This window comes from Acanthochromis polyacanthus, chromosome 9 (assembly GCF_021347895.1).
Source record: "Acanthochromis polyacanthus isolate Apoly-LR-REF ecotype Palm Island chromosome 9, KAUST_Apoly_ChrSc, whole genome shotgun sequence".
In the NCBI taxonomy this organism is placed as follows: domain Eukaryota; kingdom Metazoa; phylum Chordata; class Actinopteri; family Pomacentridae; genus Acanthochromis; species Acanthochromis polyacanthus.
In genome coordinates, this window is record NC_067121.1 from 24449712 (window position 1) to 24554374 (window position 104663).

A 104663-nucleotide genomic window follows, 5' to 3' on the forward strand; every position below is an offset into this window, starting at 1 on the left:
AGAATAATTAATAACAACTTCATAGCCTTCCCATACGTGGGCCAGTTGTGCCTAAAAGTTTCCACAGACACTCACCGAGGCCTCCCGCTCCCAGGAAGATGCCTCCTACAGCATCAGCGTCACACTCCCTGGACACCCCGATGATGATGCAGCCCGCCACAATGCTGAGCAGGGCCGAGCCCACTCGCAGCCCATGGTACTCCCCGACGCTGACAGGGTTCATTCAGCAGGTGGAGGCCCCCCACCTGCCCCACACACACATGCACACATACACACACAAACAGAGTGAACAGTCCTGACACTTTACTCTGTTTTAACTTGGGCCCTCACTGCTACTAGTGGCAGCTTCACTGTCATCTACACGAGCCTCGCCCCTCCCTGTCTTTCACTCTCTCTGACACAGAAACACTTTCCCTGGCAGAGCCTCCATCTAAATGTTGTGTTTCTCAAGACGTCTCATGCATCTTTAAAGATGGAGCTCTGGTTTCCATTGCCAGTGAAAATGAGAAAGCTTGGAGCGCTGACTCTTATGACAGCGATACGCAGGCTACAAATCTGATCACAGTCCTTTTCGTACCAGCGCTGGCATCCAGTGTCATGTACATCCAGTGTAATTTACACAGAATTAACACTTAAATGACAGTGCGTCAAGGACTTAGAGGTAAGGGATAGCGGTATGCCTGCATTGGCAGAGCAGCGCAGAGACATAAAGAGGGAGAAAGAGGGGCAGAGGGCGGAGAGAAAAGGGGCGACAGTCAGAGTTGGACTATGTGCTACTTGTGTGATTTGTCTGCGAGCTTGAAGGGAATGTGTAATGAAAGGTTCACAGAGTCCTCTACGGTGGGGGCCCGAGGCCATCCACAAAGGCATGCAGTTGCCATAGGAATAGCATATCCATGGCAACAGAGGCAAAAAGAGGGTAAGCAGGATTAACACCGGTGAAGAGGATAACAAATGAACTTACTGGGTGGAGGAGAAACAGTGACACATTTCCTGTTCAACAAGTAAACTCCTACCTTTCTCTATAGTGCCACATGTTCACTTTTATGTTATATTTATTATTATGTTATTATGTTGCTAATACTGCTTGAGTCATGATGGTCTTCTGCTTTAAAATCAAGCTAATTTGCAACCCCTTGTCAGACTTCATCTATGCTTTACACTCCTGAACCGCTAAAAGTTCTGCTGAGTCACAATTACATATTCTCTCAAAGAAAATTACAAAGCGACAATGTCAGTATGAATGCCTGTCAACACTTTAGCAGAAGTAATAATGTTGAGGACAGATCATGCAAAGCATTTGCAAAATCCGTCCACCCTACACAGACCTGGCCATTCATTCAGGGTCAACTGTCCTGTTTTCACACCAACATCAGCTGATACACCTGTTTAAAGCAACAAAATGCATTTTAAAAACCTGGTAAAGAAAGTACTAAAATTCCACATTCATTTGGCCTTCCCCTGCAGTATCCGATGTTTCTGTTGTCTCCACTAGATGGCGGGCTCCAGACACAAGTGACGTTTGTTGGTTTATTTCTCTTCTTCTACTTTGCAGCTGCATCGAGCCCTGCCGGAACAATGAGTGGATCAAAAAAAAAGAAAAGTCGACAGTGAGTGTCGAGTATTTCAAAAGGAGTGGACTACTAAATATTATTCGCTGAAGTCCGTTCAATGGCTGTATGTCTTATTTGCAATGAAACCGTTGCGGTTTTTAAAGAATACAATATCACGAAGCATGCTAACTACGCTAGCAACCAGTCAGCCAAGCATGGACAGCTACGGCTCAGAGGCTGGCAGCTAGTTTACAGACTCAGCAAAATACGTTTTTTCTGCAAACTACGATTCATGAGTCAACCACGAAGGCAAGTTATTTGCTAGCATTCAAAATAGCAAAGGCTAGCAAGCCTTTCTCCGAAGGGGAGTTTTTGAAAGAATGCATGGTGAGACAGCAGGTCTCCTGTGTCCAGAGAGCAAAAGCAAAAGCAAATTTGAAAAAATGAGTTTGTCAGCAGGACAGTTGCTCACCGTGTTGAACTAATCGATGAAGACTTAGCCAGCTCACCAAACGAAAAAGCGGAGTCCTTCAAGCTATATTCATTAGCACTGGACGAAAGTAATGACATAAAAGACACTGCTCAGCTTTTCATTTTCATAAGAGGGATTAATGGACATTTTGAGACAACAGAGGAATTTTTGACCATGGAATACATGAAGGGGAAAACACGTGGAGAGGACTGTAGGACAGGATGCCTGGGTCATCCAGAGGATGAAGCTGCTGTGGTGTAAACTCACCAATGTCACCACAGATGGATCCCCAAACTCGACAGGAAAAAACGTCGGGCTGCTGAAAAGAATCCAGGATAAGGTGAAGGAGGAAAACCCTGAGCTGGATGTGATTTTCCTACACTGCTTAATCCACCAGGAAGTGCTCTGTAAGTCTGTTTTGCATCTTGACCATGTCGTGAAGCCAGTCATAAAAGTTGTTAACTTTATAGGAGCGAGAGGGCTTCAGCATCATCAGTGCATGAAATTTGTTGAAAAACTGATGCTGATCACCAGAACTTGCTTTACCACTCTCATGCCCGCTGGTTAAGTTTGGGGAAAGTATGTCAGTGAATGTGGGAGCTCAAAGGTCTCATTTTTGGAGTTAATCATGATTTTCCTGAGTTGCGCGACAGAGATTGGCTGGGATTTTGCTTTTGCCGTGGACATACTGACGCACATGAATGAGCTGAATGTGAAGCTGCAGGGGAAAGATCAATTTGTGCACGAAATGTACACAAATGTGACAGCCTTCAAAGCCAAACTGACTTAATTCTCAAGACAAATGTCAAAATAAATGCTTCGCTCATTTCCCTACACTGACGACGCTGACAGAGGCCAGTGGATATGGAAAGAAATATAAGGAATCAATAGAAGACCTACATGGACAATTTGTCAGTTCTCTGATTTTTAAAAAAATGACAAGACACTTGAGCTGGTATCATGTCCTTTGTCACAAGACCGAGAAACAGCACCTCAGGAGTGCCAGTTGAAACTGATCAATCTTCAAAATGACTCTTAAAGGAGAAGTTCAGCTCCCTTAAACTGAATGACTTTTGCGCTTCACTAAGCAGCGCTCGATTTAGACGGTCGCAAAATCTGTGGTTGCCAGATCGCCATTTGCGATGTTTTTAGTCGCAAATGGTGACCCGGCAACCGTCCAAATCGAGCGCTCGATCGAGCTGAACCGCGTATCATGTTTTCTTCATGGAGGCAGCCACTTTGTATGATGTCATCAACCTCCTATCATTCCCGGCGCTCGCGGCGACCTGGCGACTGTCTAAATCGAGCGTGAAGCCAAGTTTCCAAACATTGTGAAAATGTCACAGAGGATGCTGGCGTTGTTCGGATCTGTCTACGTGTGTCAGCAGACGTTTATGTGATGAACACAAACAAAGCACACCACAGATCCCAGTTAACTGATGAACACCTCATATGGATCCTGAGAACTGCCACAACCAAACTGACACCAGACTTTGATGCACTGGCAAAAAAGGGTGACCAACAACACTGTTCCCCCTGAAACTGAATGTGAGTATTCTTTACTTTGTCAGTATTGTCTTTAACATGTAATTCATATTAGTTTGCACAGTCTCCATCCATCTGATGCTGATCTGGCCCATCTGTTGAATTTCAGAAGTCAATGTGGTCCCTGAGCCAAAACGTTTGCCAACACTTGATCTTGAATAACACAAAAGAGTAAAGAAAAAAAAATTAAAATACAATTGCATTGGCCGGGAATTGAACCTTGAGCAAGCGAGGAAAGCAGCTATGCTAACCACTATTCCACCAACGCATCAAGGGCTTTGGCCGGGAGACCCCTACTTCTCTGGACTTTGGAAAAGGCTACAGCAACCTTTTCATTTTTGTTTTCTTGTGCATTTACCTTTCCTTTGTCCCACTGCGAGGCAGACAGAAGCAGCAATATGATGCAGCAGACAGAATGAAGTGAGTAGCAAGTAGAAAAAGAAGATATTTATTGGGTAAGTATGAAGAGTAACTACGTTGGTACTGTCACTAACACTGGCATGGTACTGAAAGTGCGACAAAAATTTCAGCTGTTCGTGCAGCTGTCAATCGCATTTGTGAGCGTCAAACAGCAGGAAGCCTTACAAATTCACCTCCATCTTAACTTGGCGATAGCAGTTAATGAATAGTTTTCTTCTTCTTCTTCTTCTTCTTTTTTATTTCAAATCAGTACTGGGGTGCAATAACATAGTTCATACTTTTTACAACAAATAATAATAATAATAATATATAGATATAAGTACAAATTTACATTCCTGTGATTTGAAAAGGGGATGGAAGAAGCTTACGCTTATAAGGCTCCAGCCCCTCACTCGACATCACTCACAACAACAGACAATACAATATAACATTATTACAATCACAATCAACAAACACAAGACAAAGACAAGACAATGACAGGCCCACACATACTCCGACCGCACACCCCTCTCTCCCAAAAGAGCACATGACAAACACACAACCAAAAGAAGCAGGCAGCAAAACTTGCTGGCTACTCCCCTTGAACAAGTATTTATATGTACAACATCAAAATAAAGTAATGTCAGCCGTACCCAGGCCCATGCACACACAGTGAGCATGAGTCTGTTCATGGCTGCGTTATTAAATCGTTTCCTCTTGGTACTTTTCCATTATGTGTCTTTTAAATGTGATTTTAAACCTAACTAAATTTTTACAAGCTTTAATTTCTTCAGATAGGCTGTTCCATAATATGACTCCCTTCACCGAGATACACATAGACTTTAGGGTTGTCTTTACTTTGGGCTGGTATAATTTATCAATTCCTCTCAGATTATATTTATGAAGAGCATCTCTGTTTTGAAATAAATTTTGAATGTTATTGGGCAATGGATTTTTTGATGCTCTATACATAATTTGAGCTGTTTTAAAATTTACTAAGTTGTAATTTTAAGTTAAAGGTATTAAGAAACAGTGGATTAGTGTGATCATTATACTTCACTTTATGAGCAATTCTGATGGCTCGTTTCTGCAGAGTAACTAAAGGTAACAAATTAGTTTTGTAACAATTTCCCCACACTTCAATACAATAGCTCAAGTATGCCATAATGAAGGAGTGATACAAGATAAATAAAGCTCTCTGAGTGAGCATCAGACTACATCGTTTCATCACACCAACACACTTAGCTACTTTTGAACGTAAATGATTTATATGAGGCTTCCAAGATAGCCTTTCATCAATGATTACACCTAAAAACACATTTTGCTTTACTCTTTCAATAACTGTATTACTAACAGTAATGTGCACGGGTAAATCCTTATTCCGTTTCCCAAACAGCATAAATTTGGTCTTTTTTAAGTTCAGAGACAATTTATTTATGTTAAACCAATTATTTAACTTGCAAAATTCTTGAGTTACTGCATTCTGAAGATTCTCCAAATTTTCTCCAGAACATAAAATATTAGTATCATCTGCAAAAAGTATGAATTTCATGATTTTAGATAATTTACAAATGTCATTAATGTAGAGTAAAAACAATGTTGGCCCAAGAATTGAACCTTGTGGTACCCCACATAAAATGCTCCGGTTTAAAGATTTATGTTGATCAATCTGTACAAACTGCTGCCTATCTTCCAAATAGCTTTCTAGCCAGTCATGTGGAATTCCTCTAATACCGTATTTTTCCAGTTTATTTAGTAAAATGTCATGATCAATCGTATCAAAAGCCTTCTGTAAATCAATAAAAATTCCAATAATAAATTTATGTTTTTCAATACAGTTTGTGATTTCCTCTACAAGATCAATTAAAGCAAGTGATGTTGATCGAGCCATATTGAGCGTTGGATAGCAAATTATTTTTTCCAATAAAACTGAGAAGTCTTGAATTGAATAATTTTTCCAGTATTTTTGAGAGCTGCGGCAAAAGGGAGATAGGCCGGTAATTTGTAAAACAATGTTTGTTTCCTGATTTAAATAAAGGGATTACTTTAGCTACTTTCATTTCTGAGGGAAACTGTCCACATTGAAATGACAGGTTAGAAATATGTGTGAGTGGCTTAACAATTGCTTCAGCCACAAGCCTAATTGTTCTCATGTCTATTCCATTAGCATCCTGTGATATTTTATTACTACATTTCCTTATAGTCTCCAATACCTCATCCTCATTAGTTGGAGTAAGAAACATTGACTTTGGATTTGTCTCAATCAAATTACAGAACTGTTCACTGCCACTTGGAATATTTCTAGCAAGTTCAGGTCCGATATTCACAAAGAAATTATTAAATCTATCTACAATTTCTTCTTTATCACTAATAACCAAGTCCTTTTCCACAAAATACTCTGGATAACACGGGCTAGCTGAACTGTGCCCAATTATATTATTCACCGCCTTCCACATACTTTGAATATTGTTTTTTTTACTATCTAGTAATTCAGTATAATAATCTTTTTTTCTCTCCCTTAAAATGCTTGTTAATTTGTTTTTATACTTTTTGTACTTCTGTTCCGCCTCACTAGTCTTATACTTCAAGAATTGTTTGCGTAAATAATTTTTCTTTTTGCACGCATTTACCAGCCCGCTAGTTATCCATGGAGTATTTGAAGCATTTTTCTTTCTGCATTTTCTAATTGGACAATTTTTGTCTTTCACTTTATGTTTACTTTAAGTTTCTGGTTCGACGATAAAATAATATTATGAACTTGTAGCTATTTTTCATCATGTTTCAACTTTCTGATGTCAAAACAGATGGCCCGTACGGGGATCGAACCCGCGACCTTGGCGTTATTAGCACCACGCTCTAACCAACTGAGCTAACCGGCCACAGTTGATAACTTCATAGTCTGCTTCACTATTGGATATACTGACGTCTCTGAGACGCAACCTCCTTTCTGTCTGTATGGCCATGAACTACCTCCTCGACCCACGACGTGTATATATAAAAACGAAAAAAGCATTTTAGTGTGCATTTAATATTTTATTGTCTTCGCACTTTTATAGATATGTCCAGTTGCTTTATATGCCAAATGTGCAGTTTTGCTTTTCTGAAGCCACTTCATTTTTTGTACGTGAAATACGGAGTCCAGAGTCAAAAAAAGATGCAAAAGCAGATTGAATCACTTACACGTATTCCAGTTTATTTTCCTACTGGATCCGTGCTTAATTTCAGACCTCGTGGCGCAACGGTAGCGCGTCTGACTCCAGATCAGAAGGTTGCGTGTTCAAATCACGTCGGGGTCATTACTTTATGCCAGTCATTGCTCTGTCATGTTTAAAATGCACCTTTTCATTCGTACAATAATATTTCTATTAATACTGTATTTGTGTATTACAATTCAAAATTCACACACTGACAAACAGTTGTCTGTGGCCGTCTTAGATGTGAGAAAGGCGATATTGCAAATGGAGAAGACAAAAATTGTAAGCACACTACAAGCATGACATTAAGCCCAAACACAACCAGAGTTGTCTTTAAGAGACCAAAGACACTGAGACAGAATAAATCCACTGTGGCAAGTTCTCTAAGGGGTGACTTAAATGTTCTTACTCAGTCATTTGTCAGTTGTTTCTCACACACACTCACCGAGGTCATCAGCTCAGTTAGAGTTTTGTAACTGCAGCAGATATTCTCTGAAAATGTGATAAACGGACAGACAAACATAACATTATATGGAGCCCCTCTGGTGACATGGTAATAAAATAAATTGTGGCCACGATTTAGCTATAACGGGCGAACGAAATACTACTACTTCGTTCCCACGAAATACTCATTTGTGGCCACAAATGTGGTACAACGTGTGCACGAAATTAAGTTAAACCTGCGGAAGGAGGAACAAAAACAGGGCTCGTCCGGGATTTGAACCCGGGACCTCTCGCACCCTAAGCGAGAATCATACCCCTAGACCAACGAGCCAGCTTACGCGCCTTACCGCCAGGTGGCTTGACAAAACTTCTGGTACAAATCAATGGCCTGTCGGTCTATTCAAGTGTGCCGTGATTATTTTTATTTCATTAGTTTTACTGCAGTAGCTGCAGGAATTTAAAAAATGGATAAACCTGTTGACATTAGAGTATATTCAAAAAGTATGCTTCCTTATTAAGCAAACCTCAAATATAGCTTCAACTAGCTAGCGTTGCTTCTTTGTTTATTTAGGTGTTTCATTGTAATTGCAAAACGTTTCCTAAATACTGTTTCAGAGGAAGTCTGAAGTCAGAGGCAAGGTTAGGTCAAAATAAAGATATTGTTTATGTAGCTATATTCCAGCCAGCTGACTAAATGATAAAAAGAAAATTTAGTGCTAGTGTCACAGGAACACTAATCTCAAAAATACAAATATATTTGGCAACAAAATAAAGCCCTTCTTTTAACTTTTCAAATCTCAATGTCAGTCTTAATCTACCTATCTATCGATCTCAATGAGCACAATCACATACCTAAATCCATGATGTTAGTTTGCACCACAGATTCAAGCTCCAGTGTAATAAGTTCACTTTCTGAGACTACAGCTCCAAATAGGTGGATCACCGACCTCACATCTGTTGAGCTACTGGTTAGGTTGGCCTGCACCTGCTGGTACACCCTGTATGCTAAAAATCATGCAAAGGTGCATCACGCTTAAATATAAGCAAATCATTCTGTAAAAAGAGACTGCAGCAACTACACTTGTTTTCAACACAGTGACTGACAGATTCCCAGGCTCACATGCATCAGTATTTGCATCATTTAAGTAGAAGGAAATAGAAAAAAAAAGACAATCAATTTACTGAAAAACACTGTACAAGTGAAAATATTTAGGGATTATTTAATGCCAAGTATTTATCAAACGCATTCTCAATGCAAAATTGTCATGACCTGGTCCTGCTTCAGGGACTTAAATAACATTATAAATATTTGTGACACTTGATTACTTTGTAATAGCTTTGATATGATACATTTGCTTTGCTTTTTTCTTTGACTTGTAACACCTGCCTTGGCATTTGTCTTGTAAGACTTTCTACTTGTCAGTGTTTACTGTTGCACAAATTGTTCATATGTGAAAATGCACTTGATTCAGAGAAGTCCATCCATTCTCTATACACCGCTTTATCCTCACTAGGGTCGCGGGGTGCTGGAGCCTATCCCAGCTGACTCGGGCAAAGGCAGGGGACACCCTGGACAGGTCGATTCAGAGAAGTACTTATGTTAAATAATACTTAATTTTAAATATCATTTTAATTCAACTCACCTGTGGTAGACATACTATTTACAGGCTGTCTTTGTTACACTTATATTCTGTTGTTTTTTAAAACACTTACAATAAACGTCCTTATAATGATTATTATCTACTTAAGTTTTATCCAGAACTGCAACAAGGGTGTTTCATTTTTAATCGCAGGTTAATCACTGACATCCATCCACGGTCAACCATTTAAATACTTTCATGACATTCTTGTGAATACATTCAGAGGACATGTGTGGCCCGTGTCATATCTATTTCTAAACAGTTTAGATGTGTAAAGACAATGTAATACTCGCTTTATCTGAAGGTCATTCCATGTCACTTGGCTGACTGGTGTGAGTGCACTTTGTACTACAAAAAGATGATAAATACAGTGCGGTAATATACACCATTGTTTGCCAATACGTTCCAGTCAGCAAATCTTTCTACGGCATACGGGTTTCTGCGTGCTGTCATGTGACCCACACTCAGCCATCTTGTGGAAAACGAAGAGAGAGAGAGAGCCCAGAGAGAGCCACACAACTCAAACCTTGTGCTGTCAGAACAAGCAGAGGTAAGACAGCCAAAGTTTAATACACTAGCGAGGAAAAATCGTACATTCAAGTTAAGTGCCATGTCAGAGAGGCAAATTCTGACGAGCTGGGGTGCTCGGGACAGTTGTTAAACCACCATGTTTACTTGGCCTTGCATCACCGGGCTCCAGTGGCTCCGTGTGCGGGTCTAGGCCGTGTGAAGTGCGGGGCGGTTGGACAAGGAAACGCTTTTGTGGATCCAGGCTGCTCGGAAGGCCGCGTGTAGCTAGTTAGCTAACCTGTTAGCATGCTAGCTACAAATGTTGAGGATAGGGATTACCTTATGCCAGACCAGTGTTACAGTTGTTATGTAGAATATATGACACACATTATTCTGTGCTGGTCAACGAAGTTAGTGTCAACACAGAAGTGTACTTTCATGTGAGACTACAGCTACGTTGGGATAAAAGTGCTTGCTAGCTGGTTGGTGAGCTGCTGCTAGCTAACGTGCTAGATGAAGCATCGTTGGCTGTCGTCTTGTTGGCTAGCGAAAATACTGTGGTGTGGCACCGACATGCAGTAAAGTGGCATTTTAGCCGCAACCACCTACCGAATTTCCGTAGAACTGTAACTCTACTGATAGCTTTTAATCAACGGCACACATGTTGGCTAATGTCAGTTAGTAATGTCCAGTAAACGGTTAAGATAACCATGGTAGTTGTTTAGTTGACTGGTTAGCTTGCTACGTCAGCTAACGCAATGTTGGCAGCCGAGGTTGATTTGTACTTAACCTTCCCGTGTGACTATCATGTCTCGTAATGATTATTGAAAGCCAACTGTAGCATTATTCGGTAAAGTTATCGTCGTATAATCTAAAATAGCAGGATGGGTCGGTCCTGCTAACGTTAGGTAACGTTACCCCGGTGCTTCCTCTTGTTGGTTTTAACGATAAAAAAGTGCAGTAGATCTTAGAGAAACTATCAGTCCCGAAAACTGTAAAATTTCGCAATGATCTGTCGTTTTTCTGCTCACGCAAGCTGCTTTGCCTCATCAAAAACATTATCTGACTTTATCAAACTGATAAAAGTTATGTCATTGTGAGCCCATTAGGCATTTGGTGAGCTCGGGAACGATAATAACTTCAAACAAGTCATAATGTTATGTAAACTCAGACAGCCAGGGGTTTTGCTTTATGTTAACGATGGTAAATCTGTGAAGCGTGTAAGGTAATTGCCATAAATGTCGCTAACTCCACTTGAGTTGCTGTATTTATTGCTTTAACTAGCAACTTACACGTGGCTTATCCAGGCTTCCATATGGTCAGTGGTATTGTGAGTCCACTGTCGCCTTTTGTGTCCGTGTTCTGAGGAAAGCTACGCAATAAATCCTCACACTGAAGCTCACTGAATGTAAGGGGAAATCTTGGGAGTGAAGGCATTCGCGTAAACTAACAACTTATCTTGTTGGCATAACGCGATTATTTTGGGGAGTATATTTGCCGGGAGTTGTCAATTACAGGTGTCTAACATACCCTCCTTGCAGGCTTGGAGACTTCCTAAAATAGCTTTAGCAGATTGAAATTGTACACTGCTTGTGAGCTAGTGGGATGGGCTATGTCCTGAGGAGCAGGAATATATTAAGTGACAGTGACGAAACCTTAAATATTTTTACAAATACTATCGAGCAGAATTATACAATGGCAGAGGAATTTCTTCAGTAAAATGACATTTAAATAGAACAGTTTGACATAGGTTTGGAATCAATATTTGTGAAGGTACAAACTTGTTTCAGGTGTGCTTGAGAAGATGAATTTTAGTTTTCTTGATGAAAGTGTGTCGTAATAACATTGAATCAATGTGCCAAATCCCGATATAAACACATGCTGAATTTTCAAGGTAAAAAATCCGTTGGACAGCACTACAGTTACATGTTTTTTCTTGTGACATGTAGTAACTGCAATACTTTTAGACTAATTTTTCTAGTCAACACATGCACAAAAGGATTTTCAAAGAAGTACAGTTAGTAGAGCTAATAGTCACATCATAGTTATAGGAACCACACTAAAGTCACAGACTAGCAAGTTGTTAGTTATTTTTGTATTAAGCAAAATAAAGTATATAGCTTTGTATACAAGATTTTCTTTTTTTTAAGCAATGTGGATAAAAAGTCCGATACTAATCATCTCTCTTTCTCTGCATATTTCTAGAACTTCAAGGAATAATGGCCGAAACCCAGACACTTAACTTTGGACCAGAATGGTAATTGAACTGGCATGAAATGATGATTATTGCGTGAAGCCAATTTTAGGCTGTAAAACAGGTTTTATATTAAGACTGAGGGCAGCTTTCCCATACATGTTTAGACATGCCAGTTGCCACCGCAGCTTTAGCATTGTCTCGTGTTCCTCTGTCTGTGATGCTGTTAATATGATTTCATTCTCTGCAGGCTCCGTGCCCTGTCTGGAGGGGGTGGCAGCGGTGGTGGTGGAAGCAGCAACGCTGTTGCCTCTCCACCCCTCTCACCTGCATTGCCAAAATATAAACTTGCGGACTATCGCTACGGGAGAGAAGAAATGTTAGCACTTTATGTAAAGGATAACAAGGTGAATAGTGTATAATATCTGCATCTTAGCTGTTGATACATACTTGCAGTCATTGAGATTTGCATACAAGTAATGTTATTGTCAAGACTAGATTTTCATTGCCCTTACTTGTTGTGTCTTAACACTTGTTTATAAGCTTATATTTCTTAACAGTATAGTCTGCATTTGCTTGTTTGTCTTGTCCAGATCCCTATAGACCTTCATGATAAGGAGTTCCTGCCCATATTGCAAGAGGAGCCCTTGCCACCTCTGGCACTTGTGTCTTTTACAGAGGAAGAACAGGTAGGAGTGCTAGTCCTAATGTCAGGCCACTGTCCTGGTGACAAATGGGAAGACCAGAAACAGTTTGTGACTTATCGACCAGACCAAGTCAATGAGATTATTGTGTGAGGCCAGTGGGCTTCTTATTGTCGTTTCTTGAAGTATACAGGACTTTTGTTAACTAGGCTGTGAAATGCAAAGTGCAAGTGCAAATAAGAGAGCTAAGAGCTGGCTTTTTGTCCCCCTTGCTCCCCTCCCTGTTTGTATTTGCAGAGAAATTTTTCCATGTCTGTAAACAGTGCAGCTGTACTTCGGCTGACAGGGCGAGGAGGTGGACCGATAGCAGGGGCACCAAGAGGCCGAAGTACCTCAAGGGGTAGAGGTAAGAATTTAATTAAGATCATACGTGATTGTTGCATGCCTCCTTTTATCATTTCAAGGATTAGTTGCTGCAGGTGAGTTTATGCTATGGAATCGATAGAATAAGTTTCATTTTTAAAATGAACTTTTGTTTCAGCTATTTAGCTGCTCGACCTGTCCGGGGTGTCCCCTGCCTCCGCCCTCAATCAGCTGGGATAGGCTACAGCCCCCCCGTGACCCTAATGAGGATTAAGCAGTGTATAGATAATGGATGGGTATTTAGCTGCTCTGTGTTTGCAATCTCAGAAGAGGAACGGCAACTGCACATAGTTAAGATGTCTTTGAAGCATTCACGTTTTCTCACAGTTTTGCACAAGAGATGTAATATTAGCACACTTTAACACACTTCAACTTGAGCTGCTTGAACTCATAAGTAATGTGTGTTTAATGTGAAAACACAATGCGATTTGCACAGACACATTCAAGAGCCATACAATTTCTGTTTTGTCATGCCACAGTATAATATATTCTGGTGTTAGTCAGCCTCGAACGCTTACCTTAGTGCATAGTTGTATGCTTACTATGAGTCCATGTGTTGTATTTACTGTCTCAGAACAGAGTTGAACTCTTCACCATATTCAGCATATTGCTGTTAGTCACTGCAGAGACAGTCCAAGTGTTTCAGCAATGTTACCAGCGACTAACCATGCTAAATTATCTGTTTGAAATCAGTTTGGAGTTGCAGTTGTGGCAATGTTCTTCACCACTTAAGGTCCTGTTGGCCTCTTAGTGTTCACATGTCCAGCTTGAGACCCTGATTGTGGATAGAGTGTAGTCAGAAGCAAGTCTTAAGATTTATACACAGACTTACGTGCTTGTTTCCCACTTCATTGTGTTAGCTTATCATGTCATTCATACAGCTTTTACTGAACTAATCAATGAAGAAGGTTATGCAGAAGGTTTGCATCTATGAATAGAAGTATTCATAGATGCACGGAAACAGATATCAGTAGTTGGTCGTAATATTGTTACTTTACACTAAGTCTATTAAAAATGTGTGGCATACTGTAGCCAAATTGCATTGTCTTTGTTGGATATTTTCTATGAATCATGGAGAGGATAGATTCAATTAAAAACCACAAGAGCCGGTTTACTGTACATCTTCTGAGTGAAATGGAAAAGGAGGGCACATCATGATTCAGCAGATCTGGGTAATGAATGATAGTTTGTATGTATGTACGAGTGTGTTTTGTTAAGAATATGTACACCATTTAATGTTTAGCCACGTTATTTACCTGCACTAAGTATCTGTTAACAGCCTCAGAAGGTCTGTATGGACTTTTTGATCCTCTTCTGGGGAAAATCTTAAATATTTTGTGCAATACTCTCTCAGTGGTTGAACCACATTTGTTCCTTTAATCACAATGTAAATATCCAACTCAAAGACAAGTCTTTTGTGAGAAGTTGCACATAATCATGATGAGTATAACATGTATATATTTAGCACCTTTAAGGAATCTGCAGACACCTTGCATGCATTGAGACAGAAATAGCAGAAGAACAGAAAGTAGTCGTGGCAATGATTAGAGGTCACAGCATTAACTGTGACCATAGACTCTGGTGACCAGAAATGGCGTTGCACATCCCCAAAGGTCAGCAGGCTGGAATCGGGGATGTTGAACACACACTTGTCTGAGGACCACAGATTCTGAGTGGGGTGCAGGGAAAGTCATCAGCAGTTACATCTCGTTAGTGGTATATAAGGGCATGTCGACTTGTGAATGTTTTCAGGCCGGGGAAGAGGAGATGGAGGGTTTTACCAAAGAAGTTTTGATGATGTGGAAGGTTTTGGTCGCGGAGGGAGGGAGATGCATCGCTCCCAAAGCTGGGAAGAAAGGTATTACAATATCCCTTTGTCCTGTGAAGTTTCACTGTAAAATCGGCGTTGTTTTGAGGATGTACAGGTGTTAAGTACATGTGGGGTTTTTTTGACATTTTAATCATGGCATTACACAATAGCTGTTTTAATTTTCTTACCAGGGGAGATAGAAGATTTGAAAAGCCAGGTCGAAAAGACCCAGGTTAGTGGTACATTTTGTTGTTCAAATAATCAGTACATGATGTTTTTTGGCAAATGCACTGGCTTACCTACTTGTTGTTCTTTGCAAATGTGTCAGATGCTGCTCCAGGACATTTTCAAATCAATCACAGTAAGTGTGCTTTGTACAATTTTAATTGTCCCATAAAATGTTGAGATTTCTTGACTGTGTGCAAGTGGTACAAATTATTAATATTATTTAAAATTTCCCTCAGGATCAATAAAATGTCTTTTTTTTTTCCACTGTGTAAAATTAATCTTACCGGATTCTCCTTTACCCCCTCCTCCACTACTTTTTGCAGTCCGAGGCAACTATGAGGATGGTGGGACAGGCTTACCAAGGAAGCACGACTTCACGCGTTCAGAGAGTGAGAACTGGCGTACTTCTCGTGATGATCAGAACGGTGAGGATGATGAGGGGGGCTGGCGCCTGGCAGGTTCTCGACGGGACAGTGACCGGTGGTGCCCCCGAGCCCAGGTTGGCACTGCACTGACCACAATAGCAATACATTTATCTTTGATGTATTATCTTTGATAAATGTATTTGTGGTGTATTGGCATGTCTGTTATGATGTGTTTCATTAGCCCCATGACCTGCTGAGCATTCTGCTTTTTTGTTGTAGTGCACAAGAACATACATACTTAGAATATGACCAAACTGAATTATTGGCTAATCTCCAGCTCCACTTCTTTCTTTATAGTGGCTGATTTGTCAGCTTGGCTATCATTATATTATTACATGTAACAGGTACCAATCAAGGACACAGGTCTTAGGTAAGATTGACTGCTTCACTGGTGACTCCCTTCTTTATTGCCTTATGATTTTGACTTACACATGCTGATAAATGTTAAAAAATAATGTTGTTTTTGCGAGTGGTATTATCTGTAGACCTGCAACAAATCTGCAGATTTTGATAAAGTTAATGTTTACAACGCAATTTACTGTTTTTGGAATTCTCACAATTCTGCCATTGTTTTTCAGATGGGCCTCGGTCAGCAGGGTGGCGGGAACACCCAGACCAACGTCGCCGTTTCCCATTTGATGCAAGAGAAGACGAGCGTGGCTACAGAAGGCCACGGTCAGGCAGTGGCAGCCTGGAGGATGAGAGGGACAGCCTGCCGGAGTGGTGTCTGGAGGACGCAGACGAGGAAGCGGGCACCTTTGACTCATCAGGGGCCTTTCTCTCACTCAAGGTAATTGATTTTACTTGAAAAACAATTTCTAAATTAATGAAAATTTCTCACTACATATTATGAAACAAAGTATTTATTAATTTTTTCACTTGGTGCCCAGCCAGTTACAAAAGACTGTATGCTTTACAGAGTGACACTAGTGCAACATTTTCCTTATCTGTGTCCTTTTTTTGCTATTAGAAAGCCTCAAAGGAGCCTATTCTGGAAGAGGCTGAGCTTGACTTTAAACCCCTGGAAGAGTGTGAAGAGGGCCTGGAGGAGGAGGACAGCCTGCCCCAGGAGACCAAAGAGACAGAAACAGAGGCCAAAAGAGAAGCTGACCGAAAAGGTCAGGCACTTAGTTATTTTTCTTATAATGCCTTTTTGCCATTTTATGTTGCTGTTTGTCAGCCCTAGATAGAAAGTCAAATTAACGCAGTGTAAGTTCAGATAGAGAATTGCAGTGCTGAAACATTTTTCCTTTCTATATGTGCGACATATGCATGACCATGTAAATGGACTGTGGAATTCGCTGCAGTTAACAGCTGACAATCATTTGTGAAACAGGATTTTGGCACAATTTGCTGTGTGTCCTCCAATGACATCTTCTTTAGCCAAGCTAAGGCAACGAGGTAGTAGCTGTGATTTTCCTGCCCCAGACAAACTTTTGAGCTCTTAAGACGAGAGCCCCGTAAATGTCTGCTTGTACCCATCACCAACGCTCATTATGTTAAAGCAGCTAGAGGCACGTTCTCATACACTGTGGCTCCCTTTAAAGAGTGCCCACAACTCTCTGGTGTGCTTGAAATGATTGTGATAATCTACTTTGAGCAGCTCTAGGACAAGCTGTGAAGGAAGCATCCACTGTTTTTGTTACATGAACACTCATCAACTGAGGGCAGTTTGAGATGTCTGAGAGAAAAGATGTTTAGTTAGTGCATCTTGTCTGCGTTCAGTTTTGTAGTGTGAATGCCACAATGTCAGCAAGACATAAGGAACATCAGAAATTGTTTAGTTATAGTTCAGTGAGTGTCTTGTTATCTGAACATGGCAGTAGCAAATTATTACATGAAATTATCTTGATACCAATATTGCTTGTTTGAATATTTAATATATAGAATGTCATCTTTGTAATTCTGTAATGACTTTTAAAGCTGCACTACGTTAAAATATGCTGCACTTCCAGACCAAATATTGTTTTAAAGGAAAAAGTTGTCTTTTTGTGTTATTCTTGTCAAGGACACCCAAAGAAACGTAATAGATCTTTGTGCACATGCAGGTTGTTTCGGCCACCAGCTTTACCCCAGTAGCATACATAGTAAAACAGTTCTGTTTTTCTTTCATTTTTTCCAGAAAATGTAATTATTTGATTCTGACCCAATATCATGGCTTTACTGTTCATTTTAGAGTTGGCCAGAGCATCAGAGGAGGTTCCACCTGTTGCTCCACCTGTTGCTCCACCAGTCTTGGAGCCACATCCTCCTACTCAGTCCTTGTCCCCAAACCAGCCCAGCAGAACAGAAGAGCCCGAGAGGCCAGCTGAACGGCAGCTACCCCTGGAGCTCCCCCCAGAACCCTGCAAAGTCCCCCTGCATGTCCCCATGTCTAATAGCATGCTGGAGTCCCTTCCCATGACCCACATTTCCACTACCCTTGCAGGTGGGCCTTGTTGTCAGTTTCACCATTAATATGACTTATTTTGTTCGATGGTTCCATGTGCCTAGAAAACCTAATATCTACTTTTTTCTCACACCTCAGAAGTATCTGCTCCGTCACCCACCATCCAGCTACCACAGCAAAAGCCCATAGAAGTTCCAGTGGCGATGAACAATCCTTTACCCTTCCCCTCAAGCATAATGGCACCTATTGGCAGGCCCACCACTGTGCCACACGACACTGATGAAGATGAGGGACTAAAACACTTTGAACAAGTAAGTATGTAGGTTTGTAACATGCAGATGTGTCAGTGGGGCTGCTGTCTTTAATTAAATGTCCAGTCTGAAGATCTCTTAAAATCTTGTGGTCACTGAAGAGATAAACATGTTGTAAATATTATGATAGATGAGATGTGACTGCTCTTTTAGTTTCCTGTAAGTGACAGTAAAACGAGAAGTCAACAGCAGTTCTTTTCTGTAAAACTCCAACGAGTCCAAGTTAATTGACTATTTATTTCAAGTTGTATTGATTTGAACAGGATTTTGAGTAATGTACTGACTTTTTAAAAAAAATTCTTATTAAGGAGGCAGAAAAGATGGTAGCATACCTACAGGACAGTGGGGTGGATGATGACAGACTTGCAGCAAAGACTTCAGAGAAGCCCAAGCCTTCAGGCCTGCCGCTCACACATGAAGCTGCTCTCAAGTGGTTTTACAAAGACCCCCAGGGGGAGATCCAGGGTGAGACTGGAGAAGATTTTATCTGCTCAAAATGTGATATGAATGGTGTACTTTCATGCTTAAAACTGCCACAGTGCAGATCCCTGAATCTCTGATGTGTTTTTCTGTTGCTTTAGGTCCATTTAGTAACCAGGAGATGACAGAGTGGTTTCAGGCTGGTTACTTCACTGTGTCTTTGTTAGTCAAAAGAGGGTGTGATGAAATATTTCAGCCTCTGGGAGAGATCATGAAGATTTGGGGGAGGGTACCATTCACTCCAGGCCCTGCACCGCCACCTCTACAGGTATGGACTATCCAAAATGTGGTCCATTTGATTCTTTCCCTCAGCTGGTTGCTTTTTAAATTAGCACTAGCACCAATGCTAGCCAGTGACCTGTAGATGGAGTTAGAGTCCACCATTTTTACCAGTTGGCCATGTGAGAGTAATCCTTCATCTGACATGGGTTTTCTCATCAAAAATGTGCTTCCAAATTAGTTTTGATCATAAGTCCTGCTTGCAGGTACACACTTGAGATATTTGATGAACTCAAGGAAGCTATCATCAAATGATTTCAATGCAGCCTTCCCAGAGTGAGGGTCAAACATCCAGCAAAAATTACATTGATAAAGCCCTGTTTTGACTAGGGAGCTTTTAAAGACCTCCTTTTGCTCTGTCTTGGCAATTTTGGGAGTGTCTTTTATGTAGCACTTCTGTGTGAGACTGTCGTGATTAATTCTCACTGTGATCTTATGTATTGCAGGCAGATGGTGATCAAGAGAGGTTGAAGAGGCAGCAGGAGCTCACTGCTCTCAATCTTTACCAGTTACAGCAGCTCCAGTATCAGTACCTCCTCAGGTATGCCACACTCAGGTCTGACACCGCATGAAGTGACATTACACTGCTGACTTCACACAGCGCTCTGGAGCCACAAATTTTTACAACTTTGCACATACAGCATTGCCCCCCTACCCTAACAGACATTTGTACACTGCCTACTGGAATTATTACTCACACACCTATTACTGCAAAAACAAAGGTTAAATAGTTGATTTATTGATATCTGTTAAAATTTTGCCCTTTCTCTCCCTTTCGTGTCTTCCTCTCTTCAGGCAGCAGTATGCCCAGGCCCTGGCTCAGCAGAAAGCTGCTGCTCTTAGCTCAGCTCCTCTTCATCAGCAGCAGCAGCACCAACAGCAGATTAACCTGCTTCTACAGCAATACCAGGCTCTTAAGTTAAGGTTGGCAACATGCACATCACTGCGCAAAAATGTTTCCATCCCCTACCTATGAATCTACTTTTACCCATGTTGATTTAAGTGCTTTGAGGCTCTTACCTTGCAGTGACATCAAGTGAGGTTTGCATTTATTAATGTTGTATTGTACGTTTTGTAGAGCATCTGAGAGTCTCCTACCTCCTGTTACACGATCCCTGTCTGTACCAGACTCTGGTTCTGTTTGGGAAATGCAGAACCCATCCTCTCAGGCTTCTTGCACACCAAACCTCCAACAAGCTGCACCAAGCTGTAAGTTTTAACTTAAATGTTCTCCCATATCTGCTGAAGAAGAAGTCGATCGCATTATAGTGGGTGTAATACAACCTGTTCTATGATTCACAGCAGCGTGGGATGGCAGCAGCAGCGTATGGGATTTACCTATAGACTCCATGGCGCAGGCTCCAACTATCGAGCAGATGCAACAGTTAGAGAAGTCCAAGTCTGCAAAGGTAAACAGTCATTGTTTATCTTATGACTGAAATTTGAAGTCTCTTTCTGGTATAACACAGCTATATACAATGTCCTGTGATACATGCACATTTTTGTGACATGAAAATGATGAGAATAAATGAAATGTTAAACCTAAGCTGATAAAATTTAAGTTATATGCATCTACAACATTTTTGGGGATAATTTCTTAAGCATATTTGTATTTTGTGGTCTGACAGCTGGAGCTGGAAAGGCGTGAAGCAGAAATGAGAGCAAAACGAGAGGAAGAAGAGAGGAAACGGTTGGAGGAGGCCCTGAGGGCTCGACAGGAGGAGGAACGGAAACGCTTAGAAGAAGAGGAGCTGGCGCGGCAAAAACAGGTCAACCATTTTAACAGTATCAGTTCAGAGCACTTAAAGCTCTTGAGTTACATTGATGGCACTGAGACTGACCCAGTGTTGCAAATCTTTAGGAGGAGGCACTGAGACGGCAAAGGGAACAAGAAGAGGCACAGCGCCGACAAAAAGAGGAAGAGGAGCGATTGGCACAGGAGGAAGCTCTTCGAAGATTAGAGGAGAGGCGGAGGGAAGAAGAGGAGAGAAAGAAACGGGAAGAGTTCCTTCGCAAACAGGTGAGCTCACAAAAATAATTCACATGCTCAGTATGTTTTAAAAATGTGTCACTAAATCTAGTATTACCTGCTTCACCAGGAAGAGGAGCGCAGAAAGCAGGAGGAACTTGAGGCATTGAGGAGGCGTGAGGAGGAGAAGCGAGCAGAGGAAGAGGCAGCAGCTGCAGCAGCAGCAGCCGCTCTGGCCCAACAACAGGAGGAGCAAAAAAGGAGAGAGCAGGAGGCCCAAAGACAGCAGGAGCTGCAGAGACAGAGACAACAGCAACAAGAGGCACTCAGGAGACTGCAGCAACAACAGCAGCAGCAACAGCAGCTTGCACAAATGAAGGTAATGCCACAAGGGGATTAGTCATCAAAAATAGATGGTACAAAATGGACTTAAACTTGACAAAGCATCTCGTCATGCTCTGCAGCTTCCATCCTCTTCAAAGTGGGGCCAGCAGTCAGCCAACACTATAAACCAGACCCAGAACGCCCTGTCATTGGCTGAGATCCAGAAACTAGAAGAGGAGAGAGAACGTCAGGCTCGGGAGGAGGTAAGGACAATGAGCTGTGAACATTTGGCAACTCTGTCACCAGCAGTGCACCTATTTTGAGTGTTTTTGTAATAAATAATGCTTTATTGTTCATGAAACAAATGTGATTTCAATGCATATTTTTTCCCTTCTCACCCTCACAGCAGCGACGTCAGCAGCAAGAGATCCTTAAACTACAGCAGCAGCAGGCCTTGCAACAGGCTCAGCAGCCCAATGCCAAGTTGTCTGGTTGGGGTAATGTGGCCAAACAGCCAGTGGTTACTAAGTCTTTGCTGGAGATTCAGAGGGAGGAGGCCCAACAGATGAAACAGCGGAAGGACCAACAGCAGCATCAGCAGCAACAACAACCGCAGCACCACCCCATCGTCACCCAACAGACCCGCACTCAAAGCAGAACTGTATGTGACATATGTGATAATGCAAGCTTCTTATATGCTAAAACAAGATAAAAGCACGACAGAGTTTTTTGTGGAATCAGCACTACAAGCACCATTTTAGCATTAGAAAACAATATTATCCAAAATACTACTTCATGATCTCAGAATAGCTTGATGATTTCCTGATTTTTATCTGACCCATTTCTTTAATTCTAATTATATCATGTGATCTTTTGCAAAAGATAAAAAATGAAACCTCACAAGACCAATTGTTAGATGATCGACAGTGAAAACTGTTCTAATCTATTGACTATTTTGATTTAGATTTTGATAATCAGTCATTTCTGGAATTTTAAAAACCTGAATGCACAGGGCTCCTTTGTTCAAGCTTTTCATCTTTTGGGTAGCCTAGCCGCGCTAGACAACCCACGGCAACGAATTTAATTCTCTGCCAGGGTCGGTCTAGTTACCCTCGGTACGCCTCGAGGTTGGATGCTCCTAAAACTGGCCGACGAATCACCATGAAGTGTAGAGTCAGAAGGCGGGCGTAACTAAGTGACGACAGAGGCGTGATGATTCTGACAGAAACAACCAGAAACAACTAGCCTAGCCGCGCTAGACAACCCACGGCAACGAATTTAATTCTCTGCCAGGGTCGACAACAGTCGTTGAGCTCCATTAGCACCGACTCTGAATAATCTTTCTGTTAACATGTCTGTAATATACTTGAGCTTCACCCATTGACTGTATAAATAAGGCTTCACCGAACTCCCGCATCCTCTGATTTCCGGTGCTCTAGGAACTATGTCAGCCTATTCGTTGCGCTGATTGGTTGTATACCTACCCAATTGCTGCAGAGTGATTTGATAGACAACCTTTTAGCCCGTCTCCCTCCCTGTCGAGAGTTCCTAGACCCTTGTTTCTTCAGACCTGGGTCTAGCGCGGCTAGGCTATCTTTTGGGGTTTGAGCTGAAAAAATAAGCAATTTGACACATCAGATTGTAATTCATGAACATCATGATGGGAACATTTCACATATTCTGATATTTTGTAAACCAAACCGCTGACTGTTCTTGGAAGCAATTAATCTGCAATGAAAACACCCGTAGCTCTTATCTGAAGTGCATTTCAACTACAGTGTCTTCCTCTCTTAACAGACATCCCTGAGTAACTCAGTGTGGGGATCTGTCAACACCAGCGCCTGCACTAACTGGGGCTCAGACCCCAGCAGTATCTGGGGTGACACCCACAACTCAAACATGGGCTTCTGGGATGAGGCTGTGAAGGAGGCTGTCCAGCAGCCTCCCCCAACCAGAAAAGGAAACGCACAGAAGAACAATAGGGGCAACGCCAATCTCAGGTCGCTACCTAGAATGCCAAAATAGAATGTCTTAGTCACAGCCTCTGGTGATAAGCGTGACTTAGAATATGAAGGGTATGAGTAATATGCAGATCTTCATGACCTTTTTTTTGTCTTCCTCCTTCTTATGTTTGTGCACATGAAGTAACTCTTTGAGTGGGCGAGCCAATAAGAAGGTAGAAGAAGAGGAGAAGCTGCTAAAGTTGTTCCAAGGGGTCAACAAGAGCCAGCAGGACACTTTCATGCAATGGTGTGAACAAACCCTGCACACTCTCAACACAGCCAACAATTTGGATGGTAAGTCTATATAAATATGTCTTCAAAAGTTACTGCGCCCACAACTATTGATGGATCCTTTCTGGGAGTCAAAGTCACAAATGTTCTCGCCTTTCTCTGCCAGTTCCTACGTTTGCATCCTTCTTAAAAGAAGTGGACTCTCCATACGAGGTACATGACTACGTCAGGGCCTACCTGGGGGACACTCCCGAGGCCAAGGACTTTGCCAAGCAGTTCCTGGAACGTCGTGCCAAACAGAACGCTAACCAACAGAAACAGGCACCGCAGAACCAACAGCAAACCCTTAAGCAGCAGCAGGTGAGCGAGACTGAAGTGGTAACAACTATTTAAAAGCTCACCATATGGGTACCAAATGTTTTGCTCCTGTTTTTGCCTGGCAGATCCCCACAAGTCTGGTAATGTGATCAAAATGAGAGACATCTCTCCGTTTCTCTCCCCCCAAAATAGGCTTTCCTCTGGGGCTTTTCTGCCTAGCATGTTGAGACCAATCGTAACAAGTGAAATGACATAAGTAATACCGTCATTCCCCATGGCTGCTGCTGTTATTTACTTTTCTGCTGTGAATGTGTCATGCGTCACCCCTTTGGATCAGCCCCAAAAGACACCATTGCACCATTTGTTCCTTGTTTCTTGTTATAATCCTCTAGTGTCTAAGACTCATGTGTCATAGAATTGCCAAGTGCTTACACTGGTTCCTTTTTTTAATGATATCTGGATCAATGTGAATATACTTTTTCTGCTGTTTTCTCTATTGGCCATAACACAGTGCAGTCTGGTTATTTTATCCATAGAATAGAATAGAATAGCTTTATTGTCATCATACATGGCATGACGAAAATAAAAGTAGCTTCCACTGGACGGTGCACGACAACAAGCAGTAAATCATAAAATATCAACATTAAATAATAAAATCGAATGTGCATATTTAACAAAACAATATTGAAAAAGACACCATGTGCAATATGGGAGGTAGATAAAATGGTTGTTAGGAGTTCAGGAGTCTGAAGAAGTCCATCAGCTGTTTCTCAATAGAGATCAGAATCACGTTATTCATGTTGTTGGATGTTGGGCTTTGGGCATTTGTTTAGGTGGAACATGCTTGGATAATGATTTTTTTTTCCATTAGCAATGGACAAGATATAAAAATATATCGCTGTTAGACAGCAAATGTTATGAACACAATCTTTGTAGATCTTTACAACCAGAAGAACTAAGCAGCACTGTCTTAATGCACAAGACCAATCTTATTAAACTCTTGCCTTTATTACGCAGGCTGTAGCTCTGAGATCGTTGTTTCCTGTAGTGAGAGGGATTTTGAAAACGGTAGCACACAGATAACGTTAAGGGAAGGAGTATAATATATGCAGCGAACGGCAAGCTTAGATCCACAACCTACGTTCAGTGAGTCAGACCAGCACTGCCTCCGTCACAGATACTCTTTAATGTTGTATTACATCAACTGCCAGTCAGTATTTCATCTTTTTACAAGAGGCACTTTTATTCATAGAGCGAGGAAATCCATCTTTTGGTTGGGTGAAAGAATAGTCCTGCCGTAGTAGTTTCACAGAAAATATTAAGACCACTGGAGTTTGTGACATTACTTCATTCTAAGTACGTCTGATATTATGATTTTGAGAAATTGAATGTTGCATTTAATCCATATCAAAAATATATTCCCTACATATTGTTGAAAAATCCCAAACTAAACTAACAGTATTATTTAGAGTTTGGTTATGACCAAAAGATAGAAGTTTTTCTCCTGTGGTTGCATCACTCTTAAGTCCACATTTCTCTCTTTCCAAGGATTCTGTATGGGGCGGAACAGGATCCTCATCCCTCTACCAGTCCAACCATACGAGTGTCCAGCAGCAGCGCTTTGAGACAGTCACCTCAGGGAAGAAGAAAAAGAAGCAGAAGATGGTCCCGGCAGACCCCAGCCTTCTAGGTGAGAGCAAGCATCCATCTGCTGAATCTGAAAAATCTGCTTTTTATTTCCCTTATGCTAACGGAATCTGTGGTGTGTTTGTTCAATTTGCAGGTTTTTCTGTGAATGCGTCATCTGAAAGATTGAATATGGGAGAGATTGAGACTTTGGAGGACTTTTAAGGGACTGCAGCCAAGCAAACCCCACTGACTTTATCCAGTTTGAACAACAGCTGTTACCCAAACCCCTGCCCCCCCGACTGCTTCCAGGACTTTCACCTTTTTTTTTTTTTCAGTTTCCCATCAATGACGCATACTCTGCTAATTCCTCATCAATTCCAAATTGTGAGCAAACTGTGACCTCTGAGGCAGGGTGTGTTTTTCTGTTGCAAACGGGCCTGTAGTCTGATTAAAATCCTCCAAAGAGATGGTCTTGAGCAAACTGGTGAGTGAAACATCCAACTAGCCGAGCGAGAAATGAACTCAAGTTTCTGGAGAAAGTCTGCAGAGCTGTCGATGTCTCCTCGGCATCAGCTGCTCCATCCTAAATTCTACCATGTTGTACAAACTCACGGTAACAGATTTCAAATTTGGCCTCCTTTGTATGTGATTATTTTTGTTTTATTTTGATTATTATTATTTTTTTACAAATTGTGGATATATGGATGGGGTAGTATGGGAAAGGTTAGACAGATTATATCCATTGTTTTTGTTTTATTTATTGAAAGTTTTCCCCTACACTTTAATCCCCTCTTCTCTTTCCGCTTCCCTCTTTTCGGCTGGGTGTTCATGGATAATGACGGCAAAGTAGAGCCCAAGGATTCGTGCCCACTTATGTCCTGTTTTAAGGACATGTTCAAAAGTTCCAAGTAGTTATCTATTTCTTGTAAAATACTAGGCTGTTAAAAGAATAAACTTTCAATTCTGCATCTGTATTATAATATATGAAAATGATCTGCTGGAGTCATACTTTTTTATTGCAGTATGGAAAAAAATAAAACAGTCGGATGTGTGGGCTGTTCACACCTGTGTCTCAACTATTCAGAAAAACCGCAAATGTGCAGAATTCATTGGATCCACATTCATCTCCCGGTCACACCACAGTAAATCACATTTTACAGAGATCCTATTAAGAACCGTAAATGTATAAATGAATATTAATCACTGCCAGGTGCTAGAGAGGACGTGTAGCCAGATATAAGGATTTATAGTACAATTAAATTTAAGAGCATCCTAAATCCTTCTAATTCTGAGAATTTAGTGACAAAATTGAAAACGATTTATTGCTTCTCACCATTTTCCTCATAATCTGCTGACTGTCATTTTCTCTTTTTACCCTCATCTATCGACAATTTGTGCCGACGTGTTTTTATTTAAATTGGTGACTGCTCAACTTCTGTACAAAGTCTCCAAAAAACGCAGCTGATGACTTTCCAGGAAGTAAAAGCTCATCCTCACCACTCAGCTTTGGGGCATACATACGATTAGTCATTGTTTTTAAATCGACAAAGAGGAAATGAGCACCCACTCGGGTTATTACCCCACTGGAGCAAAAACCTTTCAAGCCTTAGCTGCTTGATGTGTGAAAACTTGTCAGAAATAATCAGAAGAGGCCTTAGAGGGGCTTCACTAAAATACTCCTGAATGATGCTTCAATCCCTTTAATCTACAGACTCATTACTCTTTGGCCAGCTCCATCGTATCACATCGTAACTGATGTCTCTCTGTCTTTCTCCTAAACAGGCGTACTCGTTAAGATGTTTGTACATTTCATCATTTGTATCTTGTTTCCTACTTCCATCTAGTCAGCCATGGAAGTTTGTTATCTTATATTTTTGGACAATTATGCTTACAACTTTACTTTGTAGGCAAAAAAAAAAACAAACTGTGGAAACAGGCTGCCAGTGTTTTGACTCTGAAGGAGCTCTGACATTTAAGAAAAAAGCCTTGATGATGAGGTTTTGCGGGTGATGCAAGCCTGGTTCCACACCTCAGAAAGGTTCTGCTCTTTAACCACTTCTGTTCTGGAGACATGGAAGGCCATGTAGGTGCCATGTATGTCAAGAAAAACAATTTGGGAGATCTGATTGCTTTTATTTTCTTCTTCCCTGCAACCTTTTAGTGTTTTTAATATTTATTTGTGTCCAGCAAAGTTACATGAGCCAACTGATGTCATAACATAGGAGATTTTGAACCTCTTTATGGGAAAATACAAAGTGTTCAAATGTTGGGTTGTAAGCCAAAAGAGAGCAGTTTAGTTGTTTATGGAAAAGCGCCGCCACATGCGTCCCAAAGTTGTGAACTGAGCTCATTTACAGGAACAATTGTAGACCTTAAGTGTCATTAATGTGGACATCCTGTAGCTACATTGCTATAGCTACCTCACTACACCCCTGAACCATCAACTCCTAAGCTGATTTTTCTTGGATTAAATGCAAAATAATTTAACTGTCACTGAAACGATGTTAGTGGAGCAGTTAAGTTACCTTATAACAAATCTGTTCTCTAGACCACAAGGTCGGGCTGAGTGATTTCAGGGAAAAACAGCCTTTCAGTCTCATGCTAAGTGCTGGAGCTGCATTTCAGGGTCCATTTTGGAGACTAGAATTCAGCATATCTGAGGCCGTGCTGCTTTGATCGTTACGGTTTTGCAGCACTAAATTACTCGAGTACCCGGTTAGTACAGTGTCCACATACTTGCTGCACCGCAACAGAATTTTGAGTGCTTGTTAAAGACTTGAGCTTTCTTTGCATTTTGCTACTAATTCTTCTGTACTTCCACTTCAGAGCCAGCTCTTTCCTGCATCACCAGCATATTTGCGGTCAGATGTTTCCCTCTGAGTCTACAGGAGTAAAATGTCCAGCAGAGACCTTTGTGACGTGACCTGGCCGAATGTTTACCCCTCACACCCAGCTATGTGGCCGGAGCAGTCTTGGAGTGGGTGTTCCCTGTGATGATGTGCTCACAAAGTCCGCACTGTCCAGACAGTCCTGTGCACACCTAGTCCCACCCCTTCTCTCACCCCCTCAGCCGGCTACCTTTCCTCCCTTCCCTGCACTCCTCTGTACTCTTCTCCTGCTCCCCTCGCAGGGTCAGTCGCTCAGTCCAAGTCGCCGCTCGAGGACTTTTGGAGACGCTCATCCTTCGCAGCCACGATGGTTCGCAGCAGCTGCATCTGCACAGTCGTCCCGCTTGTCCTGTTCAGCCTCTTGGTGGCCTTTGTGCACACAGGTAACTTCCTGTTCAGTATGATTGATGTTCATTTTACTTCTGTGACTGGGTGACAAGTACACAGCTTTGCTCGCTTGTGCTGCTATTAATTGAGGTGAAAATACTCCGAGAAGACAAAGTGTGAAACTGCGGCCTGATGCGCAGAAAACATCTGTCACTCTTAAATGTGAGGTGTGACATGAGAGGATATCAGTTTAACAAGTCCTGAGTGCATCTGTAAGAAGTCGCAAGCTTCTCATTGCAGAAACATTTTATATTTTTTATTAAGTGTTGCTGACCTTTTTTCCAGAAATATCATTCGTTAAATTATTAAAGCTAGAAGTTACCTGCTGTCCACACACACTCTTAGGCCCGTATGTGTGCAGGCTGATGCAAAATGATGCAGTTGTTGAACTTCTGAGAGCTGTGAAAGCTGCTCTTTGACAAACAGGATGACTCAGTCGCTTTCATGATGCCTGATGCTCGTATGAAACTCAAAAAAAAAATCCTCATTGCCCTCACTCGAGCTGAGCTGAAGTGATTCAGTGTAGTGTCGGTTTGCATTTCAGGTGCCGTTGAGCTCATTTCGTATGTGCGAGAGATTTTGGAGACATTAAGAAGCAGATGATGTGATTATTTTTTTTGTGTGATTTAGGAAGTGTTTGCAGTCAGATAAGCAAATTACAGCTTGTCAAGCGTCTCTTTGTTCCTCTTTTTGTCTGTCGGATCGACTTGAGAAAATCTCTGGACCCAGCAGAGCAGATCTCAGGCCCAAAGGGGTCAGAGTAGAGGTCAAGAGGGCAGTGAGGTGTCACCTTTTACACCAAAACTAACACGTGATAGCCAAAAAAGTTCCAAACCACATGTGCATCTATGACTTCCTTATGTCTTGATTTAGGGATGGAACTCTAATGGACTGAAGTTGTGTTGGATTAAAAATAATCTGGGAAAATTCACAATTTTGAGAATTATTTGAAAAGATGAGTGTGAATTTGTTGTGAGTGACACCGTTGTCAAATACAGTATGTGATGTTTTCAAGTAGAGCCACAAGTCTTGACCGCAACACCGACTGAAGCATCGTGACACGCAGCCTCAAGGGCTGACTCAGCGTGAGAAACGAGCCGAGATGTGTCAGATACAAAGTTTAAGCAAAACACAGTGTGATCATTACTCACACAGCCGCACTCCTCTACTTCCAAGTGATCTAGAAGTGTGAGCGGCTCATGCTACTAGCCTACAATACAGAAAAGAGGTCATCGGTGGTTTGGAAAATGAAAAGGAGTTCTAGCAACCAGATGCTATTCCTGCAGAGCACAAACCATTTATCAGATATGTTGTTACTGAATGTGGTCACCCCCTGTGGTGGTTGAAGAGGGTGAAGCGAGGGCACATAGCATCACTAGTGTCATGTTTGGGCTGCTTCAGTCGCGGTTTCGATGCTCTGCCTGGTTGCTTTTCACACACACTCGTCTGCATGCTTTGTCATCTGTCTGGCTGGTGTGAAATCCTCACAGAAGAGGCCTGAGGTACCAACAAATGGCCTTCTGTGTTTTTAGTGTCTGAAATCAGCCTCCCTTACAGTCTGCCAGGCTTTAATGAGTCTGGGCCTGTGTGGTGGGAGAGAAGAAGGGTTCTTGATTGACATCTGGAGTTCCAGTGCGTCTTTAAAAACTGCAGCGATTTCCAACCAGAGGGGAGAGTACAGGGATGGCTCAACTAAAAATCCTCCATCATTAAACTATATCAACACATTTATGGTCAGGAAGAAAATGTCACATGGTGTTAAGATGAATTAATCTATGTGCAAAAACCAGTAAACTGCCTTTACCTAACCTGAGACAAGTTCAACATAGTATCGTCCTGAAAATTATTTTGAAACAAGTTGGAAATAGTATAGTCAAAAGCAATAAATTAACAACTAAATCAGTTAGCTGAAAGTGGGACTTGAAGCTTGAAGCATGTGGAGCATTTGAAATGGTAAAAGTAACTAACAGTTGAAATACATCGATAAAGTAATGAACAGTTGACAGTTAATAATAATAATAGGTAAATGATTTAACTAACTAAAAGCAGTTGAAATATTTAGCTAACAGTGAGAGATAAATGGTCAAAATAGCTTAAATAATGAAAGCACTTGAAATATTTAGCCACAAATAATGGATACACAGTTGAAATAGCTCAATGTAATGGATAAACTGTAGAATATTTAGCTAGCTATGATCGCTAACTATCATAGTTAGCTAACTATGATAGTTAGTATGTTTAAAATAGCTAAAAGAGACTTTTAAAAAAAATTTAGCTAAAAGTCATGAATAGAAAGTTAAAATAGATAAAAATGGATGAACGTTGTAAAACTAAAAAAATAACATAAAAAGCTAAAATACTTCGTGAATAGTGATGGATAAATGGTTGAAATAGCTAAAAAAAAATAATGGAAACTCAGTTGAAATATTTAGCACTAATAGCTAACAATACCTAAAAAAAAAAAAAAAAAAAAAGAGTAATGGACAAACACTGAAGATAGTTTGCTAAAGCCTGAGCTAACGAGGTATAATATAGTTAGCTAAAAGTAATGAACAGCAGTAGAGATAGTTACACAAAATAAGAGCTCGCTAGTTGTAATAGCAAAAAACTATTGCCATAGCTAAAATCACAACTAATTAGTTACCAGCTAATAGTAATATATAATGATTAATTACAGAGCATAGATAAACAAATGAAAAATGTCAAAGAAAAAAGAAAAACTCAATGAACAAGCTGTTAAAATAGGTAAAAATAAAAACAAAATGGATTAAAAAATCTGTAGAAAAGAAAAAAACTGAAACTTGAAATTTTTTACCTAATATGAATGGATAAATGACTCAAACTGCATCACTCCAGTAGTATAAATTAAAACTTTCCTAAAGCAACCTAAATACTGACACTGAAAACTGCATTGTAGAAAAAAAATACTCTCCCAACAGCGTTTACAATCCACTTGTAGTAATATTTTTGGAACTTTTTTTGGCGGGTCCATGAGCTCATATGACAGAACAGCGCAAAAGACGTTGCGTCTGACATAGTAGAGAGGTTTAATGTTTGTTTCTAGAAACTTCAGTCACGTTAATTCCAGTTGAGCAGAAATTACAAGCTTGAGTGAACCCCTCCTTATGGAAACAAACACCAACGGAAAACATCATGTTATTATTTTTTGCCTTCTTATTAAATCAGGCTGTCCAGAAGGCACAGCCTTTTACACACAGGGACTATTTAATAAACAAGTTTGTTTGACATCCAGTGCCCAGCCGGTGCCTGGTTTGGGCCTGGCCGGTTGTTACTGGTTGCAGCCTGCCGCCCTAAGTGACCGCACAAGCTGCCTTTTGTGCCCTCGGCTGAAGGCCTCATTGATGGCTGAGCTGGCGGCGGGCCTGGGCCTCCAAACCCTCAGCCAGCTACAGAACAGGAAGCTGCACACGACTCCAAGTCAACACAGCAGTATCAAAATACTCACATCACAAGTGCATATCAGAATTAAGGAATACCACATCTAACGGGCTGATTTTTCAGATCATATGCACTGGTTTAAGTCAGTCTGTCATGACTGTAAATGATGTGTCTTCAATGATGATGCCGTAGGAAAAAGATGTACTGAGGGTATCGGAGGCTACAAAGTAAATATGTAGCGTTAAATAAGCTGAGTGTAAATATGTTTGGATTAGGGTTTTGTTGGTATGCGTCGAGTTGAGGATAGGATAAGTGAATGGGTGGGCTTGTGCACCAACAGTTTGTTTTTTCAGGAGAGATGACGATCAGATCTTTCCCCTTCTATTCCTCTGGAATTTCTGAAGAAAAGCCTTGCAGCTGTTCAATTACCAGAGGCTCAGCAGAAAACCACAATTTCAGAGCTGTTGAGGTGGTTTACAACCCTCGTGTCGTCCTGCGGGTCAAATTGACCCGTTTTCAAGTTTGAAAATGTGGGGGAAAAAAATATTTTCACAGTGAAACTTCAGAGGTTCACATTTTCAACATTTTGAGAAATTTTTCAACATTTTTTGGTGGAAATAAAGAAATGTTAAAAAAAAAAATCTACCAAAATCCAGTGAATTCGCTGCATTTTGGTTGATTTTTTTTGTGAATGTTCTTAAAGAAAATATTAGAAGTTTTACTGATATGTATGTAATCACTGTAGATATTTTTAATTTTTTTGAAGATTTTTACTCATTTTTTGAAAATATTTACCAGAATTTTCTTACCAAATTTAGGGGATTTTAAATAAAACTTTTAAGGGAAACTTTTAAGGAATCATTGGAATTTTCTTCTTATAGGTTTTGCACATTTTCAGAAATTTAGGGATTTTTTTTGCTGAATTTTTGGAATTTTTTCAGACAATCAAACAATATTTTTTGGTGCCTGTAAATGAAGACAACAGGAGGGTTAAGCATTTCTAGCAGCGGCGTTCTAAACGTGGAGTCAGGAAACCCAAAAAATGTAGCCCAGAGAGACACCTTGTTTCTCTGGGCAACCGCCGAGGTGTGAAAAGTCTCATGCTCACAGGAGAGGAATGTCCAACAAGGACAATCTGGAATGGAAAGAGAAGAGACGAAGAGGTTCGTGCACCACCAGCAAATCAGCGCCTTTAATGCAGGCTGCTTGTTTGTTTGCTCTGTTTGAAGTTTGCTTGTGGAAAAGAGAAACATGCTGAGAGGCTACCTGCAGCTCAAACAGACAAAATGTTCATCCTCCACAAAGACATCCTTATGCCCTGAGCTGAGCGGCAGTGAGACAAGAGAGAGGCTGTTGGAGGGCTTACAGAAGGGCCCATGCATGCATCCCTAAGGCCTCAGAGAAAAGGCAAACAGGCCCATTAGCGAAGCCTCGTCAGTGAAATAGCCACCTTAGGAAAACACACGGTGAGCTGATGCCGCACTAAGTCGTTCGGTGTTTGATTCTAGGTTAAAGTCTGCTCTTTTTGTTTTTGCAGAGACACTCGCCGACCCTGCCTCGACATCTCGGGACAACCAGGACACCATGTCTGGAGAGCCGCCCAGCGACGTCACCACCAGAGTGCCCTTCCAGGATGTGTCGGAGCAGTCCGTCACCTACGACTACGAGGACGCCACACTCTCCCACCCTTTGGACGAGGAAGGTAAAGCTTCTTCTTGAGCCAATCTAACTCACACAGACACCTAATGTTTTCTATCAGATATCAGATTGTGAACCTACACTGGAAAAAATGCCTCTCTCAAAACAAGAAAAAAAGCTTATTTCAAGGAACTTTTACCTTGAAATAAATGAACAAATCTGCCAATAGAACAAGTAAAAATGGCTTGGTAAGATTTCTTGAAATAAGAAATGACATTTAGAATATTAAGATCTTGAAATTAGCTGACAAAAAAAGCTATATTTGACTAGGATTGGCAAGCTTAGGTGTCTTAAAATAAGCCAGACATGCTAAAAAAAAAACAATAGTTTTTCACTCAAAAATTGATTTTTTTTTCAATGTAAATGTACATTTTGTGTGTTTCCAGGCGTTCTGGGGCCTGGAGCCATCACAGCCATAGTTATAGCAGTGTTCCTGGGAGCGTCGGTCCTCCTCGCCCTCATCGTCATCACACTCAGAAAATTCACCGCCTCCTAGAGCGAATACATCCCGTTTTTTGTGTATGCATGTGTGTGCGTTTGTACAGCGTGAGTGTCTGCATGTTACTGTTTGTCTTCAGCCGCTCATATAAATCCATCAGCTCTGAACTCACCCCTTTTGTTTCTTTCGCAGCTGTCTTTTGCTTTGCTGTAGATGCTGAACACTGTGGCAGGTCCCTTAACTGACTATTTACAGATTTACTCCTGTAAACTCTCAAATTGTTGCTCTACATGCCCACTCGTTAGAAACTGGCTGGCTCTTCCAGTGCAATTGTAGCCATTTGACTTTTGTTCTGCTTTACATGTTCCTTTTTCAATGTCTTCCGTGCACGCTTTGATTTTGCTTGTGGGCCTTTTGTTTTTTTAGAATTTTTTTTCTTCTCTTCCTAATGTGTTTTTTCTTCCATTCATCTGTGTCTAGTCAAGAAATCTGATTTTAATGTTCCTACACATCAACTTTTTATTCATGTCCAAATACTCTCTAAAATATTTCCTTGGTGTCACCGTGTACAAGTTTGTATTACGCCATTAACAAACATTTGTAGAGTAAAAATAAGAAGAGAACATTTTTATAAAAGGCTTCTTCAATGAATGAATGTAAACAGTAGGAAGGTTATTTGTACCTGCAGACCAAACATGAAGTTAGAGCTTGGATGAATGTGTGTTTGCACTCAATTCAATTTTTTTAGTAACATTTTTTGTTTTGTTTGGAAGTTATTTTTTCTGCAAGAGAAAAATGATTTTAGTAGAATTATTTTGTCTTTTTTCTCTATGCCCCAGAGTCTTCAGCCATACAGCTGCATGTTGCCATCGTAAAGTGATTTGCCCAATTTAAGCTGAACAAATAAATAAATCAGATGTCAAATATCTGTGACTACTGTGTGGTTTTTAGCACATGATCCCTTCTCACTATTAATAGTGGAAACATATCGTGAGTATTGTGTTGATCAACATGTAAGTAATCTAATGGATACAATTTGTAATCATGCCAGTGATATACAGGTTGTTCATAAAGTCTCTTTACAATTTTAAGAATTTATTACAAAGGTAGTTGATTAGCAGTGGCGGATCTTCTATGAGGGTATATGGGATGGGGGAAGGGGCCCCACTGCCCCCCCCCCAAAAAAAAAAAAAAATTCGTTGGAAATTTACATTACTGATACTCCGATTTCCGATGCTCGTGAATGCAACTTCGTTGTCCGACTGCACCTGAATGCACCAATGACGTGAGTTTGATCTTTTGATTGTATTTTGTTTGGACTTGAAGAAGCTTTGAAGACGTTTCCTGATGCCAGAGGAGAAGTCGAGCAGCTTTGTACCTTTGCGGTAAGAAGGGTATGGCCATTTCTCAGTACATACAGTACAAGATTTATTTTAAAAGCTACATGTGTGACTGTAATAATCCTGCCAGAGCAGACCTCATTAGCACTTCTGCTAGGTCGGCTAACTTCCGGTCACTCCATGGATGCTGTTGTTGGTAATGCAGCCAGAATATGGATTCATTTTTCGTTTGGGCTTGAAAAAGACGAGAACAAGAATGTTCAGAGTAAGTGGAGCAGCGAGCTAACGCTTATTACAGTTTGATTTACATTTTCAAAGTCCCATTTTTGAAATCATGTAATTTTTCCGTAAAACAAATCACAGCTTTTATTTTGCAAGAATTTATTTATTTTTTTGCAACTGGAAACGTTTATCCGTAATTACGCTAACTTGACTGAACGTGGGCTGCAGTTCCCCTTATTTAAACATCACTATGATGTATAAATGCAGATGGACTTCATATATTTCACTATGCAGACACTTTTATTGATGTCCAGTATATTTTATAGACAAACATATTTGATACAAATATTAGAAATGGATTTCTGTTTCCTCATAATAATTGAGTTCATGCCATTAAATATTCATCTTTAGTGTGAAACTTTAATTTACACCTTTTTAAAAACAATGTTGGTCATTTTAAGAGAAGACATTAAAGGATGGTTTTCTTAGGTAAATTAATTTAAGGTTTAATTGACTGAAATCTTTCAGTCTGCTACGTCAAAGACTTCAGGAACAAAATAACTAAATGAGTCTTTATGCCTCTAACTTTATTTTACAATAATGAAATAATCACAGATATTAAAAATATAAATAGCAGAGAAAACCTGAGAGAATGATTTCCTGAAAATTCTATGAAGGAAAAGCAGCTTTTTCTCCTGAAAGATCAGAATCAGCTTCAACATCTGCATCTGACAGCATCAAGTCAACCAGAAAGAAAAGAAAAAAGAAAAATGACTTCTTTCTGATCACATCTGTTCTCCTGCACACATTCTTCACCTTTATATTCCACTTTTAAAAGTTCAGCAGACAGGTGCTCTGCTTTGGTGACAATGTCGTCGGTGATGTGGAGACTGAAGTTTCCGTTTCACCCACAGCGTGCTTTAGGACACTTGGGTCAGACTGATGTTTGAAATACTGACCAACAGCTCAGATTTAACTGTCTGTAGTTCCGGTTTGATGGATGTTAAATTTTCACTCAAAGCCACCAGGAGCTGGGTCTTTAAAATAACCGCCGTCTCGCTCCAGAGTGAAAGTAGCAGTTCCTCTTTAAGGTCAGAGATTGCAGTATCTGAAGGCCTCTTCAACAGAAGACGTAGTTGATGAAGATGTTCTCCAGCACGACCAGAAAGACCACGACCAAACAGCCTTGAGATCTTAGGCAGCGTCTCCTTCAGGTGGGTGTCAACGGTGTTCACAGTCAGGTCTGTGGTAATCCTGTCAAAAAACAAAACAGAAAAAAAATCTGGATTATAACTCAACATGTAACGAAAGAACTCTGTACAACACCATAGTATAGGATGTAGTTCAGAAAATGTCAAAGTATATTTTTCAAGAATAACATCGTATGGCCTGTAGTTCAAAACAAAACAAAAAACAACATAGATTATTATGTGGTTCAAAAAGCGCAAAACGATAGAATGTTGCCTAAAATTGTCATGTATGTGGTTCAAAAAATGTCATAGTGCAGTTTATTGTCAAAATAGTGTGTTATTCAAGAAAACATTAGAGTATAATATGTGGTCTAAAAAATGCCATAGAATAATAGTTAATTGCACAAGTAAAAGTAAAGTGATTTTTAATACTGTTCAAATTTTTATAATATGATGCTAAAAAAAAAAAAAACGTCATAGTAATATGTCAATTAAAAAAGCCTATAGTATAGCGTGTTGCTCTAAAAACATCATAGTTTAGCCTTTGGTCCACAAAACGTTGTTCTGTTCCGGCTCTCTGAAGTAGGTGAAGAGCAACACAAAAACAATTCAAGCGCTGGTTTCCAGAGGGTTAAAATCCGAGAACACACCGAAGGAGCACCCTAAACTAATGCGTTCCCTGTTTTCCTTTCTGAACACTTCAAAGATCCTTCTCTATCTCCCCACACATCCACCAACCACTGGAACACATCTCCAAAGTTCTGCTGAAGCTCAGCTTCCCCTCAAAAGAAGTGCCGCCTGATGAAGGAGCCTTTTCAGAGGCAGCTGGCATTGTGATTGGACTGTACTTTGGTCTGTTCCAATCCAGCTTCAGCTCCAGAGATGGCAGGTGGGACGAGACAACGGAGGCCGGGTGGACGAAGGCATGAAGCTGAGTACAATCCAGAAAACAACAGAGGAGGAGTGCAGCGGCCCAGGGCCAGAACAAACTGAGTAGCATGGTATGTCTCTGAGAAAACATCATAGTATAGCCTTTGGTATGAAAAAACGCCATCATATACATTGTATATTGTACAAAAAACAAGTCAAAGGAAAGAGACATACATTGTAAAATTGTAGTAATTGTGGGCTGATTGATTTACTGATTATCAGTATTTTAGTTTTTACTTATTTACGGTAATAAATAAATTTATATATGGTGCTACTTTGGCTCTGAACCTTTATCTACCTGTGGTCGCTCTGTCTTCTGGAGTGATTTCATTGGTTATACGTTACGAATACTGTCCTCTTTTGCTTGAACTTACCCTAAACTTAGGAGTTAATGACAGAGCAGCACATCCAGACTCAGTCTCATTTATGTAGAGATTAAACTTCAGTGTCATTCATTGATGTTAAAGGTTTTTCAAATGTTTGTTGCACGTGCTCCCGACCAAACCAGTCCAGGTGGAAGACGATGTGAAGAGAAGCTCCAGAGAATGAATATCACACATTTACGTTGGAAATAAATGTCCTTTTATTAGACATTATCATGCAAAAGTTGGAGTTTCTCGTGGAAACTCGAGAAACTCGGGAAAACAAGTCGAGACTCGGATTTTCGAAAAACTCGTCGGGCGGGGAAGGTGTGGTGGGCGATGGGGGAGTAGAGGGGGGCAGTGGGGGGAGGTGGGGGGTAGAGGGGGGAGGCCGCCACCCACCTCCCCTCCTACTCTCTGCCCTGACTCCACCCTGACTCCACCCAGACTCCGCCTTGGCTCCACCCATGTGGTCACTTGGAAACTGTGATGTCAAAAGGACAACAAATTTATTTCTTTTTGTCTGATCTGTAGCTCAGTGAGTTAAGGATATGCCTATGGAGCTGTGGGTCGCTGATTCAAGACCAGACTCTTCTTGAATTTTTTGAAAAACTTAGAAAAAGACAGAAAAACACCAGTGATTGATTTTGAACCTACTACCTTCCACTTAGTAATATCTCTTCTTACCCCCTGACCTACTTGGGCGGATGATAATGCTTCTTTCTTTTACGCATTTATCATTGATTTTGGCCGTTTTGAAGTTTTTTTTTTAAACTCGAGTCCCGACTCGACCGTTTTTCTCAGGAGGTTGGACTTCAGCCTTTGTGCTGGAGGGTTGAACCCTCAGTTCCAAGACTTTCCAAAGCCTCGAGACCTCCCGAATCCTCAGGACCTGAGCTTTCACACAGTCTGAGAGCTGAAATTTTTTAAGTCCCACAGTAGATCTCTGTTAGTTTGAACCTTCAGACAGTCTGAGGACTGAGGTTTTAAAAGTTTCTGGTTAACAGAAGTCTTAAAACTTGTGACCATGAGTCTTGATTTCACATTTAGACCATCCATCTGAGTTCTTCTCAGACCTTCAGCTGTGTGTTCCTTAGAAATCCTGAACAAACTTTGATTCTCTTCACTGAACAGTAAAGTTTGTGGAGATCAGAAGGTAGCATTAGTTTGATCGATGCCTTCAACTACTAGTAGACTTTATCTGGAAAGCAGTTTTATGAAATGAGCTCTCCCCACTGCTCTTCTCCCTCTACACCAACGACTGCATCTCAGGTGACCCAAGCGTGAAGCTCTTAAAGTTTGCAGACAACACTACTGTCATCGGCCTGTCCTGGTTCTATGTTTAAAGAGGTTAATTTAGTTTAAAGGTGAAGCAGAAAGTTAACAAAGAAAGTTGAAAACTACCTTCTGATCCCTAAAATCTCTGAGTTTTCACACAAAGAACGCCTGAACATGTCAAACTGGTTTCATAGTAGAACCTTCACTGTAAAAATGTCATAGTATGGTGTGTTGCTCAAAAAACATTACAACCAGCTGTCTAGGGTCACTGAGGAGTGACACAAAAACGCTGGTTTCCAGGGGGTTAGAAGGCTATTTATTTGAAAGAGTAAGTTTACAACAACACAACATGTGAGCAGAAAAATCACAAAGTCTGTCTTTAGTTTAGCCGAAAATATTAGTTTTTGTCTTTTTTACTGACCAAAGTTTTCAGGAAGTAGATGAAGAATAACTGAAGCTCTCATGTAAACATCCAACTTATTTTGGATCCTTGTGGAGAGTTTAATCTTTGAGTTTGCAAAGCTGTTGAGTTTTTAGAGTAATTTCATTTTTTCCTACAACTTTTCGGTGGCCCCCCAAAATATCTGTTGTACCCCCCTGTGCCCCCCCCCCCCACTAAAATTATTCTGGATTCGCTCCTGTTAATAAGACATCTTAACGAGATTTGTTGTATTGTAGTCAGTGTTTATTAAAGTTTGTAATTACATTGAAATTGTGTGTTTCAGGTCTCCTGTTGGTGAAAGAGGTACTGTTAAATGAAACCTGATGTTTTCCTCAGATGTTCTTGGTCGCCCACTCCTCCCTTTATCCAACACTGTCCCTGTCTCCATAAATTTCTTGTGCCATGCACAAATTGAAGGACGTGATGGTGGATCTTTTCCATACGTAGTTCTCTAGCTTCGCTGAGTCTGCACATCAGATTTTGTCTCAATAAACCATGATACAGATTGTGCTTTCTCTTGAGGAGTTGAAATTTTTTAGGGTTTCATTTAGCAGTACCTCTCACCAACAGCAGACCTGAAACACACAATTTCAATGTGATGTGCCAAAGAGGAGTTTCAAAAAGACGTGTCTCAGATACTGAACTGAAATGAGATGAGATTTGTGTTCACAGACAGATGACCTCACTTCTTTCACAACAGTAGGTGGCAGTGTGACTGGCAGCTTCATTTGCATTTACAGAAAAAGCTTTGGTTTTCCCAGAAGTGAAACTAACGTTTCCTTCTATTGTGCCCTTAAACTCTGCTGATTCATTCTAATAAAGCAATTTTTGTCTGCTGACTGATGTAAGTTCAAACTGTTCAGTTCTACGTCTTGCAGCTGATGAAAAGTTGGCATCAACCTATTCGTAAACGTTAAATCCTGTGAAGTCATCTCAGCACCTGAAACCAGGAAACCCTCAAACCTTAATCACAGTCTAAATCTGCTTCTGCAGTTACTTACAGACTTGAGAAGAGACACTTTGAACTCTGGCTTCACGGTTTTCTGTCATCCTAATATCAGTACCAATAACAGCACAGATACAGAAATCACTGTACTGGATTTTTTTGTACTTTATCAGTGGCTGCTGCTGCATCCTGTTCACAAACTAGTGGTTGACCCAGAAAGCTGGTACCAAATGCATGCAGACATATGAAGTCACATGGTCGTGGCCTGTTTATTTCAACACTAAAACACATGTGGAATGTTGCAATAAAAATAATTCTCTTCAACAGCAGTTTAGTGAGCTCACGAGGTGCAGCAGACATGAGTGAGTTTTAGTAGACATAGAAACTCCAGTCTGAGGAAACATAAACCACACATAAAAACACTCAGCATGCTCAGAGACCTGTGGCATGAGCCAATACTACAGTTTCCTCAATCTGATTTAATTTTACCCAGTTTGCCTGTCATTTTCACATTCTGCTTGTTGGTCTTTCACCAAACGCTAGTGTTGTGGTGTTTGGAATGGCAGTGGGTCAGTAGACCAGGACACCGCTATGGTCCAGCCTAATAGATCTTCAGTTGAAAAATCTATTAAAAGGATTTAGATTCAATTTTTTTTTCAGACAAGTGTGGTGTCCACAGGATGAATCCTACTGTCGCTTTTACTCTCTGAGGTTGAAATAGGTGGTTTTGAGTGTGATGTCTCAAAAGACTTTTGGACAGATTTCCATGAGAGTTGACACTGTATGTAAAGACGTTCATGGATGACTTTTAATCCATTTTATAATCCATTAAATAGCATTTTAGCTGCCACTACCTTCAAATACTTCCTGCACTTTGGTGTAAAACCACAAAACATCTGACTTCAGTCTCAGGTGTACTTAGTGTTTAGTGCTAATCAGCAAATGCTAGCATGCTAAAGCAGCATTCTGGTGTAGCATTTACGTCAAAGAACCATCTGCTCTTACTAAAAGTGTTTATCTGCAATGAAATTTGATCATGTAACAAAAAACACCAAAGGACAACTGCCACAGTTTCTCAGGAACCAGCGTCTTTATCTGGCTTTGTGCAACCAGCAGCTAAAAACCCAATAATATTCAGCTGATAATGAGACAAGATAGAGGAAAGCAGCAAGTCATTGATTTCAAAATGAATCGGTCAATAATTCCAGTGAAGTTACTCTGAGCACAACACATCCTTTTATCGCTGTATTACTGTTGATTTCTTCAAATGAAAATCCACCGTTGCGGCCGTTTGCAATAATCACCCGAGTGTCGAGTAACAGATAAGAGTAAAACCTGCCGGACAAGTTCACCACTGCTTGGATTTAAAACAACTGTAACGCACATCTGAGCTCACATGCATGATGTGTGGCATCACTCAGGAAGTGGTGATGAAACAACAAAGGCACAAAAGCAGAAGAGTGTCTGGCACAGGAGCAGACAGACAGAAACACTGAAAATTCAACAGAGAGACGGCATGAGGTAAGAGCACGGCTAAATTTCACAGATTTCCGCCATACATGACACCTGATAGGATAAAGTTGAATTTCTATAGTGTTGCAATTAAATTAATGTAGCTTTTTAGTTAAAATGTTTAAATTATTTACCTAGATTTCCTCACAAATTAAAAGATACAAGTACGGAATAAGCATAAAGGCATTCAAATATAGTGGGGACTTTTTATCTTGTTAGAATTTACTTTGATCTAATTAGAAAGGGCCTTGAAACAGCCACTGTGAGGTGACACGTCTACTTCCAGCGACACAACACAGCGTCTACCTGTTTATGTCACCCGTCTCAGTATCTTCTGAATACAGACCCACAGTGCTCAGGGATTTATTTTGCTTCTTCCAGAATAGTAACAGCTCAGAGTTTCTCTGACACAAGCTGGCATTTCCACCTGTTATAACTGTACACTATTTCCATATTTCACCAAAGACCTGAGTCTTTGTATTCAGCTCTGTTGAAGTCAGAAAAACGCTCAGAATTAAACAGGATTCTTGTGAGCGTTGAAATAAAAGCTAAAAAGGTTAAACTGCCAAGTATGTTGAAACATATAGACAGTAAAAACACATGAATATACTGCTACAGAGATCAAAACTCAGATAGGAAGAGATAAGTTCAAAGTCTTTCTGTTAAAGCCGTGCTATTTTTCGTCACATGAAGGGCCCAAATTAATCACCAGCTGCTTCAGTCTGAGCCTAAATTTTACTGCCAACGTAACTTTACAATTCTAATATTCAGCAAGTTCTCATGATGTTCTCTGACCTTTAAACCAGAAACAAAGAGCAAGTTCTCAGCTTCTGTTCCCACACAACTGAGAAGTTTCGAGTGGCTTGGTGCAGCGGCACATCGTACATGTTTTTGTGTGAAAACAGAAACATACAGTAATGACAGGAAAGGCCCATTCACTTCACAGACACATTTGAAACCTAAACTTTTCTTTGAAATTAAATCAAACTGTTTTCCTGCAGTGACACCATGACAAGCAACTGCTCATTTGAAGAGGTGGACCACCTGATGAGATACTTGGAGCTGATCATCTACATGCCCATATTCCTCATCGGTCTGCTTCTCAATGTGGCTGCCCTCCTGGTGTTCTGCTTCTTTCTGCGGAAGTGGACCGAGTCGACCATCTACATGACCAGCTTGGCTCTGATGGACCTGCTCCTCCTCTTCCCTCTTCCCTTCAAGATGCACGCCACCAATCACCTCTGGCCGTCCCACCTCCAGTCGCTCTGCTCCGTCCTGGAGAGCCTCTACTTCATCGGGATATACGGCAGCATCTACACCATAATGTGCATAGCCGTGGATAGATGGGTGGCTATCTGTCACCCGTTCAAAGCCAAGCAGCTGCGTTCACCCAGAGCGGCTCTGTGGAGCTGCGTGGGGATCTGGGCGCTGGTGCTGGCAGCAATCTCTCCAACCATCTACAGATTCAGGCAGGGCAGCCAGGCAGACTTCCACTGCTTCCACGCCTTTTCCAAGAAAGGCTGGAGCCCTCATCTGATCGTCTGTCTGCAGGTGTTTGGCTTCCTGCTGCCTGCTCTGGTGGTGATTTACTGCTCACTTCAGACCATCTGGGCTCTCCGGCAGTCCGGCCAGCGCAGCGACCGGAGCCGGGCCTGTGTGAAAATCATCTACAGCAGCCTGAGCGCCTTCCTGCTGCCCTTCACCCCCAGCCACTTGGGCATCCTCCTGCAGTTCCTGGTGAGATAGAGCACAAGTTGATTTTAACCCTCATGTCGTCCTGCGGGTCAGAATAGGATTTAAAGTTTGAAAATGTGGGGAAAAAAATATTTTCACAGTGAAACTTCTGATGTCCACAGTTTCAACATTTTTGGGGAAATCTTTGAACATTTTTTGTTGGAAAATAAAACAGAAATGTTCAAAAAAGTTTCCTCAGAACATTCACAAAAAATCAACCAAAATCCAGGGGAATTCGCTGGATTTTAGTTGATTTTTTTGTGAATTTCTTAAAGAAAATATTAGCAGTTTTACTGATATATATGTAATCATTTCAGATATTTTTAGCATTTTTTTGGAAGATTTTTACTCATTTTTTGATAATATTTGAAAGAATTTTCTTGCCAAATTTGGGGGATTTTTAAAAAAAAAAAAAAAAAAAAACCTTTTAAGGGAAACTTTTAAGGAATTATTGGAATTTTTCTTCCTGAAGGTTTTGCAAATTTTAGAAGTTTGAGGATTTTATTTTTTTTTGCAGACGAGGACACAATATTTTTTGGTGCCCGTAAATGAGGACAACAGGAGGGTTAACATCAGTAGCAACTGTGGCGCTTTCACAAAATATTCAGCAGAGGATGAAGATTGTCGCAGTATAATAGATGTTTCAATTTCCTTCGTCCTCACACACTGAAAGATATTCATGACAAAAATCAATCTGAAATGTAACAGGCAGTGACTGAAAAATAAAAAAAAATAGTATTTCATTTTAAAAGCAGATTACCTTGGCTTATCTTTTCTGCTTTAACAAAGCAGCAGATGGGTTATGGGTTGTTTTTTTCTTCAAAACTGTTGTCAGAAATATTCTGTATTGCTTTTTAAAATCCACTTTAACAAGCTACTTACATTTTATTGCAACAGGCACACTAGATCGGGTCATATAACCAAGATTTTAGAAAAACTGATTTGTTGTGAATGATAGGATTTTCTTTTTTCAAGAAGATAAAGCGACAAAATCACAGTATTTTACAACAATCAGGGTCTCAATTTTTCAGTTTAAATGTTTTTTTAAAAAAAATATGTGCAAGGAAGGAATAAATTCTTAATTTTGCTTTCTATTTTAGTATCACACGAGGCATTGGTGACCATTTTATGTCAACAAGAAACAGCGGCTAAATAATTGCATGTCGCCACAAGATCTGACAAACTGGAGCTGTGGAATAAATAAAAACATACTATTAATTTAAACCAATCGATGATGATGTATAGACTTTTAATCAGTTGCTTTTCACCAGAGTTGGAGCAAAATCATAATAATGAATAGTTTAAAACCCCAATATCACTAATAATACAGAAGATACACCACCGTGTCACTGGTATGCTAATTTGGATTTAATGTGAGAGGTCCACTTTATAGAATAGAACTGCAGAGTGTAACAAGCATAAGTAGTGGAAATGTTAAAAGCCTGATGAGGACCTGCAGGACAACAGTTCAAACGGCTGCCAATATTCTCATACATGTTGGAAAGATGGTGAACTAATGTTCCTTCATCCTCCATGTTTAAATCCAGGTGCACCAGGGGGTGATCCAGGACTGCGGCACCAAGACCAGGATCAGCCTGTTCATCCAGATCGCCATGTGTCTGTCCAACATCACCTGCTGTCTGGACGCTCTGTGCTACTACTTCATCGCCCACGAGGTGAGGAGCACCAAACACAGCTTCAGGATGTCGCTGACCCAAAGAAGAGCCACCAACAGCACTTCAGAGGTCTGAACACGGGACTAATATAAAGCAAGTTAACATACAGTTTGACCTCAGATGACCTCTGGTAGTGAATACACGATCTGGCATCCTGTTTTAGGGCCCACAAAGAGCTGCTGGTGGTTCAGGTAGCCGATGAGGCACGCACTAAGACTAGCAGGTGGAAAGAAGCAGGTCAGAGTGCAATTTCAAAATAACCGCCAAGCGGAAAGCAGAGCTATGTGAGCTGGTCCAGCAGCAGGAAGCCAGCAGGCGTCTCTGTAACCTCAGAGAGCTCTGATACCCAAAAAGTAAGCTGCAAAAAGAAAATCCAGCATCAAGCCACAATGTGACATGGTTCTCACAAGAACTAAGGGAGACAGCTCAAAGCACTCTCAGGTCACTGAGTCCTGAACACTGACGATGAGAGATAAACTGACGTGTGTGGTGATTCATTTTAAGGCTGTAAAAGCTGCAGCTCACTGCAGAGGTTTGTTGTTCAGATCCTCAGAAATGAAGTCAGAGATTAGTTGAAGGAGCTGCTATTTATTCTGAAGCTCTTGTTAAAAACAAGACAACCAGATGGTTCAGACCAAGCCGTTTCATTGTACACTTGGTAAATTACGAAACGTATTATATTATTTTATATTATGTGTAGAATTATTCATGCCTTAAAAGACGCAACTGATTACTGAAAACATTACTCATAAAGCATAAATAAAGAATTTGTAATAAATGGAAATTTGTATTAAAAGTCAACTAGAAATAAGTAATTAATTTAAATGAATTTGAGAAAATAAATGAACTAAACTTACAATTTGATTAAAATATTGATTTAAATCTTTCCTTATCAAGTACATGAATAAATCCACATCGACAGCACCAACACAGAAATGTAAAAATGAATTATGGATTGATAAGATAAAATTAGTAGCACAAAAAAAATGACTTATTAATATTTTTCTAGCTTAAATGTTGATCTGCTCTAACTGTAAATGTCACATCAAATTTACATAAACTAATAAATTCAATGTATTGTGCTTTTTTTTAAATTACAGAAGTAAGATTTATTTCTGTATTCACCTAATAAATCATTCATTTAATAAAGCCTGAGGCCGAGTAGCAAAGATTTTCTAACTTGTGTAGATATTAAATTGAATCTTGAACTTTTAATGCAAACCCGAATAGTATTCAGGATTCTACTCTTCTACTCGACACATTTCTAATAATGAACTTTTGCAGTTTTACAGGTACAAACTGACTGACTGCATGTTTCTTATTGTCTTCAACTTAGACTCTTCTTCGTGTATACACTGTATGTGACGTGTTGTTGCTCGTGACATATGTAAATATTATGTACATATACTTCATCTAAAATGTTCATAGATTGTTTTTAAATGTATCTTTAGAGGTGCAATAATGTTTTTTTTTAATTGTTATAAGTCAAGTGTGACAGGCAGACAGCCTATGCGCTTCAAGAACGTTTTGATTTTAGTATGTTCACGCGGGGGCATTTGATTTATGCAGAGTCAAACCTAAACCCAAGTGAAGTAAATGAAGCTCCCGAAGGCGTTTACAGAATTTACTGGGCATTAATGCTGTTTTTATTGGATACAATAATCAATGAAAAGCTATTTTCTAAAACCAGAAACAAGACATGAAACTATCGCGTGCCGTTTTTCTTGCATTACTCGGGTCTCGATTCTTTCATTTTGCACTAGCATTGTCATTGTCGAGTTTCAGTCTTATGTGTTTGTCCTCAGTTCTGTTTTGTTTTTCAGTTATTTTCGTTCCTGTTTCTGTCTTTTTAATAATATTCCATTTTTTTTTAAAAAAGGAAATTGTTTTTGTGAAGCCACCAAGTGTCTTGATCTGAGTTTGTTTTTTCCGTTCTGTTTTGCAATAAAGTAAAACAAAGAAAGTGATGTAAAATTAGTATTCGTAGATGCTGCAAACTCACAGCAAGAATTTCTTTTATTTGTAACGTGTATGCATCAAACATACAAGGTACGAGCGCTGAACTTGGATGTGTGATGCCTGTTTTAAGAGCTCTGTTTAACATTTAACACTGACTTGTTGACGTTGGAGGAAATCTCCATGTATTCGTTTTGTCAACACATTTCCTCTTCAGTTCGAAAGGGAAATTTAGCTAACCACGCGAGATTCATTTTGTGAAGTCATTTACCACAAGGAAGCTGCAGTGTAATGTTCTGTGGAAAATTCATCCACAGATACTTAGCAAACAAATTAACCCTCCTGTTGTCTTCATTTATGGGCAGCAAAAAATATTGTTCCGTTGTCTGAAAAAAAAAAAATTTCTGCAAAAAAATTCTCCAAATTTCTGAAAATTTGTAAAACCTTCAGGAAGAAAATTCCAATAATTCCTTAAAAGTTTCCCTTAAAAGTTTTATTAAAACATCCCCCAAATTTGGCAAGAAAATTCTTTTCAAAAAATTTGTATAAATCTTCCAAAAAATATCTAAAATGATTACATAGATATCAGTAAAACTTCTAATATTTTCTTTAAGAACATTTACAAAAAAATCAACCAAAATCCAGCAAATTTCCCTGGATTTTGGTTTGTTTTTTGTGAATGTTCTTAAGAAGCATATTTAACATTTTTTTTCCCACCAAAAATGCTTAAAGATTTCCCAAAAATGTTGAAAATATGGGCATCAGAAGTTTCACTTTGAAAATATTTTTTTCTCCACATTTTCAAAATTTAAAACGGGTCAATTTGACCCACAGGACGACACAAGGATTAAAATATTCAGAGTCGATGGCTGCAGATTAAAAAAAAAAAAAAGAAGTTCCACAGTGGTTACATGTTGTCAGCGTTGTTCAGACAATCTCTAATTAGCCAAACCCATCATTTACACACCGATTATGTGTACGCTTCACTGAAACTGTTCCTATAGAACATTCAGAAGACAGAAGAAAGTTTGATCATTTATTTTTTAAAGCAGCAAGATATTACAAGAGAATCGACTGTACAGCGAAATAAAGTATCCAAGACAATGAAATATGAGCACATGTCACGGATCTCTCTCAACAGAGACAGATTTGCTCCAGGTTGTACATTACAAAGACACCCCAAATCCATAAGATGGGACAAATCAACGTTGTAGAGATTATAATGCCAAAATAGGAAAGATTGGGAACAAGCAAGAGCTAAAGACAACAGGCAAATCTGAGTGAAGAAGAGGAAGAGCGATACAAAAATGATCCTTTGATATCGTCTACAGTAAGTGATCTAAACTATAAAGCATTCCTTATAAATATTTCAGACGACCTTAACCCTAAGCATAGCAACACTGACTACAGACTTTGGTTCCTTCTGTTCCTTCTACAGCACTGCTACTGATTACAGTCTAAAGCCATTTATATCCAAGGAGTAGGAAAGTGTGATACCAAAGGGAGAAACAAAAAGAGGCAAACCACAGAGACGTGATCATCTACAAAACAAGTCGATTTCAGATAAAAATCTATGCATGTAACAATATGAAATTAAAAAGAAAAAAAAATCAGTTTACAGTATATATTGCTTAGGAACAATCAGTTATGTACACCATTCATTAATGATACAACCCAGCAAAGAAACATCTTAACTACATGAGGTATGTTTTGCCATTTTCTGACATTTGAACAAAAATAAAGTAACAACCAAGAAACAAATAGTAACATTAGTGCACGGTGCAAGCAGCTTCCAAGTATCTTTACCATCAGTGCACTGGGTAACAAAAAAAATACACGCACAGGTCGAAAATCAAATCAAGTCCTCTGATGTAAATGTTACAAACTGACCTACGTTGAGATCTTCTGCACAACATGACAAGCTACAGATATATCCAAACACATCTAGAACATCATTCACGTATACAGACGCTTTGAATAAAAAAAGACAGCGACGTTGTACATGAACATGAACAGAGCATTTTCAAGTTGAGACGAAAAAACAAAATGACAAACCGGAACTAAAACTAATGGACGAATACTTGCTCTTAAAGTGCAGTTAAACGCCTAAGGAATTCAAGAGGTATGGTTTGAAATTGGCTTCAGTGTTAGATGGCTGTGATTTCCGCCGCAGATTCAGAACCTGTCGCAGATGACGGTCTCCACCACGAAAGTGTTCTCAAAGTGACGGATGCTGTGACACTTCTTTGTCTCACGCCTCTCGATACCTGGAAGAGAAACAAAGACGCATTTAGAAAAATCTGTTCAGCGCCGAAAGCGGAGGGTTGTTCATATTACTCCTGCCGCTGCCGTGCCTACAGCGTTCACTCTGAATCAGCAGTGGTGATCCCCACAAATCACGTCCATATATGTACACGGGGGAAGTTTGTTGCATCATTTCTGAAGCGTCCACGCCAATCAAAGGCTGCGACGACAGAGATCTCACTCATGCGCATCACTGCCTCCTCCACAGTGTGTGTGGATGTGTCCACTGCACAACTAGTGACTCACACGGCAGGAAGCTCCCAGGCTGTGCCCACACACAAACATGATAGTCAGGCCACTGGGCTGTTAATGGAGTATTTTACACTGCAGACACACTGTCTGCAATGCTCACAAGGAAGCCCCTATTTGGTTCTGGTTGTGTTTGCCTTCTGTACACGGTCACTCTCGCTTCGCTCCCACACACCCACTCTGAACACTGGAATCCCTGTGACACAGCGGAGGAACATTTTCCTCCGCAGATTCAGAGAGATCACGGTGACCCAGCACATGCCACATGACTCAGCGTTTCACAGGAGTCGGTGTGAAAGATGGGCGATAAAGAGCGGAAGTGACCGAGCACATGTCGCTCATTATTTAGCACCTCATGCTGCCTGGGATGATTGGAAAAGGAAAGCGGGATGTGTGAACTCACGTTGGCGCTGGTTGCGGCGTCTGAGGCGGTAGGTTTCTTTGCCGTAGCAGAGCCGGTGGATGAAGGGGCCCAGCTGCCTCATGTTCCTCACCCGCCCTGTCACCACCATCTCCTCCTGGATGATGTAAGTCTGAGGAAGGTACGTCCCTCTCTGTGGCAAAGAGACACAAATGAATCACTCGGCCAATCTGTCTGTGGGAGGAATGCTGCCAACAGGAAGATGGGAACACACTGTCCTTCGCTCTGTCCGACGGCCATTTATCTCTCACGGTGCTTTTGCAACCGCTACACCAGTGGCATTCACGGCAAATGTATCGAGTGTCTCACCTTGACATTGACGAGCAGCTCCCACAGGTTTCGTGGAGGCATCACCAAGGTAGTGTTCAGCTCAGTGATGTAGCATTTGTCCAAGGCAATGTCATGATAAGCTGTGAGGCCCTAGAATACAAACGAAGGACATAACTGTAAGCCACGATTAAACACTTTAACAAGAAAGTGTAATGAGAGGAAACCATGAGAGCAAAAAATGCCTTTGCTCACCCTCTGGAAGTCGTGGATGATATCAGCAGGGTCGCTGCCTCCAAAATGTGGCACAGGTACGCTGATCTGTTCGTAGTTGTCGTCAAGGTAGATGCCGACATTCTCCTCGAGTTCTTGCCGCCCCCTTAGAGGAGCAAACACCGAGTCCTCATAGATGACCCGGCAATGGAACAAGCTGTCCTCTGGGATTTGCTGTTGGGACGCAACAGAGCCGAGTTAGCGACTGACTTTACCTCAGGTCGGATCTTCTTTTCGTAACCACTAAGTTCTGGTTGTAATATAAGAAAAAAGAAGTAGAGTTAACGAACCTGAGGTATAAAGTAGTAGCGATAGATGTAGATAGAGGCCAGGACCAGTCCTGACATGAACACCACCAGGCCAAAGGTGAGGCAGCACAGGCCAGTTGGAAAAGGCTTCTTGGACCTGACAGGAGGAACCAGCTGCTCCTGTAAAGAGAAAAGTAGTGACAGGTTAGAAGGCTGGTCAAAAAAAAAAAAAAGTCTTACATATATTATTGATCTATGTCATGGGACAGCATTGTATATTGTGTTGTTAATATGTACAAACTACTGTCTGCTCCAGTGAAGACCCAAAATTAATAGAAGATGCAATGATGCAGCCAAGAAAAACTGATTCAAGAGTTGTGCAGTTTGAATTAAGAAAAATTTCAGTTGAATACTGTAAAATATTGAAATTGTCAATGTGAAAAATATTTTAATCTAACCCTGAAGCTGTAGAGAAGAACATTTATTAGAAATATGGATAATAGCACTTGAATATGAGCTTCCAGTCTTAAGACAGAGCATTAGTGGATGTAACGTCCTCACACATGCTTCCCTGTACTAAGTCCAAATTGTAACAGAGCTAATTCGGACAGAAGGTGGCTGCCAATTTGTTAGTCAGGCGAGGAGATCTGATAGACGCAGGACGGACTGGAATGAGGTACGCCAGATGCCCACCCACGGTCTCTCAGTCAATCTGCTGCCTCCCTTTACTACTGTTGCTATGGAGAGCGGAAGCAGGGAGAACAGACTGTGCCAAGCTCTGACGAAGATGCTGGCACGTGGCCGTCTGGGTCTATTCTTGGAGGCCTACTTCCACACTCCATATTTGCAGATATTTCATCTTAGCTCCCTCAGTGGGAGCATAAATGAGGACAATTGCGTGAAGCAGGAGCCCCTCAGCAGAGGCGGACGTATTAATAGATCTACACACATTGGCTCTGACGCCTGGACTCCCAGCACAGTCAATCTAAATCCATACTGCCTTTGACATCCTTCTGTTGACGTAACAAACAAGTATTTGCAGAAGCGATGGAAGCGTCATCGAGCAGTATTCACAGGGTACAGTGTGTCGGGAAATATAGAATCAGGCTGAGACAGCAGGCGTGCATCCATGGTGTGTCAGATATCTAATTATACTATCTCCTGGGAAGCAATCCAGAGAGGAAGCTAAGAAAAGCAGCACCTAATGTGACAGTTAACTCAGGTTTAAGTCATTTTGCAAATCCGACTCAGACATAGCACGATCGCAATAAATAAAGGCCAATCTCAGTATCTACTTTCAAACATAATTTTACCAGGAAAACACTGTATTTGAGAACTGGAGCCTGAAAGACTAATATTGCAGAGTGCATATATTAAGATACCCAGTCCCTTTCTGAACCCTTTGTTCATATGAAGTCAAATATGTTTTTCCTCGAGATTCCAATCACTGAATGCAGGAATTAGAACGGAACTGGATTATTATTTTGCTCATTACAACTGCTGTACTGCTAATTTTGAGAGGGCATAAAAGGCTAAGCTGTCTTTAGATAACACCCACTGCTTTTATTCAACACACACTAATCCTAGATTACCACCCATTTGCTCTCAAGCGATCCCTGCAGGATCCACGTGGCCTAACACCCCGTGACATTACTGAGTGGTGCAGTATGTGACTGCTGAGCCATTTTCTCATTTCATCCACAATACATTTACAAAACAGAGGCTAACTGCACACTTACAGGAAGATGCAAGTTTTGGTTTTATACATGCACACACTATGTGAACCCCCTAGAGTACTGGTGTCACATTGTGTTGAAGGTACATAAACACACATAACCTCCCTCTGCAGTGAGTCCACACAAGGTGACGTAATGTCAACATCCCCCGGCTGGGATGGGATGCAGCGGTGGGTCTCTTCCCTTGTTATTGTTCCATCACTGCTCCATAAACTTTTCTACACTCACAAATAGCGCGTTTAAGTAACTGGAAAGGCAAGATAATAAACTGCTGCCCAAGTAGTGATATGTAACATTAAAAACATAACTGCATCAGAGGAATTTAAGCACATTTACATATGTGGATGTTTGCATTTAAAAAAAAAAAATCGTGGATTAAGTGACACGATGATGCACAGAGACACAAATCAAGAAAAAACACAATAATCTTCTCGGCCTCGGCAGAAAGAGAACAGCCCTGCTCCAGACACACGAGAAAAATACCACAGCATGGAACAAAGAAAGACAAAGTGTGCCAACTCACGTGGGCCTGAGGTATAATGATCTTGTCCGCATCGTTGTCTTTTTCGGGCTTCTGCGCCGACACTGGCTGGAAAGTGATCTTCACCATGTTTGTTTGGTCAGTGTCTGTTTGCTTTGTCTCCTATCTGATTCAGTTCGCTGCTTTCATCCACCGGACCGCGAGGATTATATAGCGGCGGATCGGTGTCGCCCCCGGGGCTCGGTGACGACACAAAAGCGTTTTCTCTGACGAACGAGCGCTGTGTGGGACTTCGCCTCGCCGGTTTCAAAATAAGAGTCCGTGGCGGGTTAAAACGGTCAGACCTCACGGAAACTCCCTATTTTTTGGGCATACTCTCTTTTAAGTACATATAACTTAGCTTTAGACCTGCTTAGATCATACACTACTAACTCTATCTCCCGTTTGTGGACATTAGACTACTCACTGCCCTTATTTTGAAGGCCAGTGCCCTATATGGTAATGCATTCCGTATTTTATTTAAAGCTGAATCTCTTTCAACTAACACATCCATCCGGAAATGTTTCAAATTGGCTACTATATTGCAAGATACTTGCAAGAAAGTCATTATATGTCACTACGACTGAGCATCGGTAGTAGCTGTAATAATAATTTATAGTTCATTTATTTATGGGCTCATCAAAGCATACAATGCACAGAGTATTTCATCACAGTACACTGTGTACTGTGAATTATGGTGCATTGGTTGGAGTATTTAATGTATGATATAATGCAATGTAATTTAGCCTTTTGTGTAGTGTAAACTGTGAATGAGCCTTAAAGCAAACCTTTGTAAAATAGGTTTCTTCATGTGGTTACTCTTGATTAGATTTTTTCTTGCTACCACATTCAATAAATTATTCTAAAATTCTCTAAATTTGGCCCATTTGCGTATTTATTGTACATTACACAGAGAGTACAAACAAAGCAAGCTGCTCTGGAAAGCTGCTGAACTTAGTCCCAGGCAGCATTTATTTAAATAAATTCTTTACCATGTCCAACATGCGTCATAGGCCATTAGCGTATGTACCAACTAAGTCACCGGATTTTTCCCTTCTGTTCAGGTGCTTGTCATGTTTACATCAAAACCTTATACAATCTCTGATCAGCCAGTCTTGTGTGGCCATGCACAACGTCTTCTGAGAAAGTATAATGAGGCTTACAAAAAAAACAACAATATTATCAAAGCTGTCTTGCATCTTCCTAGTATATCATGATTTCTAACCTTCTGATTATCTACTAACATTACATTTATCTTATGTGGTTATATATTCCTATTTGCATATTAAATATATGGAAACATACGTTGTAAATGACAAATGGTTCTACACTTGATTCCATATTTTCAGACATTACAAAGTGGAGTTTGGGTGCTAGAGATAACTACATATTTAAAAAGCATGAATAAAATTTGAAATCTCATGGTAAAATCATCAAACATAAAGATTATTTTCTTTAAAGCAACCCTACACCCACTTTAACACATGAACACTTATCAGCCAGCACATCACACATGCACTGAAACAGTACAACTGGAACGGTGGACATCACAGCAAAGCTAACATGTACTCAGACATACTATATCCAAATATGCAAATTAGCAACACATGCAAATTCACACACTGCAGCCCTCCACATATGTGAATAGTCATGAGTGTACATGTGACTCAGTACAGACATAAGCCATGCAACACGTTAAATTTGGACAAATAGGAAATTTGAGGTGAATGCGATAAATGAAAATAAACACCTTCTGTAAAGCATCACTTGCAAATTACAGAACTGAAAAGTAAAAGCCAAATGGATTAACTACTTTGTTTAGTTTTAAGGCTTAACAGCTCCAGGCTCTTTACATGTGAGAGTGACATACTCGACAATTGGCTCATATCATCCAATTCACATTAGTTCTTTTTAAGCAGGAGTGGAGCGGTGGTCTGATGGTTCACAATCAAGCAAGAAATAGCCCAAGATGACTCATGAACAATGTGAGAATTAGCTGACATGTTTCCTGGTGAGCACTCTTTTGAAGGGCAGTGCGTAGAGGTGTAACATTCAAGAGGAGAGGCTGAAGTGCTATTTATTTTGCAAGATAAGCAAAATAAATGTTTTACTGCAGTTACTGCAAAGTGATTCAGCTGAAAGTTACAGGAATTGGTGGCATCTGGACAGCCTGTTGGATCATGTTTTGCATGTGTATCTCTACATATAGCTGTATACATATCTAGTGTATGATGGTTCAGACAGGAGTTGGGAGAGAAGCTAACATGACCACTAGGGTACGAGCATTGCGCGCCCTAGTTGACCCATTCACATGTAAATGAGTCGACGTATATACTCGTACATGCCCCCTCAGGGCAGCATTAACAGCCCATTCTCTGGCTGGGATCACCCGGCCATCTGTCCCCCCAACGGGCTCTAACGGCTCTCTGGATTACACACCGACCTCATGTCCAGCGGGCTCCTGGCATCGTCTGGGTTAAACTTCAGCAACATGGCCCCCATCCGCAACAACACAACCGGAGTGGACAGAGGTGATAGCGGCAGTGGGATCACATCTGACAGAAAGGTACGGACCGGAGTTAACATGTAATGCTAGTGCTCATTCTTCAGCTTTTCTTTTAACTGACCAAGGAACTCCATTGTCCTTACTGTTTTGGTAGATGAGGAAACCTCTGGTCGAGAAGAAAAGAAGGGCTCGCATCAATGAAAGTTTACAGGAACTCAGAGTCCTCATAGCAGACGCAGACGTAAGATACTAAACTGTCCACAGCTCTGTTTTAGAACGAAATTAAAGTGAGATTTGCTGAGTTAGCTAGTGCTACCTGCGCTTGATGCTTGTTTTTTGTCTCTCACCGCAGTTACAGTCAAAAATGGAGAATGCCGAAGTACTGGAGATGTCAGTGAAACGAGTGGAGAGCATCTTGCAAAACCGGGCTCAAGGTAAATATTGTATATACAACTTTGATAATATATTTACTTGAGAATACGCCGTTGAGCTAAAGTTATTTGTTACTGACGCAAAAACTGACAATACCTCACTCTTCCGCCGACAAATATAGTTCTTTGTAATTCAGCTAACTGCTCATTAATTTATTACGTTTAGCGGATTAATATTCTAATCAACTGCGCTGAGGCCACAGGTGCGCTTCGACCACAGCTCAGCCAGTCAGAGCAGACAGTCGGAGCAGCTGAGTGCCGGTTGGCTGAATGCTACAAACTTGTGTCTTAACGGTCGCTTCATGTCCGCAGAGGTGGACGCGGTGAACCGGGAGGCCAGAGAGCGGTTCGCCGCCGGTTACATCCAGTGTATGCACGACGTCCACACATTTGTGTCCAGCTGTCCCGTAATAGACCCGACAGTAGCCGCGGAGCTGCTGAACCACCTCCTGGAGAGCATGCCCCTGAACGACGAGGACCGCCTCCGGTTGATGCTCCCAGACCTGCCCGGCTCTAATAGCACTTGGTCCCTGTCTGAGAGCATGTACACGTCCCTGGTGTCCCCGGCTTCCTCCGGCACCTCCATCGATGACCTCTCCTCTGACCTGGATGAGACTGAGTCAGAGCAGAGCCAGGTTTCCTCCTCAGAGGAGACAGACAGCCAGGAAGTGGTGCCCTGTTTAGCCTACTCCAAGTCACTGTGGAGGCCCTGGTAGATGGTTTAAATGGAGCAGCATGTTGTAAACTAGTTTAACGGTTTGTGTTAGGATGCTGTGTGGGGTAGGCCTCAGTACATGGAACTTGTTAGAAGCTCATTGTAAAAACCTCAAATCTACAATTAAACTTAAACGTATTTAGTGGCTAAAATATGTAATTAAGTCTCTTTGGCAGAGGAAAGTGACCTGTATGGTCTGCATCTGGAAATGTCTTGGCCTTGCATTGGCCTACCTTCAGTGAAGGGGGTAAATGCACATGTAAATATGTACTTGTTGAATATAACTGGGCTGTATAGAAAATAGGTGTCCCACCAGAAATGCATTGTTAGTCGTTTGTAAATTATTTCCTATTTAGGATGTCTTTTAATAATGTATTTATTCATGTCAAGTGACTGTTAGTAGGCTACCTCATCTGATTTGTCCTAAGTTTCAACTTTTCAATAAATATCTTTTCAACTAATAACTAGTTTAACATTCTATTTGTGCAGCAGACTCTTCAAAAAAAGCCCCATTTCACACACAAGGATCCCACTAACCACCCACTCACTGCTGTTTCCAAGATATTAGTTATTACTCTGCAATTGTGGGCCATTTGTGTGCACTCTCTCTCTCTCTCCAAGATCCCTTAGCACATCGTAGGCATTTGTGAGGTGTGAAATGAGTAATCCACTCACTCCTTATATAGGCCTGCTGTAGAACTTGACAAATGGATTTTATAACTCTACTGGAGTTCAGCTTTGTGGCGTTTTCAAATAGCATTTGCACATATCATGACTCTGGGCTGTAACTCAAGGAAGGCAGAGTATTAGAGGGTCATTTTATCATTATACTGTAATGGATTATCTTGTTAAATTTTATGCAATAAACATCTGTAGTGTTTTACCAAATAGTGTAGTGCGATTAACTGTGTAACTGCATAAATTAGCAAAGTAAATCCCTGTATGTATCATTTTAATGCAGTAGGAGAGGCTCAGGAGTGTCATGCTAATTCACTTTCAAAGCCTCCGGAGACATGACCTCTGTGGCCCCAGTGAGATCCACAGACACCCTTCTGCCTCTGAACCACCAGCTCCCACAACTGCAAATGAATAAGAAAAGACAGCAATCCTTAATCCAGCTCTAGTCAAATGTCTCCTCTTGTGTTCCTGTGATGTCCACACAAAGTGTCACTTCTTACACTGTCCACAGTCTTAACACCCACCACCGCTACCCACCTACTTAGAGGGACTTCTGGTGAAATGACAAGAAAAAGATTAATAAAGTGAGCATTGGATTAGAGTAGAGCTGTTCTCCTATTTAGCATATACAGATCAGGAAAATAGTTCAGTCCTCAGGCTGCTTTGGTTTGTGTGTGTTCTTTACACATTAGATGGAACCCATTGTGCTTTTTCTTACATTTATCTGACAGCTACCTTAAGAAGTGTCATCAACATAAAATATGACTATTGTATATTAAACTGTATTTCCATTGTGTGCTGTTTAATAGGCTACTTGTATATAACAGTATTTAGACAATATACTGCAAAAAATGCAGGCTTTTTAAGGTGTAAAATGACCCAAATGCATTGATACTAGTAAAAAGAAAGAGGCCAAAGCAGGATAAGATAATCCTTTATTTTATCCTGCGTCAGGGCAAATTCACAGTGTTACAGGAGCAAACACCTTTCAGAGCAGCACTAAACCATATGTACAGTAATGAAAATAATTATAAAAAACAATAATATGTACAGTATACAAAATATTGAAGAATGAAAAATGAATAAATACAGTGTAACTACACTATTAGTGATATTAGCATAAAGTGGCTTGTGGGATAAATGTAACTGTTTTAAATGGTGAACTTGATTCAGGATTCAGTGTCTCTGTGATCACACCGGATTTTTCAGGGCCAGAGGTGTAAATGGCCCCTGCAGGAGGCCAGCGTGTAAATTTTCTCACCTCGTCCTCTTCATGTTATGAGTATGAAAGTGTGAACAGTGGAGGGAAGCAGGAGAGGGGGGTCGCTTTGATCAGGAGGTTCTGCCTGTTTGTAGAGAAGTCACAGCTTTGTCTGACAGAAACACATTTGCATGACGAAGGTGAAAGTCATGACTTCAGGACAGAACTTTCTAACAGCTACACACGTATTGCGTTGGCTCTTATTATATTTTGATTTATTTTACCCCCTCTAGTGGCCATGCGTAAAGTTTAAACCATGAGATCCCAATGTTTCACTCGTATCTTTTTTGTCTTCAACTGTGAGATCAAAGTAGCTCCGTTTTCAAGAGCTCAGCATTAACAGGTTTATCTTTTACCCAGCTCAGGAAATTTAAATCTGTATTTTGTTATTATGTCAAAGATTAAATAGCTGGTGCGTCCAGAAGTGCGCTGCGCATCGCTGCTGCGCAAACGGCCAAGTGCCAAACCTCGCCAAAATGGACCTGCAGAGGGAAAATAAGATCAAAACGCTTTACTGTAAATCAGGCAACATTTTATTCTGAGAAAATTCCACAAACATAATAGAATATTCGTCATCAAAATAGAGAGGAAAAATAAAATTAAATAAAAGCTGCATGTAACCAGTTGTCCACGCGAAAGACAAATGACAACTTTAGGAAATGTTCAAGTCGCCCAGAAGGAGCTCCGTTTCGTCCGAAATTACAGCATCAACTTCAAAGTGAAGGAAATGTCACTGAACAACCACTTGGCATCTGTCTCAGCTGCTTTACACCCGTGCAATAACCCTAAAGTCAGTCTGAAGTGAGCACACGTTTGTTTTGAATGGTAATGAGCTTCAGTCATGACGCTCCTCTCCATATTTATCAGAGCACTTTACAACAGGGGAAACATCAACATTCTCCACCCACCAGAATCAACACACAGCTCTGCCGGTCTCCAGTCTGCGGTGGGTACAGTCCTGATGCTGATTATGCAAATCACATTTTCAAAAATAGTATATACAGTAAATATTAATCCTCTTGGTCCTCTGTTTGCTTATTTAGCTGGATTTTTTTGTCATAAATTATAAATAACTTGTTTATACAGAAACAGTTATTGCATGTAAAAATATACAGGCTATGCTCGGAGGTGAAGACTTAAAAAACATTAATACTAGCATTGAAGTTTTTAAAAATAAGAGAAAGCAAATAAATGTCAGAGCAGCTGCAACAAACGCTGCAGTTTGTCACCAGAACAGTGAAGATGTAAAGCTGCATTACAGTAACATGTCATAGAGACAGAGTGGGGAAAATGCAAACTTTAAGTGACATAAGTTCTCTGCAATTATGACATGATGGGCTGGTACAAACAGTATATGCTGCACCCGACTTTATCTCAGTGCTGCCTCAGATGTTTGCACCACCTCCATCGTGTGTGGGAATCACTAATGTATGTACTTAATGTTCATTTTTTGCTACATTGCTGCATTTAAAAGGGTACTATGCACCTTTTCCTCTACTACAAGCTGTGGTGAAGAGACACTGAATGAATAATATTAAGCTGCCACTTACATGGCAATAGATCAGCAATAATCCACTACATAACCCAATATAATGTGCTGAAATGGGCCTTTGTGCATGGCGAGATAAAAGTGCTTCCAGTACCTTAACCTGAATATTTTAAATGAATTACATCCACTTGTAATGGGCTATTCCTTTGCTGTGTTTCACTACTTCTACTTGAATAATATTGAGGTACTGAGTCACAGGTGGTGATGGAGGTGGTGGAAAACTTCAGCTATCGTTGCTGCTCAATGCTGCACATGGGAGCATGTTTATATTTTTCGCTTCAATGTCCTCTTGGCGATCGTACACGGGAGTCTCATTCACGTTTTTCCTCTTAATCCACTGCAGCCCACAAAGTGCACTTGTGCTCATTCGGTGCTTGATGCACATGAATGACAGGAGTGATAGAAAGCGATCCGTCTTCAACAACCTGCACCTGTTTTCACCGCATGCTGACGAACCACGACGCAGCTGTAACCAAAGAAACGTCACCAAAACACGGAACTCATTCATTAACCGTGACAGTTAGAACACCACTGAGCCACTTGCTGGCGTGTGAGTACAGCAGCCTCCACCACGCTGACGTTACTTTGACCTCTACTGTGCTGTCTGATGCATGAACACATATTGTATTTCGCTTAATCAGTGCATAGCACATTTTCTGAGTGACACATTGCTACAAACAGAGAAAAAACATATGTAGTCGCAGAGCCCCTAAGCAACAAAACAATCTTGACTGGTGTACGTTATGATGAAAATAAAATGCAGCTGGATGACCACTACATATATATGTAGATATTCACATTCTACAAAAGCTTTTTTTAAGCCATTTTTTCCTGGCATATAACTTATAAAACAGCAAGACAGAGACAGTAAGAACCCGTCTAGTGCAGGTTCCTCGTCGAAGGTTGCTCTTCACAGTTCTTCAGTACAACAGGCTGGGTAGAAAAGTCACTCTGAAAAGGTTTAGCAGTTTATTGCCTCGCTGGTTGTGTTTGCAGGCCGGAACCCGGAGACGGGCCGTGGCAGGAGATGACCGCAGTGCTCGAGGGCTCCTCTGTGGGGCTCTGCTGGCAGCTGACTTCTTCTGTCTCTGTGTCACCGAGGTCCAGGTCTGGCTGATCCTCCACTGTTGCCACCGCCGCCTCTGAGTTGCTTTCACAGCAGGGACACATCTGGAAAACAAAGAGTGATTTAAATGAGGCTTTCAGGTGATAGCAGTAGAGTGTGTTGAACTGAAACAAGCATTTGATTTTACCTTGACGTCTACTGCCTTGGGTAAACCTCCCTTCTTCATCCAGGGGTGGACCTGGATCAGCTCCTTCTTCTGCTCCTCTGTAAAGCGCGGCTGGTTCTTCTGCAGCAGCCTCAGCTTCTCCTTGTCCTCCCTGAGAACTTTCTGGATGTCCCTGCAGACACAAGCAAACACAGAAGCACGACCACATTCAGAAACAGTCACATGTTACAAATGTTCTGATGTTACAAGAGCTGGGTTTGCAAATAAGTCGGCTCGACCGTGCAGCCTAATGTTGGAAGATGCCAGTAATCATCATGTTTTTAACAGCAACTTTCTACCCAACTTGTAAAAAAAAAAGCCCTATATATGATCTATAGTCATGTGTGCCCTTGCATCTGCTCACTGTGTAGTTATTGTGACGGTGCCATCTAGTGGACGGAAATCTAACCACAACCATCACACCAAGAGCTTTTGCGTGACATTAAGTCTTGTTTCGATTTACACCTTACCACCACAGAAAATATTGCGTGCCGTCTGTAAATGAGACAGGGTAACTTAAAGGAAACCCAAGGAGTTTAGCAAAACATTCGCCTCCACAGCTGAGTTTTTTTTTCTTTTTTGGTGTTTCACACTTTGCACACCGGAATATGTGGTGATCTTGAGAAGTAAAACGGGCTTATGGGTGTATTTAATGGTTCTGCCTGCAAAGAGTGTGAACAACATGACAGTACTATCATCAGATGTCTGCAGCTCACTTTCAGGTTTCCAGTAACTGACTTCACTTTGAAATGTGTGTGCAAACAGGAGACAGAGAGTTGAAGTAAGACAAGCTTTTTAACAGATACTGCGAATAGACATACTAGGGATGATTTGACACTTGCAATGTCTTATACCTAGTTCCAAGCATGAAATCAGAACTCAACATGTTCTGCTACTAATTGTGTAGGTTTAATTTCATGTTGTTGAAAACAGTCAGTACATTAAACTTCTGTCCACAACAACAACAAAAAAAAACAGTTGGTCACAAAGTTATACTGAACAACAGCATCACAATTAGGTAGACACTAAGAGGTGTCTGCTAACTTTTGTCTGATAAAAATCTGATAAGAGATATGGATTTTAATGATTCATCAACATCTCTTAAACACAGTGGAAAGTTCTAAATTCTCCAGAGATCCTCTGTACCTCATGCACCTCAAGAATAATCCCATTACCATGGTGCTACTGTTCAACAAACTGACTGTTATAAAACCCGTAAAAAGAGCAAAGTCTCAGCCTTTCAGAAGCATCCACTAGAACCCTGGGGGTTTTCTGTGTTGGACATGAGGGGCAATACGACTGCAGACTGACACACACTTATTGTAGCAAAATAGCTGTGTGCATGTCAACTGTTTGCTTTTAAAATCCACACTTCTCTGCACAGATGGATGCAGACAGCGGGAATGGGCGAATGAGAGATTCAGAATGCTATCTAGAGATAAATTAAATAGAAATGCATAATATTAGTTATCTGGAGTCAGTGGTCTTCTAGTGTGTTGTGGAAAAACACATTGACTTCCTAAATTTTTCTTATGTTTACCAAGTTGTGACCTTTAGATAAAACCAGATCCTGACACCTGTGAGTTTTCAGTCTCTTGGCTGCACACACATCCTCCACCATCTATAAACAGGAAACCAGTCTAACATTGACAAGTAGTGTTCAGTTTGCCTGAGTGCAGTTCAGTTCTGAAGTTGATAAATTAGCAAACCACAGTGTCTACAGGGCCACTATCCTACTCCTCATGGCTGCTCCCCGTCCTCCTACTTACCGTGAGGGCAGCTGATAGGTCATCATGACCTTCTCGTCTGTGTTGGCCATGAGCAGCCACATCGGGTCCTGCAGTACATACTTGATGAAGTGTTCGCTCTGCTCCATCTCCATGGACCTTCCTTCGCTGCTGTTTGAGTGACCTTTGACCTTCTGGCTGTTCTGAGACGAGTCCACACTGCCAAAGTATTTACTACTGTTGTTGCTTCCTGAAAACAGCCAAAGAGCAGAGTATTAGAAGTCTGCTATCGAAAATGACTAGGATAAGTAGGGACTTTAAAGGACCAAAATCATGTGCTAGTGGCTGTATATGATAAAAGATACTAGACTACACTTGAGGGCAACTGCTGAGCTGTTTCACACGGCACTGCAGCTTATGTACACTCAACAAAAACATAAACACAACACTTTTGTTTTTGCTCCCATTTTTTATGAGATGAACTCAAAGATCTAAAACTTTTTCCACATACACAATATCACCATTTCTCTCAAATATTGTTCACAAATCTGTCTAAATCTGTGATAGTGAGCACTTCTCCTTTGCTGAGATAATCCATCCCACCTCACAGGTGTGCCATATCAAGATGCTGATTAGACACCATGATTAGTGCACAGGTGTGCCTTAGACATGCAGATGAGCTTCCCTGAGACGGTTTCTGACAGTTTGTGCAGAAATTCTTTGGTTATGCAAACCGATTGTTTCAGCAGCTGTGCAAGTGGCTGGTCTCAGACCATCTTGGAGGTGAACATGCTGGATGTGGAGGTCCTGGGCTGGTGTGGTTACACGTGGTCTGCGCTTGTGAGGCTGGTTGGATGTACTGCCAAATTCTCTGAAACGCCTTTGGAGACGGCTTATGGTAGAGAAATGAACATTCAATACACCAGCAACAGCTCTGGATGACATTCCTGCTGTCAGCATGCCAATTGCACGCTCCCTCAAATCTTGCCACATCTGTGGCATTGTGCTGTGTGGTAAAACTGCACATTTCAGAGTGGTCTTTTATTGTGGGCAGTCTAAGGCACACCTGTGCACTAATCATGGTGTCTAATCAGCATCTTGATATGGCACACCTGTGAGGTGGGATGGATTATCTCAGCAAAGGAGAAGTGCTCACTATCACAGATTTAGACAGATTTGTGAAAAATATTTGAGAGAAATGGGGATATTGTGTATGTGGAAAAAGTTTTAGATCTTTGAGTTCATCTCATAAAGAGTGGGAGCAAAAACAAAAGTGTTGCATTTATATTTTTGTTGAGTGTATGTACTGCTGTAAATGCAGTATCTCTGGGTATAAAAATGCATTCACGCATTTCCTGATTCTCATATACTGCTGTACTGTATTATAGCAATAATAATAAATAATTACTTCAACCTTAACTCAAACCAAAAATGTGATTATCAAATAGGATTCTTCTTCTAATCCCGGAGTATATGTAATAAACAATCATGATAATAAACAAGTGCTATTTTGCTAAAAAGTCAACAGAGAAATGACACAAGCAAGCAGGAATCAAATATTAAAATGAGAGTGAAACTGATTCCATTTACTTTATGTAACATTTTTCATTACCCATAACTTCACCAATGTTCACTTTTCCTGCTCATCTACACCTGAAGATGAAATTCCACTTATAACATCTACAAGATGATGAAACCTGTGTGCAGACCTGTTCCGCTGGCTGACGTCCCGCTGGCTGACGTCCTGCTCTTAGACGTCCCGCTGGCTGACGTTCCACAGCCGTTCGACCTCGAGCCCATGGACCCCGAGGTGGCTGAGCCGGTGCCTGAACAGGAGTCTTCTTGGAGAATAATGTCCAACATGTCGCTGGATGAAGAGTTGGCGTCACTGTTGTTGCCGTCGCCACGTGAACTTGTCTGGAAAAACACAAATATTAAAGCTTTACCATTAAAAGAAGCTTGACTGCACGGCTCTGACCTCTATGTGCGGCATCTTTTTTAACACAGGCTGGTGCAATATTTCTGGCCGTTTTGCATCCTGTTTATGAATTTACAGACCCAACTGGGAGTACATTTTTGCATTTTGTCATGAAAATTGTCCATCTCAGCAATCACTTGGTGCTCAGTAACACAACAACCACTGTGACGGAATTGAATAAGACACATAACAGAGCTCCTAACACTTCATGCTGACCTACAATAGGGAAATGACTAAATCCATAAATAGGAACATGTACAATATATTTACAAATATATTGCCCAATATTTGAGAAAACTCACTGCATTCATATGTGACAGAAAATAGAGCAGAGAACAATACAGTACAGAAACAAAAATATCACTTCCCCATTTTTGATGCTAAAATAAGTTTACACTAATAAATGTATTGATGTGATTTAAGGTCCTGCATGCATAATCAGAGTGTCTGGAGTGGCAAAATGAGTAAGTGAAACATTCTGAACTGACTGCATTCATGTATACCATACATTCATGATCAGTTCTTCATCTTAGTAACAAGCATGAACAAACACAGTCTATTTTAACTATTGACACACAAATCATTGTATTTTTCTTGTTAATACTGAATGCATCATTTACAGTGCAGAAGAACCCATAGGCTAACGATGTCAACAAAACCCAACGCCGCACTGTGAATGTTTAAAAGTTGTATTCAATAAAGGCAAGAAAGATCACAATTAGTGAGATTAACTAAGTCACTCTGTATTTGTCTGTACTTGTGACTTCGATGAAGATCAGATCACCTTTTGAAACCAATAAATGCAGAAACCCAGGAAATTCCAGAAACTGTACATATGCACAGACATATGTGATAATAATTGAGCAACTTAATACACCACTTGTTTTCAGTCACATTCTGTCTCTTTGAAATTTTTCAGTCCCATGCTTTATTTAAAATCAGTATCAATCTTGGCAACACTTTCTTCTGGACAGACAAGAGCAGTGAAGGTTAAAATAGAAATCACAGGTCATGAAAGGGTAAAACAAGAAGCTGTTACAGTCGACATGAATTGGGGAAGAATGGGATTTGAGAAGTGTAGTGGTTTTCTGATGATTCGCCTACCTCTTTGCTGCAAGCCCTCAGCCTAGAGCACACTTTATCCCAAGACAAACGCTCACAGACACAGGGTGTGCCCCCGAAATACAAGGGTCCAGGTGGACCAAGGAGACTGAGAGATGGCTAAAGGGTGTAAGGGATAATAACATCATGTGTTAACACCCCGGGCCACATTTCATCTGAGGAGTCTTGATTGACTTGTCTTTACACATTGCATAGCAATACAATGGCAAAAAACTGCAGCAGTTTAAGACTGTGAATATTCTGGATGAATCACTGTGACAATAGCATCACATCCCACAAGGCTGAGAGACACATGACTGCAGGTCTCGGGGGAGCATGCCACAATGGCAGTGTGCAGTGAGGCATTGACATTTTATCCAGACAGTTTAAGAAGCTTACAGGTGAAGTATATTAGTCAGGCATTGGGAGACTTGTGGAGAAAAAGGGGAAAAAATAAAAAGGAGCAAACCAAAGAAATGTATTTCCTCGTTTACCTGTTTTAGCTCCCTCTCCTTGGCTTGGTTGCCACTCGTTCCTTTCTCCCTTTCAGCTGTATTATTCACTTGTCCTCCGGAGGAGAGCACCGTGCTGTCCTGTCTGTCCACAGACAGCTCCAGCTCCAGCAGGTTGAGAGGTGAGCTGCAGCGAGACTGGAACAAAGGCGGAGACGTCTGGCCTCCAGCTCCTCCAGTCTGTGGCGTTGAAGAGCGAGACTGGCCCTCCACAGGGGGCTTTGGGGTTTCCGAAGACGGAGGACAGTAAACTGACGAAGTTACAAAGCCCGTTTGAGAAGCGAAGTGGTTCTGGGGGTTCAACTGATTCTGACTGCTGAAGGAAGGCAGATATGTGAAAGTGCCTTGGCCTGGAAAGGCAGCCTGAACAAACGGGGCTGTTTGGGCGGGGAAGCCCCCAGTCTCTGTATGGTACACTGGCTGTGGTGGTGGAGGGGCGGGGCTAATCAGAGGGTACAGGTAGTTAGGCAGCACTAGAGCTACAATAGGGGTGACAATGGGGGAGGTGAAGGGAGCAGCTTGGATGGATGGTGGGCAGGGAGGTGCTTGGGCACCCTGATTGTCCCCAAAGCCTTGAAGGGGGGCATCTGTGGGGGGAGCTACGGTATCGCCAGTGGAGTAAACCTGAAGCGGGTATCCTGGCACCATGGCAGGATAGGCCATGGGGAAAGTGGACTGTGAGGCTTCAGAGGTTGACCAGGAGGTCTGGTTAAGGCCATGGTTCAGCAGTGGAGGCCGTAGCTGTTGCTGTCTGTGATGGGACGCTGTGCTGTCTGAGGAAGCAATCTGCTTTGCTCGCTTTGACTTGGTCTTTTTGTTCCGGGTGCCTCGCCGTGGGGTCGGCTCTGGAGTCGGTGCTCCCTGTTTGCAGGGTCGAGCAGCAGGTGGAGCTGGAAGGTCAAGAAGATAAAATAAAACTTCCTGAGTGACTGGAGAGCATGAAAGAAAATTTAAAATGTTTTCATTTCTGACTTAGAGACAAGTAGAGTAAAGAATGAGAGAGCATGAGGAAAAGTCCAACTTGCTGACTTACTTTGGACTTTTGACCATCATATCTAGCAGTTATGAAAATACTGTAGTCATCAAAGTCATTTATAAGACCTTGGAATGCAGCAACATTAATGTAATAAAGTCTGACCTGGTGGTTCTTAAAGTCTGGCTCTGGACCATCCATTAGACAATTAAGATGAGGAGAGAATAAAAAATCCTGTTCTGCTACACCAATCTGTACGGAGCATTCTTTAAATTTTGCCACTCATCACCAGGAGACATAATATGAAAGTGTGCGTAATATCAGAAAAGTTGGAAAATGTTGATCCAACCTGCTTAGTTTGGAGATAAATCTTTTGCACAGAAACTGATGTTCTTCTTTTCCAAATAAGCCTGACTAATTGATTGTCTGCCTGTCGTCTATATAACACTGGCTGACGTCATTTTAGTAATCTTGCCAAGTCTTAAAATGGTGAGTCAAAAGTCATAATAACAGTTTGAAATGATTTCCTCACATCGTAACAAAATACAACTATGCTTTCTCTATGACGTGTCAGTATGGTGTTGTTGTTACCATCGCTGGCGATCAGCTCTCTCTGGCGCTCAAGGTACTCCGAGCAGTTTGCTTTGATGGACGCGAGGCCACGAAGCTCTCTAAAGCGACACAGAAAGGCCTGCTCCTCCTTCTGTGTGTGAGCTGCCAGAACCTGCTTGGTCAACCCCAGTTTCTTGTAGGACTCCCTCTCCTGACTGGGAGGTGAAATCGCACAAGGAGGAACCCCGGGGGTCAGGCTGGGTTCTGCCGTCTCCCCTGCACCTGCTACATCCTCTATGATCTCTGCATGGACAACAGCGAGAAAACACCTTTAGCGCTGTGGCAAACAGAGAGGAATGAAGCTTACTGATGTGCTGACCTCTAGTAGCGATGGTGAGAAAAGCAATAGTACAACAAATATACAATTATACTGACATACAATTATGACTTTTTGTAAACTACTCAGTTCAGTGTCAGTGATCACAGATGTATTCAGACGTATTTGCTGCACTGGATTTCTCTTTTCTGAGCCTTGCATTTTCAATATAGCCTTTCTGAAGTATCTGCGTTTGAATGGTTATGAGAGCAAATCCTTTACTTGTCAAAATGCCAATGCTGTTATTACTGAGACACGATACAACCCTGAATCATTTGGCATTTAAGTGATATTCCACAGAGGTGTACCCACGTCTACTGTATACTGCACATTGTATTCATTTGTCCTGGAGTCTGACTCACTCACTGGCTGAAATCATTACTACAGTGTTTTATATTTGTAATTAATTTGCATCAATTTGTAAGAAGTTTTAGTCATTCTGTTAATCATTGTCAGAAAGCTTAAATAATGCACTGTGGTTCAAAGCTGTGAAACAATAAAACATTAAATATTCCAAGGTGGTTGGCGACTGTTTAAAAAGCAGTTTAAACACACTGCATATCAGAGCAGCCACTGATCAAGCTTTCCCGATGTTCACTACATTGCTGATGCTCGCTGCGTCATGTTAGTCAGCGAATACGCACATGCCGCCCTGTGGTAATGCGATAAAGCAACACACAATAAACATCACACTCAGCCACTTGACACTTGCATTATTAGCATTCATGCAAATTCTTAAGTCTTAACTTCATCAAAAGCGCAGCACATACAATGAGACAAAAGCACCATGAGATTCTCATCATTAGCTTTCGCTTTGTTTTTTTTAAGTTAAGAAAATTGTACAAACTGCCAGATGAAGTGAGAGTAGTGCTGCCGCTGATGTATCACACGTCGCTGAAGTTGAGCAGCTTCAGACAATTCTTGTAGGCACCATTAACGTTGTTTCAGATGGGTATCAAAAACCGCAGAGTTGTTCAGTAGAACTGCTAAGTTAATGGGAAGAGCTGACTTTTTCTGAGCTGGAAACAGAAGCTGCCAAGCACTGGATCTTTATCTCACCGAACATTTCCGATGTTCAAAATGTAACAAAGAGAACAAAGGGGAGAATAATACTGAGCTGATGCTTGTAAACCTGCATGTGCCTGAGCAGAAGGATTTTGCAAAGAGGAGCTACAAGGGCTACAAATCTCTACAAAACTGTGACCAGACATTCTATGATTGCTGATGAATTTATGGCTGCTAATTCGGTACAACCAGTTAATGTGCTGATGTGGCCAATACGTTTTCAAAAAACTTTCTTTTTTAAACAAATTAACTGATTTCTTCGGGTTCTAAAATAATAATAAAAAAATGTCTGAAACACTGACACACAAGTCTTTTGGCACAATAAATATGTAAAAGAGTCTCAGTGTGTAGAGAGAATCTGTTGGACATAAATACTTTTTTGTACCTGACTCGGGTTGAGGTTTCTTGTCCCCGACATGCACTATGGTGCTACTGTAGCTACACTGGCTGGTTATGGACACCACACTTTCTGGTTTGTTTGGTACAGGGAGGGGCAGCGAAGTGCCCACCACCGCTGTGGCTGCATCACTGGACTTTTTGTCTTGATCATCCAAAGCAGAGAGAGTGGACTGATCCTTCAACAATGTTGGTTCTGCCAAAGAGAACAGAGCAACAACTGGCATTTTAGAGTCTTCAGAGAGAAGCTTAAAGGGAAGAGTATGAAGGCCGTAGAAAGCCATAGCTTTGTATAACAAGGCAACAATAAGTGTCTGTTATTCTCATGTATATATAACTGCAGCCACGCCACATACCTTCAGACACCTGCATACTGTTGGTTCCTTTCTGTTTGTCCTCATCTGAGTTAGAAGATGCGGTGTTCGAGGAAGACTGACACTTCCTCTTCATGGTGATGGGAACATTACAGCTCTCCAAGTACCTACAAGAATAATCAGTGATCAGTTTCTGTGTTTTTACTGTCAGTTATCATTGTCAACTAAGTATTTGTAACACAAGGAAACAACAAAAAACAATAACTAAAAAAAAACAAAAAAACTTTGTATGGAACTTCCTGTTCAAAGGAGATTTTTTTTTAGGAAAATCTAAACTTTTGTTCTACTAATACCAATATTAATGTGTCTGCTCTGAATGACAGTACTAAAGTGGACGACACGTGGAAGGAACAATAAATTTGCCAAAACCACCATGTCTTGATGAAGTTTTGTTTAAAGCACTGCCTGGAAATCTCCTACCTGCTGGAGAGACACAGCAGAGGTGCATTTTGATGTAAATGTTTTTCTAAGCTATTTGGCAGAAACCCTGTTTTTATAGCATTTAAATGGGTTTCTTAAGGTTTGTGTTACCACAGTTACTACACGTCACAGGGCACACCAGCTATAAAATGTGACGTCTGGATCAAACTTTGTCCTACATAGATCAACCATGGTCATGGTTCGCATTCTTCAAAGTCATTCCAGTCCTTATCTCTGTCTATACCTGATAACACTGTCCAGACAGCTGATCTGCTGGTATGAGTAGACAGTCTGATCATTGAAGGCCAGCTCCTCCTGGAAAGGGGCGCTGCTCTCCTCCATAGGTGACCCGGCTTCCCTCCAGCTCAGATGGGCGGCCGAGTCTTTGGGTCGCACCACCGCTGGACTCTTGTTTACAGATTCTACTGGAGAGAAGTCAGGAGTTAGGGTTTGAGTGCAGGACATTTTTTTTCCATTCTCCCAACATTTGAACAAATTGCAAAATGACACGTGACAATAAGAAGATAATCATCAGGTGGACTTACTGCCATTGCCCTTTTTGTTGTCTAGTTTGGCTGTCTGCTGCTCTAGGCTCTTCTGAAGATGAATTCCTTTACAGATTTCCTGAAAAGTCCGCTGTTAAAAAGGAGACACAAGAGTCCATATAACATCTGTTAAGGAAAAGCCTGGACTCCACCAACTGTTGCCTTTGATTTCAAATGGAAACATTTTTAATTCCAAATGATACGGTGGTCTGCAAGAAACTTGAGCAAGTTTATTTTGGTTACATGAACTTTGTGGAATAAATGATAATTAAATAACTCCTAGGCCAAAGTGGATTTTCTAAAAATTAAGTGTAACATAGAGCGACTGTGTACCAGCAGAGTGTTCCGGTTCACATCGCCTCTTTTATGAAGATCACTGTGGGCTAGAACAGACTGTCCTGAGGTGGAACTGTGTCCAAAACCAGCCTCCTGTTCACTCATTCAGTATGCCTTACATAACATAAATTTACTCCGTAGTGACAAATAATTTCAGATTTTGGATATTTTGTAATCTTAATCATTTTACATCATCACAGCGACCTGTTGAGTCATGCGATGGTCATAAAGAGAAAGGACATGCCATGGATACTATTTTATTTGGTTCCAATATGGAAACTTTGAAGGCACAATATAGTGGACAAATGTATCAACCTGAAAGTTGCACTTGGAAACAAAATGGCAAGCTATACATGTAGTGGACTGTGTATAGTAAACTGGGCATGAGTATTTGGGTTCACTCACAGGTCTGGCTTTGCTGCTCACTTTCTCTTCCTCCTGCTGCATCTTGGTCTCGTTGCCATTGTTCAGGCTCTCACTAGAAGACGTCAAGCCCAGACGGTGGTCATTGCTGTTCATGCTGCCGTAGCCACTGGAGCCACTGTTATGAACCGGCTGATGACAGAAAAAGAGAGCGTAGAAAGAGATCACAATAGAGAAGATACAGAGATGCTGTCACAGGGCAAAGGGGACATAGAACCCCCTAAAATAATCCAAGTGTTACTCCACTTGTTCTTCTTAGATTTCAAGTGTTTTTGGGTCTTTAAGGTCCAAAACTTCCTTTTTTTCCACCCTGTTTTGTTCTCTAATTCAAGTTTTTTTGTGTTGCTTTCATTTGTTTGTGGTAAGTAATCTCAGAGCTTTTGCATCTTTTCTTAGATTTTTAAATCACTTGTATGATTTATCTTGGGATTTTTATTATAATTTTTTCTTCTCTTTCACCTGTAACAGGAGTCGATGGATCTGCTCAGTAATCTCCTGGATGTCAGAGTCTATGGACTTCACCTCCCTGACAGTGGAGGCCGGGGCCACAAAAACATCTTCATTCACAGGGCCCCTGGGAGAAAAGCACATCAGCAGATACATCAATACACATGAAACAGCTTTGAAACCTGATTTAAAAACTTATTTCTGCAACATTCTTCTCATTCTATGCAGGTTATTCAAACAGTAGTTTAGTGATCTATTTGTATAGCTCATCTTCTTCAGATATTAAAGACTAATACTCACATGCGGACTTTGTGTCGCCCAATAACAAAGGAGACTTTGCGGCTCCAGGGGTTGACGAAACTGGACCAGCTGGTGTCTAGGATGATGTATTCTCCGTTTCGTGCACAGAACCGGATGGATGAGTGGTCAAACGGTTGTCCTGCATACTGAAGAACTGCAGAAAATGTAAAAAGTACACAGTCAGATTGTGCTGAGGACAGATGCAGGACATTAATTCTTCATGTTTCATTCTGTGGACTCACTCTTCCTGTGAATGGCCAGCATGATCGGACGGTCATTGGGATGCAGATGGAGGAGGACTGGGGTCCCAATCAGGTCCTGGGGAAGGTACCCGAGCAGGGGAACCGCCCTGTAACAAAAACATCAAATACAAGTTCTGTTATCCATGTAGAGTTGAAGGATCGCTGTGGAATGATTCCAGGCAGTTTTTTTTCTTTTTGCTTGGCAGTGAAATCATTCATGACTTACCTCTCATCCACATCCTGGAACACACAACTCGGAGTGTGTGTGGTGGTGAAGATGCGCTTGTCTGTTGGAATTCTGGGCGCTGTTAGGAATTTAATTGAAAAATATAATTACTCAGTTGCCCCAAACAAAACTGGGGCAGGTCTTCTCTTTCAAAAGTCTTTGGTCTAATCACAGATTCAATGAAGTTTTTTTGTAAGTGTTGTTATTTAAAGTCTATGGTCATGTAATAAATAACTTCATATGGATATAATTTAATGTAATAAATATTATCTCATGAGTTATAATTTAAGGAGTTAAATAAGTTAATAAATAATTTATGGAATTGTACAATATACTAAAAACAGTAAAAAGGGTTAAGGTTCCATGTAGGAACTAATGTTGCATGTTTTGGTTATGCTACGGATTTGAGTGACGGACAGCATGACCGGAACAGGTTTGCTTCCCGAGCCGATTTAGACGTGTTTGAGAGACTTTATGGACTTCAAAGGACTTTAAGGAGACTTTTTCATGACAGGCAACGCATCGACCTATCGTTTATTCGTGTATATGTTTCTTTTACATCTGAAAAGTTATCGTTATTGTGAACTCTATTCTTAAAATGCTCCTACTGCTCATGCACATTGCAGTTCTCATGGCGCTAGCCTGGCGTGATCTTGGCATGAACCTGGCATGTGTGTAAAGATGAAATCACTCCAAAGATTGTGAAGAATGACACATCTGTTTTAAAGGAACTACCTGCATCTGTAATCATGAAGAGAGCTACATTTTTACTTTAAATTCTTCATATTTTTCCTGAATTGTAAGTTCTGACTGATTAGATTTTGGCATCAGTGTGTGCTATTAGTGAACAATCAGTACAAATATTACCTAAAAACGTACATTCAACAAGCCGATGTGACACTTAACAGCATTTTCATAACTGGTCCTTCTGCACCTGCAGTCTGGTTCTTACCATCATAACCAGAGTGAACCCTCTCAGCCAGGAGGAGGCAGCAGAACTGGTCTTCAGCGTGCACCGTGTCCTGGACCTTCATCAGGTAAGGCGTCATGCGGAATGGATAGTACTGCAGGTCGCCCTTACACTCCTTACCACCACTGGAAATTAATTAAAAGAGGAGTTTCACTAAATCAGATGAAGCCAGGGGAGACTTTTCCATTCAAGTATTTACAAATATTCTCAATTCAAGTAAACAGATTTGGGCTTCCAGATTGTGACCACATGGGGGCGCTGTGTAGCTATCTGTCCATCCATATATGTGAACCATTAATTGGAGTGAGTAAATGCTGGTGTGAACATTTTTAAATTTCTATTCATCTGTTTGGAATTTGATACTTCATGTGTGAATGCAGATCAGGTGGCTACTACAAAACTTAATGTTTGGAATTAAAAAATAAAAAAAGGTAATGGGACATCCTAACTAATGCAATGTGCAAAGTTGTAATGTGTAAATGAGTCATTCTGTCTATACCGGCTTGGAAAAAGCATCTGATTACCAGCTCATACGCTTACGATGTCACAAACTAATTGAAAAGCATCTAGACTGGAATGAAAGTATGAATATAAACTACAAACAGGTACAAGCAGCAGATGGCCCGATGTCGTGTTTGAACCAACACCCACCTGATCCGGCAGAAAAAGGATTTCTCCTGCATGCAGTCAGGCGGGGATGACTCTAAAATGGGGAAAGAAATGTTTTAATTCAAAAGTAACAGGACCCGGCCAAATGGAAGTCGTTGTCTTGGCCACCGCAGGCGGATGAGGTTTGATTCATTCCATCAAAAAAAACATTATTTAGAAGCGCAGCCCTGCACTTAGATGTCATGAATTTAAACAGGCTCTTGATTTAATGCGGTGATCAAAATTTTTCAAGTCAAACAGGGGACAAGTCACAACAGGAAACATACAGCATGGGTCTAAAGTGTAGGAAAGATTACGGCTGAAGATACAGGACTTAATTTGGCACTCTCACTCAAATTGGAGGTGCAAATTGACCTCTCTCTGAGTGAATTTAGATTGTGCTTTGGAGCATTGCACATATTATTCTCACACTCGGCAACCAATTGTACTTTCCCAGTTTTGCTTAGCAACTGGGACAGCTCAGTCTGTCCTCCACAGCTTAGTTTAAAACATCATCATTTGTATGAGTGGATGAGGTCGGGTTAACTGGAACATAATGCACAGTGATGATAACGTACAATCCAAGACTCTAAAAGAGCCATTTTACATCCTGTCTACAGTGTTGTAAGCAGGCACATTATTGAAAGGAACACTTCCAGACAAGATCTTCTTATCTTTCACTCTTTGAGGTTTTGTGGTGCTGGCAGCGACTGGAAGCTGCTTGATGTATTCTCCGATACACATTCCACACAATTTCTAGTCAAATGTTCTCCATATTGTAACTGCTATTTCTGTCTACTCCACATTTGCTGGATATCGGTCTGTGCTGCAGGATAAACTCCTTCCGAGTGTTTTTCAATTCGTTTCTTATCTGATTTAAGGACCTAATGGTACAGAGTGCCGTCGGTTGCAGAGACAAATTCCTGATTTTATGCTTTATAAATACAATCAACTTCACTTTTCAGTCTCATAAGTACAATTGTGACCAAAGACACTCTTGAAGGGATTTCTGTGTTTACAGAGAGCCATGCCGTTGCTGTACCTGCTCCGGTGCACATGCTCCAGGAGGGCAGGCGGTAAGGCGTTGTGAAGCTGTAGAACACGCTAACGTCCTGCGGCGTCAGGAATTCCACAAACTTGGAGTTCTTGAACACGTCTCTTTTGCAGTTGAGGATGGAGGCTGCCTGATCAGAGATGTAGACTATCCTTCCTGTGATAAGAGACACGGCCACTGCAAAAATGTCCTGTTGAAGACAAAGACCAAATTGTGGGATGAATGACAAAACTTTTGCCCAAACTTGAATAAAACATCAATGATCTATTTGAAAGGGAAAAAAAGACTTTAATTGGAGAGAAATTATGAGGCTAATTTAATATCTCACATTGTTTTTGAGGGTGTATTCAGAGGTGATGCTGTCTATTTCCTCTATGGTATAAGAGGATACATCCAGGCCTGAAGGCTGACTGTCATTGATCATCAGCAGCTGGTAATACTCCTCATTGGCTGCAAGAAAGAAGTACATAGATTCTCTAATCAAAATACATGGCAGAAAAAATGGAAATTGACGTATTAATGACTACCACAACGATGACACTGATTAAGGACAAATAAAAAGATGACTTCACCACTCAGAGTGACGTCACAGACATCTTCTAGTGATGAAAAACGTCTCGGGGCTTCACTAAAATGTGTCACGTTCTGCACGAACACAACCGTACACTGCACTGTTGAACTTTTACCCGCCCATTTACAGCTGTAAGCATTTAGACGGGGCTGAATCAAGCATTTACAAACCACCGCTCGCAGAATTGCCAAGAAAAACGTTCCCTCCTGCTCAAAGTTAAGTCTGTATTCCTTTTTTGGCTCATTTTTGGCTTCTATGCTTTCAGAATTCCACAGGAAAAGCATTGTTGTGAAGGAAATAATAGTTACATTCATACATTCACGAGTGAATGTGGAGTGAAATATTTAAGTTCCAAAAATATCCACTTGGGAAAAGGAATGGACCACAAAGCAGAAGGCGTTTTTAGAGGCTAGTAAACAGAGACAGAGAGCGAAGACGATGACGTTTTCATGCATTACACACCTTCCACCTGCTTCACACAGCGAAGGGCGTACTTGAGCGTGTTCAACGTGGTGGATTTGTTATTGTGTCTTTTCTCAGCAGGCAGGTGAAGCTTCAGCTCCTTCAGAGTTTTAATCACCTCCTTCTGGGTCTTGACTTTGGCAGACTCTTCACTACTGCAATTTGAACAAGCATGTGCACGTGCACAGCAGCAGGTCAGACAGAGGAAAACAAAACGCAATTCAGTACAGGAAATGGTAGTTTCATTTCCAGTATGAACCGCATTATCGCAGTGCACTAACCTGCAGCCGCTGGTTGAAGGGTTGTCCTGCTCAGAGCTCAGCAGACTGAAGGCGTTTGAGCTGCTTGGAGGAGACGGACTGTGGGAGTTCGAACTGTGTGGAGAAAAAAAAAACAATCACATTACTGACCAGGCGTCAGCAAAACAGAGAAAAATTATTTCAATTATAGCGAAAGTGAGCACAAAGGGAGAGAAAAACACTGACTCTAATTCAGTCAGCCTAACTGTAAGTTATCTCTCATCAAATTATGCAACAGCAGAAGACTGATTGGGTGCAAAATGTTGACATCAATTTCTGTCGTTTCTGAAGCACACATTTCACATGTTTGATACATGCATCAAAGGTACTCAAGTTACCTAACAATAAAAGACGTGTACTCAATCTCACAATATGGTGCGTTATTAAGCGCAGCTAAAAAAAGATTAGCCGCTCTCGTCTTTTGTGGAAGCAAATGAGGAAGAGTGTTCCTGCAGCTTCACATCTTGTTTGGTGGCTGGGTTACAAAGAAGCCGCCGTCCAAACCTGAGGTCAGTCTCACCTGTTTGAGGGCCTATTGTACATCTGCAGCTCCAGCAGAGCACAGCAGGAGGGCCAATCACGACTGGGAGCAGAGGCAGCTAAGAGTCTGGAGCTGTTCTCCTGGTCCCCCGAGACAATAAATATATCATCTATAAACCTGTTTTTTTTTGCCCTCCTGTCTCCCTCCTGCAGTGCTCCTGAACAAAATCGCACAGTTTACTACATGGTTCAAAAGGGATTAAGAATATGTTAAAAACTGCAAACTATGCACCTTCACTTGAGTCATTTTCTTGATCTGTTCTTATTTTCTCCTACGTCTGTCCACTGTCTGTTCTTATATCAAGAAGCAAAGCAATAAAAAGTGACTCCTCTTCCTCTTTTTGGCTAAAGATCAGTGTTCATCCTGATCTTTTTTCAAGCAGACTGGGCTCAATTACAAAAAAGAAACACAACAAAACCCCAGAATTTTCCAAAATCCCTTACACAAACAGTGAATCTCAAAAATGAATATTTAAGAAAATATAACATCTATGGGGTGAACATTCCTTTTACACCTAAATAAGAACTCATGGCTCAGTTATTCTGTATCTAACAAACCTGCTGGCCTTCCTCGGCCTCAGGGTGCTTTGCTGTCATGATAACTTTATGTCATGATAACCACCTCCATGACAACCACTGAAGCTCAGTGCACCTGAAGTTCCCTGGTGCACGGAGCATCTCCCATCAGCTGAAAAGACGGAGATCCTTTAGAAAGCTCTGGAAAAGGCTATGAGGTGGATTTTGAGTGCATTTTTTGGTCAGATTTGTCCCTCATCTTTCTGTAGGTATGTTAGACTCATGTAGGAGAGTATTTGTATGTCATCCAAGACCTTAACCTACAAGATTAACGCTGTGCTAATACACTGAAATCAAGGTCCCTCAGAGACACTGACTCACTACAACACGGCTTACTATGCATAACAGGCTTACCTATCCAAGAATAGAAGACACCTTTACAAATAGCCTCTCCAAGCACAGATGGGTCTCTAATTCCATTAAATATAGCCTTCAGTGCTCAAAAACACAACAGCTGGTTTTAGACTGGATAGACTGACCATGCAATACTGTGTGAGACTGAGAAACAGTTTATCACAGCAGGCTGACTGACAAATTGGCAGTAAATCCGTGCCCAACTCTCTGAGGACACCAAAAAAGATTGCTCAAAGAAGTACAAGTTTTATTTTTAGCTTCTACTTCGTGCGAGTTGTCGAATCTAGAGTGGTGTTCAAATTCTGAGATTTTCAGCACGTACGCTCAGTAAGTACGGTGATCAGAGACAACATTTAAACGTGCTGACTAACATTGTGTAGGTCCCGCTCATGCTGCCAAAAACAGCTATGGGATCTCTGTAAGAGTGCTGCTTTGTCAGGCACCAGGATGTTGGCTGCACATGCTCGATCAGATTCAGTGTGGAAGTAAAGAAGGAAGTAATTGGGCTCTTTGTTGTGTTCCTCGCGCCATTCCTGAGTGTTTTTTGTGGTGTGACAGCTAGGGCTGGATCCGAATATCCGAATATTCTGTCGTTGTGGTGCATCCGAATATCAATTTTGAGATCCGAATACTTGGATACTTTTCATGTAAATATTGCACTACTTCTCTTGTTTACATTTGGTGTATAGAAATGTCCGTTCTTGTAAATATATGCCACTGTTTTGCACTACCTGTCTTATTTATATAATTCATTAGTTAAATGTGTCATTTTCTAAATTAGTATTTAATTTGTATTTGAGTTTGTTTAAATATCCTTTACAGTCTTAATAAATAAAGAAACAAATATTATAACTAAATGAATAAAATTCTGTCATAAGGAGTGCTTGGTGTGCAAATGCCAGGACCCAATGTTTCCCCGAATAACACTGTATTGTAAAGTGATGATTGCCATCAGTCATTTCAACTGTTTTAATGTTGTTGCTGATTTGCTGGATTTTGAGCTAGCAGCTGTGCAATATTAGATGAGGCACTCACAGCTGCAAAACGTTTTAATGAATTTCACATAGTGGACCAGGAAGTTCTCAGGAAAGGCTTTGAATATTTGAATTGTAAAAGCATTTAGCATGCCCATAGTGAAGTTTGACTGGGAGGGAGATTTAAGTTATGCGTAATGAAAGTGCACGGATTGTCTCATTAGTGCAAAATAATAAGGTTAATTTCATATACAAACTTCAAAAAAGAGGTATTCAGATTATTTACATTTACTGCATTCACTGATTTTATCAGAAAAAACACTCAAAATGTCATAAATAAAAGCACTTGGCAAATTAAATGTAAAGTGTAAAGTAATTAGTAGCTGTAGCTTTTGGTGAAATTAAGTAGAGTTTAATGGACATATTCAAGTAAAGTGATGTGCCTAAAAACCGCACAGTACCTGAAATAATGTAGTTACTTTCTATACACTATTAGTATGTAATACTATAGACATGTGAGTCAGCATATTAGTGACACCTATTATGAGATGCTACATGTGCATACATTGAAACTTTAACACTTTTTTGGAATCAAGACTCATTTTACAGAGATGCACAATGATTTAGTTTCAATAAAACCCTGAAAAAATATAGAATCTTCAATCAGAAAGTAAATAAGTAAGACACTAAATCTGGTTATTTGGGGCCACATTTGGAGGTTTTCACAGTCATCTTAATTATTTTGGGATCCTGCTAATTTACCAGTTCAGCACATTTCTTTCTGAACGTTCTGCTCGGCGAAGGAAGTCAGACTCTTGTTCCAGACAGTTTAATTCAAATCTGGGAACTGTGTATTCAGATCAGATGTATGCAATTCACTGAACTCTGTGTCTGTAGTCCACTGCGCTGCAGTAGCCGACAAGCTTAACTAAAGTCTATTAACAGCTGTCTTAGAAACTGACTCACCTGAGCTACAACTGAAGCTACTATGAATAACCTGCTTACCCCACTAAGAATAGAAAACATTTACACAGATAGCCTCTTTAGCCTCGATCAGGGAGTTAATTCTACTAAATATAGCCTTCAGTTCTAAAGAATGCAACAGCTGGTTTTAGACTGGACGGTCTGAACATGCATTAGTGCTGAGTAGGCTAATTTACTATGTGGTAGTAAGTCAAGGAAACCAGTGACAGAAAGAGAGTACTTAAGTGGCACACAAGCGCCGGTTTTAGTCTCTAGTCTGTGCAAAAGAAGCACAAGGTGAAGATCAGGGCCTGCCCGTTCAGTCACTGGCAGGCGATACGTTGAAGGGACATTAATAATAAAACAGGGAATCAACTGCATATAAACGAGGCAGAGAGGAGCTCCAGTGGCTTTAAATCCTGTGTTTTTCCACTCAGTACGATGACTATAAATGAACTGCACAAAATAAATAATAAAAAAAAGTGCACACGTTTAAAAACATTTTGGTCTAGAAATTATTTGTTTCGATCATAAAGTAAAATACTAGATTGCTCATTCAAAGAAAACCCATTTTGGATGAAAGAAAAAATATGCTGTAAAATATTTACTACTTGAATGTTGATTAGGAAGCACAACATTTCTCATTTGACTGGAAACATTTTTTTTTGAGACACTGAGCACAAAAAGTACTTGTGAATGACAGTGGAGAGAGCGACACATTTCTCACTTGGTCATGAACTTGTAGCCTTGTGGAATCTGATAAAGTTTGTATAATTGAGCTTATGAATTCACAGAGAAACTGGGGATCTCTGGGGAGAACATGGCCCGCTGTGTTCATGTTTATCAGAGCACTAATTCGTGAAAATCAGCAGCACCAAAGAGTGACTGACTCTGATACAAAATGTTACAATAACAGGCTTAAATGAACTAGTTTTATAAAATTACTACACTCCTGTACAAGCATGACCTAATTTCACTGAATGCACTGACTCATCAGTTTATAAGAAACACATGTTTGCACAACTGCTCAAGCTCTTTCAGGACCTATGTCACATTCAGGTCTGGTCACACATTCTAGAATAAATTACTATGCTTTATGGTCTGCTTTCCCTATGTACCTTTTTCTTTTATTTGGGGTCATTGTCCTGATGGAGAATAATTGTCCCCTTCAATCACATTTCTGTAGCAGATTTTAATCCATATTTGTCTGCATTTCGCTGTATTCATTTCGCCCTCAACATGTATAGGCCTTCCTGGGCCTGGTGCACATAAAAACAATCCTCCCAGCACGCTTCATGGTGGAGATGTTGTGATTGTGGTTTCATGCTGAGTTTGGTTGGTGCCAAATATAGCATTCAGCATGTTGGCAAAAAGTCTCTTCTGGTCTCGCCTGTAATATCCTCTCACATGCATCCTGGCAAAAGCTAACTCTATTGTATGTCATTTTTAAAAGTTTTTCAACAGATTTTTTCTCTCTTATTTAAAAAAACCCAACATATAATCAGCGACACTCCAAAATGGTTTTTGTGGAATTCAGTGAATACCTCATGGTCTGCTAGCCGTCCTCTGAAGAGGGACCAAGAGGGATGGAAAGTGTGTTATAGCCTCGGTTTTCTGTCACTAAAATCTTTCAGATTGCTGGTATATTCAAACTCTGCTTGTAGTGCTGACATGTCGACAAGGAAAACTGAGTTTTGGCTTTTGATGTTAAAGTACGTAGCATTATCTCTTTAGCAGTCTGACTCACCAGACATACACTGAAGGTAAAAAAGTGCCATTGGCAGCGTATTTCATATGGCTTTCTCCTCTGCTGACACTATTTGGGTGTGAATGTTTCCAAATCCCCTTCACTACAGCAACAATCTCTAGGCAGCAGCGTACCACGTGACAGTTCTCACCTCCCTACTAAAACAACACCAGACGTCATTATTTTGAGCTGTATTCTTTGCTTAGCTCAACACCAGAAGAATGTGATTGGTTTAAAGAAATACAAACAACTTCGAACATTTTTCCTACAGCAGAATGATAATGACGTACGGCCCGACCGCAATGTGCCGGCTCCATTATTAACATGCTAACAAGGGGCAATTGGGAGATGTGAACAAAATAGTGCTTACCTTGGCAACAGACTTCTTTTTAAAAACATATTTACACATATTTGTATGGTTACTTTTCCACTTTACTTTAGGCATCAGAATCAGTTCACACATGGCTTTAGGATCATATCACTACCTGTTGTTTTAGCATGCGTTTGGCTTCTATTCTGATTTCCTGTATTCATGTGGATGAGAAAACACTGGACTGGACATTTGGACTAGGCCCAAATACCAATGATCTGTCACCAAAAACACAAACTCCATATTTAAGTAGCTGTTAAGGTTTCTAACATCATCTTTTCTTACTTACTGGCATCATCAACTTGTTCCAACTCCTCACCACATTCACATGACTCTTACATTTAGTGAAACTGAACAAGGTTTGGACAAGGTTTAACAATGGCGGTCTCTGTGAGGAAACACAGTGATAGATGCAGTTAGTATCGCTCATCATTAATTTATTTGGAATGCTCCTTTATCTCATAAGTTAGCGCTCTGCAGGTAATGTGACAAAGCAGCAGCTGAATGGTGAAGGTGAGTTTTGTAATTTCCACTTTACTTCTTTATCACTTCAACATTAACATTAACAATTTGGCAAAAATACATAACAAATCCTTATTTTAGGTTTTATTTTAGCACATTTGCATGAGTTTCTATGTATTTACTTTGATGCCCTATTTCTACTGCCAGTGTTGCAAAAACCAGATTGCATCCATTGTGATCAAGTGTTGTAAAACATGAGACAGTTTTTACTTTTTACAGAGCACTGCATTTCCTTCTCCCAACATTTCCTCTAAACGTCACAAGCATGAAAGCCAAAAAAAAAAAAAGAATGACTATAGAACTGATCACAATCAACCACCCTGTCCAAAAACTAATTCTTCAAGATTACATTTCTTTTCTCTTAGACTAATAACACTACATTATCTCCCTCTCTCCTCTTGGTATCAGTACACCACTGAGAGTGTGCTATTCTTTTGTCACTTTATGAGTCACAAACTATCAATAAATCAGCATAAATTTGCCTTTTAAACAAGCTTTTAGATTGACTGAGTGAGGGGAGGTCAAAAAGTTCGATACATATGTGGAAAAGTTTGTTTTTTTAAGGGAAATATAGAGAAACAGTTTGCATTTGGAGGGTGTGGTTTGCAAAAAAAACGGGCACAAAAGGTTAGAAGTTCAGCTGAACAGAGGGAGGGGTGAGCAGGCAAGAGGGACAAAGAGGGAAATAGAGAAGCTGGAATGGAATGAGAGAGGCAACTGAAGTCATTCCGTCAGCATACGCGTGTGGGAGTGGGTACATGAGAGACCGATGTACGATACAGACAGGAAGAAGGAGTGGTGTAAAAGAAAAAAAAGTCTGGATTCAGAGGCTTGAACTGAGGCGAGACGGGCGCAGCAGAGAGTGAAAGAGTAAGAACGTCAAAGCATGCAGCTCTGTAGCTCCACCCTGTGATAAACAGACAGAAACATGGTGCGTTGCCGTGGCAATGACAGGGAGATGGAGCGCATGACACAACCTATCCAGCATTAAGAAAAAGCCAGTCTCTTGTCTACCAGCTGACATCAATTCAGTTTTCCAGCTGGGAGCAGCAGTCATTTAATTTTTTTTCCACTGCTATGGTCATGTCCTGGGCAGAGGGTATTGTGTCTGAACATATTTTTGGTCTTGCTGTCGTCACATCTGGACAATTTAGGGGAATTTTGGCAATGTTTTGTCTTTGTGAATCATCCAAATTGCTTCTTCTGTAACAGTTTAAATGCTGTAAGACTGTGAGGAACAAAAGATCTGTCTGACACACGGTTAACAATTCAGAAGTGTACAGTTTAGTTTAAAATGATTAAAGCCAGCGTGGATTATTCCAAGATCATAAAAGCAAAATTGGTATGCTAGAGTTATTTGACTAAACTAACATACATCAGCGTTTACCTTTATAATCTGAACCCAACTCTGGACAAATATTAACTGAATTAAATTGCGCTCATTCCCTCACAGTGCTATAAAAAGTGATTATACAACTTTTTGTGATGCAGATTTCAGCCTCATTATATCACTGTGCCCTGTGCCAAAGGTTATATTAAAACCTGTGAACTAGAAGTGTGCTATATTGAATTTTTGCCTACATTCAATATGCTAACACTTCCCAATTCAGTGCATACTGACACATGCACATATATTTTCTCTTTTCCAATGGAAATCGCACATTATAGGTATTCTTGTCGTGCACTAATCAAGCAAAACAAGAAAACTACTTCAACTTCTTTGTAAATCATGCCAGATTTATTGTTCTGGAACATTTTCAAACAGAACTGTGAAACGACTGACCTGGCAAGTGTTGCCTGCCTGTCAGCATTTATTTTGTGCTGACGCTGAAATTATATTTTAACCCTCGTTTGAAAATGTGGGGGAAAAAAGTATATTTTCACAGTGAAACTTCAGGTGTCATTTTTGGGAAATCTTTGAACATTTTTTGATGGAACAAAAAGAAATATTAAAAATGTCTCTTCAGAACATTCAGAAAAAAAATCAACCAAAATCCAGTGAATTTCACTGGATTAAAGAAAATATTTGAAGTTTAATTGATATATATGTAATAATTTTAGATATTTTTAGGATTTTTCTGAAGATTTTTACTCATTTTTTGAAACTATTGACAAGAATTTTCTTGCCAAATTTGGGGGATTTTTTTAAGGGAAAGTTTTAAGGAATTATTGGAATTTTCTTCCTGAAGGTTTTTCAAATTTTCAGAAATTTAGGGATTTTTTTTGCTGAATTTTTGCATTTTTTAAAAAAAGACAAAGACACACTATTTTTTTGGGTGTCCATAAGTGAAGACAACAGGAAGGTTAAGAGGTGGAGCAAGTGGCGTTTGATATTTTTGCCTTAAAATGCACTCCTTTACGCTTAACATCAACACCAGACACTCATCTTAATGTAAGTGCCTCGTCATGATTTGCAGTTCAGTGCGGTTTTGAACTTGCTTAAGTCACTTCCAACAAATACTATGACTGTCAGACCCAAACCGGATGTTTTCTGCCCTAGATGCAAATCAGATCGTGTTTACAATGTTTCATGCTTTCCTCAGTATGAAGATACAAACAGGATTTCATTTGAGCGGACTACAAACTGTCAAAAACAACCGCCAACTGCTGTGACCAAAAACAACACCTGACTCACTCGTATGTAATGTGAGCTGCTAGAAGATCTGGTTTAGTGAATGATGTCAAATCAATCCTCATTTGGCAAAAGTCTAAAAGTAAAACTGCTATGACCAACATGATGTCTGACGGCCGGTTTTTCCTTTTATGTCACTCGGAAGAAGTGCTCAGCTGGCAGGAAGAGTGTCATTGAAGATGAAATTACCATTTAAAAGCTATTATTCAAATCAGTCTTTTTGTGGGGAAAACACTCATGGTCAGAGAAAACCGACAAAGCAGGTTCATTTATGTACAATATGTACGCACTTTAGGGCCAAGCGCTTGATGGCCATCAAATGAAGCCTTGATTCGCTCATTTACAGACATTAGTCAACGCTGCCAAACACATCCGGTAGCTGCATTCATTAAGAGGAGAACGTGACAGTGGAGGGAATAATTATTTACTTTTTATGTCGATGAAATGCTTGTCTTTGTGAAAATGTCAAGGTTCAGTACGAGGACGTACATAATCCTGTATTATTTTCCCACCAAGAGCACAGTTGTTCCTTTAAAAGTGCAGCAAAATTCCACTTTCAGTAGAATTGTCAATTTAATGGCACCAAACTTCTTTTGCTTATCAGCTACAGGACAGACATTTATCAGATATGATCATAATTTGTAGCCATGACTGCTTTCATTTGGATTTAATTACTGTTACAATATTGTCTGTTGACCTACTGACAAACGCCAAAAATGCATTGCTACAATGTGTGGAGAAATCAATAAACTTAATTTTACAAGTAGGCAACAACAGTACTTAGCTTGCACAACAGCTTTTCTGTCGGTGTGTAAGCATTTCCTGCATGAAATATTAACTTTTGGTTTAATATCTCTTGATGCTGGCAGCTCATTTTGCCTGTACTTCTCATCAGAGTTTTAAGTATGTTTGGTTCAGGTGAGTTTTATCCTGACAAAAGAACCAACACTTGGATAATTTGTCATCAGAAAAGGTCAGAGTTTGCTGACCAGACTGGATAAGGAGGACGATTCCTGGGCAATACAGGTGTTATTGATGTAAACAAGCTGAGTAAACATCTCTCTCTTTCTCTTTGATTTACACCAACAATCATAAGTGTGCCAGGAAAAAAGCAGGCCCTCTACTGGTTTGTCATTCTTCCACTGACCTCTTGTTGCTCTCAGAAGATTCCAGCAATGCCGAGTCCTTGCTGTTGCCGTTGGAGCTGCCCAGAGACTCGTGGCCGTGACTCTCGTTCCCATGACTCTCGTTGCCATGGCTTTCATTGCCGTGGGATTCGGTCCCACTCCCGCTGGACCCGCTGCTCTTCATCTCCACATCCTCCTCGGGGAGCGATCGGGAGCGGGTGTTCTTGCGAAGGTTGTGCGGCGAAGTAGGAGGGTCCTGACCGCTGCTGTCACTGCCCTCCGAAGGGAGGCCTAAGTCAGGCCCACCTTGGCTGTAGCCACCCATCCGGTGCAGCTGAGCCATGGAGCTGCACCCTGAGGCCCCCCTAGGGATGGAGCCACAAGAGGTGGACGCTCTGCACCCCGAGGCGCCATCCTGGTCCTCCAGCACTGGGAAGCAATAGGGCTTGGAGTCTGAATCTTCTGACATCAGGAGGAGCTTGACCCTGGGCTTGTTCCAGGTTTGTTAACTAGATGATGAGAGAATACAATCACCCCATCTTCACCAGGGTGACCCCAGGGGAAATAAACTAGGAGGCGGACTGATCTGTGAAGACAAGAAGATTATACACGTTAGGAATTAATCGATTGTCTATTGCAAGTAAGTGTGCATATTTTAAAGATTTAAAAATGTGACTTATTACATGCAGTGTAAAAAAAAATCTGTAAAAAAATAAGAAAATGTGAAAACTGGCAGCAAGGGTGACAAAAAACACGCATTAAAAATTGTGGAATACTGTAAAATTTAAAAAAAAAACTTTGATACTAACGACAAGTAGCGGTACACTAATGGTATTTTAAGTGGATTTGAATGCAGTTAAATTGTAATTTTATTGTCACACACTGCAAAAGAACTAAGTATGTTTTTACTGATTGCAATACAATAAAAAAGGCATCATTTTTGGTTAAAGTTTATTTACAGTGTAAGCCTGTTTTTGATGGTTGTAAAGTGAATTAATACCTGTTTCTGTGATTTTACTAGTGATTAAACTGCAATTTAATGAATTGTTTAAAAATTACAGCTTCAAAAACTTTTTTTTCACATTAGTGGAATCTGATCACTGCAACTGAAAGAAAAACGGCTACCTATAAATTCATGTATTCATTTGCATTCATTACGGAGCGACAACAAAACTCTGCGTGGATAGACGGACAGAAAGGCTGAGGAAAACAAACCACCAGAACAAATCAGATCAAGTAAGTATTAAACTTTTCACACTAACATAAACTGAAACTAATAGCTGCCTGGGTGGCGGGAAGCGAATCTAAACATGAGCATTTTAAAAGGTCAGCAGTGAGTCAAAATGTATGTGGCTTGCACTTTATCAGTCAAAACACCAGTGTTAAACACAAAGATGTACTCATCCTTTTACTTGCACATACATACACATTTGAACAGACTCACAGACCCTTTTAAGGCAGAAAAAGTCCCTGAGAGTCATAAATCAATGCTGCACTGATCCTTCTTCAAAAAGGCGTCTTTTGTCTGGAGCAATATCAGAGCATTTAGAGGGTTTAACCTCTGACCTGTGAAGAGCCCTGCAGATGCCTCTCTGATGTACAGTGAAAAGGCTCTCTGGTACAGACTGGCTGGCCTTTAAGAGCAGCGGGCCTGTCTCATCTAAGCCTTCCAACCCTTTGAAAGGATCACTTACCCCGGGACACATAAAACACTCGACTGTGTTTATCTGAATGCCACCTTAGGTTGCCAAACCAACTGTGTGTAACTTTGTCCTGTTCTCTGCAACCCTTAAGTAGGCGAAAGGTTTTCAGACACCCCGACTAGTATAAAACCAGCACCATCACAGGTAATTATGTTATATAAAGGCCAGAATTTCTAAACAGTGTTGAATGGAAATTCCTGTGATTACACGGCATGACAAACAGCAGAGTTTGCCTCAACAGTCGTGAGTTTGGAATAAAGACAAGGAAAACTGGTTAGTATTCACAATCGGAATTAGAAACTAAAAGTTTTTCTGAATGGATCACTCAGGAATGCAGCTCAAAAATACCAGACAAGTGTGTTTAGAACTTTGGTTAATGACAAAGTAAGAGATTTCTGAGAGAATTTGCGATGTAAAAGCTGTTAGATAAGAACCATATTGAGATGTAGCTCAAGACTCAAAAGTTGAGATGAAAAGGTAGCACTCAGGTTATAATTATACAGAATTATACTAATCATACTGTGGTGATGTAATATAAGCTTTTGTATGACTGTCTCTGTGTAAAGCCTTCTTGTTATAGTGTGAGTCATAACAAAACTAAGTTCAGCTCATGTTCATTTGCATTTCAACACAGTGATACAAAAATGTGTTCACCTTCTTAACCGCAGTCAAACTTGAGATTTAGAACTCAGTCAAATAAAACAATATCACTCGCATCATCATGTTTCTGTGTAACAAGTTGAGGTCAAAGCAAACTTCCAGTCTGACTGCTTCCTAGCAATAACCTAACCAGACAGACGTATGTTTTTCCCTCAGCACGGCAATGGAAAATGTCTGTTTTCTGTTCTGACTGAGGATACACAGATCCATGATCTCCTCGCTTCACCTGAGCTTTATCCAACGTGTATTTAGTCTCATCAAGGCAGTTTTCAGCCTCAAGTCCATGCATGTATAAGCATTTCTACGCAGGTGTTCTGTTGTATGACGCTCGTGCTTGTTGTCTGTTCATCTGCTGATGATGCGTAGAAAGCGGTGTTAGATTGTCTGCAAAGTGTGTGTGTGGGTGCAATGATTGGGAGGCAACAACAGCTTCAGAATCAGACAGACTCAAAGAGAAAAGTTACGTCCACATGTTTTATGTTGTCTCTTTTTAATAAGGAATCTCCGAAGCATTTTAAAACACTGCATTTGTCAGCATTCTTTGTTTTAAATAGCATCTTTTGTTTTTTTTAAGTGATTTTTTTGGCCTTTTTTGCAGAGGACGGTGGAGAGAGATAATGTGGAAGGACAAGCAGCAAATGGCCGTGGGTCAGACTCAGACCATGACCACTGTGTCGGCGACTATAGGCCTTGTTCATGGGTCGCCCACGCAAACAGCTGAGCTACCAGGGTGCCTTTAAATCGCATCTTTATTAAACTTTTATACTGAATTGATCACACATGCTGAGAAGCTCCAACTCCCTGATTTGTATTTTCAGTGCACATGATCAGTGAGTTCAGAGCTGCAATCGAACCGCCGAATCCCCTACCTTACCAACCTTCCACTGTCTGTGCTTTATTTACTCTGCAAAAGCATAGTCTACATTATACAGACTGAACTCACAGGCAATGAATGAGCATCCATAGATATCGCATTTGACAATTTGGAGGACTGAAAGTTTGCTAAGGCATGTAAAAAAAGATCATGGAAGCACAGTAGTTCAAATTAACATTTCTAGAAATACACGATCCACAAAAGGCAAATTGTAAATCTACAAATGAGTTAATGGTGCAGAGGAGGAGCTGAAGACAGCCGCAACACTGACTTACAACTCAAAGAAAGGTTATCACCTAATTAGAAACTTTTAGTGCATGTCTGAAACCCAGTCGCAGCTGGTATCATCTAGAAATGGTCATTACTTTATGGGAAACACACACACAGTACATAGTAAACATATGCTTCACTATTCAATTCAAATCAATAAGAGCTATTAGAAATTTTATCCGAATTGTCACAGACAGTAGTAAAGTTTTTACATTAATTAATAACAAATCTGTAGGCCTTTTCAAATGCTGGAAAGCAGCAAGTTCAGAATCATTAGTCTGCTTATCACTGACCTGTAGCAGAGCAGGCTTATTTTTATGTCCGTGTTGCTGTGTGAACTGGGTCAGCATACAGCAAAATGATAAGTGAGCCACCGGGGTCTTTGGAAAATGCTTAGTAAGTTAAACTACAGTTTAGTTATGACCTGTCTTCTACGCAGTGTGCAGCTCTGTGGTTACATTTTATCTGCAAGAAAAGTGAACAGTTCACCCAGACAAAATATTCAACTAGGGGCGCCCAGATAGCTCCACGGGTTAAGCGGGCGACCCATGTTCAGGGCTTTCCCCAACGCAGTGGCCTGAGTTTGATTCCCTCTCATGGCCCTTTGCTGCATGTCTTCTCCCTCCTTTCCTGTCTGTCTCAATGCACCTATTAAATAATTGGCAAAAAAAATAGCATTCAACTAATAGCATCTAACTCAGAGGTATTATTCAACCAAAAGACTTACATAGTGCACAAACTGCTGAGCAGGATTTTTGCTGTTGCATAGATGATTTTGAGCAGGTGGTGCTGCAGAATCATCAACTGCGATCCAAAGTCTAATCCAGAGTGAAAGTCTGAGTCCAAGAGTTCACGCTAGTTTCCAACTACCTCCCGGGCATTCACCTCATTAGGTCATTATCATGCCAACTCTGCTGGCTCAACACCAGCAGACAGTCAGGAAGGAAAAGAGAACCAGGGAGGGAGTGGAGCTGCACGGGAGGCAGAGGAGCGGAAGACGTAAACACAGACTCTACAATCAGATAGGAAGACAGATAGTGACCAGATAGAGACACGTTCAGCAAATTGGAGGGCAAGTGTACAAGATAGAATTCCTCCACTGTCAGAAAAACTCTTCACTTTTGGCGTCATCCTTTAGTTAAAATGGTTAAAGTACATGCATTTACATCTGATAAAGCCATGGATGCTAAAACCACATCCTGAGATGTTCTGCATTAACTGTCCCCAACCTGCACAGCTTCTATGATCAAATTTAGTGGCGCACAGACTCATTAAACATAATTAAAATAGAAGGAGCCAATTAGATGAAAAAGACACAAGACAGACAGACGTGAAAAGACAAAAGGAGGTCTGTGCAGCTGCAAACCAAGTGCCAGCTTGCTTTAAAGTACTTTGCACATGATGCTGGAGCACTAAGAATAGACAATTAAATATTTACTTATTAGATTATTTAGACTGTCTTCATTTCTCTACAGAAACAGAGAACTCAAAGTGCAGTTTTCTCTCTAATTTTCACTTTCTTAAAAGACAATTAATGAGAAATCCTCAATAAACAGCACACTAAAAGGCGTATTAGCAGCGCTTTATGCTGAGTATTGATTCTCTGCTTACCACCTGTTTGCTTTTTCTGATAAGAGTCTATAAATATCCACTCCATCTCTGCAGCGAGGGTTACCTGCGGCTAATTCAGCATCTGTCATTATTCTTTCTGTCCATCCCATCATTAACAAAATCTAATCTTTTGTGCTGAGCTACAGCAGAGGAGGCGGCAGATGAGAAAGTGGATTTCTTGCGTGCCCCTCTAAGGAACCCATCATCATTTTAAACTGAGCTCACAGGCACCGTGACGCATTCTCATGTCCCACGTCACGTCGCTGCCAAGTCACTCGTCAGTCACCAACTTTCACTCACTTTACATAATCTGACAACAGAGGCTGTGACACAGTTAAACGTCACGTACAAGGCTTTTTCTGTCAAACTGTACAACATGGAAATTAAGAATAACAAGGACCAGGTGGCTAACAAGGCAAGATGAGAAAAATAACACAATTACTGGTTGTATTGTATCCTTCAAGGACCATTTCTGCCATTTCAATGCAATTAAAGTCTCCAGTGGGAACACATTGCTTCCTTGACATTTCAACCTATGGGGCCTTTGAAAGATCATCTAAAAGATTTTGTTTTTTTATTTTAAAAAGGACAAAAGAGCCAATTTAAGACATAGTTTAAAGCCATTATGCTGGATTTGCAATCATGGTGAGAAATTAAAATTTGATTACGTTTGTTTTCCCAGACTGGCCAAAGCAGCTCAGCCTTATTTTGGAACTTGCTGTTGTCTTTAATCAGTGGTCCCTGAAATAGTCAAATCCAAGTGGTGTAGTAATGCCAGTTGAAAGCTACGCTTGCAACAGATTTTGTCTTATACAGATCATTTATTGTTTAGAGACAGAAAACTCTTCCATACACAGGCACTTTAACCTGGCAGTTTTGGAGAATTACTCTGTAAAGAAATCAATAAGAGAAAAAAGGCAAAAATTCAGTATGTTGGACAGAAATTATGTGATGAGACGCCGGATTTTGCATTCAGCTTTCTTTATATCTAAAACAGTTACATCCTTCTGTCATTTGAAATGTTCATTTTTCATATCCGTGGCATACTTTCTAAACACTATGAGCCTGAGCATTATAGGATTATTGGACATATTTCCAATGCAGACTTTTAAGAGCAAAAAAATTCCAATATTGATATATTAGCTGATATTCTTTAGATATACATATTCATATATACAGTACCCTCCATAATTATTGGCACCCCTGGTTAAGATGTGTTAAAAGCCTTAAACTGAATTCAATTTTTATTGCAGAAGCTCAGTTACTCTCACACTGAAAATTGTAGAAAATGTGTTATAGGAGAAGATTAGGTGCTGTTTTGTTGGCAAAAGGTGGTTATACAAAATATTAACATCAGGTTTGCTAATAATGGCGGCATTCATGATTTGATGTAAAAGAATTATTTCTTAATGCGTGATGTTTTCCCCACTGAATAAATGCACTTGAATTAAAGGTTGGATTTTGCTCTTTTTTTTCATTGTGATCCTATATTATTTAGAAAAAAAATAATTTATTAGAAGCTAAAGAACACATAATTATGGAGGGCGCTGTATATATATATATATATATATGTGTGTGTTAGGGCAATACTGAGACAGGAGAACTATGGGGCTACCATTTATTCACATTCAATGTATCTCACCAGGTAGTTAACAGCTGACCATGACGACACTGCTTGACTCCGCACCACTGTTCGCTCAGTTCTACTCTGCTACATGTGCTGCAGATAAACAAACTGTGTGACGACACAGTTGCTAAAATACTCCAGGTATCATTTTCTACATAATGTTTTGTACAAAAAACAAAAAAGTTTTCCCATTAACACCCATCGGATGCTGATATGCCAACACCAGTACTATCTGTAACAAGACAATAGCAGCCAATAATAGTGACTAAACATATCAGATGGTCTGTTTCATTTTCATAAACTGAGGAAATCTTTTCATATGACAGCGTAATATCACTTTTGAGGAAAGATAAGTATATTTTCATAATCTGCTGATGATGTACTTCTACTTTTCTGAAACATGATGTAAATAAAAGAAGATTTTTCACTCAGCGCAGTCAGATGTGCTGAAGAATTTTGATTTCTCAATTGCTGTTGATTACTCAACCTTTCACCAAATCTATAAAAGGATTTTCCAGTGTTTCTTTTGGCAAATCTGACCCACAACATGCAATCTGGTGTCTGTTTAGTCGTTGTTGCACATTTTGATGAGCTATTCCCTCCCCTACTTTAGTTACTCTGTGGGGTTGTTGCCTCATACACTGACCTACATTTGTCTTGAGCGACATCTTAAATCGTCCTGATAAATCCATGCACTTCTCTCCACACACGTTTCCACATCTACCCAGAACACTTAAGGCTCTGTCCATTTTTGTCTACAGTTCAAAAAAATGTCACAGTTCAGCAGAAAACTCCTCATGAAGCTACAAGCTGACAGGAAATGATATTCACACACAGACTGCTGCACAGGTGCTTTGTCACACTTCCAGTTTCCTCAGTTAAAAATGTTAGTTTTAGAGAAACCACACAAGTCCAATCCTTGAATAAAGTTTGCCTGGCAATAAGAAGGAGAGTAATTTGCAAGCTCTTCTCCTCCTCTTGGGATGTAGGCGGGGAAATTTGTACGGCTGCCAACCCTTCCTGATTGCAGCAGTAAGATAAACAGGTCTAAGTGACTTCTCCTTAGCCAGCTTTACATGCGTCAGACATCCTTTTTCCTCCCTTTGGACTCACAAAGGATAGCTGAATATGAGCACATCATACATGCTGCCATCCATGATGCATAGTTCACACAGGATCTCTGTAAAGTAAACGTCAGGCTTCAATGTCAAATGAGAATGACAGCTACATTTGAATCTCACATTTTGGGATTTTTCAACATTACTTCTTCAGAATCAGAATTAGAAAAAAAAACAACTTTATCTTCGAGGGGCAGTTGTGTGAAATTGACTTTATGGTCTTTACGGAAAATTTAAAACCAGCTGTTATTTATCTTCACAATTTGCCTTTTTACTCCAGAATACAGACATCAAACAAGTTACATAAACTGAAAGTGAAGTTATGCTGTCACTGCATAATGTGAGAGAGCACAAAGCTTTCAAGAGGCAGAGTATCCTTTAATGTAAGGATCGTTTCCCTGACTCAACATGAGGGAAAAGCGTAGCTCACATCTTCCATATTCTCTAATCGGAGTTGCATGTGAACTTCTGCCATGTGCTGCTGCTGCTGCTGCTGCTGCTGCTGCAGTAGAGACTCTTTATGTAAGGCGTTATGTCTGAGATTTCATGTGACAGTGACACCAGAAAGCACGTCCACAATGCGCCATATGAGACTCTGGCATCCCCACCTCGGTCACACTGTCAGCTCAGCTCTATTTATTCCGCGGCTGAGCGATATCCATCAGTTTGACTGCATAATGCATCCACTCCCCTTATGTAAAGTTCCCGTGAGCGGCAGCCTTTCAGCTCAATGCGCCTAAAGGTTATTCTGTCACGGGAGGATGCAGGTTCCCGCCGTCATGTGGGCAGGGCCGGTCTCCCGCTGTAGTCTACTGACCGGGGCTGACCCTCACGTTAACACAGTTATGCAAGTTTCACGCCTCACATTGACATAGTGCGTTACTTATCCAGAGCTCAGCTAACTTCACCATCACACACATGCTGAACCACACTGCAATACCGACACACACAAGCAAAAGTCCACCAACCTCACAGCAGATCTCGGTGTCTCCGTTAAAATGAGGCCTGTTCGAGCTCTTTCTTGTCTGTAGAACTACCGCAGATGTCGTACCGAAGTCGTCGGTCCCGTGCCTCCCCGACAGGCTGCTTTCTCCCGTTCTGGTTTCCTCACTCACCGGGACTCTGCTCTGGATCTCCAGCGCAGGCTGTGACCTCATTTCGGGCTCCTCCCTAAGCTCCTCCCCGTACTGAACGCCCATTGGACCAGAGGACAGTCCCTCGCAACGTCATGCTGCTCAGAACCAATCAGCTTTGCCCGCCTCCACGGGGGCGTTCACAGCAACTGCCGCTCCGCGCTGCGATTGGTCCAAAGCGCTGTCAGTCCTTTTATATAAGGATGTCATCGCTTTCACGTGGAAACCCACGGCGTCAGCCGGCGTGAGAGAAGCGAGAGCAAATCACTACGACGCTGCTGCCGGTGAATGAAGCCGCGGAGATGGTTGGCTCGCAGCGGCTCAGCACGGCCGACTGTTATCTAAACGGTTATACAAGTGTGTGTGTGGCCAATGTGGGTGAACGGTAGGGTGCGCAGTCATTCGCGCAAGCATTAAAGTTCCTTGACTCTTAAAAAATGTGACATAATTCAAGGTGTCTTTGATCTGAGGAGTTATCTAATTTGCAGCCATACTTATGTAAAGTGCAGCTATGTTGTTGCAGTTGCCGAACAATATATTGAAATAATAAAGCACAATGCAAAAGTAAAGTGAGGATATTTTCAAATATGGTGTAATGACTATTTCAATTTATCACTTGGGTTCATATATACATTGAGTAGAAATCACCTAAATTAAAACAATATTTTAATGTGTTCACCCTTTTTCTTTGGTGCAGTTACACAGTTTTTAAGCTGGTTAGTTGTTGGGTTATTTCAGCATCAGTTCCATTCATTTTTATAAAACCGCACTGGCTGTATCAAATTGAGATCATGTTTCTGTGCACGTCAAACTATCTCTTGCAGGACTCCTTGTTCTGCTTGTGGCTTAAGATAGTTTTTTATGAGTCTGGCTTTATGTTTGGGGTCACTGTCAGATCATACCCCATCTGATGGTACTGTGATGAAAAGAAATCATAAAAACATGAAATAAAACAGACTGTACCTTCATAAAATGCTCATTATTGTCCAGATGCATCCGTTTTATTAACACAGCTGTATTTGATGTTACTGAGATGCCCTTCTGAGTCACTTCGAAGTCAAACTGTCCCCCTAGTGGCTGGATTTAGACCAATTTCATGCTCAAATTATTTATAAGAGATCGCTTGCTTTTAGCATATAAAGGTTTGGTGAGTAGTGCCAAAATCCATTATCCCAATTAAACAGTCTAAAAATGATTAGTTTCACATATGTTCATGTACATCATTTTGTAGTTAAGTGTGTATTTGCATTGTGATACGATTTCTTTCTGTCCTGTGTTTTGTAAGACTGTATTAAATGCTACCTGAGGAGCAGTGCTCAGTGTGTAATCTGAAGGAGTAGATGCTGTAATAAGCATTTTCATTGTTGTTGCTCTGATTGTAACTAAGCACTGTGTGCTCATTCAGCTAAAACCAGGACAACTTTTTACATAGCGACTTCTGACATTCTCGTCTTGGAGGCTTGTTGACTCACTGTGAGGCTTTGGTCTTTACTATCTTTGTAGGTCAACCCCTGAAATGCAATGAATTTCAATAGTCATGCGGTTGCTACAGAGAGCCCAAAGTAGAGCAGACTGTATGTTTAATTGATTTTGTCGTCACTTGAGTTGTTTTAAATTTGAATGGTGATGAGTAAACAGTAACCATTTGTATACAAGGAAACAGTTCTTCACGATGAGGCAAATTAAAGACTGTTCCAGCCAACTTGTTAATTTACAAGGAGGGATACTATCCAGTATCATTACATTAAAATGAAACCATAAAATTTCTCTCACTCTATTTTTAATATGTCTTTTTTCTTCCAAAACACATTTATCCTGTTCAGAGTTGTGAGAACCTGGAGCTTATCCCAGCTCATTTTGGACAGGTTACTGGTCTGTCATACAGATTAAACACACAGACACACAGCCACACTACACTCACACCTACAGGCAGTTTGGAGACTCCCAGTTATCCTGTATTTCTGGACCGTGTGAGGAAACACGAACAGCTGCAGAAAACCTGGACAGACGCAGCGAGACACACACAATTTGCCTTTCCACACAACGAGGCCTGTCTGGCTGGCTTCAAACCCAGGAGAGACTAACCACAAACATGCACCAAGATAAATATTTAAACTGTTTCTATAGCACTCTTCAAAACGTTACAGTGGTTCGCAGACACAAAAGCAGATTATTGTGGACGTGTAGTAGTGGGATAATAAGACATGATATAGAAAATGGTGCATCTTACACTAAAAAATAATAAGCATGAACACATTTCTCACACACACACTTATAACTGAAAAGCCGAGGATAAAGTTACTACCCTTCATTCACACTGATGAAACATATGAATTGAAAATATATACAGATTAACAACTATTTGAAATGAAATGTACTGTTTTTTTCTTCTTTATTAGTTATTGCTAATTCATAACAGTATCCACTGTAAATAAGTCAGTCAAAAAGGTTGTCGTGTTTATTCCTTTATCATCGAGTTCCTCATTTTCTGGACCTACGGACTCAGCAGTGTGATCAATACTTGGCCAGAAAAACAAGTTTGCACATAAGGAACAGAGCAGCAGATGGCAGAGAGAACAAGCCAGTCTTGCCTTGTGCTGTGCGTCAGGATGAGCCGGTGCAAAGAGGAAAGGTGAGAAAGTGGGTGAGCACGCCAAACATGTGTAGCCCCTAAAACCAAAACGGATGCACATATGTTTATAGTTCTACAAGCCATGCCTACCCACACAGTCACGTATGACAAATGCAAAGACAGATTGATTCAGGTGGGAAAATCAAGAGGATGTTTACTGAGAACGGTGTATAGATAAGCATATGGATGTATAGATATATGCACATACTGATTTTAACTTTCCTCTTTGGATGGGCTCACTCGGAGCCTTTCTGTTCAATCTATACTGTATAAACTACTGTTTCTAAAGTAAAATATTCAACACTTCATTATGATGTTGTTTTTTTAATTTATGATGCATTCAGGCAAAACAAAGTGATGATATGTCAACAGCACAGAGAGGGCATCTGTTAATAGCTGCCATTTAGTCATTTCTGAAGGTTGTTGTTGCTTTACAAAGTGAAGTACGGTGCTTTTAGCAGATGTCATGACATCTTCCAGAAATATTACTGACGTATGAAAAAGGCTCATTTTGGGGGTACATCACTGAGATACTGTAATGGAATGGAAAGTGTGCATGGATAAATACTCTGAAACATTATATTTCTTATATTACTTTTTCAGCTACTAACAGACTACCAGAACCAGCCCTCAGCAGTAAAAAAAAAAAAAATCCACCAACTCAACATTAAAAGGAATGAAATGTTTCCAGTGCTACAGAGAAGAAGCCTCAAAACCTTAAACCACACCTAATCCATCCCTACGCAATCAGTGACGCACAAATCCTAATATGTCACAGAACTAGGATTAATAATATCCATGTAAACCACTGTGGACCGACAAACTGGATGAGACATCTTGATGCAACGTAATCATTTCCCTTCTTTGGTGCTTGAAAGTAAAAGTGAGAGAATGACGCAAATCAGCCCGGCAGTCCGTGCCGTAATCGAGGCCTCCATGAAAACAAGGGCATTCCCTGTGTGAGGGGGCGGAGTGAGACATCTACAATACATGATCATCACTATCATGTGTGCCTCACAAGTTGGTTGCACTGAACACTGTCATAATCATGTGATTCAATTAATGAGCAAAACACTGATTTAAAGTAGTAAAAGTCCGTAAAACAGACACTGACACACACTCACCCTCTTTCATATGTCACAAAATATTTACGTGGTAATCTAAACTGCACTGGCTGCTTATTAACTACACCTCTTAAACTAATGCCATCTAACACAACAGCCCTGCAATAAATTCTGCCATCATTAAGGCTATGATATTTAGTTTAAACTCTCTCAGAGTGTTTACTGAACTGTCACGGTCATTTTGGAGGCTGTATTTTGTGCTGCTGTTAAACTGTACTCCATTGTGAGATGTGTTTCTGTTATTTATTTGACCACTGTTGGCATAAATGGGATGGACAAAGTGAATAAACCACAGCGCATTTCGACAGCAGAGGTTGTAGCCTTAAAAATGTTCGCACTGTTCTCTTAATATTATAACCTTCATGAAGGCTAAACTGGACTGTTGTGTGAAACTGCATCAGATTTAGTTAGGGGTAACTCATAAGCTGCCAACTGTGTGCGTAAATCATCAAATTCTGTGTGCAAATTAAAGCGGTGTAGTATGGTATTTGATTGTCAAATAAAAGCTGTGATTAACTTGAAAGCCTACACAAAGGGTAAACATGCACTGAGGCTGTCAGTCTGTCTATTGTCCTCCTCAACAGGGTGCTACTATTGTGCTAAATGATCACTAAGTGCTTAATACAGGACCATATGCAGGCACAGTCTGCATCCAAAATGAATCAGTTCTTTCTTTGGATTGTGGTGTCTTTGCCAGGTGTAACTGAAATCTGTTGTCTTTTAGGGGTCATGCCATTGAACTGAAAAACAGAGCAAGCACATGTGTTCCTTTGACTCATTTGCTGTTCATTACTTGAGAGGAATGTTTGAGAACGTGAGCTAAGGCACGTCTTTTTCCAGGCAGAATACCACGAAGCTGGCATCCGAAATCACAACAATGACTACACGTTGGGCTTTGAGATCTTAACATGAATTACATGGTACGTGGTTAAATCTGTGTGTTACCATTACCCCGCAAATAACTTGATATATCGAGGTTGTGCGTGCAGTGGGATGAAGGAGAAAACACTTCCCTAGGATAAAATAGTCTGTAGCCTTCCTCCCACTCTGACATCAAGCAGTGCTATTTCCACAGTAACACTAGTTTGAACCACGTCACTAGAGCAGATCCAGGGAGCAGAGGCAGATGATGTGGGACAATTTCGCATCAGGTTACATACAGTACATTAGCAACACAATGGAATGGACCGCTGCCAGCTCCCACTCTTTCTATTTTTCTTTCCAGCGTACCTCACGCTTGAGGAAAAATGCAGCTGACAGTTTATCAGAAGTTGCAGATGTGTCTTTTCAGAGCCTTAATGATGACTAAACTACAGAAAAGCTGGCAGATGAGGGCATTTAGGGAAGCTCACTGCTATGTGATTTGACAACATTAAGATCATGCTTTGTGATATTAGTGATTCATTGCTGATAGCACCACACATAGAACAAAAACACAAACATTAACTCACATTTGAGGGCCGTGGAGATGCTCAAATCTGGATAATTTGTTTAAAGAGCTCAGTATTATGTTGCTCTTGTCTTGTTTTGAATTTTACATGCATTATATGCCTCTGTTTTCCAAAGTACTGTTGGTAGATTAATGACAGTTGGCAAATTTGACATTTAGAGCCACATACTTCTGCTCAGAGAAACATACCATAATGCCACATGACAGCATGAAAAACACTCGGATAATTATGAGGTTGCTTAAAGGGTGTTATGCAGAAGCTCTGAATTATTTTTTTTCACTCATTAATAAAACAGAGCATATAACAAGCCTATGGCACAATACTGGCTGTACAGTAACAGAAAGCTTTTTCAGTGCGAAAAACTCAGGAAGTTAAGCCAACAGGGAGATGAGCAGACTATCTCAAATCCAAGGAAACAGATTTTTAGAACAGAAAATGTCAAAAGATCACACCATCTCTACGCCAACATATGAGCAGCTTTGAGCATGTTTTCCCACACAAATTTTTGTACTTTTAAACAGTTTTTGTCATTCCTCATCTTGCTGCCATATCTACAATTTTGTCTGTGTAATATTAACTTGGGTTGTTTTTTAGAATTTCTGTAAAGTCAGTGTATTTTATATTTTCTCCCTACATACTGACTGTATATGTATAGATGTATACACACGTGGACAAAATTGTTGGTACCCCTCAGTTAAAGAAGGAAAAACCCACAATTCTCACTGAAATCACTTGAAACTCACAAAAGTAACAATAAATAAAAATTTATTGAAAATTAAATAATCAAAATCAGCCATCACTTTTGAATTGTTGATTAACATAATTATTTAAAAAAAACAAACTAATGAAATAGGGCTGGACAAAAATGATGGTACCCATAACTTAATATTTTGTTGCACAACCTTTTGAGGCAATCACTGCAATTAAACGATTTCTCTATTTGTCAATGAGCGTTCTGCAGCTGTCAACAGGTATTTTGGCCCACTCCTCATGAGCAAACAGCTCCAGTTGTCTCAGGTTTGATGGGTGTCTTCTCCAAATGGCATGTTTCAGCTCCTTCCACATATGTTCAATGGGATTCAGATCTGGGCTCATAGAAGGCCACTTTAGAATAGTCCAACGCTTTTCTCTCAGCCATTCTTGGGTGTTTTTGGCTGTGTGTTTTGGATCGTTGTCCTGTTGGAAGACCCATGACCTGCGACTGAGACCAAGCTTTCTGACACAAGGCAGCACATTTCTCTCCAGAACGCCTTGATAGTCTTCAGATTTCATCGTACCTTGCACACTTTCAAGACACCCTGTGCCAGATGCAGCAAAGCAGCCCCAAAACATTACTGAGCCTCCTCCATGTTTCACCGTAGGGACAGTGTTCTTTTCTTCGTATGCTTGGTTTTTGAGTCTATGAACATAGAGTTGATGTGCCTTACCAAAAAGCTCCAGTTTGGTCTCATCTGTCCAAAGGACATTCTCCCAGAAGCTTTGTGGCTTGTCAACATGCATTTTTGCAAATTCCAGTCTCGTTTTTTTATGAGTTTTTTTCAGCAGTGGTGTCCTCCTTGGTCGTCTCCCATGAAGTCCACTTTGGCTCAAACAACGACGAATGGTGCGATCTGACACTGATGTACCTTGGCCTTGGAGTTCACCTTTAATTTCTTTGGAGGTTGCTCTGGGCTCTTTGGATACAATTCCAACGATCCGTCTCTTCAATTTGTCATCAATTTTCCTCTTGCGGCCACGTCCAGGGAGGTTGGCTACTGTCCCGTGGGTCTTGAACTTCTGAATAATATGAGCCACTGTTGTCACAGGAACTTCAAGCTGTTTAGAGATGGTCTTATAGCCTTTACCTTTAAGATGTTTGTCTATAATTTTTTTTCGGATGTCCTGGGACAATTCTCTCCTTCGCTTTCTGTTGTCCATGTTCAGTGTGGTACACACCTTTTCACCAAACAGCAGGGTGACTACTTGTCTCCCTTTAAATAGGCAGACTGACTGATTATGAGTTTGGAAACACCTGTGATGTCAATTAAATGACACACCTGAGTTAATCATGTCACTCTGGTCAAATAGTTTTCAATCTTTTATAGAGGTACCATCATTTTTGTCCAGGCCTGTTTCATTAGTTTGTTTTTTTAAATAATTATGTTAATCAACAATTCAAAAGTAATGACTGTTTTTGATTATTTAATTTTCAATAAATTTTTATTTATTGTTACTTTTGTGAGTTTCAAGTGATTTCAGTGAGAATTGTGGGTTTTTCCTTCTTTAACTGAGGGGTACCAACAATTTTGTCCACGTGCGTAGATGTGTGTGTGCATATATATGTATACATTTATGGACAATTGAAACATGTCTGCACCTCAGCTGCAGCATCTGCTTCTCTTACTGTATTTTTTGTATTTATCCTTTATATCACTCT

General features: G+C 40.6%; 7 protein-coding genes and 3 non-coding genes across 13 annotated transcripts in view; 5 read left to right on the forward strand and 5 right to left on the reverse strand.

The window, feature by feature from the left end:
• The window catches only part of kncn (kinocilin), a 5779-nt gene extending 5303 nt beyond the window's left edge, over positions 1-476 (reverse strand). Inside the window, exon 1 of the mRNA XM_022202592.2 lies at positions 76-476. Coding sequence (XP_022058284.1) covers positions 76-223 — 148 coding nt within the window. The 5' untranslated portion in view covers positions 224-476. The remainder of the gene's footprint in view (positions 1-75) is intronic.
• Positions 477-6774: 6298 nt separating this feature from the next.
• On the reverse strand, positions 6775-6848 carry trnai-aau (transfer RNA isoleucine (anticodon AAU)). The gene has a single exon. It is a non-coding gene; the product is annotated as a tRNA-Ile (tRNA).
• A 345-nt stretch (positions 6849-7193) lies between these two features.
• trnaw-cca (transfer RNA tryptophan (anticodon CCA)) lies at positions 7194-7265 on the forward strand. Its single transcript has one exon. It is a non-coding gene; the product is annotated as a tRNA-Trp (tRNA).
• Positions 7266-7866: 601 nt separating this feature from the next.
• On the reverse strand, positions 7867-7938 carry trnap-agg (transfer RNA proline (anticodon AGG)). The gene has a single exon. It is a non-coding gene; the product is annotated as a tRNA-Pro (tRNA).
• Positions 7939-9658: 1720 nt separating this feature from the next.
• Positions 9659-26476, forward strand: gigyf2 (GRB10 interacting GYF protein 2). Of its 2 annotated transcripts, none has more exons than XM_022203105.2 (29): positions 9659-9797; positions 11963-12014; positions 12202-12358; positions 12545-12640; positions 12893-13001; positions 14771-14876; positions 15020-15060; positions 15157-15189; positions 15380-15481; positions 16060-16271; positions 16452-16599; positions 17658-17909; positions 18009-18181; positions 18490-18646; positions 18763-18929; positions 19387-19481; positions 19736-19864; positions 20019-20149; positions 20243-20349; positions 20569-20709; positions 20802-20960; positions 21040-21288; positions 21374-21496; positions 21640-21894; positions 23031-23233; positions 23379-23530; positions 23634-23827; positions 25334-25475; positions 25569-26476. In XM_022203105.2, exons 2-29 carry the CDS (start codon positions 11977-11979, stop codon positions 25634-25636), a joined length of 3939 nt encoding a protein of 1312 aa, XP_022058797.1. In that variant the 5' UTR covers positions 9659-9797; positions 11963-11976; the 3' UTR covers positions 25637-26476. The 2 variants fall into 2 exon arrangements, with proteins under 2 accessions (XP_022058797.1, XP_022058805.1); XM_022203113.2 differs by having other exon boundaries at positions 9679-9797; positions 20246-20349.
• Positions 26477-26608: 132 nt separating this feature from the next.
• On the forward strand, positions 26609-35151 carry snorc (secondary ossification center associated regulator of chondrocyte maturation). Its single transcript, XM_022203125.2, has 3 exons — positions 26609-28685; positions 33626-33790; positions 34173-35151. The coding sequence occupies exons 1-3, from the start codon at positions 28610-28612 to the stop codon at positions 34280-34282; spliced, it is 351 nt and encodes a 116-aa protein (XP_022058817.1). The 5' UTR covers positions 26609-28609; the 3' UTR covers positions 34283-35151.
• Positions 35152-42138: 6987 nt separating this feature from the next.
• On the forward strand, positions 42139-47834 carry LOC110956859 (G-protein coupled receptor 55). The gene is made up of 3 exons (XM_022202604.2): positions 42139-42456; positions 43449-44184; positions 45729-47834. Exons 1-3 carry the CDS (start codon positions 42332-42334, stop codon positions 45930-45932), a joined length of 1065 nt encoding a protein of 354 aa, XP_022058296.2. The 5' UTR covers positions 42139-42331; the 3' UTR covers positions 45933-47834.
• A 1002-nt stretch (positions 47835-48836) lies between these two features.
• itm2cb (integral membrane protein 2Cb) lies at positions 48837-54040 on the reverse strand. Its single transcript, XM_022203165.2, has 6 exons — positions 53835-54040; positions 51618-51755; positions 51310-51501; positions 51097-51207; positions 50770-50920; positions 48837-50080 (listed from the first exon to the last, which is right to left on the reverse strand). Exons 1-6 carry the CDS (start codon positions 53919-53921, stop codon positions 49989-49991), a joined length of 771 nt encoding a protein of 256 aa, XP_022058857.1. The 5' UTR covers positions 53922-54040; the 3' UTR covers positions 48837-49988.
• A 1256-nt stretch (positions 54041-55296) lies between these two features.
• Positions 55297-57947, forward strand: hes6 (hes family bHLH transcription factor 6). Its single transcript, XM_022203176.2, has 4 exons — positions 55297-56397; positions 56492-56578; positions 56690-56771; positions 57081-57947. The coding sequence occupies exons 1-4, from the start codon at positions 56278-56280 to the stop codon at positions 57482-57484; spliced, it is 693 nt and encodes a 230-aa protein (XP_022058868.1). The 5' UTR covers positions 55297-56277; the 3' UTR covers positions 57485-57947.
• Positions 57948-59932: 1985 nt separating this feature from the next.
• per2 (period circadian clock 2) lies at positions 59933-97054 on the reverse strand. Of its 3 annotated transcripts, none has more exons than XM_022203142.2 (24): positions 96876-97054; positions 88065-88630; positions 78222-78314; positions 77941-78095; positions 77236-77357; positions 76896-77097; positions 75857-75908; positions 75188-75330; positions 74236-74314; positions 74010-74116; positions 73768-73921; positions 73480-73594; positions 73003-73152; positions 72262-72352; positions 71961-72138; positions 71279-71403; positions 70912-71118; positions 69125-69388; positions 67543-68450; positions 67052-67168; positions 65679-65886; positions 64012-64219; positions 62225-62375; positions 59933-62141 (listed from the first exon to the last, which is right to left on the reverse strand). In XM_022203142.2, exons 2-24 carry the CDS (start codon positions 88511-88513, stop codon positions 61941-61943), a joined length of 4479 nt encoding a protein of 1492 aa, XP_022058834.2. In that variant the 5' UTR covers positions 88514-88630; positions 96876-97054; the 3' UTR covers positions 59933-61940. The 3 variants fall into 3 exon arrangements, with proteins under 3 accessions (XP_022058834.2, XP_022058826.2, XP_022058845.2); XM_022203134.2 differs by having other exon boundaries at positions 71961-72141; XM_022203153.2 differs by lacking the exon at positions 67052-67168 and having other exon boundaries at positions 71961-72141.
• Positions 97055-104663: the final 7609 nt, after the last annotated feature.

Bases quoted from the DNA above. Each gene is read 5' to 3' on its own strand.
- gigyf2 (XM_022203105.2), top strand. From the start codon at position 11,977: ATGGCCGAAACCCAGACACTTAACTTTGGACCAGAATG. The intron at 15,190-15,379 runs GTAAGTGTGCTT...TACTTTTTGCAG, and splicing joins ACATTTTCAAATCAATCACA to TCCGAGGCAACTATGAGGAT. The intron at 19,865-20,018 runs GTTGGCAACATG...TACGTTTTGTAG, and splicing joins TACCAGGCTCTTAAGTTAAG to AGCATCTGAGAGTCTCCTAC.
- snorc (XM_022203125.2), top strand. From the start codon at position 28,610: ATGGTTCGCAGCAGCTGCATCTGCACAGTCGTCCCGCTTGTCCTGTTC. The intron at 28,686-33,625 runs GTAACTTCCTGT...TTGTTTTTGCAG, and splicing joins GGTGGCCTTTGTGCACACAG to AGACACTCGCCGACCCTGCC. The intron at 33,791-34,172 runs GTAAAGCTTCTT...GTGTGTTTCCAG, and splicing joins CCACCCTTTGGACGAGGAAG to GCGTTCTGGGGCCTGGAGCC.
- LOC110956859 (XM_022202604.2), top strand. From the start codon at position 42,332: ATGCATGATGTGTGGCATCACTCAGGAAGTGGTGATGAAACAACAAAG. The intron at 42,457-43,448 runs GTAAGAGCACGG...GTTTTCCTGCAG, and splicing joins CAACAGAGAGACGGCATGAG to TGACACCATGACAAGCAACT. The intron at 44,185-45,728 runs GTGAGATAGAGC...GTTTAAATCCAG, and splicing joins GCATCCTCCTGCAGTTCCTG to GTGCACCAGGGGGTGATCCA.
- itm2cb (XM_022203165.2), bottom strand. From the start codon at position 53,921: ATGGTGAAGATCACTTTCCAGCCAGTGTCGGCGCAGAAGCCCGAAAAA. The intron at 51,208-51,309 runs GTGAGCAAAGGC...TTTGTATTCTAG, and splicing joins TCATCCACGACTTCCAGAGG to GGCCTCACAGCTTATCATGA. The intron at 50,081-50,769 runs GTGAGTTCACAC...TTTCTCTTCCAG, and splicing joins ACGCCGCAACCAGCGCCAAC to GTATCGAGAGGCGTGAGACA.
- hes6 (XM_022203176.2), top strand. From the start codon at position 56,278: ATGTCCAGCGGGCTCCTGGCATCGTCTGGGTTAAACTTCAGCAACATG. The intron at 56,398-56,491 runs GTACGGACCGGA...CTGTTTTGGTAG, and splicing joins GGATCACATCTGACAGAAAG to ATGAGGAAACCTCTGGTCGA. The intron at 56,579-56,689 runs GTAAGATACTAA...CTCTCACCGCAG, and splicing joins TCCTCATAGCAGACGCAGAC to TTACAGTCAAAAATGGAGAA.
- per2 (XM_022203134.2), bottom strand. From the start codon at position 88,513: ATGTCAGAAGATTCAGACTCCAAGCCCTATTGCTTCCCAGTGCTGGAG. The intron at 78,315-88,064 runs GTCAGTGGAAGA...TTCTCCACACAG, and splicing joins TCTTCTGAGAGCAACAAGAG to TTCGAACTCCCACAGTCCGT. The intron at 67,169-67,542 runs GTAAACGAGGAA...TACACCCTTTAG, and splicing joins AGGAGAGGGAGCTAAAACAG to CCATCTCTCAGTCTCCTTGG.